At 39.5% G+C, this 144,179-nt stretch overlaps 4 protein-coding genes across 7 annotated transcripts; 3 read left to right on the forward strand and 1 right to left on the reverse strand.

Moving 5' to 3' along the window:
• The first annotated feature begins 3,899 nt into the window (after positions 1–3,899).
• Positions 3,900–54,857, forward strand: LOC132091982 (rho guanine nucleotide exchange factor TIAM2-like). The gene is made up of 26 exons (XM_059498035.1): positions 3,900–4,044; positions 31,702–32,835; positions 33,210–33,645; positions 33,833–34,005; positions 34,107–34,331; positions 34,723–34,908; positions 35,059–35,208; positions 37,747–37,806; positions 39,567–39,734; positions 39,821–39,925; positions 40,155–40,233; positions 40,692–40,781; positions 40,864–41,094; positions 42,603–42,688; positions 43,237–43,425; positions 47,778–47,966; positions 48,075–48,143; positions 48,243–48,368; positions 49,029–49,137; positions 49,254–49,433; positions 49,582–49,700; positions 49,808–49,916; positions 50,027–50,082; positions 50,192–50,282; positions 50,541–50,628; positions 54,280–54,857. The coding sequence occupies exons 1-26, from the start codon at positions 4,000–4,002 to the stop codon at positions 54,833–54,835; spliced, it is 5,049 nt and encodes a 1,682-aa protein (XP_059354018.1). The 5' UTR covers positions 3,900–3,999; the 3' UTR covers positions 54,836–54,857.
• Positions 54,858–57,258: 2,401 nt separating this feature from the next.
• Positions 57,259–74,762, forward strand: LOC132092726 (claudin-20). 2 transcript variants are annotated; one of them, XM_059499083.1, is made up of 3 exons: positions 57,259–57,755; positions 72,922–72,978; positions 73,478–74,762. In XM_059499083.1, the coding sequence occupies exon 3, from the start codon at positions 73,579–73,581 to the stop codon at positions 74,455–74,457; it is 879 nt and encodes a 292-aa protein (XP_059355066.1). In that variant the 5' UTR covers positions 57,259–57,755; positions 72,922–72,978; positions 73,478–73,578; the 3' UTR covers positions 74,458–74,762. The 2 variants fall into 2 exon arrangements, with proteins under 2 accessions (XP_059355066.1, XP_059355065.1); XM_059499082.1 differs by having other exon boundaries at positions 72,922–74,762.
• LOC132092725 (zona pellucida sperm-binding protein 3-like) lies at positions 62,163–64,098 on the reverse strand. The gene is made up of 8 exons (XM_059499081.1): positions 63,520–64,098; positions 63,320–63,438; positions 63,144–63,247; positions 62,879–63,068; positions 62,656–62,773; positions 62,499–62,581; positions 62,326–62,417; positions 62,163–62,254 (listed from the first exon to the last, which is right to left on the reverse strand). Exons 1-8 carry the CDS (start codon positions 64,069–64,071, stop codon positions 62,202–62,204), a joined length of 1,311 nt encoding a protein of 436 aa, XP_059355064.1. The 5' UTR covers positions 64,072–64,098; the 3' UTR covers positions 62,163–62,201.
• A 36,330-nt stretch (positions 74,763–111,092) lies between the features above and the next one.
• bcl11bb (BCL11 transcription factor B b) lies at positions 111,093–141,068 on the forward strand. 3 transcript variants are annotated; one of them, XM_059499084.1, is made up of 3 exons: positions 111,093–111,526; positions 118,111–118,464; positions 136,519–141,068. In XM_059499084.1, the coding sequence occupies exons 1-3, from the start codon at positions 111,463–111,465 to the stop codon at positions 138,483–138,485; spliced, it is 2,385 nt and encodes a 794-aa protein (XP_059355067.1). In that variant the 5' UTR covers positions 111,093–111,462; the 3' UTR covers positions 138,486–141,068. The 3 variants fall into 3 exon arrangements, with proteins under 3 accessions (XP_059355067.1, XP_059355068.1, XP_059355069.1); XM_059499085.1 differs by having other exon boundaries at positions 118,114–118,464; XM_059499086.1 differs by having other exon boundaries at positions 118,126–118,464.
• Positions 141,069–144,179: the final 3,111 nt, after the last annotated feature.

Raw genomic sequence — 144,179 nt, forward strand, 5'->3', positions numbered from 1 at the left:
GAGTTGCATTGTTTCCATCCCTTATAAAACCATTCTGGATACAAATTTCAATAGCAAAGATCTTTTTTTTAAGCTACTGAACATCTTTTTTTTTTTTCAGCTATTGACCTTCTTATTAAGTGTTTAATTATTTACAAATATTATGTAATTATTAATTGTATTATTTAGTTGAAACTAATTTTAGTAATTCACAGTTTTATGGTTCTCAGGCAAATTACAGAATATAATTCAGAAACTCTGCACAGAAACAACATTTTACCTCGTTTACAAGACAGGTAAAAATGCTTCTGTAATATATGATTTAAAGGAAAGAATGGGATTGGAAAATATGTAAATATGTCCGGCTCAGCCAGACAATAGCAGAATTAGTGTAAACAGCCTAAGCTAAAAAGGCAGGCTATTTGCACTTAATCTAAATAGACACTAAAATGACTAAAATGACTCAAAGTTATTGGATAGCTGTTCTTTTCACACTCCTAATTCTGATCATGAGACTGTTCCAGTACATGCCCAGGTCAAACCGAGCTTCACAAACTAAACCAGAGCTTCATGAATGTACTTCTGCATATGCCCTTCCTCCTTCATTCTGTAGATGTGACATTGGCTGCAGCATGCTGCATTGGACTGCTAAAGGTAGAAAACGTGGTTTTGGAGAGATGCTGAGGTTCCTGTTCAATCGTCAGAGGGAATGTGTTTCTGAGATGTGACTCACTGTAACCCACAGCGCAGCAAACTCACCGCTCATTCTTCTGGTTTGACTCATAATGGCATATGAGAGAATCCATTGCTCATTTGAACTAAAATATAAAAGCCTGTGACGGGTTTGTTCGTTTTCCAGGGAATTGTTGTTGAAGCTCTGTAATCATATGAGAAGATTTCCATGGTTAAGGGTGAGACTCCATATTACATTCCCATGAACATTTATCTCTAGCTGTGTGTGTTCCATAATGCACTTTTCATTTTTTTTATATCAATTTAATGCCTTTGTTATATTTTTTCTTTCTTATCACAATCAATAGTTCAAAGCCTAGATTTACTAAGGGAAAATGTGCGTGAGACCGCAATCACACAAAAGCGCCATTGGGAGTGGAAAGTTCTGCTGGTGATCTACATTACAGACAAATGTGCAAAATAAACACAGATGCAGATCATTTTCATAATGACCAAGACAGTCTACAAGAGCGCAAATTAGCAACTATCACAGCCGTGTCAAGCACAAAATGGCATGCTTTTTATATGTCTGCACTATTTTTGTACTTTCTGTACTGGAAGCTCCTGACACCAGAACAAATTCATTGTGTGTGTAAACACACTTGGCAATAAAGATCTTTCTGATTCTGATTCATTTTGGGGGGCATTAAATAATGCCGCAAATACCAGTAAACTGACTACCACAAATCTTTATTTAAATACTCTACTCCCATAGAATTTGCATCTGTAAGGGAAAATCTCACAAATGTTTATGCATGGTTAGCATTGGCACTGGCCCTTTTTTCTTTTTTTTCTTTTTTATAAATAATGAATTTCTGCTACTGCTGAAAAAAATATTGTGTGGATGTGAAAGTCTCAGGTTTTTGATATAGATGTCATATAAGACGATGTCTACAATTCAGACCATCAACTCCCTAGAATTCACTTGACTATAGTGTAAATTTAATACCAATTGTGGAAACAAGCATACATTGAAGAATTGAAAAAAAACTAACAAAACAGAACTAGCTCTGAATAAGGAACTGGATCTTGATTCCCACCCTTCTGGTGCCTTTATTAAACTTTTCCTTTAATCTGTCTTCAAATCCCACTGTGCAAACTTCAATCTTCCTTTATCCTCCGTGTCAATATGGCTCATGATGTGTTTCTATCTGGCTTGGTGGAGTGAAATGAAAAGTAATGCTGATTGGTTCAAATCCCATTGGGTCTCTGATGTTGTTTCCATTGCATGATATGATTATGTGTCTCTCTGCTCTTGAGATCTCTGCCTCTCGGGCCCCTCGGCTATGATTCAGTGGTGAGAGCGATCGCTGTTGTCATTAACAAGGAGCCTCAAGATGTGAAATGTTGCACTCAGGCTGCAATGCAGGCAAACCAGAGGGGAGGCCGGGGTAATAATGGGGTGTAATGATGTTTGTGTGATTAGTGCCCACCTCTAGAGCTGCAGGCTACGATAAAACACACGTGTGTCTGTGAGAATTAGGACGACCCTATAAACAGACGGGACCTCAATGGAAAAAAAATACAGAGGCGGGAGTAACAGTGAACTATTTCAGGAAAAAGACCTACCCAGTCGAGCATAGACAACATGCATCCTAATAGTCTGGCTGGCTGACTAGGTCTGAGACGAGATGTCAGAGGGTTGGTTTAGAATTAAACTGCCTGTGGAAAATAAATGATCAGGGGAAATATACTACACAATCCTGCATGCATGTGTTTCAAAGACTGGTTGAAAGAATAAAAATGGAATTTGAAAGTGACTGATTAAATTATGTGTATTTTTTTTTTTTACTGATAATTAATCATTTTAGTCAGTTTTTGCTTGGCTGTGTTTAAAACTCACTTGACTTTGTTGTTGACCATTAAACCTGACAACAATTCAGTTTCATTAATATTGTTAAAGTGCCTCATTATGCCATTGTGAATATGGCCTTTCATGCAATATGTGATGCTCGCTGTGAATGTAAACTATTTGCAAAATTGTGAAGCCGACAATGCACAGTAAAAAAAAAAGTTGTTTTTGTGGACAAAACAGTCTGGAATTTGTTTGAGAGAGCTCAAAGTGTCTTGTAGAAATTGAAATCAGGCCTTTCTTGTTAACACATTAGATATCTTAATATGTGTTTACGCAGATGTGCGGAATGTCCCGTCTCTGGAGTCTAGACGGTCCGCCTTTAAGAACACAGGACAGTGAAGTAATAGATCACAAAATTACATTCAACACATCTGCTTCCACTGAATACAAAGGGAGAACTTTTGAAGAATACTGATGCTGCTTTTTATAATAAAATAAAATGCTTTTAAGCTACCAAAAAATAAATAAACAACAACAAAGTTTTACTTTAGGCCTTTATAAGCCATACAATTGCCTTCTGTAAATGATCAGAGGAATTTTATTTTTGTATGAAATGCTGCTTTACTGTTAAAAATGCTCTTGGTTTGGTCAAGCTCATGTTGGTTATATTGACTTTGTGACAAATGTCATGGGAAGTCAGACTGATTTCCATGAATAGTTCATCAAATTATTAATAAAAAAAAAAAAAACACAATTTCTTAATCTCTTTTTTAAATATATTTTTTCCTCACAAATGTAATTTCATGTGTCAAAACAGGTCACACACTGCAAAAAATGGTAAACTGCAATTGTTACTTTAAAGATATATTTACACATTATTTAACATAAAGTACTTTTCGAGGTGGAAATATTATTTAGGATTATTTATTATTTTTTATATATTATATATTTAGGATGATTCAGCTTTAAATAACTTAAATAAATGCAGTTAATTTAGATTACTTTTTTCAGTTCAGTCAAGTTAGTAAACGGTTCAGTCTCTTGCCAAATAAACAGCTCTTGGTTTTTGCATGTTTGTCACCCATAAACATGTCCACTACTTTTTTTTTTTTGCAATTAATAATGTCGAAAATGTAAAGTCCGATGAAAAAAAGTGTGATTTTTTTAAACCGTTTCATTAGATTCATTGAAATGATCCAAAAAAAAAAAACATCGCTCGGACACGGTGGAAGGAAACAGTGAGTGAAGTGACATTACTCACGCGAACTGCTCTGAAGCTAGTGAATAACTTCATCAGGAATGTGAATAACAACTCGGCTGTCTGTTTTAGAGAGAGTTTGGGGAGGGTGGAGGCGTGGTTTCAGGGCGCGCGCGCTTTGGCTCCTGGCTGATATTCATTTGGCGTTCTGCGCGCGAGGAGAAAACGACATGGACTTGTCCTGGAAGATTATGTCACATTAAAGGATTTTATTGTCTAAAGATAATATTGTCTAATGACAATAACTTATTGCCCAATAGTTGTCTTCATTTCAGCAGCGGTGAGTGGATAACTTTTCTTAATATTAGTTCAGTGTAAAGGCTGTGAAATTTGAGGCTAAAACTGTCAAAAGTTGAGCGTAACAGAAGTTTGTATGCCTTACATTTATTTTCGTCGAATTTAGATTATATTTTAGTTTGTATATATGATTAAAAAACCATCAGCATTTGTAAGGAGACAATACTACCCAACTGAAAGATGCAATATTATGAAGCAGCGCGCGTCAGGCTCGAGGATAGTGTAGTAGCATCCTTCTCCCAACATCAATTTGCATAATCATTTTCCCAAGAATCTCTCTTTCTCTGCAATTGTATTTACTATAGATACAAAACAACCCTGAGTTCTTATTTTTCTTATGTGTCTCTTCTTTTTCTCTGTTACTGTAAGAATATGGCACATCACATTTGGTCCCAAATTATTTGGACACTTAAGCAACAGTTAAAAATGAGTGATTTTTATTTAATTGGAAATACCAAGTGGTAATTATTTTAAAGAAAGATAGCACGAACACACCTACAGCCTAATATTTCCAAAAGGATGCTCGTTTTGGAAGATATACTTTTGAAAAATAAAGACTAAAGTATCAGAGCAGTATAATCTCAACCCATGTGTTCTTTAATAGTATTTGGGGCCTTAAGTTAATAAGACAAACCTATTAATGATTTATACTTTGCAAAATCCACCGCATATTGCTCAGGAAGAGTCTTGATGGTTCTTTATTGTGTCGTCAAGAAGAGTCTTATCCACCCCCCATCTCCAGGCTGTGTGTGTGTGTGTGCGCGCGCACACACTTCTTTGTTGTCGCCGCTTCATAGTGTTTGTTATGGATCTTACAGAGCATCCAAAGACCAGCTGGATTCCCAGATTGTGCTGAAAAGAATAGGGCCCAAACATCATCTGTAGACCCTTCTATTATGAATTAAGCTGTGGATTTGGTAGTGGAAGCTCATCTCAAAACAGTATACAAACATCTTCAGCAGCAGCAGAAGGTTTATTCCAAAGTGGCTCTGTCATAGAAACACTACCCTATAATCACCAGCACACACTCCTCTGGCATCCAACCAAACTGTCTTTTTGATCAGAGCAGCCACAAATATGCACTCTGATATATTTTAAACTTTAATTGGCATTTTGCCTATGACAGTATGCATCAGAAATACTATATTTGGCATAATCTTCTAAAAATGTTTGGTTAAAGGGACAGCTCACCCAAAAATAAAAATTTGTTTACTCACCCTCAAGTTGTTCCAAACCTATGTGAGTTTCTGTCGAACAGATATTTTTAGGAATATTGGTGACCAAACAGTTGCTGGGAGCAGCTGACTTCCATAATAGTGAAAAACAAAAAAATACAGTGGAAATCCATGCAACTGTTTGGTTACCAACATTCTTCAAAACACCTTATTTTTTTCTGTTCAACAGAAATGAAGTTCATACAGGTTTGGAACAATGTTAGGGGGTAAATGCTAATGAGGGTAATGGGAGGGAGTAAATAGATGGCAACATTCTGGGTGAACTATTCTAAGCAGGCTTTCGTTGTTTTCAGACCTTAAGGTTAAAAGGATGAAAAAGGGAGTAAAAAAGTTTTTCAGTCAGTAAAAATGCACTCTGGATATTTAACCAATAGTTCACCCAAAAATGAAAATCCATCATCATTTATTCAAACTTATTCTGTTACAAACCCCGTTCCACAGAACCAAAAAAAAAAGCCTACTTCATATGGTAGCTTTGTATGAGGAACAGATTGATTAAAATAGTTGGGTCAATGACTTGTCCCTATTATTTGTCTAGAATTTTTATTTGATTAAAAAAAAATGCAGTTCATACAGTAATTAGAACACACCTCTTCAGTGATGAAACTGATTATTATTTTTTTTAAATAAAGAATTCTGCATAATACAACCGTCTTGATATCATAATTACGTTCAGGTTGTAAAATGTCATATTATGCACATTTTGGGTGTAAAATGTCATTTTATGCTGAGTTCCCTTTACCTCAGAAGTCGGATGCCGGAGTTGAGAGTGACATCACATCCGAGTTGAGCGTTTTCCAGTACACAGGTCAGAAAACCAAGACGGACAGGTCCAGTGTTAGCAATAAAAGGTTGATAAAAACATAAAAAGCGGTATCACATCCACAGGTTGGATAGTACTGTGTGAGTTTAGTGAGACACAGACAAACAGAAGTGCTATTAACAATATATTACTACTTGCTTATATATTAATTGTTGTGGTTCCTGCAAGTTTCGGAGTCCGAACTCGACTTGAGAAAGCATTCCAGTCAAGAGTTTCTACAGAGAACTCGAAACTTCTGACTTCAAATCGCATTCCCACATTCGTGCATTCACATTAATCCAAGTATGACATCATTGGTTCTCGTAACTGATCGAGATGCATTCTTATTTCCCTTTTGGCACAGAAGCCTCATGCCTACCCACTACACACTAAATTTACTGCTGACTAGCAGTTCGATTCCATCTCTTGATTGTGACAAATTAGCTTTGTTGTTTGATTTCAATTGATTGTAAGAGCCAGGTCATCTGGACATCTGGCGGTGTGGCATCTCTGTGCCAAGTTTATTCAGTGATGCTAATGCACCTGATTATTGTTCGTAAACTGTAAGCACATGGAGCACATACAGTGTAGAAATTAGTTTGGTCTAACGTTTCTTAGGTTGAATTCTGTCCAGGGGTCATTTGGGCTTGTAATGTCTTTGTGCATCTGATCTCCGTCCAAAGTTTCTCTTGTCCATAATTTTTATTAGCATTTAATATTGCTTCCCTGCTGTATACAACTCTTTATAAAATCCTCCTCAGAACTGAGCTTCAGTTGGTTACACCTTTCCCAATTAACACAGAGCACTTGATGGGTCAGGAATAATCCTACTGGCAACATATAAGCATCATCGCATTTTATAATGTGTATAATTGTTACATTTCTAACAAAGTACTCCTCTAAAATTAGATAAAATTAGAAAGCTCTTGTTTGTTTGTAATAATGTGGCATTCTCTGGTGACCTTTTGAGCTTCAGAGTTCATGTCACCTTTCCGCTGGAATACTAATGAAGCATTGTGAGCTCTCAGCTGCACAAAGGTCATATCACAATGATCACAAGGATGCTGGGGTTGTCATTGTTTTATAGATTTAACAGCACAGACCTTATTAGTTTATATTTAAAGTCTTTTTTTTTAGCTTGTGAAAAAAAAGTACTTTTTAGCATGCCTGAGTACTTTAAATGAATTACTAAAACCAAATGTTTTTGGATAATTCCTTGAATAAAAATTCAAAATAAAATCAAGGTGTATTGTAGTTGCAATTTAAATGCAATTAGCTGATCTTTAGTTGCAGTTTAGTACATTTAAATATTTGTGACCCTGGACAACAAAAGCAGTCTTAAAGTCCATGTTGCAGGTTAACCACCACTGTCGATTAATGGGTACATAAATTACTCAAGATATGTATATCATTTTTAAAATGTCTCAAAAATGGTCTTAAATACCATTTTTTTACGTGTTTGGTATTAACTTTTTTTTTTTTTACACAATTCGGTGATGATGTCACGTTGGGGAGAAGCGGAGGAAAGGTAGCCTCAGTCTAGTATTCAGAACCATAGCGACTGACTGGGATGAGAAAGAGATGGCAAGAGCCAACATGTATGATGACCTGCAGCTGTGTAATTTCGAACCTGCCAGACGTGAGAGGGCAAATGAGGAATTGCCAAGAACTGATGTCCGTCAAAGCTTATTAAATGCATGGTCCGAGGAGAATGAGTGGAGAGTTGGTGAAGTGTCCTGGTGAGTTGCTATCATTTAGCATCGCAGCAATGAGCACTGGAGCTAGTCCACGAGCAGCAGTGCACAATAATGACACATATTTTTTTACTGTCATTGAATAGCACAGAGTGAAAAATCAAGGTTTTCTTTATATCCAGTGGCAGTGATCATGACGTTAGTTCAGATAAGTACCGGTAACCTTTGTCATAGTGTCGTAGAACTGGTAAACTTTGTCATCTAGAAATAGAAGGCATCATGCTAGCTATATGGACGTTTCTAAGCGTTTATCTATCTATCTGTCTGTCTGTCTGTCTGTCTGTCTATCTATCTATCTATCTATCTATCTATCTATCTATCTATCTATCTATCTATCTATATTTATGTATTTATCTATAATCTGTGCTATCTGAATACTCTCGTCTACTACTCGTCTCTCTCTAGCCACTCTCAATGCTCTCAAGCCGGGCTTTGGTAAATTCTCTCCCCAAGGTGACGTAATGCAATGCATTGTGGGGAAAGGAGAATCGTTGGAAACCGCTGTAAGATAGTACCTACTTTTTCGTATTATATTCCGTTTTGTGATACCCAACAACATAAAATACAATGGGTAACAGTTTAAATGTTTATTACCAACAAGCAAATTGCACAAATTTGTTGAAAAATTAACCCTGCAACACGGCCTTTAAGTCGCTGGGGTATATTTGTAGGAATAGACAAAAATAAAGAATGGGTCAAAATGATTGATTTTTCTTTTATGACAAAAATCATTAGGATATTAAGTAAAGATCATGTTCCATTTTGTAAATGTCCTATTGTAAATATATTAAAACTTAATTTTTGATTAGTAATATGCATTGTTAAGAAGACAGTTTTAATGGCGATTTTCTAAATATTGTGATTTTTTTTGGCACCCTCAGATTCCAGATTTTCAAATTGTATCAAATTGTCTTATCCTAATAAACCATACATCAATGGAATCTCAATAAATATAATTACCCTTATGACTGGTTTTGTGGTCTAGGGTCCCATATTACCTTTAATAAATTAAATATAGAATAATACAATAGAATTTATAATGAAAAGTACTGAACGTGGCTTTGTATGTTAGTCAATACATTAAAATAAGTGTACTTCTTTAAAGCATGAAAAAATATTATTAACATATAATTATTTAAATTATTATTTATTAAGTATTTTATTAAATATGGTATTATTACAAAGTGCTTTTTTTAAAGTGTACTTACAGTTTTTCTCAGTCACTTTGGTGCATTTTTCAAAACAGAAATGAAATTCTCAAAATTACTTGTACAACCTCCACATCATCTAGTCATTTATACACATCATAAAACCAGTTTCTCATTCTTTTGAACAAGTTGCGATTGCTTTTGTACATTCATGCAGTTGATTACGCACATTTATCTGCAGTTTCCTACATTATCAGTTGATAATGTCATGTCGCTCAAAATGTATTATACAGTTTTCTGTGCAATCGTCTTACCCCTCAAAACATCTAGTCTTTAGTTCATCGTATAGGTCATTAAATGCAAAATGGTTTATCTAGTTGTCATAAGATGCCAAGCACATATCTTTTTTTTTCTTTTTTTACACATTATTAGTAAGTGAATCTTTTCTAATGAAGAGAATGTAGATGATAAACTGATGATAAACCATTTCTCTGAAATAGCTCAAAGGTTCATCTCATGAATCTTCAGTTGGAAAGCTTATACTGTATAGACAGGGGAGTTACAAATGCTGAAAATTGACTTATTTTCATCTTTGTGCCCATATTTCCTTTTCCTTTTCTATATCACAAAAATATTGTAAAATATTTGTTTTTGTATTTATTTACAGTTTTTTTACAGACGCTAGGACACATTTCTCAATACTTAGGTCACTTTTGCAAAACTCTTCACACAGTGAGCACAACAGGATCGATTATCATTGCTTTGGCACAAAATGCATTCAATAACTACATCTCTCAAATTTCATGAATTATTTTCTCACTCAGACACAACAACTGCCAAAACTCTTCGTACGTACAAGTCAATTTGCACATGCTTACATACTGTTTTCAAAACTGTTAAACTTATGTTCAAAACAATAACATAATACAAAACTGAATAAGACAGCAATTTGATACATTTCTACAGTAATATTTGAATGAAATATATTTTGAATCTTAAAATTAAATGCTATACAGTTTTTTACGATTGTTTACACACTAAAATTAAAATTTCCACACAATTAGCAAAATTTTACTCCAATGAGCAAAACACCTCCACAGATTTGCACAACATTACACACAATGTCTGCTTCACCCTTTTTGCAAAACATTACACACAGTGATTTGTAAAACTCTACACACATTTTCACACCTTAGACACAGATAAGGATTATGAGGTTACTTCCTTGTAATTACAAAGCACCGGATTGCCAATGACCACACTAATGAACGAACTGGATAAACACATCTACCAGGTGTGGAAGCACACATGTGCTATAAAAGGCAGCAGGTGAGTTCACCTGTCTTCAACAAAAATGGAAGGAGTTAGAAGAAGAAGAAGAGTGAGAATGAGAGGGGGAGCTCAAAGAGGAGATGAAGGCGGTAGAGGTAGAGGAGAAGGAGGTAGAGGAAGAGGCATAGGTAGAGGAGAAGAAGGTAGAGGAAGAGGAGAATGAGGTAGAGGAAGAGGCATAGGTAGAGGAGAAGAAGGTAGAGGTAGAGGAGAAGGAGGTAGAGGAAGAGGCATAGGTAGAGGAGAAGACGGTAGAGGAGAAGGAGGTAGAGGAAGAGGCATAGGTAGAGGAGAAGAAGGTAGAGGAAGAGGAGAATGAGGTAGAGGAAGAGGCATTGGTAGAGGAGAAGGAGGTAGAGGAAGAGGAGAAGGAGGTAGAGGAAGAGAAGGAGGTAGAGGAAGAGGCATAGGTAGAGGAATAGGAGAAGGAGGTAGAGGAGAAGGAGGTAGAGGAAGAGGCATAGGTAGAGGAGAAGAAGGTAGAGGAAGAGGAGAAGGAGGTAGAGGAAGAGAAGGAGGTAGAGGAAGAGGCATAGGTAGAGGAGAAGAAGGTAGAGGAAGAGGCATAGGTAGAGGTAGATGAAGATAAGGAGGTAGAGGAAGAGGCATAGGTAGAGGAGAAGAAGGTAGAGGAAGAGGAGAAGGAGGTAGAGGAAGAGGCATAGGTAGAGGAGAAGAAGGTAGAAGAAGAGGAGAAGGAGGTAGAGGAAGAGGCATAGGTAGAGGAGAAGGAGGTAGAGGAAGAGGAGAATGAGGTAGAGGAAGAGGCATTGGTAGAGGAGAAGAAGGTAGAGGAAGAGGAGAAGGAGGTAGAGGAAGAGAAGGAGGTAGAGGAAGAGGCATAGGTAGAGAAATAGGAGAAGGAGGTAGAGGAAGAGGCATAGGTAGAGGAGAAGGTAGAGGTAGAGGAAGAGGAGAAGGAGGTAGAGGAAGAGGCATAGGTAGAGGAGAAGGAGGTAGAGAAAGAGGCATAGGTAGAGGAGAAGGTAGAGGTAGAGGAAGAGGAGAAGGAGGTAGAGGAAAAGGCATAGGTAGAGGAGAAGGTAGAGGAAGAGGAGAAGGAGGTGGAGGAAGAGGCATAGGTAGAGGAGAAGGAGGTAGAGGAAGAGGCATAGGTAGAGGAGAAGGTAGAGGTAGAGGAAGAGGAGAAGGAGGTAGAGGAAGAGGCATAGGTAGAGGAGAAGGAGGTAGAGGAAGAGGCATAGGTAGAGGAGAAGGTAGAGGTAGAGGAAGAGGAGAAGGAGGTATAGGAAGAGAAGGAGGTAGAGGAAGAGGCATAGGTAGAGGAGAAGGAAGAGGAAGAGAAGGAGGTAGAGGAAGAGGAGAAGGAGGTAGAGGAAGACACCTAGGTAGAGGAAGAGGTAGAGAAGAACTTGAAGAGGTGATAGAACCAGAACAAAGAAGACGAGGACCAAATTTGACTCGAGAAATCCGTGCAACACTTATTGACCATGTTAACAACCATGGACTGACACTGATGGAAGCTGGACAAAGAGTTCAACCAAATCTCAGCAAAAATACTGTTGCGTCAGTAATTCGGACATTTCATCGAGAAAACAGGTAAGCTAACCACACAGTATACATTGAAACTGAAGCTTGTATAATCAATATTGTTTACTGTGACATTTGACAGAAGGCTGCATATATATATATATATATATATATATATATATATATATATATATAAATATATATATATATATATATGTGTGTGTGTGTGTGTGTGTGTGTGTGTGTGTATGTGTGTGTATATATATTTTTTATCTTTTTTTTTTTTTGAAATAGGATTGAGGGTCGAGGACACCAAGGTGGAAGGGGCCCTATGTTTAGTCGTGCACAAGAGGCCGCCATTGTGAACATGGTTTTGGCCAATAATTGTATCCGGCTACGAGAAATCCAAGCCAGTATCATCAATGATGACAATATTTTCAATAACATCCAACGAGTCTCTCCGTCAACATTAGGTCGAATCCTAAAGAAAAATCAAATATACATGAAGCAACTGTATCGGGTACCATTTGACAGAAATTCAGAGAGAGTGAAACATCTGCGCAATGAGTATGTGGAGGTATGCATTGTTCATCTGACTATGGTGTGGTATCATGCACTGCTCATAATGTTCTGTCACAAAAATACTGTGCTATAGATATTGAATAGAATCCTATTTTCTTTAATGTGTTTCAGAGAGTCTTGCAAATGGATGCTGCTGAAATTCAACATGAATTTATATATGTGGATGAGGCTGGATTTAACCTTGCAAAAACAAGAAGAAGAGGGAGAAATGTAATTGGGCACAGGGCAATCACCAATGTGCCAGGGCAGCGAGGGGGTAACATCACCCTTTGCACTGCTATCACACAAAATGGGGTCCTCCACCACCATGCAAATCTGGGACCCTATAATGCAAATCTGATACTTTCATTTCTTGACCGATTGCATGAGATTGTCACAGCATTACACCAAGTGGACCAGATGCGGTACATTGTCGTTTGGGGCTGGTTTGCTCTGGTCCAGAACTGGTTCCATGATCACCCTGATTTTGAAGTTTTATACCTTCCCCCATACTCCCCCTTCCTGAATCCTATAGAATAATTTTTTTCAGCGTGGTGGTGGAAGGTATATGACCTGCGGCCTTATGCCTGTTTGCCCCTCATTCAGGCCATGGAACAGGCATGTGATCTTCTTGAAGCAGCTTCAGTGCAGGGGTGGATTCATCACACAAGGCGATTCTTCCAACGGTGCCTTGCCAAATCTCTGTTTACTTTTACTTTACTTTTCTTCAGAGTCAAAGTGTATGTACTGTAATTCATGCAGTATTTTTATTTGTCTATAGATTTTATTTGTTTACAGTAATTGATATAATTGTTGGTTGATTACTGTAACTGATTATGGTAAGAAATACTGTAAGTATTGAAAAAAATACTTGAAATATTCAGTCTGCAGCATCAAGTGTTGTGCAGTGCTTGGTAAGGTTATAGTAGGCCTACAGTATTTGTCTACATTCTCCTTATATCTCAAAACAAATCATGAATAATGTTGTGAGTTTCTCACTATTTTTTTGTCACCTAAATTATCTCTTACAGTAAGAATGTCTGGCCAAAATTTTTTTTTTTTTTACAAATGTGTTTATTTATCACAGCAGTGTGAAACTGGCTTCAATAGTGTATGATCAATGATGACTGTGTTGGTTAAATGAAAACAAATAGCATTTTCACAAATATGTGTTTATGTTTTGACTGAAGTGTGTCATTTTGCAAACACTCTAGGAATTTTGCTAACTGATTGTGGTGTTTGGATAATTGTGATTATATTTTGACAAAAAGAACTCCGTTTTCAAAATTGCGTGTAAACAATTGAAAAAAACTGTAATAACAATTGGACAATTAGTAGATTAGCATTACTATTGTATCTGTATCAGTGGATGGTGTGTATACAATTTCTTCTATTTTGGAATTACTCAGTGCAAAAAAAAAAAAATAAATAAACGACATAAAATATTGACAAATTCTGCATCATTTCTGATTCATTCCAGTAACATATATTGCAGTGAATTATAAACAGAGATGTGTCCTTGTTTTACACAAGAAAACATTGTATAATGCTACATGTTGTTAGTGTTTTTAGGTCATTGTTTTGTGGGTGACAAACTGTCTGTCGGCTGTCAACCTTTGCTAGTGTTCTGGAAAAATGAGTTGATTTGAGACCTGAATAAAGTGTTTTGGTAGTTGTAGTGCATTTTGAATGTGAAATGAACTGCTTTGCCAAGCTGAACGTTGGTTAGGAGAACTGCGTGAAGAGTTTTGCAAAAGTGACCTAAGTATTGAGAAATGTGTCCTAGCGTCTGTAAAAAAAATTATTATTAAAATTATTTTTGGTCAGACCACTAGTACTGTAAAAGTGAAACTGTGAATTCTATCCAGTCTCTTTCAATCAATATCCCACATACAGTAATGTGTAAATGTATACTTTTGAAATGGATATATGGCATACATAAGCAAATGGCATACTGTTCAATACAGTAGTTTACATCAGAACATACATCAGTTATATTGACAACATGACTAAGCAATTTGACTGTCTTATCCGTAAACTATGACACAAGGACTTGTCATTCTGATGGCACTGACATGTTCATTGACACAGATATTTATTTTTGAGAGATGAACTAAGGATTCTGAGCTTTTGCAGGTAATCCATTGTGTTTTGCTATTTGTACGAGTTGTTTTGAGAAATGCACTTACTGTTTTGCAAATCTCAAGAATGATTAGAGAAATGTACCAAAGCAACTGAGAAAAACTGTAAGTGTCTTAAAAAAACAACAATGAAAGCGTAACCTCTTTAAGAACACTTAAGTCACCTTTTATTTTATTAATATTATATCACTTGCAAGTTTAGTTTAAAAAAAATTTACTCTTTGCATATAAATGAAATTTAAATATAAATTATACAATAGTTCACATGATCAAAACAAAACAAACAAGAACTGTTTAGCTAATACAACCCGAATTCCGGAAAAGTTGGGACGTTTTTTAAATTTTAATAAAATGAAAACTAAAAGACTTTCAAATCACATGAGCCAACATTTTATTCACAATAGAACATAGATAACATAGCAAATGTTTAAACTGAGAAAGTTTACAATTTTATGCACAAAATGAGCTCATTTCAATTTTGATTTCTGCTACAGGTCCAAAATAGTTGGGACGGGGCATGTTTACCATGGTGTAGCATCTCCTTTTCTTTTCAAAACAGTTTGAAGACGTCTGGGCATTGAGGCTATGAGTTGCTGAAGTTTTGCTGTTGGAATTTGGTCCCATTCTTGCCTTATATAGATTTCCAGCTGCTGAAGAGTTCGTGGTCGTCTTTGACGTATTTTTCGTTTAATGATGCGCCAAATGTTCTCTATAGGTGAAAGATCTGGACTGCAGGCAGGCCAGGTTAGCACCTGGACTCTTCTACGACGAAGCCATGCTGTTGTTATAGCTGCAGTATGTGGTTTTGCATTGTCCTGCTGAAATAAACAAGGCCTTCCCTGAAATAGATGTTGTTTGGAGGGAAGCATATGTTGCTCTAAAACCTTTATATACCTTTCAGCATTCACAGAGCCTTCCAAAACATGCAAGCTGCCCATACCGTATGCACTTATGCACCCCCATACCATCAGAGATGCTGGCTTTTGAACTGATCGCTGATAACATGCTGGAAGGTCTCCCTCCTCTTTAGCCCGGAGGACACGGCGTCCGTGATTTCCAACAAGAATGTCAAATTTGGACTCGTCTGACCATAAAACACTATTCCACTTTGAAATAGTCCATTTTAAATGAGCCTTGGCCCACAGGACACGACGGCGCTTCTGGACCATGTTCACATATGGCTTCCTTTTTGCATGATAGAGCTTTAGTTGGCATCTGCTGATGGCACGGCGGATTGTGTTTACCGACAGTGGTTTCTGAAAGTATTCCTGGGCCCATTTAGTAATGTCATTGACACAATCATGCCGATGAGTGATGCAGTGTCGTCTGAGAGCCCGAAGACCACGGGCATCCAATAAAGGTCTCCGGCCTTGTCCCTTACGCACAGAGATTTCTCCAGTTTCTCTGAATCTTTTGATGATGTTATGCACTGTAGATGATGAGATTTGCAAAGCCTTTGCAATTTGACGTTGAGGAACATTGTTTTTAAAGTTTTCCACAATTTTTTTACGCAGTCTTTCACAGATTGGAGAGCCTCTGCCCATCTTTACTTCTGAGAGACTAAGACAAAGCTTTTATAGCTAATCATGTTACAGACCTGATATCAATTAACTTAATTAATCACTAGATGTTCTCCCAGCTGAATCTTTTCAAAACTGCTTGCTTTTTTAGCCATTTGTTGCCCCCGTGCCAACTTTTTTGTGACCTGTAGCAGGCATTAAATTTTAAATGAGCTAATTAAGTGGATAAAAGTGTAAAATTTCTCAGTTTAAACATTTGCTACGTTATCTATGTTCTATTGTGAATGAAATATTGGCTCATGTGATTTGAAATTCCTTTAGTTTTCCTTTTATTAAAATTAAAAAAACGTCCCAACTTTTCCGGAATTCGGGTTGTAGAAGCAGATCAAATCAATAAATAATTAATGATAAGTAAAAGCAATGCAGGTTAGAGTTGGTGAAAGGTAAAAAAAAAAGCTTCTTTAATGCTTTACAGCTTGTTAGTTTTTTATTCATAAATGTAGTGGAGTGTTTGTTATAATCCCAATACAGTTACAGTTAAATGTGACGTCCAACAAAAATTTGATGAATATTATAGTAAGTAATAATTCTCTTAAGAATTCTCTGAAGTACATGAAGTTTACCAGCTGTTAGGATGAGTTATTTCGAGAAATGTAAATACTATACTTTGAATTGAACATTTATATGTAAGAAATGTACAAGTAAATGCACTTTTCCCCAACTTTTGCAGCTCACTTTTGTTGAAGATACTGTACTGAATGTATAATTAATATAGTGTTTTCTTGTCAGGCAACATTTATTTTGTTGATGTGAAGGATAATTAACTTACTGGTCAGACTGAATGGCCAAATGTCCATCAAACAATTTGGTTTTCAAAAATGTTTGCTGACTATGTTAGCCAGCTGTTTGGAAAAGGTTATTATTACCATGCTCTTTAGCTTTTATCAGAGAAAAGGAAAGAGGAGAGTAACAGAGAGAGAATAGAGACTGGACCTGGCATGTGTCACGTGTCTGTCCTGTTTTAATTTTTCCACTGCTAGTCATTGCGGGCTCTCAGCCCTAATCCACCCTCTAAAGTGCCTTGATGCCTTTGTGCTGTGGGCTGGAAGAAGCACCCTCTGTTCCCAGATGTCTGAACTGCTGCTTTGCGGAATTTTCACTGGATTTTCTCCCTAATTAACCCCCATTTTTGTGTGCTGAGACCCAATTTCTTTGTGATGGAGGAATGTGATAGGTATTGGTTTTCCTTGAGTTCTGTTGTTTTTCGCTAAGCCTGGCTCAAACTCAACACTGGGCCGCTTGTTGAGGTCCAGCAGAAGCATATAATTGTACAAAGGCCATGGAGACGGTGCAACACTGGAGAAAGCGTGATAACATCTTCACAGCTTATTTTAGCCCAGCTCAACTCAATTAGTGTCACCACATGCCCTCAGACCAGCACTGCCAAAATTGATAGAGGCCAGTTACTAGGACAGACTGGCTGTTTAAACTTCTGACTGAAAATTTGTGTAATGTAGTTGAGAGGATTATGATCTTTGAAAACTGATTTGATGTTTGCACATTACATGTAATACATACTAAACTAGATTTGCATTTCCTGCAGGTCCTTAGGATGTATTAAAAATGTACTTTTTTAAGGCAGAAAGCAATCTGAAATATTGTAAATAGTATGAAAATGGTTAATTGCCATTTGCAGAGGTGTTATATTTGGAGATGGAAAGAAGTACAGAAATTTTGCTGGATTAAAGTCATTTATTTATTTATTTAGTGCTTTTCAAAGCAGATTAAATAGAAAAGTAACAGGTTCAATGATGCAGACTTCATCAATATGAGGCAAATCCAAAATGAAGGCAATGTAAATCTGTATTTAGTAGAAAGTCTGACATCTTAACAGTCCTTCACATTCAACACCAGTATGAAAGCGAGTCCAGCATCAAGCATGTGCCCGACTGCTCAGCTGAACACCCACAGCTCTGGAAGCCAAAGATACATTGAACATCCAGCAGGGATCTTATGTGGAAAGTCAACACATGGTGAAAGGGAATTCACATTAGTCCAAATCAAACAGGGCTGACATTGTCCTTGGCAAACCCGAACCCCCTTTTTAATTTTTTGGCATGTGCCGATTAAGGTGAATTTGCTGATTCTGGAGTCTGGACCTAACCAGACCCTGACCTAACATATCATGAATATAGCATTAGAATATTGTTTGAAATCTATGAGAACGTCTAAGGTTATGTATGTAACCCTGGTTCCTCGAAGGAACGAGACGCTGTGTCGATGACGCTTTGGGGAAACGCCTCCAGCGTGACGTCTCTGAATAACGTGTGTAATCAGTCCAATGGATGGGCGAGACGTCATAGGCGGGTGATGTCAGAGACCAGGAAGAATAAAAGCATGAGCGGCGAAGCCGGTAACTAGCCTCAGAGGATGAAGCAAGCGCCGGCCCGAGATGCCAGAAGTGTGGCATTGCGACGCACCGTCTCGTTCCTTCGAGGAACCAGGGTTACATAGGTAACCTTAGACGTTCCTCTTCAACTCGAGCTGCGTCGATGACGCTTTGGGGAACGAGAATGGCCACGCCGCCAGACTTTCAAATCTCTGCCTAGTGTGGAATAGCACAGCTTAGTGCTGGGCGGTAAACCGATTCATACCGAAAACCGGTGTATATTTTCGTTATGATGTTAATTTTGCATATACCGCCATACCGGTGTATTTAATTACTCAACGTTTGAAACGAACGTTATGCTGCGCCGCGGATGCGCGACACTCTTTCAGACGGATCCTTTACAATGTACGCTTCTTCTGGCCGGAGGCCTCAGAGCACCATGGAGGAAACATGTAACCAGAGGGTTTCTGCCCACTGACTGGCCACCGAGAGGGGCGCGGTAGGCCGCCATGGCCGCCATGTTGACCTTCAGGGTGGAGTGGGTCAACACTGCGGAGAGCCTGCAGGAACTTCAGCACTGTACCAACCAGGCAGTTACCTTGGTCGAGCTGCGGTCTCCGCAACGAGAAGTGAAAAGCTTCCACTTCGAGGCATACAGTTTCCTCATTGAGGGAGCTCTGGATTGGAGAATGGTCTCAACAACCTCGGTTGAGAGACCGGAAGCTAAGAATTGTGCCTCCTCAGAGACCACACCTGCAGCCTCTAAGCTCCATGCAGGGGTGCACCCTCCACCTGCGAGAGGAGATCTCTCCTGACGGGAACCTCCCATGGAGTGCCGTCAAAAAGAGAAATCAGGCCCAGGAAGTTTTGGGGCTGGATGAGTCATAGGAAGCCAGAAGGGACAGTGCGATGTCTCTCGAGTCGCAAACAGATCCACCCTAGTCTGGCCAACCTCTCCATCTCTGCCTCATCACCTCGGTGTGAAGCCGCCATTCCCCGGGCCTCGGCCCCTGCCTCAACAGGATGTCTGCTCCCATATTAAGATGCCCAGGAATGTGGACTGCTCTCAGCGAGAGTATCCTCGGGTGGATAATATGCCATGTCAGATGTCGGCCACTCCACAGACCGCGGGCAGGATGGCCCCTCATGACTGCACCCCAGCCGGTGAGGGATGCATCCGTCGCTAGCATTATACGGCGTCAAGGAGCTCCCAGCACCAGGCCTTGGGACAAGAACCAAGGTTTTCTTCAGATGTCTAAGGCACGTAGGCACCACTGCGTGACCTTTAGCATGCGAAGTGGGTTTCCCCTCGGGAGGAACCCCTTGGTTTTGAGCCACCACTGTAGGGGTCTCATGTACAGCAGGCCAATAGCATTCACGTTGGACGTAGCTGCCATCAGACCCAGCAGTCACTCTCGCGACTGCACTGAGGATCAACTTTATCTGAGCAGGTGACATACGTGCCTGCATCGTGGTCGAATCCCACACCACGCCTTGATAAGTGGTTCTCTGTACTAGAGAAAGCACACTTTTCTTGGTGTTAAGTCTTAACCCCAGCTCTTTCATGTGAGTGAGAACGACACCTCGATACCGAACCGTTATTTGGTCTGATTGAGCTAATATCAACCAATCGTCAATGTGGTTGAGTCGTGAAAGTGTGGGGTGATAGTGCAAGGCCAGAGGAAGATCTGCAAAAAGCAAACCTCAGGAACTTAAGATGAAGAAGGATGGAGATAAGTGCATCTTTTTGATAGATCATGACACACCAGTCCTCAAACTTGGTCTGTGCAAGCGTGGTGAAATTCAGTCCCCTGACTGAGTGGTTCAAAAAGCACTGATCTAAAAAGGACACAACACCTCATCCTTCCTTGGAACAGTGAAGTACCAGCTGTAGGATCCGGACTCTGCAACCCCGAGGAGGGACCACCTCGATGGCCTCCGTCCTCAGAGAGAGTCTACTTCTGTTCCATTACCAGAGCCTGCTTGGGGCCCTCCAGAACTGGATTGTGTGGCCTCTCACTATAGTCTGCAGGACCCACTGAGACACATTTGGCAGTAGTTTTCACACTGCCAAATAGTCTACTGAGGGAATCAGCCTCTCAAGACTGATCTCTGGTGTCATCAGAGCAGTTAGCTCGGTGCCCTGAAGTGGCGCACCAGCAGGAGACGGCCGAACTAGCTGCTCTGGATACCTCCCAGGAGGTGGGAGCCTCTTAGCACCGCTACGTTTCCGGGCGGTAACTGAGAGAAGCACTCGCCGGAGACCGCTGCGCCCTGGAACACAGGCAGGGTTGGCAGATCGATCTCCTGAGGAGAGACGGGCACTGTGAAATGTGGTGTACACCGCTCTTCCCCAGAGGGACCTGACCTCTGAGGTCCTGAGCCGCAGCATCAGGACTCTCGTAGCTGAAGTCTCCTAAAACAACAGTCCTCAGACCCACGTCGTCAGCTAGAAAAACTAAACCAGAGCCTGCTTGGGGCAGGTCCCCATGAAGCACACTTGGCTCGCCGGAGATAGCTGCGCCCTGGAACACCGGCAGGGTTGGCAGAACGATCTCCTGAGGGCACTGAGGAGAGACGGGCACGGTGTAATGCGGTGTACACCACTCAACTATCTGGTGTGAGCGGAATGCTTAACAGCGAGAAAAGCACAATCAGCCCCCCGAGAGCCAACTGCGCGAGCTCCACTCCTCATTAATGCTGCTTATTATAATATTAGGCGTAATATGCTTGTGTAACTGGTGCTTGTGCAACTGGTGCTTGTGCAACTGGTGATTGTGCAACTGGCGAGCTCATCGACCCCTTCCACATCAATCTCATCAGAGAAAGGCAGGCAGCGCGTCGCGCCCTTTCACCGGGGAGAAAGTACCGCAAACGTGGGCTTCCGAACCCCTGAGAGCGGGCGCCGGATCTGGTGGTTAAGGAAGAAGATAAGGACTTGCCCGTCTACATTCCTTCCAGCGAATCTGAAATCCCTTTCGAAAGTGAAACCCGCGAGCACAACCACCGCTCCGCCTCGGCGAAAGCGGGGCTGGCACCGCGAGAAACGTCAGTGAAGGCTCCCTCCTCAAAGAGAGCCTTCTGAGAGTGAAGCAAAATGCTCGCATCGCAGCCGTCAACTCCCTCGAGAGCTGACACTGCGCGCTTCAATCTCAAGCAGAAAACACATGAGCTGTGTGTGTCCCTACCCTTTTTTTTTTTTTTTCTGGCAGGGAAAACACAGCCTGAACGCTGCCTGCTCTCGCCCAAAACTTCTCTTGATTGAAGCTTTGACAGATGGAGTTTATCAGTGGACGTCACGCTGGAGGCATTTCCCCAAAGCGTCATCGTCGCAGTTCGAGTTCCTGAAGAGGAAAAGCAGTTTTAAGCCCTATAGTCTTGTGTAGTGGAATGATAAACTGGAAGCTCTGAAATCCTGCAAGATTAATGATTTTGCCAAGGTGTTACTGATTTGTTACTTTATTTTGTGTAATTGCGACTTTTCTCTGACTATTAATTACTATTTCTTGTCATTATGACTTTTTATTTCACAAAGTGACTATATGTTCGAATTGCAACTTTATTTCTTGTAACTACTACTTTTTCTCATCATTGTGACTGTATCTCACAACATTCACTTTATTTAATATAATTAATATAATTATATATAACTTTATTTCTTGTCATTATGATTTGTCAATTGACTCAGAATAACTTTATTTCTTGTAACTGACACTTTCTCTCATCATTGCGACAGTAATACTTACAATAAGACTTTATATTGGGCTTCCATGCATCGCAAGATGTGTCAGCTTCTCAAACGTATGTCATGCGAACACCCATGTGTGGTGGTGATGCTTGCTTTAGCAAACACAACTAGCTAGTAATGCATTCAGATGTGTACAGGGTACAATATTTTCCGTTCTTTCCTGCGCTCGTGCTGTGTTGTGTAAGAGGCACGCCTCTTAAATTCCCGGTGGTGAGATCAGATTTTTGGTGTAGACAGGAACCACAATCTGCAGCCCTGTTATGTAAGAGCGAAGGGTCCTTTTGGGTTTGTTTACACGTTCCTTTCAGCCCAGAGGAGGTTCTTTTGCAGAAGAGGATGACTGAATGTGAAAACAACTCCAGCAAATGTTAGAAATGAAGCATTTAATGAGCACCAGCCGACAAGGGTGCGGCTGACTCTACAAACTTCCATTTTTCCAACAGAGGTGACTTTTGGATCAGAAGATGGGTTTTCTTTAGCCTAAAGTGTACATTACTTTGTCTATATTTCAGTTCGGCTCACTGACAGTCTGTGTGATGTAATTTTCACCATCAGATCAATTTCTGTGTCTGCAGAAACTTGCACAGACAACAGGGCATTTGCGGGTAGTGCACACACGCCAAAAATATTCATCGAGACTCGGTCAGTGGAGGATATTTTGAAAAACTTGCATGCTAAACTGTGTACTAGATGGAGCAGTACATGGTTAATGAAGTATACTGAAACCCTTACTATGGATGTTCTTTGTTGGGTAGAATTCTTATGCTCATTCTTGAGATGCAGAACTGTTGTAAGAAATAGTACATCAACCTTGTTCCCATGCATGTTTGACCCAAACATAAAATGACATAAAAAAAGACCCTTTCTGATTGGTCAGTGCCCCACTGACAGGAAAACGCTCTAGAACAGTGTATGGCCAAAGGAAATGACTCTTTGAGAGAGCAAGGCCTGGAAGGTGTTTGGCCTAAATGTGCATCTTTAACCTAGTGTAAATTATGATGTATGTACAGTACTCATGAAATTAGAGATCTCTTTGAAATTTGATCACAAGGAGGCACATTTGAGATGCATGTTACTATCAGGTGTAAACAGCAAAATGTTTTGCTTGATCAATTGTGATCAGACTTGCTGAGAGGAATGTAAATGCCAGAAGTAAACAGGGCTTTTAGCTTATATACTGCTACCAATGAAAAAAAATCATTGTTATTGTTAATTAATTGTTAATTGTTATTATGAGACAATAAACCATGTTAATTGTTTTCTTTATGGGAATTATTCTGGATACATCTGCTTGCCTGTATATAGTTTCCATCATCAGTAAGGTGTATTCTTTGTTTGGTCTTTTAATATATAATAGATTCAATAGATAAAAATGCAAGCACTGTTAATGCAATGCATTATTTTTTCAGTTAGTGCAATTCAACATGCTTTTTTGTTTCAAAGACATTTGTCATTATTTTTCTTCCATAGTTAAGTGTCATTGTTAATACTAGCAATGAAGACTAAGCAAATAATACATGCATTTGGAGCTTGTTGCTTATGTGTGGTTTGATGTGTTTAAGGTGTAGAATAGCTGTGTTTACTCAGGTTTAGCTGTAACCACAGCATCCTGCCCGTTAGTGGACAGCAACTGTGTGTTTGTGTGGTTAGCTGGTGGGAGTCAGGTGCTAAAACATAGCAGTGGCCAAATGTTAGTCCTACAGAGTAACTCATACTGTCCCAATGAATACAGCCTTGCAATGTAAAACTGCAAAATATTAGAATACTCCAAAAACTGCAGATCGAACCAGTCATCTTACTGCGTCTACTTACATTGCCATTTGTATGTGTACTTCATCTGAGCCTAGAAAAACAGAATGATATATGGTTATGGTTAGAAGTCAGAGATCCCTTGTGAATAAGAAGTGCACTTACTGTAAGTACAATTAATGTGTACTTATTTAAAGTACATTTTAAATCATTATGTTTTAATAATCCTTTGTCATGCTTTAAATAAGTACACTTGATATGTTTACTAGGGCTGTCAAAATTGCTCAAAATTGACGTTCGAATATTCCCTCTAAAAAATACACGAATATTCGAACTATTCGAACATCTGGTGGCGCATGTTGTCAATGACACGCATTACGTCAATAACATGACAAAATAATACAAAGAGACATAACTACTTGTATAGATAGTCTATTTAAGTTTAAACATATATGACAACGTATTACCTACACAAAAACAAGGAAATCAACTAATGGCCAAGACTGTGGACCTCAAGCTCTCTCACCCTCACGTTCTCTGCGCATAATGGTTTAAATGAACAAACACATTTTTGTGCAAGCAATTTAAGGTCGTGACTGTTGTCCCAAATATACCAGGCTTCATTCAGTGATTGAAACAAATATTATTAAAATATTAATTGAAGTTTTACAGCATATAGAACTGACATTGAATGCTCCGAGCGAGCTGTGCTGTGGTAAACATGGAACTTTTCCTTGACATGAAACGATAAATAATCAAACCTCGGATCCATTGCTTGACAGAACTCCCCGAAGCGTGCCCCATCCGCGATACTGATCGGTCTCATGTCCTTAAAAATGAACGAAATTATTTTATCCGTTATGGCCTCTTGTCATGTTGCAGACAAAGTGCTTGCGGCGGGCGATGCAAAGTAACGTTTAGTGTCAAGACGTGACTGTTTAGCTGGAGTTCCACACATTATGCCATGCTCATTTGGGTGCACATTTTTGAGATGTGACCTCATGTTGCTAGTTGTCGAATGGTATGCTAAGGGGCCGTTCAAATATCGCGCCTTTTGCGCGCTCAAGTTTGTTATTTCCAATGTAGGCGCGCGGTATGCACGCTCATAATGGAAGCGACGCGGTCGCGACGCGCTCCTTTTTTTCCAGGCGCGTCCGCACCGCATCGAGTTTTAAAAACATCTCAACTTTTCAGAATGCCGCGAGCGCACCGCAGGTCATGTGACAAGAACTAACCAATCAGTTTCATCCTTTCCCGTAACAACGTTGAAAGCTCAGCCAAGATGAAGGAACAGCTGACCATAGGATTGTCATTTTGAAATGAATTTAGTAGCAGAGCTACTGCAAGGGATTTTTAGAGCTGCAAATCCATTTTCCTTTGCTGAACTTTCTGCGTCTTCATGGAGAGAGCACATCATGGTTGCTTAGAAAAGGCAGACGCCTCAGGGGCGCAACTGCCCGAGCGCTTTGGAAAGAAGGAGAAAGCGGCGCGCCTAGCGTTTTCCACGCGTTTTTAGGCGCGATATGTGAACGGCCCCTAACTGTATCTTAAATAGCTTGCATACAACAATCTCGCGGGTCAACAATTTTACCTCATTTTCTCTGCTGCGGTCGAGTTGGGCTCTGCACTTGCTGGCATCTTCCATGAAGACGCGTCAACTTTCAGCAGTGATGCTGTGCCAGACATTGTGACTCCTGTGAGGCTGTGACCTGTCCCTGAACCCTCAGGCGCGCCCACTCGCAAAGCAGACAACCACGCCTCTACTACCGCGGGCCTTTTTTTCCACATCTTTCTTTTTATTCGAATATTAATTTTCACCTTCGAAATTCGTTTTTTTTTTAACTATTCGAATACATATTCGAATTTAGAATATTCGTTGACAGCCCTAATGTTTACTAACATACTAAAGCACAGGTAATGCACTTGATTATGATTTTACTGCAGTGTTATTTGATTATTTCAACATTCAAAATTTATAACATACTAAATTGCAACTTCATAGTTACAAATGTGTAATTACAAATGTTTAAATATGACATAAATGTTTCAGTTTAAATTACATTAAAGTTTATTTTAGTTTACCGTAAATGCTTGTCAATACATTTGGCAATACACTTTACCCATATTTAAAAGACAATAGAATTAATTATGAAATTATGTATAAAGATGTTCTCACTTGTGTCAAAATAAAGTACTCTTACATTCAGATAATTACATTTAATTTATATAATAAGTACTTTTTCTTACGTATGTTTTTTTTTTTAGAAGGAATATTTAACTCTTATGTAATTTAGCATTATTCTAAAATATGTTCAATGCTGTCAGGATATTTTTATCCTGTGGTTTCCACAACTGAAATCATAGGATTATTTGTATAAAACTTTGTTGGTCTGATCTGAGCTATAGAAGCCAAATTTATGATGCTGATCTATAATTTATTATTGAAATATAATCTTGACTAACATATGGCGTTTTCGGTCTTTCGGAATGCAACTAAGTAGGAGAAAACAATATAGTGGCGTCTGGACTGACAGGGACTCTGAGGATACCCACAGAATTCAAGACAAACTCCTCACAGACATTTCATTTGGTTGTGCAGAGGGCTGAACCAGGGCATTGTGGGATGTGTGTCCTGTCCCATTGGGAAAAGATGATCCAGTGTTTCCCACAGAATTAGATTCTATTTGTGGTGGTGTGGTGTTTGGGGACCGGGGAAGGGGGGGGGGGGGTTAAGTAAAATATATCATATATTTTTAGTGACAAGTACACATTTCCATTGCCAACACTTAGTGTCAGATACCTTAAAGGGATAGTTCACCCAAAAATGAAAATTCTATCATCCTTTACTCACCCTCAAGTTGTTCCAAACCTGTATGAGTTTCTTTGTTCTGTTGAACACAAAGGAAGATATTTGGAAGAATGACAGAATCAAACAGATCTCGGTCCCCATTGACTTCCATAGTAGGAAAAAATATATACTATGGTAGTCAATGGGGGCCGAGATCTGTTTGGTTACAAACATTCTTCCAAATATCTTCCTTTGTGTTCAACAGAACAAAGAAAGTCATACAGGTTTGGAACAACTTGAGGGTGAGTAAAGGATGATAGAATTTTCATTTTTGGGTGAACTATCCCTTTAAAGACATTGCTATTGCTATGCCATTGCTACACTTTCTATGCTATGACTGCTCCACAGACTTCTTGTTGAAAATTTTGCTCACACACACACACACACACACACACACACACACACACACACACACACACACAAACCTGGACCTGGAGATGGACACACACACACACACACACACTCAAACTCACAAACTTACTGACTGACACACTCAAACACAGGCTCACACACTCAAACATTCAAAAAGACTCACACACACACACACAGACTCAGACACACACAGGCTCATACACACACCAAACTGGACCTGGAGGTGGACACACACAGACTCTGACACACACACACAAACCTGGAGATTGAGGTGGACAAAAACCAACACACACCAACCTGAACCTGGAGATAATAATAATATAATGTCTAGTCTGGTGGCTGTGATATATATAAACCTACCAACGTCCGTTGCCATGATTTTTGGAATGACTGATCGCGAGAGGAAAAAAATGACGTCGGTTAATGGAAACGCCGTCATTTCGCAATAGTTGTTTATCGGTTTATCGGAGGGGCTAGTCGTGCGTGCCTCCGTTGTCAGTTTGTGAGAGGGAGGGAGCAAGCAGCGCGCAGCTCTACAATAAAATACAATTGTACCCATATTAAATAGTTTAAAAATCTGAATCAATCTGTGGCGGTCAGTGTTGATATTTTGCCGGGCCGCCACAAATTAATGAATGTATGGGAAACCCTGTTATCCAATGCAGACCTCTGCATTTCTTCCCACTGACAGTCTACGAGAGTGTCTATCTCAGGAAGTAGGAGGAAACAGGTCAACCCTGGCTTCCTGTGTCCTAGTGTCGTTCCAGACCTGTCTTACCCAAGCATCCCTGCATTTTCCCATGAGAAATGGTCCAGCGCACAGTTGTCCCCTACCCATATCTTCCCCCTTTCAGCATGGTTTTCCGGTGAGCTCGCTCACAGTGGCCTGCAGTGCTTTCCTTTCGCTATGGATTGTTCTGTGACGCACACAACTCCTTTCCTGTCTGGAAAAGGCATGCAAAACACCTTCCACCATATGTTCCCTTTTTTCCTTTCATTTCCATTATATGAATTTTTCAAAATAATTAAGATTTTAATGAAACTGTGTGACTTTTAGTTCTTGTTCGCTTTGAGACCATTATACACTTAAAAGGAGACAGCTCTAACTTTTTTTACACTTTCAAACAGACTCTTCCTTTCTCTTTCAGGAAATCAGAACAAAAATAGCGATGATGCAGAATTTCCCTCTCAATAATACCACCTTCTGTGACTAGCAATAGAAAATAGCAAATGGTTTATGGCTGTGGTGTGAACTCAAGGATTTTGGTGCCTTTAAAAAAAGCATTGTGTCCTTTAATATGTCCTCTTAAACATTTAGGTAGAAGTAATTAGTTATGTTTGCTAAGCAGTAGTTTTCAATTACAGACGGGTACCTCAAATTGTGTGGCTTGTTGACATTAGTAAACACATATAACTAGTATCAAGGTGCTGAGTTTTGTATGGGCAAGCACCATTTACATTGTCTCGCTTTTGCGCCATATTCTCACAAATTGCTTTTGACTGGACTGCTCTATAACGCCAACAGAAACAATTTGCTGGAAACTGGCAGCAGATTGAATCACTGTTACAGTTTATTTAGTTAGTATTGATGGTGGTGCTGTATTAGGTAAACACTGTGTCTGATAGCACACAGACCTTGGCCCATCATATCTCTTCGTCAATTATTGTTGACATTACTGATGTAACAGCAGCCAAAGCAAATGGTAAGGCTATTTCCTGTATTGCCAAGTTTTGCATTATGCTATCATTTCCCCTGTGAAAAATAAGTTAGCATAAACACATATTTAAATGTAAATTCATATTTACTTTTAAGGTTGAAAATATACTTTGTGAGCTTGTTTATGTGGTTAATGAGGATACAAATTTGTATAATGACATGGTTATGACACAGGTATTACAATGAGGAGGTGATTTATGAGGACATTTTCAGTGTCCCAGTAATTCAAAAGGCTTATAAATCATTCAGAATGAGTTTTTTGACACTCCTGTGGAGGTTAGGTTTAGGTGTAGGGTTGGGGTAGGGCAATAGAAAATACAGTTTGTACAGAATAAAAACCATTATGCCTATGAAGAGTCCCCATAAACCACATCTACCAACGTGTGTGTGAGTGTGTGTGTGTGTGTGTGTGTGTTCTATGTGTGCATAGGGCAACTTCACACTTCCTGTCTGTTACTTTGATCCAACCCATTACTTTTAGAAAGCGATCACACCCTAACACCTGGAACCAACAATGGTTTCTCTCTCTACCTTTTCCTTCTCTTTGGTGCTGTGTGTTGTCTTTGGTGTGGTAGTTTGTCTTAAACATGGTGTGCTGGCAGTTATGGCATGCTGGGTCAAACAAGAAGCCCAGTCACGTCTTCCAGGCGGCCAGCTGCCTCCACCACCCAAAACCACCCCTCCCAAAACCGCTTAGAGTTGTTCTTTATACAAATACATACTTTTATAATGCCCTCATTCTTCGAGCCAGGAAGACATAATCACTGTTTGCTGGGTGTAATGTGTTTGTAGATGTGTACATGTTTTATATCAGGCTGTAGATTTGTGATCACTCATAGGTTTGGAGCAGCAAGACTGCATTCACTGTGTGTTAAAGTACGCTTATGTGAATGTGCACCTAGTAGCCTTTAACTGAAAACAATAAATCAATAAAACTGTCCTGCTTTAACTTGTAACTATAATTTTATAGTTTCTGAATTAAATGTGAATGGAACTTGCCTGTGTAAAACTCACCACCATAATTCTAGGAGGTTCTGGGTGTTTGCTTGCAAAGTCAAAGAACCCACCCATTGAAGATCTAGATATGGCTGGGTTCCACCTTTTGCAGCGTAGGTCTAGTTTTTTTATTTTTATTTTTTTAGCTGTTTTATTGTACAGCAGGTGTAAATTGTAAGTTGGATCACTTTAAAAATGAACAAAAATGATAATAAAAAAGCAGTCCATATGACTGGTGGAAACAGTCTTCTGAAGTCAAACGATAGCACAAGTAAGAATGAGAAGTGACAGACATATGCCAAAATTTCAATGTGGAAAAGTCTGTGATGCTCGGTGTCAAGAGCAGATGCAAAATATGTATACATAACAAAATGCACACATACATCTTTTAACAAGTGTCTTTGACTTATCACATAGCAGCTCTTGGCTTAGTCTGTTGATTCCTAGTAAAGTTTGGCACTGCAGTCTTGCACTTCTTTTGGGATGAGTGAATTGCGCGGGTCAAAGGTGACTGATCTCACTCCTTGTGGGGCAGCAGATGGCCAGTGAGACACACAAAGAAGCTCACAATGTGAGCGACTGCCATTCAGATCATATTTTTTGAATGGGACGGGACACACATCACACAATGCCCTGGTTCAGCCCTCTGCAGCTCGGCATTTGGAACCGACAAAGCTCATTGGCTGCTTCTGTGTTCAGTCTCTTACAAAGCCACAGTGTTGGAAGCATAACATCATACCGCCTGCTGGTACTTTTCATAATGAAGCAGCCGTCCGCCTCCCTGCTGCATCTCAAGCGCACTGTACCTTGCTTCATTGAAGCTTAGTCGTGTGAAAGAAGATGGTGTTGGTGGCATTCAGTGCTCACTTCTGGGTTAGAGTTCATGGTTAGGGTGGTGTTTTTTTCCATATCCTCTTGAGCTGTTAGGGCAGGATGGCTTTGCTACCTCTGAACCCCAAAGTCCCTTATCACCTCTAAATTTCAGTAAAGATCACAGGATATGAAATATTCCCAAGCAGCCAGGAGCACTTCATCCTGCCACCAATAAAATTCTCATTACGGATATTTTCCAAATCCTCTTCTGGCATTAAGACAAAACAATGCTACCCCAAACATAGTCAAAAGATTCCGTGAACAGTCCAAAGACATTGCTTTGAGGGATTGAGTTGAGTGAAAATTGTGAAGAATTTCCTAACCTGAAAATAAACAGTGAGGTTGTATGTAGTCCATCCTTGTAAAAGCTTGCGGTGATACGTCATGGAATGTGGCGGCAGGACAGAAGCACGAGGTCTATTTAGATTTGGGGTTGGAGGTTGGAGTGGGGCTTCACAATGCAGGCTCCACACACAAGAGCTTACTCTGTGTTACTGACACATGCCCCTCCCTTCCTCTGTTTCTCCACAGATGAGCAATGGAGAGAGAGAGAGAGAGAGAGAGGAACAGCTGTGGTAGAGAGACATTGAAGTGAAGAGGATCTCAGTGAGAGTCAAATGCTTCATCAGGCAGGAGCAGACAGAAGTCAGCCGTAGAAAACATTGGGAAGAAAGGATGGCCAGTGTAAAGGACTATATGTAAAAGAAATATGAAGGAATATCTTTGTATGCTCTGACAACTGGCTTTATTACAGGTAAAAAAAAACTATATTACTATGTAAAACAATTTTTTTTAAGTGTTTGTTTTTGTGTAGGTGCATGGATGGGTGATAAGTGAACAGTTGACTGGATAGAATGTTAGACAGATAGATGCATATAGTAATTATATGGATAGTTAGGTAGAAAGATGAATGCATGGAATGCTTAACTTTGAATTTGATGTTTGTTTACTATTTTTCTCACAGATCAGAATGGGAAATACAGATAGTCATTCTAGCAATTTCATCATCCCTGGTAAGGGAAAATCTAGCTCCTTGAAGCTGCACACCTCAAAAGAGGAGGCACTCTCCCCACATTCTTGGTGGAGGAGCACTAAAAGCACCTCTGGATACAAGGCCAAAAATGGATTTTCACCACACAAGAACAGCCAACCTTACATCTCCCACCATTATGACTGCATTAAAGGGGGATCTAGTGACAAAGTACATTCAGAGAGACACAAAGACTATGACAACCTTTTATTCCAGGGAAATGGATTCTTTGTAGGCTACAAACAACAGACTGGAGCCCTCCTGGCCCCATTGAAGAGCACCAGTTCTGAGATTAAAGACTGTAAGAGCAGTCCCAAAGTTCTTTTTCATGAGGATGGAAGTCTGAGGGTAGAGTTTACCAATGCACGGAGGGAGGCGGATGTTGTGCTGTCTTTGGGCAGCTGTCTCAGTGGACCTGTTGATGCTACCCAAAGGGCCAGTAATGGAAGCTCTCTTAGCTCTGAGGGTTCATGGTATGATTCGCCATGGGGGAATGGAACAGAAGATCTATGTGATAACGTCTTCACCACCAACCAACCTTCGGACAACAGTAGTGTATATACCACACTCTCATCCACACGTACTGTAGATTTTGGATGTTTTAATGGATACAATACAGAACAATCTGAGAACCATATGGGTAACCCCACCCGCCAAGTCACAGTTCATGGCAGTCAGTATGCAAGCAGTGATTGCAATAGTAATGGGTACAATGCTAACCGAGCTGAGGAGGACAGTGGTATTGGAGACTCTGTGCTCCTTCATTTGGAACATAATGGATTATCTGACCTTTACACAAACCCCAAAATGACTGTGCCATTCCCTACCGTGGGCATCCTAGCGTCGGAACAGCTTGAGGACACTCCTCACCTTCAAGTCTCACTGACTGCTTCCATGGATGTGAACTCCCAGGATGAGAGTCAGAAAACCCAGAATTACACCTCACAAACCCTTCCATGCAGAAAAGCAGTTCCTGATGGTAATGCAAGGAAGGACTCGCTCAAGAGTCGCATCCGCCGCCTCAGCGATTGGACAGGAAGTCTGAGCAAGAAGAAGCGAAGGATGCAGGTGAGAAAATGTATCGGGGAGTTAGTGTAAATCTGTCAGCATAGCAGACCTTCCTGTTTGACTCCAGAATTATCATGCAGATGTTATCATATTACAATTCAATTTTCGGTTCAGTGTTCTGGGTGTAAAATGGTGTTTTAGTTGAAGTTGACATTCTTCAGTGCTGTAAAGCATTTTTTAGATAACATTGCTCTCTGAAACAACAAGTTACAAATGCTTTGAAATTGTATGCTTGTTGGACTGGCCATTATTTGTAATAGTTGTAAGGAAGATTAAAGGGTGTGAAAAACTTCACAACATTGTGGCAACCTTGTAAAACATATACATGTTAACATTTGCCATTCTCTTCTCACTTCATGTCTACCCAACCTCAGGAACCAAGTACTCTGGACTTTACAGAGATTGTCAGCTGTGGAGCTGGGGGCACACTAGAGGAATCCAGACCATTTTGGAATCCCATGTCTTCCCAAACACAGTTGGGCTGCCCTGGTTCCTCAACGGGCCTATTTGGACAGCAGAACCAGGGTGCGGCCTTCAGGCAGAAAATCTATGAGAACTTTATGCAGGGCTTAGAGACTGGCAGCAGCAGTGGAACTGCTGATGGACTCCAGGTCTGGGAGGGTGAAGGAGAAAGCAGCAGTGGCTCAATGGGCTCCTTGGAGCAAATGGACCTCCTGTTTGAGAAGGAGCAAGGTGTTGTACGGAGGGCTGGTTGGTTGGCTTTTAAGCCCCTCATTAACCTCCACAAGGACCGCAAACTGGAGCTGGTAGCAAGGCGCAAGTGGAGGCAGTATTGGGTCACGCTAAAAGGTAAGATGGTAGTCTTGAGAACAAGTAGACAAGAAATGCAGATTTACACTAATGCTGAATTTTCAGCAAGTAAAACATTCACAGCCAATTCAGTTTTTAATTTTTAAGTCTTCAAAAATTAGCTGTAATGAATAAGGTGTGCTCTTCATTATTAGGAGCTCTATCTCTGTTTTCCTGTCTTCTGTAGGCTGTACACTTTTGTTGGGTGAATCCAATGGAAAGACCACCCCCGAGCAGGAAAGCTCACCACGTTATGCAGTGCTTGCCGAGGACAGTATTGTGCAGGCAGTTCCCGAGCATCCCAAGAAAGAGCATGTCTTCTGCCTCAGCAATGCCTATGGAGATGTCTATCTCTTTCAGGCATGTGGCTTTTATCATATAATATAGTACACTGTACACCATTTCCACAATGTGGACTTTTGGCTCTAAGTTGTCTCTTATTTCTCGCCTGTTACTTGCAGGCTGCTAATCAAATAGACCTGGAGAACTGGGTGACGGCCATCCATTCTGCCAGCGCATCACATTTAGCTAAGCGTCAGAGGAAGGAGGACACTCTGCTTTTGCTGAAGGGCCAGAGCAGAGCTCTCCTGCAGAAGATCGACATGGATGGGAAAATGAAGAAGATGGCAGAGCTGCAGCTGTCTGTCATCAGCGACCAGAAGAACAGGAAGGCTATTGAGAGCCAGGTGAGGAACAAAACGGATGTTTATGCATATGTGTGTGGTTTGTTTCAAAAGATTAAAGGGCAAAATTAAGTAGTTCAGATGAGTGGTTTGCTAAATTGGGCAATTAAGTCATTGATGTTGGTTGGTACAGAAACCACAGCACAATGCATTCAGAGCATCCATTTATCTATAGTACAAGCATTTAGACTTGACACCCCCATGTCCTGCTGACTCCCATTATCTACACTTCTAGGTTTTTAGGTTTTCTAAAGAAATTCTGAGGGGTACTTACCTATACATAAGTCACCGCCAGTGTTGTGGTTTGTTGTAACTCTATAATATTTATAATGTCTATAGCTTTCTCGAATGTATTTCAGTGCATTGCTCTCTCTCCTTCATCTCTGACCCACAGATCCTGCAATGGGAACAGAACCTGGAAAAGTTTAACCTAGAGCTCTTCCGCATGCGCTGTTACCTGGCTAGCCTGCAGGGCACAGAGCTGCCCAATCCAAAAAGCCTACTAGCCACTGCTGGACGCCCATCTAAAATGGTGCTAGGTCGTCTGGGAATTTTCTCTGTCTCTTCCTTTCATGCGCTGGTGAGGATCTGTCACATGCTTTGAGGGAATTGTGTGAGACACCAAAAAAGACCTCATCAAAACGGTCTACCTTTGAGACGTTACACAAAAATTAAATTAAGATGACGGAGCATTTAGATTTTTTTTTTAAATGAGCTTATGTTTGTGCAGATATGCACTCGTGATAAAGCCACCCTGAAGAGACGGTCTCGCTCTCATCCTCGAGGTATGCGGAACAAACGAGGACTGCTCTTTTCTTCACAAAAGGGATTAGACAGTCTGACCAAACGCAACCGCGAAAAGAGACAGTCCCTGTCCCAGGTAGGAAATACTCTTTGTAGGTTCAACCACAATAAAATGATTTTTAAAAATAATCTAGCTAGTCATTTCTAACAACCGAAATATCAAGGAAATTCTTTTTTTCCAGACAATTATGTATTTTGAGACCTGTCAAACCCTAACAATGAAGAATAAACTTAGGGTTGGGTTTTTTTTCTTTAATTAGTGTTAATCCTAATTGACATGAATTAATTAGTACATACCAAAAGAGCTATGATTATAGGTTAGGAGTCTTACTCTGAGGTTTACTGCCCTGTGTTTACGACTGCAGTACTGAATAGTCATTTAAGACATAGGCCTGTTTTATTCATTTAGTCTCAACAGTAGTGTGTTAATGCTGTCCACAGGTGTCAGGGTGGGAAACACTGTCACACTCGCCGGAAAAAACAAACAGCCACTGACTCACACATCAAAGCTTTCTCTGGAGGTCAAGTGGCTGGAAAACACACAGCAGTCCTGTTCTTTTCATCCTGTCAATGTGGTCATGTGCTGTTTTGGAAATACTGTTTCTCGATCAGTTCTTGTATTTAAGCCCAGCTCAGCATTCCTTCTCCGAAGGGCTTTTGTGTTAACACAGAGTATGAGCTCTAAATCCACATGTATGATTAGGTAGACGGCCTCATGTGAGTTTGGAGACAATCACTTCCAGCCTCATAATCATCCAGCCTTAAATGGACCAAATCTGGTCAGAACAGCTCCTAATAGTGCATGATTCCAAAGACGGGAATTACCATGAGCTGCATGCGCTTAATTGCTGCAAGCTGGAAACAGTCTGAGAGGAGAGACAGCTTCTACTGCATAGATGTAGCGTCTGATGCTGTTTGATTCGAAAGGGTTACGGGAGATGTGTGTGGGGGGGCAGTGTGATTGTTTCCAGAGGGTTTAGATCAGGGGTGTCAAACATACGACCCGCGGGCCAAACACGGCCCACAGAGGTGTCCAATCCGGCCCGCAGGAGGATTTTAACAATAATATAAAATAATAAAATAAACATCAGTTTGAAAATTAAATAAAGTGTGTCCGCTACAACATTTTATTTTTAATTTAAAGAGGAACAAATTACTAATTTATTTACGTTGATATTACGCCTTCGGGAGTCTGGACTCTTAACATGCGCATTTTAAAGCGGTGCAAGAATCTCGAGCTGCATGAGGATATGATGATAGCTGCGTTGTAATTGTGTGGCAATTTTCTTGTGATTTTAAACGTCCAAAAGAAGACATTTGGCCTGGAACGACGGACAGGTTGTTTAAGGAGAGATGGAAAAAAGGTATTATTATCTCAACAACATGTAAGTTGTAAACATGTAAAACAAAAAGGTAATTGGGCCCGCACAAGGGAACACTTTCTCCGATCCGGCCCTCAACCTTAAATGAGTTTGACACCCCTGGTTTTACATGCTTTAGTCAGAGTCAAGTCAGAGTTGCCATCTCCAGATAAACTACTCAGTTGTGGTATTGCTACTGTTCTGTAGATGTCTACCTCTGTGCTTTTTTACAACCTCAGCTCTTTTCCTAAAGACTTGCCAGTAACACTTACAATTCAGTAGTCCACTTTACACATTCTGGAGTAAGTAAATTTACAACTACATGACTACCAGTCAGAGTATTGGTAGACTGTCAGCTTAATATCTGCTAAAGCTTTATTTTGATGGTCCCACAGCAGACGTTCTGACTATGTTACATTGCAAGTTCATGTCAACTTAGTGTACTTACCCTAAACTTACCTAACAGACTACTACTCAGAGTATTAATATGAGAGTTAGTTGACATTAAGTTGCAAAGTTACTTACAGTAGTAGAATGTCTAAAGTGGACTACTGTAATAAACTATACTCACCAACTAGCGCTGCATGATACCGATTAAAAATTGGATATGCAATATCTTGTTAAATAAGTTATTAGACTAGTTTGCTTAGAGAGCATCAACTCGGCTTGTTGATACATTTTGCATATGTAATTGGAGCAGATGCACCTCACAAACACACACACTTTTTTATCATTGTGTTGTTAGCTTAGCAACATGCTAACATCATATTCACACCAGTAGCTAGCTGTCTATGTACAGTGAGGAATCCACCTCACTGCAGGAGTAACGCTTATGTCAGTTTTTGGTATTTTCCTTTAAATTATTTGTAGAGGACAAGCATACCCTTTTCTGTTTGTATAGACTACATCCATATACTAATTATATGTGTTTGGAGGATGTTGGGCACATGGTTGTCTTGGGTAAGGGGAGGCCGTGTCTCCCACTCTGTCTTCATGATTAAGGCTGATCCATCTGCCAGCTTTTATAGACCTATAATTTTAGCATCTTCCAGACCTCTCATTATTTCCCAGCAAACCTCAGGGTTATTTCTGCTGTGATCTACAATCAGAATAGTATCAAAGCTGGCGCCTCAGATCGATGGTATCTAATTAAAGCATGGAGATAGAAACATGCTGCTTTTTTGAGCCTGGATGCTGCTCTGCGTTTCTTACGCTGTGTGTTTAATGTTTCTGTACGTGTGTTTGTGATGCAGATTTTTGAAGGATATTCCTCTGGATCGTTCGGTCATCCATCCACACAAAGCAGCTCAGAGGTAATTATACCACTTAAAAATGACTACACATCATAATGTAACAAGTGAAAATCACATCCTCTGTGAGCCATTGTGAGAGAAAAAGGTGTGTTAAATCGCATTAAAGGGTTAGTTCACCCAAAAATGAAAATTAACCCATGATTCACTCACCCTCAAGCCATCCTAGGTGTATGTGACTTTCTTATTTCAGACTAATCATACATCACCTGGCTTTTCAAAGCATTATAAAAGCAGTGAATAGGGGTTGAGATTTTGAAGGCCAAAAAAGTGTGTCCATCCATCATAAACAGTTCATTTTAAATCATGTTTTAATAATATTTTGTTGTGCTTAAAGGAAGTACACTTATTTAAATGTCAATTAACACAATAAAGCACTTGAATATAATTTGAATTGTAATGTTATTAGATATTACATTCATAGTTCATTTATTTTACAAATACTAAATTGCAACTCAATCATTACAAACGTAATTAAAAATATTTAAATAGACAAAATACATGCTGTTGTTGTTAGTGGATTGTCCTTGGTAAGTTTAAAAATAACTTCCCAAAATCTGTTAAGACATCTTATATTGTTCAACAGCTCATGCAATGTCAAATCCCCATATTGAGGATGCAGCTGAAGGACAATAGAATTACATTGAACGAACCTCCCCCATTCTCCACCCCGTTATCTGTTTGCACTGCATAATGTCAACAGACCAGCAGGTTGTTGTGACAGCTGTGTGAGTTGAGTCAGTGAAAAGGGAAGTGACCCCACTTTCTCCCTCTCACAACATAAAGAGTACACTAAAGATCCATATTAATATCAGTGTTGCTTGCACCTGGCTCAAAACAAGAGCAGAGGAAAACTTGAGGAGGGGATTTTTTCCTCACGTTAAAAGCAGCTGTAAACTTAATGCTATGTTCCAGCATCAAGTTATTTTTATGCATCAATAATTGAATAATAATCAGTAATTTAACTATAGCCAAGTACTTTAAATGTGCTTTAGTATGTTAGTCAGCACAATAAAATAATCATACTTGATCAGTACTTTCACATTGACATTATTACAAAGTGCACTTTTGAGAAGTATACCTAAGTGTTTAAGAATAAAAGTAATCTCTAAGTACACGTTATTAATTATTATTATATTATTTGCACGTGCACATTCAGAATAATTAAGCACACTTCTTTTTCACAAGGGAAATCATTACAATGCACATTAAAAGACGATATTCTGTAATATGTGATATACTATTATTTGAAAAAGCGACTTTGATAATAGCTTCTGTCAAATTGGTAGCATTGCTATTATCTGGTCATTTCTAAAAACTTTATCTTATTTATTTATTTATTGCATTGCATGTAGATGAACAGAGAGCGTATGATCGCAAACTGAATCTTTTTATTTAATAAATCATTTTGCAGCACATTTCAATTTTAAAATTTAGCATTTCATATGGTTATTGGTTATATATCAAGGCTAGTCTCACAAAACACCTTAAAATCATATAAAGTTTGAAAGTTAACCTCATTTATGTAGATGTAACAGACAAAACATGGTACTGATGTCCACACTGAAAGCACAGGGACTTTATTTGACTTTTTGCAGTATTAAATAATAATACAAAGTTATTTAAGGCAATTAATATTATCTAAATTATTGATGACATATTTCATATTAAGCTATTGAATAATTTCAAACTACGATATTGATCTATACTTGAACTAGATTGACTTTTGGTCTTCTAAAAATCCTCTTGCCTGTTGTCAGCAGAAGTTGGATGTCTTTACCAAAATGCATGTGACAGCGCCTCCTGACGGTAACCAGTGGGACTGTAGTCTGGAAAGCCGGGTGTTCGTGCTCATGCCCGACTGTCAGGTCGTCAGTGTGCCAGTCAAACAGGACTCTCTGGTTGCTGATGTTCTCTCATTGGCCTGCAAGGTAATTCAGCAATCACCTCTCCCAGACCCAGTGACCTAAAAAAGGCCATAACCAAAAAGACACATGAAAAACATTGTCTTTTGTAGGCAAAGCAGCTTGACCCAGCTCTGCACTGCCTGAACACGAGGAGACATTTGGGACAAGATGTGGAGAGAAGTATTCCAGTGCCGACAGACCAGCTGAGGACCCTGGTGAGACTAAAACACACTTTATAAAGCAGATTGTTCAAGCTAAACTCTATTTGAATTAGTATTGCCTGCAACAATAACCCTCTTAACCAGTTTGTTCTGTTAACCTGCTAACATTACCTATCTAAAACTAGTTGGATTGGAATTTAAGCAAATCCGTAGTCTAAGCTGTTTTTTTCCCTGTTTTATACACATATACACAAAACAGTGATGCTCTGCTCTTGTTTAACAGGTTTATGATGAACTGGAAGTTTGGCCTCTCAATGTGTTGACCATAAGCATGGCCCGGCCACACACAACCGTTGATTTTGGTGAGTTACTGTACAGCAGTATCAGCAAGAAAAGAAATCGTTCACCATTAAGTGAATATTTATGTACTCTCATCATTTACATTCACTCCTGCATTGTTCAGAAACTGTATGATGTTTTTCAGAGGAACAGGAAACTTTAGCAGAATGTCTGAGTTGCTCCGATCCATACAATGGATATATTAAAAAAAAACCCTATACTTTCATATAACATTTAAGTGTACTTAGAGAACAAATGAGTTGTAAGTGCTAAAATCACACATTCATTTATATTATATGCAAAAGTGCAGCTTGGGCATTCTGTTGAACATCTCCTTTTGTGTTCCACAGAGAAAAGAAAGTCACACAGGTTCAAAGCAACATGTAAATGAGTAAATCATGACAGAGATTTTCAAAACATTCCTTTAAATCTGTTGAAATAATTCTGGCAGCGATTGGTTTAATCTTACGGCTCTCTGCAGGTTTTGCGGTCACAGGTCATGTGGATGGTGCCAGGAGAAGTCATGTGTATGTGAGCGAGGTGAATCCTGAAGGCCTGGCGTTTACTCAAGGTAACATGTCATAAGATTTTAAATGTTATGCTTTGATGGAACGTGTTGTGATTGATGTGTTTGATGTGAATTGTCTTTGTAGGTCTGAAAGCTGGAGACGAGATCTTTTCTCTTAATGGCGTGAGTGTGGCCTCTCTTGACCTCGGGCTCATGCAGATCTTCTTCAGCCAACCAGAACTCCATCTAATCCTCAGACGTGTGGATAACAGCACAGACGACCAAAGCTACGTCTGGCCAGACTGTGACCCCAGTGAACCTGATCAACCCCAACCTCCTCAGGGCGACATCATTCACCTGGAGCAGTGGGGCACAGGTAGAAAGTCTTGATAATGCACTGCTCTTCTATAAACACTACCGTTCAAAATTTTGGGGTCCGAAAATAGATATATTTTTTCTATAAACACTAAATTTAAAATTAATTAAAGATTATGTAAAAAATTAAAGATTAATGCAAGGAAATTAGAAAGAAGTGTCATCAGGGCTGCATTTATTTGATTAAATATATAGTAAAAAACAGTGAAATAATATTACAATTTAAATAAATATATTTTCTATCTATATATAATTTTCTATTTATATATAATTTTAAATGTAATTTATTCCAGGGATGGCAAAGCTGAATTTTCAACAGCTATTATTCAGTGTCACACAACCCTTCAGAAATATTTCTAATTAGCCAATTTGGAAGAAAAAAATATTATTATCAGCAATGTTGAAAACAGCTAAGATACTTAATATTTTTGTGGAAACCTTGATTTTTTTTTTTTCACGATTCCACAATCAGTTGAAACTTCAAGCATTATTAGTTTGAAATAGAAATGTCTGCCACAATGTAAACGTATTAATTTCTTTAAAAACAAACAAATAAATAAATAAATAAATCCTGAATAGTATTGTATTTTGCCATTATATATATTTTTTCACATAATATTGGATGTGTCCTGCTTTTTCTGCATTAACCCTACATGAACTGCAGAGGGCAACAGACTTTGTGTTTCACTCTTATTAGTGGTCTGGGCAGCAGTGTTCCTGGCTCATGCAGTGCCCTTTTTTGAGAAAACCAAACAAACATTAAATGAAAGAATATTCAAATCTCAGTGTTCCTTATTTTTGCTATTTTTTTTTTTAGATAAGCACATTTTTACCTAAAGTAATCGTGGTAAACTCTAGGTAACTGCTACAGTTGTCATGAGTAAATATTAACCAGCTTTAATTTTATTTTATCTTGTAAATAGCATTTAAAATGTATTTGGTTACCCGTCAACTGAACAGGCATTAGGGCTTGCAGAGGGCTGTGACTGCCAGCGGCCTCTGGCTCTTTAGACATACTGCAAACAATGAAACAACTCCTGCTGTTTTTATGATGAGAACCTAACGATGGACAGATTGTTTCACAGCATGACGATGTCAGAATGCCCAGACATAAACTAATACACCACAGGGATCTTTGCAGACAACAAGACTGTTATTCTCTACAGGATGGTGTTTCCTGTAGAGAGGTTTGTAACATTATTCTAACAGTAAACCTAGTGCATATTAGGGTTTCCTATTTGACGCAATGCCAAGCTTTGTAGAATCAGATACAAGAGGCCTGCTGAAGTGGACCTGCATGAGTTAGTGAGATCAGTTCAATGGAGGTTAATAAAGGTCAAATGTTTGCTCTGGTCAGACTATGGTGAGCCGTATCCCGAGAGGGAGCGCTGAGTTAATGAGCCTCGATTGTGTTTATTTCACTCTCTATCACCGTGACTTATCACGTCTTACTTTAGAAATCAGAGCACTCTTTCATTAACATCTTTTCCACCTCTATTTCTCCCTCAGATCCAGCTCAAGAGCATGAATTTGCAGAGGGCTCCACGGCGCCTGCTTTGGAGGAGGTGAACGATAAGGAAGAGCGGGGCGGAAAGGTAAGCCGAGGGAACGAGCGGCTGTGCTGTCAGAGATTTAGGAGGTGTGAGCTGCTTGTGTTGAGAGACTGGCTGGTGTGATCAGGATTATGGTGGGTGTTACGAGGTCAGATGGAGAGAGAGACGTGCTCAACAGAATTCCATAGTCTTACTGCACACTTGGCAGCTGCAAACAATAATATTTGACTTTCATTGCTTTAAAAGGTTTGAAATGTCAAATGTTTTTGCATGGCATGTAGGGCTTGGCAGTCAATTTTCAATATTCAAGTTTACACATTTTTGTTTGGGGTCAGTAATTTTTTTTAAATACTTTTAATTACCAAGGATGTATTACACTGATCAAAAGTGACAGTACAGGGTTACAAAATTCTATTTCAAATACGTTTTGAACTTTCTGATTGACTTTTATTGCTGATTTATAGGAGGTCAGTAACATATCAGCATGCGGTCATTTAGATTTAATCCAGGCTTACAAAGACTGAAGAGAGAGAGAGAGAGAGAGAGATTAGGATGTACCTGCAGTAGACAGAGTATTTTGGTGTCTATAGTGTAGTACATGTATGGAGGAGAGCTCAGAGGTTATGTGTCAGGTGGTGGGACAGAACAGTGCAGGAGGAGATAAAGAGGAATTCTGTGCGCTCTTCCCGCTGTCATCACTCGGTCAGACCCTCAAGGAGATGTTGGTGGGACTGCTGGATGACGTGAACGTGTGTGGGAGGTGTGAGTGCATCTCACTGGTACTGACATCATTTCTCAGTCTTTTTTCTTTGTTTTTGTGGTTATATACTGTAGTGATTGTTTGTGTGTATTTATGGTAACACTTTATAATAACATTTATTAATATAATAAACATTGTACATTGTGTAAAAGATCTTTAAAGGATGAGTCAACTATATGTAAGCCATTTGTAGATTGCATTTGTTTGGGGCAGGACTATCAGTTTCACTGTTACAAACTGATGACTGTCTGATAAGTAAGATTTGAACCATGCCAATGCCTAATGACAATGTCAAATAAATAATATTCAAAAGAGGATCTATGGCTTCTGGAAGAACCTCTTTTAGTAGTTTAGATGGAATAGGGTCTAATGTATTTTCAATGATTTGACAAGTTTATACAATGCTTCCTCTCCTATAGCAGAGAATGAGTGGAATTGTTCCTCAGGGAATCTATTTTGCACTGTCTGATGTGATTCTGTAGCTGACGACTGCATGGTTAGAATTTTACCTCTAATAGTATTGATCTTGGAAGTAAAGAAGTTCATAAAGTCATTACAGCTGTGCTGTTGGATAATATCTATGCCCTCAGATTCTTTATTTTTAGTTAATTTAACCAATGTATTGAATAAATGTCTGGGGTTGTATTGTTTTCTTCCAAGAGAGACGAAAAGTAAGCAGATCTAGCTGTTTTTAGGGCTTTTCTATAAGTAGAAGTACTTTCCTTCCATGCAATACGAAATACCTCTTTTCTTCCAGCTGTGCTCCATTTTCTGGGCTGCTCTCATAAAGGTGCAAGTGAGTTCATTATAAAGTGAAAGTGACGTGACATACAACCAAGTATGGTGACCCATACTCAGAATGCGTGCTCTGCATTTAACTCATCCAAAGTGCACACACACAGCAATGAACACACACACCATGAACACACACCCGGAGCAGTGGGCAGCCATTTATGCTTAAGCAGTTGGGGGTTCGGTGCCTTGCTCAAGGGCACCTCAGTTTTGGTATTGAGGGTGAAGAGAGTCCTGTACATTCACTCCCAGAGACTCGAATTCGCAACCTTTGGATTATGAGTCAAACTCTCTAACCATTAGGCCACAACATTAGGCCACAACTATACCATGGTGTCGGACTGTTTACCTTAATCTTCCTTAAGTGTAAAGGAGCAATTGTATCTAAAGTGCTAGAAAAGAGAGAGTCCATAGTTTCTGTTACAACAATTATTTTACAAAACGTTTTTCGCAATTGTTGGATTCACTGAGGAATAGATACAAGTCAGGAAGATTTTTTACAAAGCAATCTTTTGTTGTAGAAGTGATGGTTCTACTATATTTGTAACAAGGAGTTGAATTTGCAGCATTAGCTATATGGAGAATACACAAGACTAGATAATGATATCATCACTCTGCTGCAGAATTTCAACACCATTACCATTAATTCCATGTGAAAGTATTAAATCTAAAGTATGATTACGACAATGAGTAGGTCCTGACACGTGTTGTCTGACCCCAATAGAGTGCAGAATGTCTATAAATGCTGATCCCAATGCATATTTTTCATTATCAACATGAATATTAAAATCACCAACAATTAAGACTTAATCTGCAGCCAGCACTAAAAATAATAAATTCTTTGATGAAGTCTGTATGGTGCCCTGGTGGCCTGTACTGTATACAGTAGCCAGTACAAAGGACACAGGGGATTTATCATTGACACTTTTCTGGATAATATTATATGGAACACCATTACTTCAAACGAATTAAACTTGAAACCAGACCTCTGAGAAATATTGAAAATATTACTATAAACTGTAGCAACACCTCCCCCTTTATCTTTTGGATGTGGCTCATGTTTCTAACTGTAATTGGTGGGTAGACTCATTTAAAGTAATGTAGTCATCTGGTTTTATCCAGGTGTCTGTCAAACAGAGCACATATAGTTTATGTTCTGTGATCATATAATTTACAAATGAGTACTTTCATAGAAAGGAATCTAAAATTCATTAAGCCAAGCTTTATTATTTGTTTAACTCTATTACAGTATATCTGTTTTTTATTTGCTGAACATCAATAAAATTATCCTTAAATTTGTTTGGAAGGTTTTTTTTGTGTTTTTTTTTTTTTGTATTTGTTAGTTCAGGGAACAGTCAAAGTTTCTATAATTATGATATCTAGGTGAAAGAGCCTCTAAGTGCTGAGAATTAATTGATTTCTGTATAGTAATATAGAGATTCCAACAGAAAAACAAAGCTACATGGAACTACAATTCCAAACCACTCAGCAGCACACAAAGTCCCTTTAAGGCAAGTAATTTCACCTGGTGGCCAACTGGCCATCTTTGAAATTCCTCTCGGGCATCCAAGTGCAGGTTATATGTCTGTGAATGGGGAAACGTCAAGTGACACGTCTTCTATTCGGTATTCTATTCGGTTGTTAAGTGATGACGTAAGAAACGCTTTTTCCGCGTCCAAGCCTCAACTCGCTTCACTTGAGAATATGACCTCAGCAGCAGTTTATGAGAACTGTTTATTCATATTAATCATTTAAGATAAACGTCTTAAAACTTACGGTGTACACTACAGTCTCCGTGCTCACAGCATCCCACAAATAATTGTTAGATTTATTTATTTATATTTTTATTGTCTGGCTATCTGGGGCTTTCGGTATGAAGTTAAAGGTTAGGATTATAACTTTTTCGGTAGTATTATATCACATTGTGAGTGTATATTAGCACCTTTTGTTGTTTTCTTGTGGTGTCTGATAGAGCTTTTGGACATGTAAGCGGTGACAGGTGACGTCAGACTTAACAAGCGAATAGTCTTTGGCAGCATGGCAGACAGGAACTGGAACCGGAAAATATAGAAATGATTCATTTTCAATATTTTTCTCAGAAAGCTGCCCTGATTTGCTGTCCTTCAAATGCCCCCCCCCACCCCCCACCACAATGCAAAGTAATAATTACAAGTTATAATAAAGTGTTACTGATATGGTTATATAACTTGTGTTTCTGCACACAAATGGACCACTTTATCTCATTCTGTTGTGTTCTTGTGGTCTGTAATTACTGTGGACATTGAAATTATCTTACTTGATTGCATCGTTTGTCAAAATAGATGAGCGTGTTTGTGAACGCATCTCCAATGACCTTAAAATACTCTCAAATGCACTTCATTATGATTGTACACTCTGGGATTGTACTGAGTTTTGAAAAGAAGGATAATTTCATATGAGTTTTATAGTAGTTTTTTTCTCCATCCTTTTACGTGTTGAGAGCAGCTCTGCAGAGCCGGCCAGAGGGATTTATCAGTTTGCCAGCACTTTATTACACCCTGACAGCACAGATTACGATGACAAATGGCTTGAATTTTATGCAGCCCGGTGAAAGCTCACCACATGCGCTCTGGAGATAGAGCCTTTAGGAGAGCGTTTGCATTTTGTTGAACTTTGAGTCAAAGGTTCGGTTGTTTTATCCAGCAGTGCTGCAGTGTATTGATTAAGGAGCAGGTCATTGATACAGCATTCGGTGAGGGAATGAGGGTGAGAGCATCATTCATAAAGGATTCGAGTGACGTCCCAGGCACAGGGAGTGTGTTTGAAATCCCTTTGATTCCACTAGAGTTTGATTCAGTCAATGTGTGAAGTTTAAACGCTAAACACACCGTGTAACTCTTAAAGAAATTAAAAATAAAATTGTTTTTTAGATTTTTTTCCCCTAAAAAAACAGTACTACTAACTTGTTCTTGCTACTTTACTTTAAACAACAATAAAGTTTAACTTCTGGTTCCATTGTCCAAGAGGTTTTTTGAATGGGTTTTTGGTTGATTGCCTTAAATAAGGTCTGTGGTTAACACAAGTTTGGGATATTTACAATTCCATTCAATAATTTACATGTTTTAGAAAAAACGTGATTGGTAACAAGTGGATAAAGAGGACAAGGACATCACACTGAACAGCTTGCTCAGCTAGTTTGCTCTTACAGCCACATTACATTCATACTCATGCTATTGCAATTTAAACTTTCACACTTGTATAATTTGAATAAAGATTGAAAGAGCAGTCGGAGGCTTAGTGGCAGTGACAATGAAGTCATGTGACCATGGTATAGTTTTTTTTTTTTCTTGCCAAACTTTAGCTTTTAACTTGTGGCAATGGTATTTATGCTTCATAAATCATAATCACACTCATTTGTGAAGATCATCTTGTTGAAAAAAGGGGGGGAAACTAAAGCTTATTTTCTGCAACAATCCAAAAGCCAAAGGAAAAATCCTACGAGTGATGCTGACCTCTAGGTGAATATACATAATCACTGCAGCACTCGACTGAAAAACAGAACTAAAATACTTGGATCCTCTGCTTTCATTTACTTTGCAGAACCCAGAGACTGTGTGTAATCTCTACCAGACGTCCCCTGAAGGCTCCGTTCTTGTGCCAGAGGGCTACAGGAACCCTTGCTCCACTGAAAATGCCCACACCAGATCCTCCCCCCGTCACATGTCCGTCACAGAGCGCCTGCGCTTGGTCATTCAAGAGCTGGTGGACACGGAGAAATCTTATGTCAAGGTACTAAACCACAGCTGTGGTGGCATTTAAATGTGTATTCATTGTTTTCATGGAGACATTAATTAAAACATATTTACATTGTCATGTCACTTGTGTCCCATTGTTTAGGACCTTGGATCTCTGTTTGAGATTTATCTGAAGCCATTAAAAAGAGAAACCTTCCTTAGTCATGATGAGGTATGTTTTGCGGTGTAAAATGATGTCCAAATGGTCTTCCTTTGTTATATTTAACTAAACTGAGTCAGACCCAAGCTCAGTTTTATCCTTTTCCTGTAGATGGAGTCTCTGTTCGGCAGCCTGCCAGAGATGCTGGACTTCCAGAGGGTTTTCCTACAAACCCTAGAGGAGAGGACAACTTCCTCACCAGACTACCATGCACTAGAGACTCCTGAGAAACTCAGGGTAAAATATGGTGATGAAATTATGCCAGATTGTATGATTATCCCTCTGATTTATGAAATAATCAGTTCTTAGTCTGCATCACCTGGAATAAACAATACAATTAAATACTCCAGAAGCAATTCGTCAGGCATTATGTTGTAAATTAAAAAACAGAATGACATAAATAGGTCTGCCATACAGAATTATGGGTAAGGGTCAAGTCAAATCAGTGTTGTTATTAAGTAAACCTATATAAAAAAAATTGCTATTTGAAATAAAGCTGAAATATAATGATGAAGATGAAAGTAAGATATAGATGAAGAAAGTAATTATTATTATTTTTTTTTTTTAATGGTGCTTTGGCAAACAGCTGAAAAAGTTCAAAAAATTACTAACCCAAATAAAACTAAAGCTGAAATAACAATAAATTAATTTAGATTAAAAAAAAAATATATATATATAAAAATTTAACTAAAATTTTTATTAAAATTGAAAACTGAAAATATAAGTCAAAATATGAATAAAAACTAAAATAGTACATTTATTGTATGAGGTTGTCACTCATTGATATAACATCACAAAATCTGTCCATTATACAGACAGCATGCACACTGTTAATTTAATTAGACTGTTAATCTGTTTTACATTCGATACATGTTTCTTTTTTAATCTCTCATTCAGAAACTCCTCTTCTCCCTGGGTGGCTCTTTCTTATACTACGCAGACCACTTCAAGCTTTACAGCGGCTTCTGTGCCAATCACATTAAGGTGCAGAAAGTTCTCAAAAGAGGTAAAACATAAACCTAAGCCTCATCTGACATGTGTCGTGACATATTTCACCTGGCATCTTGAAACCGAAAGAAGACGATCCTGGTTCATATCATTCTCTGATTTGTCTGATGGCAGCAAAAACAGACTGGGCATTCAAAGAGTTCCTGGAGGCGAGAAACCCCACCAAACAGCACTCGTCCACCCTGGAGTCGTACCTCATTAAACCCGTGCAGAGAGTTCTGAAGTACCCACTGCTGCTGAGGGAGCTGGTGTCTCTCACCGACCCCGAGAGCGACGAGCACAGCCACCTCACAGGTGAGAATCTGTCATCATTTACTCCCAAACTCATCTGATCTGCTTTTAAACCCAGTCAGCCTTTAATCCATTAGTGATTCAGTTATCAATTAAGTGAGTCAACTGACATAAACGGTCTCTTTTCTTTCCATTTTTTTGTCTGGTGCAGAGGCATTAAAGGCCATGGAGAAGGTGGCCAGTCACATAAATGAGATGCAGAAGATCTACGAGGACTACGGCACAGTGTTTGATCAGCTAGTAGCAGAGCAGAGTGGCCCTGAGAAAGAGGTGCATACAATTTTAGAATTACTTTTAAAAGCATGCAAGGATCATATTACATGCACTATATTTTCCCTATTATGATTTCAATATCAAGCCTACTTGTTCTGTATCAGGTCACGGAGATCTCTATGGGAGAGTTCATCATTCACAGCTCAGCGTTCTGGCAAAACCCTCTGCCCTCTTTGGGCCGCATGAGAAAAGACCCTGAACTCACCCTCTTCCGTAAGTCAGATCTGATTTACTGTAACTCTAAGAACCTTGGAGTTTATGCCATGCAATTAATGTATACTATTAAAAATCCAATGCAGTAATTAGTGTTTTTATTCCTCCAGTCTTCAAGAGTGCACTCATTTTGGTGTATCGGGAAAGCAAGTTAAAGAAAAGAATGGTGAGTTTTGGAATGTAGCACATGGTGTGTTTTTATCAGTCATGGTTTGGATGCTGTTTCTAAGTTTTAATCTGACAGACAGCTAACAGACATTTGTATGTTTATCCAGACGTCTTCACGACCCGGGGATCTGGATCCTTTTAAATTCCGCTGGCTCATTCCTGTTTCATCCCTTCAGGTCCGACCTGGAAATTCAGCAGGTGTGTGTGTAACGTGATCTTCCTGTGTAAAGAAGAGATATCTCTGATGAGCATGAGTTTGACATGGATTAAACAAGAGAGTAGATCCAAGACAGACCAAGAAAAATCTGGTATTCAAATACCATTTGGACACGTCATATTTAAAAAAATAAAAATGTGTATAATGAAAGTCTCAAGCCCTTTTAGAAGACCCATACATTGCCAAAATTAAAATCCAGTCCATAGCTTGCTTAAACATCCTACTGTTTCCTCTTTCAGGGTCAGAGAACCCCTGTGTTTGGGAGGTTGTCCACACAAAATCTGAGTTGGAGGGACGACCAGAGATGTCCTTTCAGCTCTGCAGCAGGTAATGATATTGAAAGTCAAAAAAATGTAAATAATAATAAATGAATAACATGAATAGAATACAGCCTTGTTTACCATGAGCTGATTCTTCTTAACGTAATTCTTCACCCAAAGATGAAAATTCATACTTTAAACATATTACATGAGGCTAAGTAAAAAATAGGGAGGATTTTCAGTTTAGGGTGAAGATCACTTTAAGGGAGTTTTAACCCTTGTGGATTGTTCAAATTCACTACCCTTTCGAGTTGTTCGGGATGAAAACATCCACTCAATTAAACTGCTGTAAAAATGTATCAGATTCATATTTTTTTTCAATTTTTTTTTGCATAAATCTGTTAATCAACCTCAGTCCTGATCAAAACTACCAAATGTTTTTAAAAAATCCAAGATTTTAACTCTTTAATTGCCAAGTTCATAAATGATGTCACTGATTTTGGGGAAAAAAAACACACAAAATGACTTATTTTCAATATAAAAGTAATTGTGGCTGGATATTTTTTTTTTACTTTTTATAACAGTCTTGGGCATGTCAAAGTTTAGTAGCAACATTGGCTTTGATGCATTTTTAGTTTTTGTGCAACATTAGATTTAATTTTTTTTATTAGTTGTTGGTGGCTGTTTTTGCCCCATTGACTTCCATTATAATGACATTTTTTGATTGCAAAGCCATGACACCATGTAATCATGCATTTTTGATTGTTTGTGGTTTTCCCTTTTGGGAAGAGGTAAAATTTGTTAATTTTACAGTTGATCACTAGGTGGGACCATTAACCCTTTAGATAGGCCTGTGCAAAAAAAGGCTTAGTTTCTGGCTTGTATATGGAGTTATATGGAGTATAACAGCAAATTATAGTGTTTGTGTGTGTGTGAGATTCTTGATTGTTGGTGGTTTTCCCTGTTGGGAAGAGGTAAGTTTTAGTTATTTTTACAGTTGATCACTAGGTGGGACCATTAACCATTTAGATAGGCCTGTGCAAAAAAAGGCTTAGTTTCTGGCTTGTATATGGAGTTATATGGAGTATAACAGCAAATTATAGTGTTTGTGTGTGTGTGAGATTCTTGATTGTTGGTGGTTTTCCCTGTTGGGAAGAGGTAAGTTTTAGTTATTTTTACAGTTGATCACTAGGTGGGACCATTAACCATTTAGATAGGCCTGTGCAAAAAAAGCTTAGTTTCTGACTTGTATATGAAGCTATATGGAGTATAACAGCATATTATATTGAGTGTGTATGTGTGTGTGTGAGAAAGAGAGAGAGAGTGTGTGTGAGAGAGACCTTTGCGCACTTACCTTAATGTATTTCAGAAAATCACAATGTACACCTCAGCTCTTAGAACTACATGGAGTAAACAAAAGTGTATTTATGCACCTGCTGCCTTTTAATGGTGGTGAAAGTATTCGGTTGTTAAGTGATGACGTAAGAAGCGCTGTTTCCGGGTCCAGGCCTCAACTCGCTTTACTTGAGAATATGACCTCAGCAGCCGTTTATGAGCACTGTTTATTGATATTAATAATTTAAGCTAAACGCTTTCAAACTTACGATATACACTACAGTCTCCGTGCTCACAGCATCCCAAACACAAATAATTTTTAGATATTTTTTTAATATTTATATTTTCATTGTCTGGCTATCTGGTACTTCGGTATGGAGTTAAAGGTTAATATTATAACTTTTTCGCTAGTATTCTATCACATTGTGAGTTTATATTGGCACCTTTTGTTGTTTTCTCGTGGTAACTGATAGAGCGTTTGGACACGGAAGCGCTGCTACGTGACGTCAGACTAAATAAGCGAATAGACTAAACAAAAGCAAAGTACGTGGATTTAAACACTTGCATGCCATCGTGCTGGTCATTTAATGGTGAGAAGAGCAGCAAGCAACACGAGAAAGGGCTTGACTTGTACCAAAGATTTAGAAATGATTATGCAGCTTGACCCCTCCAGCGAGCTGCAGCTTATTTGAAGTTGGTATTGCATTTTGGTTCATAATACATAATGTTCATAAATCAGATGCGAAGTAGATTTTTTTACAGGATTTTAAGGTTTTAAACTGGCTTTACCATCAAGAAAAGAGGAGCATTTCACTTATAGGCCATCTGTACTTTTCACCATCAAAAGGAAGCAGGTGCATAAACACACTTCTTTTTTTATTGTTTACTACATGTAGTTCTGAGAGCATGAGGTGCATATTTTGATTTTTTCAAATACTGTACATCAAGGTAAGTGCACAAAGGTCTCTCTCACACCCTCTCTTTCTCTCTCTCTCTCTCTCTCTCTCTCTATCACACACACACCTATAATTTGATATTATACTCCATATAACTCCATACAAGCCAGAAACTATGCCTTTTTTTGCACAGGCCTATCTAAAGGGTCCCACCTAGTGATCAACTGTAAAAAATAACAAATGTTACCTCTTCCCAAAAGTGAAAACCACAAACAATCAAGAATGCATGATTATATGTTGTCATGGCTTTGCAATCAAAAAATGTCGTTATAATGGAAGTCAATGGGGCAAAAACAGCCACCAACAACTAATTAGGGAGAAAAAATTTAAATCTAGTGCTGCACAAAAACTAACAATGCATCAAAGCCAATCTTGTTACTAATCTTTGACATGCCCAAGACTGTCATAAAAGGTAAAAAGAAATCCAGTCCACAATCACTTTTTATATTGAAAATATGTAATTTTGTGTGTTTTTTTCCCCCAAATCAATGACATCATTTATGAACTTGGTAATTAAAAAGTTTTTTTTAAAAATTTGGTAGTTTTGATCAGGACTGAGGTTGATTAATAGATTTATGCAAAAAAATAGAAAAAAATATTTATCTGATACATTTTTACAGCAGTTTAATTTAGTGGATGTTTTCATCCACGAACATCCCGAAAGGGTAGTGAATTTGCCCACAGTGTACCGTTGAGTTTTTGACAAATTTCAAAGCATTTTCCCAAAATATGGGTCAAAATAAGATTTGTCACCAAAAATCATTCCATTAGCTCAAACACAGAGAAAGTTGTGGCCAAAATAAGACTCAACTTTACCCCTTAGTGGACGAAAACGTCCCCAACAACCCACAAGGGTTAAATATTAAAATATTCCTCAACCGTTGTAACCATAATCCCTTGTGAAAAAGAAGTGCACTTTAGCATACTTTCATAAAGAGTATTTATTACAGAAATAATATACTTTAAACGAATAAACTGAAAATGGTGCGAACAGAATGTGAAGTTTTAAAAATGAAAATGTATTATGTAGTTGGAATTTATATTCAGTATATTTAAGTTGCAGTACAATATCAAATAATACAATATAGTTTACATTTATAATCAAGTATTAACATGTGCTTTAGTATGTTAGTCAACATCAGAATACACAAAAAGTTGTATGTCTTTTAACTTGACATTTACAAAGTGCACTTATTGAAAGTGTCAAGAAGCAGTCATGAAACTATACTCTGTTAAAGTGCATGTAGGTGGTCTTTAATTGAATTCATAATATATTATCTGCAGCTAACAGATTTTAAAATATACTTTTAAGATATAAAGTACACCTCAAGTGCAAATTTGATAAAATTTTGTTCTTCTTATGCCTTATTATTGCAAGTGTCTAAATGAAATGTATAAATGTTCTCTCATCTTGTTCTTGTGTGCAGTAATCTGGAGAACAAGGCTAATGCGGTGAGAGCCATCCGCACTCTTCTGAGAGAGAACGCCAAGCGGACGGCTCCAGCTGAGCGACCATTCAAAGAGCTAAATTCTAACTTCACCTTCCCCAGGAGAAACCACCCAGGAGCACTCAGAACAAACTCCTGGCAGCGGCTGCCGCCACCATCAGATGGGCCACAGACCTTAGATTCAGATGAGGGCAGACTGCGTGACGGATACGCTCACTCTGAACCTCCCCTCAGGCCCTCCAGGGGCCAGGGCTCTACCCAGAGCAAGAGATCCACGTTGTGCTCTTTGACCAGCGCTTTGGAAGCTCAACTCCAGAGACTGAACTTTGCAGAGGAGCCAGAAGGAATGAGCAGGAGCAGTACCAGCAGCCTTCAGGGCAGTCAGGTGACTCTCCTGGACGAGACTCCAGGCCTGGACCTCAACACCCTGCTGGCCAGGGACTACAGCGTGCAGACTTTCGGTTCCGTAGTTAACGAGGATTGTTTTTACGACACGGTCATGGGCATCCAGAAAGCTGCCATCCCCACCCTGTAGAGGAAGTTAGCGTTAGCATTACTTAGTGGTTAGCGTGCCTTCATATGATTTTCAAATATATCTGTATAGTGCAAAAATCTAGTGAGCTGCCTACCTGGATGCCATTATACATGATAATAGGTAAATATTGTAGTTATGCTGCCTTCTGAGGCACCTTGCTTTACTCAGATTCTAAGGCAGTATTACATATTCTTATCAGAAAGTTGTCAAAAAGAAATTGACAATAAATGAACTTATTCAATACTGAGAAGTTATATTTTTTTCCCTTATTTGATCAGAAATACAATACAAATATTAAGATAAGATATTGTAATTTTTTAAAGAAATGCTATAATACATTTAAAATTATGTATTCCTGTGATAGCAAAGCTGCTAAAACTTTTTCCTTTAGACATTTCCTTTCATCAATGTTGAAAACATTTGAAAATATCTTAATTATTCCAAACTTTTGGTCAGTAGTTTATAATAAAAGTTCAATTTTACCAGGGTTCTTATAGTCTTGGTAAAACTTGGATACTGTATATGAGGATAAAATATTTTAAAAATATAAAGAAAATATAAAGAATCTTTATAGACGTGAAATTGTTTTTGGAAATTAATAATTATGGATAATAACAGTCCAAGCTCTAAAATATTTTATTGGGTCAAACTGTGAGTAAACTAAAATCTGAAATACTTAATCAGTAAATCGTGAGAAATGGGAAAAGTCATTAAATAAATAAATCAAATAAATTCTGTGTATTAACTGGTTAAAATTAGTGAGATCTCTAAAGGACATTCAAATCGTAAAACATTTGGCAATCTGAATTTTATTTTAATAATAATTATTGTAGTTATTTTAATCTCTGGACATTGATCGACTGGGAATCAGTCGCTTTCATCTGGGTAGTCAGCTCACTAGGTTATGTGGATGAACAAATGGATGATCCTGCCTTAAATTCAGAGCACAGTTTACTTATCCAGAGCATCCCATATGTGCTGACACATGTATTATTAATACACGAGCAAAGACTGCTTCACTGTAAGTGAAAACTGTAGCTTTACTTTTCTATTTGCTTGGTTGACAAAGGCTCTTCTCAGCTCGAGACTGAAATAGCTTACTGAAAAATTTCACTGAGCAGGGGAAGTTTTGTCTGAATATAGACTATTTTGTCTAAATTATGCTTGTATATGCTTCTGACAGAACTGTTGTGTGCACTTTTGGTAATGTGTGATTTTAATTATTCAAAGGCATGTTTTATATTCCTTCAGTTAAAAACTTAAGAATTAATTTTGGTTTAAGCTTAAGTAAAATACTGTTATTACTGTTAAGATATGAATGTTGATATGCTCTGTTGTCAATTTGGCTATTGTAATTTATTTGTAAAAATATATTGTTATGACTTAACTAAACATACTTTGAGTAAATGATTTTGTTGCAATATTTAATAAAGATAGTGTTCTATAATGTCTTGATATCATGCAAATATTGATCTCCTACATCATAAACCATATTCAATATTCAATCATGCGGGCAGAAACAACATTTCAACTACTTTTTCTTTCCATAATGAAAGCAAAAATGCTGTGTGACATTCTTTGCATTTAATATGCAGTGAATTTTTGAAAGAGATTATTTATTCAGTCACTCTTTCTTTCTCACTGGCTCCTGAAAACAACTAGAGAAAAAATTGAGAAAACTCAACTGAGTCGTAATTATGAGCCTTTTTCCCTAGCTTTCTTTGTTGAGGATTTTTGTGGGCGATGTTCATTGTGTTGGTGGGCTTTGATAGCGCATTTCTTTGTCTCTTAGATTGAAGAGAGATGGGAGGGGGTGTTCTGTACTACAAAAAGGAACTTGATTTACATTACCAGAAGCTGTACCAGTGCTTGCCGGCAGCTGAGGAATTGTGGTAAAGTTTTAGGTGACCTTAGCTTTTAGTCTTTGGTTCTGTGTACATGAAATGCATTTGTCATGACACAAAACCTTTATTTATGTCGACTGTGTTTGAACGTCAAACAAGAAACACAACCGAAAAACAACAAAACTCTATTCAATTCAAGTTTATTTGTATAGCGCTTTTTACCCTTGACCTTAGGGAGTGTGATGGATTGTAACGTAGTAGAAGGCTAGGTACGCAGGAGCTAAACCATTAAGGGCCTTATAGGTAAGTAATAATAATTTGTAACTGATACGGAACTTAATAAGTAGCCAGTGCAGAGACAAAATGTCCCCACAAGGATAGTAATACCAGTAAATGTTGATTCCTCATTTGCAAAGCAAAATGAAAACAAATGTTGGGGAAATGGCAAAACATCCCAAGCACTTGTTGCCACAGTAACACCTGTGTGGAGGACCATAAAGACAGCCCACCTCTACAGCACATAAACTGTGAATGACACTCATCCTTATCAACAGAAGCAGCCAGAAGAACGGAGCAAACACTACTCTGGGGACGGATCTTTTTGAGTGCTGATGGAAGAGCGTGGGAAGTAAGAGAACTGTATCTCACAGTACTCGGATCCCAAGGCTGGGCTTTCCCTGCACTCTCTCTCCGCTCTGAAATCAACTGACAGAGTGTTGAAGTAATCAGAGCAGACCCGGCACTGCCTAGAGCCTCGTCTCTCAAAACCATTCTGAGAGCCTGCCGTTGGGTTTCCAGCCTCACTGTTCTCTGAATCAACTCATTCACAGTTCTTGGACATTCTGGACTCAAGGAGCAAAGACATGACACAGGCTGAATCCAGAACTGGAGACATCAGAGGAAAAGTTTTAGTCCAGAGTCTGGATCTGTCACATTTTTAACAGGGGCAGTTAAGGAGTGGGAAAATGCTGGGCTGGGCACTATGACCGTCTGCGTGGTGCCCGTGGAATGTGCTGTGCTCAGCCACACATCCACCGTGAGCCCCTCTCACCCACTACCTGGACGTCACACATTTTGTGAGTATTCTTGCTGACTACAAATGTGTTGGCATATTCTGGCTTTAGCTGTCAAGACACAGAGGTTAATGAGATACTGAATTTCTTTCTTTATTTCTTTCTAAAAAGAAATCACTGCTTACATATAAACATTTTTACAGTATATTAGTTTAAGTAATATTGAATAACTTTGTTTTTAAGGTATCAGTCTTACAGTTTTGACTGGTGGATGAAACATACCCCCCAAAATATGGAGGGTCCTGACTCGATTTAGGGACCAGTATATAAGAGATTTAAGGCTGAGTCACATTTACCTTTGTACGACAAAATGTAGTCATCTCAATAGGAATCAGAATTTCATATTGGATTCAAGTTTGTTAAAATACAAACATGGTAATTTGTCACGTTGACCACTACCTAAGAAAACACTCAAGTCTATTTGGCTCACCAAAGCTGCATTTGTTTGATCAGTAGTACAATAAAAAAGAGTAACACATTATTACAGAGAAATATTATTATAAATAATAAGCCAAACACCCTATCAACAGCACAGCCACATACAAAAAAAAAAACACTTAGTTGAACCGCTGAGTAATCACAGTACGACTTGTTAAAAACCACTTAAAACACATCACATTAGCAATCACACCACTGTGTGCTACAAACCATTTAGAGCACCTTTGCTACAACTCATCTGTTCACTAAACACCACTAAGACATTAGCAATATGGCCGTATCCAGAGCTTGAAAATTAGTAAGGTCTGGGGTGGGGTTAAGAATTGTTCTATAAAATAAAAAAAAAACTATAAATACAACTCATTATATACACCTAACACTTTAAAAGAAACATATATGTAGATGTTTGTAAAATATGTTTTCTCTGTTTTGGAGGGATGACCATTGTTAAATTATGCCAAATTTATTGCATCAAAATGTGTTAATGCTTTAGGTTAGGGGTGGATCATTTTATTAGTAGCTTATTCACGCAACAATACATATTACGATCACAGTTTTCATTAATAACCATATAGATTGTCTAGAGCTTTTATGAATGTTTTTAGCATGACTTTGTGAAAATGTAACTACTATAGGCTGAATTAAATAGAATAGACTTCTTCATGGCTAGTGTACTAGTGTTAAATGCTAATGTTTTTGATAGCATTGATAATGTTTCTGACAGATAATATCCTGTTTTTTGCACTTGCCTTGCCGAATGGCAGCAATAACCTATCAGTGTAAGTGGCGATGATGCAGTGTAAAAACTAATAAAACAAATAAACAACGGAAAATCATTTCAGAATGAATCAAAATTAGTTCAGATTTTTTACAAAAAACCATAAGATTAATATATCGCTAACACTAAAGTGTAACTTCCCACTTTATTAACTTTCTAAAGTGTGAAATTAAGTGGAAAAATCTAAAGATGTGTGTAACACGCCTGCGCCCTCACAACTCTCGCAGCGATGATTTTCATACAACTTAATTATACATGCTGACAACTCATTTGAGGAGTTTTAAACAGTAGATAGGTCATTCAGAAAACAAATTTTAGATCTTTAAACCATGTGATCTCAGAAGTAATCTGCTGCAACAAGTCTGCTGCCTAAGCTTTTGGACACAGCCATATTCTTAAAAGAATGTCTTTTTTTATCAGATTAGATCTGGTCAAACAGCATTATTGCAGGACTTTATGTTTGTGACAAAAACTAAAGTGCACAAACAAAAAAGTGACTGTGCACACACACAAAAAGCAAATGTTTCAGTTCTGGCTGGACTACCCTTACCAAAAAGTAGTATACTTCAAGTTTACTTTATTAAGTAAACGTAAGTAAAGTTCAAGTATATTTTAAGTATACGTTATGTAGCAAGTATACAAATATCAGTGTTGTAGCAGTATACTTGTAAATGTACTGTTTCAATACTCCTAGGGACTAAATCGGCCAACTTTCTAGTATATAAAAGTATACTTTTAAGTATACTTTAAGTATAGCAGTAGCAAACTTTGAGTACGCAACTAGTTTACCTCTGTGTTTGTAGTTTGTACTGCAATTATACTAAAAGTGAACTTGTATGTATACTGATAGTTTATGAATTAAATACTTTGTACACTTTGAATGTAACCATGGTTCCCTGAGTAGGGAACGAGACACTGCATCCTCTAAGGGTCACTATGGGGAACACCTCGTCATGACCCGTGTCTGAAGCATACATTGAAAAAACACCAACGAGTTGGCCAGCGACAGCTGGTGTGACTATAAATAGGCACTGGGAGAACTTGTCATTCACTTATTCGTCTGAAGCTTGCGTCCGAAGCATGGCAGGGAGCTAGAGGATGCAGTGTCTCATTCCCTACTCAGGGAACCATGGGTACATTCCTAACCTGAGATGTTCCCTTTCAAGGGAACTTCAAACTGCGTCCTCCAGGAGTCGCTATGGGGAACAGTATACCCATACGCCAATGCTGAGTTGAGTGCAGGCCAAAATTATAGCGAACACTAAGTACCAACTCTACCATTTCCATGGCAGTTGCATCTGAGATGTTTAGACGGCTGTCTGTGACAGTACCCCTTTACGGCCAAAGGCCTAAGCTACATACGCAACTTAATTGTTAGGGCCTCGGCCCAGGGTAGAGCTGAAGGCTTGGAATCAAGAAAGATTCCTTTAAAGGGATACAGCTAAAAACCTAGCATTTTATACTAAGTCTTGCCTGTCACACATGGGCTACCGCTTGCTTTTGCATAACCTTGCTGAAGGAGCTGTCTCAACAGATCTCTAGTAGCAACACCCTGTTTAGATAGGTATCTGAGGATACATAGGTGGAGTGGCGCCAAAGATAAACTGGGCTTTTACCAACTCAAGAAAGGGGACAAAGCAACCGCGTGAAGCCCTTACCATATAGGATATTAGAAAGAACAGAGAACACTAGCGTGCGAACTTACCACGGTGTGGATTTCAGAAAGTGTGCAAAGACTTCACGTGCACACTTACCATAGCATGGATTTTAAATACTGTTTTAAGGAGAAGGCTCTCGTGGTACTCTGTTAAAGCAGCTCATAGATGGAATGGTGCATCTAAAAAGAGTATGTTTGAGAGTAATCAACTCGATCTGTGGAAATAATGCTGGAGCACTCTGGGGTACGAACAGAGGAATCAATCTACATGAGAGGAGAACTCCTAATTCAGAAAGAGAGAAGCGCACTCATAAGCAACCCTTCTTAGTAAAGGGGAGCGCTGCTAAACTAGCTCTTCACCCAAACAAATGATGCAAAGATTGTGTGCGTCATCGGGTGTCAAATAACGCTGACACGGATGCACACATCGTCTAAACGCTTGCTAGTAGTCGCCATGATAGACATAAAACATTGCTCTTACCAGTTCTTTCAGATGCACGCTTCAAACAGAACACTCAGTGAAGACGAAGAAGAAAATGACATGTTCTCCCGGTGCCCATTTATAGTCGCGCCGGTAGTGACGTCAGAGGCTGTCGCCGGCCAACTCGTTGGTGTTTTTTCAATGTATACTTCAGACAAGGATTACGATGAGGTGTTCCCCATAGTGACCCCTAGAGGACGCAGTTCAAAGTTCCCTTGAAAGGGAACTACTAGTTTAATGGTTTTATACTGCAACTACACTCATAAGTTCTTTAAGTGAACTTTACACCATACTTTAAGTATACTACTGTGTCCCTGTTTAGGTTTGAATTTGTATATATTTTGTTGAATATCTGAACATACAAAATATCCAAATAAAGAACAGGATGTTTGTAAACAAAAAAAAAAAATTCATTCTAGCTTCATGCATTTAAACACTTTAATGTGGGTAAGTTTCATAAAAAAAATATTCTGAATAGGATTCAGAATGATAATCAAAATGTTGATGGAGTCGATCAACACCCCAAAGCTTGACTGTAATCAATCACCTTTTCATCGGTCACTATTTTATTGCACCATGTTACAGTTTTGATGCGGTTTCATGTCAGAGGATCGTGTTTGATTACATGTATTAGTATCAGTTTTCTCTTTTTCTTCTTCACTTGTGTTTTTTTTTTAATGATGTGGAGAAGGTGTGTACTAGCGCACTCTACCGTATAATGAAGAAAACACAGATTCTAGAAGTATAGCTCAAATATATTTAGACTTGTGACTTGCCCCCCACATTCACTTTTTTTTTTTTACACTTTAGAAGGTTTTATGAAGGATCAATTAGACAATGCGGATTGTCACAGATCACTTACCAAGGGTAGGAGTAATTTTGAGCACAACTGTAGCTTTGACTTGGTTTATAGTATGTACATGGAACACCATTTCCCTTCCAACCACATACTGATTTTACAGTTGATTGCATATTTAGTGCCAATCAAACTTATAGCTACCATAAAATTTAGGTACTGTTGGACCAAATTGCCAGAGATTTGGGAGAAAACAAAACTTGCGAATAGAAACTTTTATTGGCACTGCTCAAAATAAATCAGGGAGTAATCACAAGTGGGCCAATGGTTGCTTTCCCTTCTGATACCAGGCCTGAAAACAAAGTGACAAGGTGAGAAGTTGAAGTACATTTAAAAGAGATAAATATATTTTTTTCCTGTTACCCAAATCAGACAGTGCTTGTCCTTCTCCACGGAGACTACAAGTGGAGTCACAGCACATGCACACCTGGTCATTGTCATCTACAGAGGTCCATCTATAGAAGGCAAACAAAACTGTTACCCATTTTAAACACCGGAGAATACTAGACAAGCAAAAATGGGCAAAATAAAAATACCCATTTGTGAAGGAGCAAGCCTTGTTCTCTGGAGATGTGGGGGTTGATGCCATGACAGCCTTTAGGTCACAGGTGATATACATCTACACAACGACAATTGATCAGTAAAAACTATTCACAGAACTCACCCACAAAACTACAGCCCAAATTACAATACCAAGCCACTATCATCTTGCTGGAATCTGAAAGCCTCTAACTGAAAGTGCAGCTTGTCATTCTGAATACGATTCATGAAACTAGAATTGGAGCCTGTAAGCTTTCCATCTATCAGGCACCTGAAGAGAAAGCAGAGAGAAGGGAAAGTGTTTGTATACATATACAAAACACGCATACATACACGTGTTTGCAGCAGGGGGTTTGACGAGCAGTTCTTTACTAACCCGTGGTTCTCAATAAAGGAGTATCTTGGAGAGGTGGTGGTGGTGGCGTTCACATAAGGGGCCGCAGTAGCCACACAACGATCCACAAAGATGCGCAGCGGAACATGGCTGTACTGCTTCACAGAAGCTTCAAACTTCAGGAATTGCCCGAAGTAGTACTGATTGGACGGCCTCTCAAACATCCAGTCATCTGAAATGAAACTCACATTAGACAACACTAAGACCCTTAAAAAAAAAAAAAAAAAATTACTTAAATGCATATTACCAGTCATGAGCCTCAAGGAGAACACTAGAACATCCTCTGCAACTTTAGTTGCAGCAAAAGGAATCCATGCAGGCAACAAGATATTGCTGCTTACATTACCCAACCTATTGGGAGAAGTATAGTAAAGGATTAAGTGTCAGTTTTGGTCAAACTTCTCAGACAAAGTGGTTTACTACCTTGAATAGTGACACTCAATTCCAACAGCTGCTACATTAGCCCTTACAATGGGTGTTCCTACTAAAGTCGCAGGAGTATAGAGGAGGCTGAAGGTGTACACAAGCTCATTATCGGTCATCTGAAAGCAGTAGACGATGTGAATTATTGGACAGACCTAACTTTTACAGATTCTACAGCTGACCTATAGGCAGCCACTCACCAACTGAGAGCTGCCACATGTCTGTAGCTCATACTCGTATACAAGAACTTGAGCGTCAGAATCCTCTCCTACAGCTGCACAGCCTCCTAAAGTGAGAAATGAAGAGTTCACCAGCTGACCAGTACCAAACAAGTCCTTCTTAACCTCCACATGCACGGAGTTCTCCCCACATTCTGCTGCAACACTCTGGGAAGCAATAGGTACATATGGCTCAAAAGGCACATCTGGCTTTGGGGGTTCTTCTGGCAACACTGGAAAATGCCAGGTCAAAGGTGCAATAGGAGCCTGCATTATTTGTTTGGACTGACTACTTCCAGGTTCTTGTAGCTTCTGTACATTCACCCCAGCAGGACTCATTGCAGGTCTTGGAGGCTGAAAAGTTGTTGGTGCCTGTGGAACTTTAACAGATTGCGGAGGAGCTAAAACTAGCGACTGTTGCTTTTGGAATCTTAGTGGATCCCGGCCTTGCTGAAATCTTGACCATTGTGCCAAACTCAAGTCAACTGCAGTAAGCAACAACAATCCAACACAACTAAAAACCACCAGCCTCATTGTTAAAAAAAAACCCTGAAATCTTCTGAATAACTACTGGCCTTCTCCGATGCCTTTTTAAAGAGCAGAAAGTTAAAACAGCTCCACACCCTTTTGACAAGCTTAATGATTTTCCAGACCTGTTTCATTAAAGGGTTTGGACACCCCAAACGAGCCCAACTTAGAGGCAGGTGGCTCACTCGTTTAACTTGGATAAAGCTGTACAAGAAAGTACCTAAATAGTTTATTTTACAAAAGTAAACAAACATTTTCTTTAATTCAGACTTTAATAAATATAACCATAAAAACAGCAATATGTAAAGTATTTTTGGGTTTCTAAATGTTTTTTAACTAGATTTATGCTCTTGGCACCAATATAAATTGCAAAAAATGCCATGTGGTTGGTAACTAGCAGCACGGTGTCCCAGGCCTTGTAAGCTTCACTCTAAAAAGATTTGAAGTGCTGTATGTTCAAATGAGTATCCCATAGATACTAGGATGGCCTACTATTTCCAGGGGCTGTTCAAAGTGCTAATCCATGTACAATGTGTTTAAAATAAAATAAAATATGTTCAGACAAAAATATTAAAGTTGTGATGAAGTGGAAGTAGAGACAGGTCTTTTCTTCTGTATTGGGTATCTGAATTAAACTGATTATAATCAAATAAATTTAGAGTAGGATCATTAGTTGTAAGCTGGCAGAATCAAATGCGAGTTTGCAGGCAACTGTAGAACAGAATAAGCCTGGCGTGAGTCACCATAGAGAACTGTCATCTCACTGGATGATATATTTGCGTGGAGGTTATATTTGAATAAGTGCTGTTAAAATTATAGCTTTAATGTATACGATAATATATATTTTTTTATTTAACACGTTTTTAACACATATTAACATGGGGCAGAGCTAGGGTTGCCCCCCCCACTCACTGTAAATTTTCTCTCTTTTCTTCTTGACAAGAATATCTTTATGACTACAACAAATGGAAGATTCAGTAGAACGTAGCCATGTCAGTTAAAAACTATTTGTTTTCCTGTTCTGTTAGCTGTTATACTGTACTTAGCAATCATACCATTGTGTGCTACAAATTGCTCAGAGCTCCTTTTCTACAACACATCTGTGCACTAAAAACCACTGTGAATACAGTAACAACTGCATAGTGGCATGCTAACACCTTGTGCCTGCACAGTGTTGTGTTTAAAACCACTCAGACCACTTTAGAAACCACATGGCAACGTGTGAAGAAAAAAAAAATTCGAATACCTTTAGAAACTACAAACCAATGTGCTAAAACCCACTCAGATGAATATCTTGCATCAAGGTGCCAATTCACTTTTGCATGGACAAGCAGCAACTTTCTTCAGAAAGTGTGGAAATACAGTACAAATCTACAAATAGTTATTGGAGTAATTCTTTTAAATTCACTTAAATGATTTGAAGTTTGTCAGAAGCAGCTTTAGAGAAACTCATGATGTTATTGTTCATAAAAGTGCTGTATAGCACTGTTTACATTTTGTGATGATAGAAGCATTTAAGCAGTTGAGATTTTCTATATGTAATATATACAGCTTAATCGGAGAGCACAGCATGTATCTGGGTAGGATATGTAAGATGTCTTGATTGTAACCATCTCCAAGAAATTTAGTAGGTATACATCACAATTTAGACATTTAAAGATCAGTACAAACAATGCTGCTTCTCATCTGCCGGTAGGTGACAGTGACAGTGACAGCAGCATTGACAGTGGAAGTAAATGAGTCGTTTCTGCACAAATGAGTCTGTGACTGTGAAGAAGCAGTGATGGAGCAGGGTTTTGCAGATGTGCTTCCACCACCGGCTGGAACAAGCAGTTCTCTTTGTTTAATGACAGATATACAGCCTCTGCCCCTGTGCCATTGCTTTGTTGACTGCTATTGTGAGATGCTCTTTCATTGCTGAACCTGTTCACCTCAGATTGTAAGATGTTTAAAAAGCTCAAATAAATGAATTTATGTGTATTGGTTGTATAAAATGTGATCTATATTATGTAGACAAGGAAATTAAACAACTTTGTATTAGATGTAAAGATTAATATACAGTATATAGAGACTCTGAAAAAATGTAAGTTCCATTTGTGGCCCTGGAGCACAAAACCAGTCTTAAGTCTCTGGGGTATATTTGCAGCAATAGCTAAAAATACTGTATGCTGTATTGTATGGGTCAAATTATTGATTTTTATTTTATTACAAAAATCATTATGATCTTTATGATTTCATGAAAATATTTTGTAAATTTTTTTGGACAGCCTTAAATGGATTTCCTCAATATTTTGATTTGTTTTGCACCCTCATATTTCACATTTTAAATTGTTGTATCTCTGTCAAATATCGTCCTATACTAACAAACCATAAATCAATGGAAATCTTATTCAGCTTTGATATGGTGTATAAATCTCATATACTCTCTCATTGACTCTTATGACTGGTTTTGTGGTCGTGGGTCAAATTTTTATTTACTACATGCTTTTTACTTTTTATTTTTATTTTTATTTACTGCAATTTTATTAGGAAAACAAACAACACATGAATACAAATAAACACATCCTGGATAAAGCTCTCAATATCTAGTTTTGCTGATGTGAGTTTAAACTGAAATTAATAAGAACAATGAAAAAATCAATAGTTATGCATTATGCATGCTGGACAAATTTTAAATGGAAAATTTGTCACTGAGACCTTGAAAGTCGTGAAAGATATTTTTGTTCAAAACACTACAGATAAGAAATCGTATTATTATTCTTACAATTAAAATTAAAACTATCATCCGACTGGTGAGTATTTGTTCAGTTTACTCACTTAAGTTATTTTACTTTCAATTGGTGTTAACTGTTGAATAATGAAATGTTTTATAGTCAGTAATCAATTTTTTTTTCTACATTTTTCAACAGCTAGGCAAGGCAAGGCAAGTTTATTTATAGAGCACATTTCGTACACAACGGTAATTCAAACTGCTTTACATAAAAGAAAGTAAAATAATTTTAAAACTTTTAAAATTATAAAAAAGTTGACTTATTTATAATGAATTTAAAACAGTTAGAAAATGATTTTACATAAAATAAAATAAAAAAAAACAGTGAAAATATAGTGCAATCAGTTCAGACATTGCACAGTGCTCATTCAATAAATGCACAGCTAAACAGATGAGTTTTAAGTCTAGATTTAAATGTGACTAGTGTTTTAGCACATCTGATCTCTTCTGGAAGCTGATTCCAACTGCAGGCGGCATAGTAACTGAAGGAGGACTTCCCTTGTTTTGTGTGAACCCTTGGTATTTCTAACTGACTCGATCCTAGTGATCTGAGTGGTCTGTTAGGCTTATATTCAGTGAGCATATCTGAAATATATTTCGGTCCTAGGTCATTTAGTGACTTATAAACGAGTAAAAGTACTTTAAAATCAATCCTAAATGTAACTGGAAGCCAGTGTAAGGACTGGTGTGATATGCTCAGATTTTCTGGTTCTAGTCAGAATCCTGGCAGCAGCGTTCTGGATGAGCTGCAGCTGTCTAATGGTCTTTTTGGGAAGGCCGGTGAGGAGCCCATTACAATAGTCCACCCTGCTGGTGATGAAGGCATGAACAAGTTTCTCCAAGTCTTGGCTGGAAACAAAACATCTAATTCTTGCAATGTTTTTAAATGATAGTATGCTGATTTAGTTACTGCTTTGACATGACTACTGAAACTAAGGTCTGTCTCCAGAATCACACCAAGATTCCTGACTTTATTTTTAGTTGTTTGACCCCTAGAGTCAAGGTATGCATTTACCTTGAATACTTCATCTTCGTTTCCAAATGCAATGATTTCAGTTTTTTCCTTGTTTAACTGAAGAAAGTTCTGGCACATCCAACTATTCATTTCATCAATGCATTGGCAGAGGGAGTCAATGGGGCTGTAGTCATTTGGAGATAAGGCTAGGTAAATCTGGGTATCATCAGCATAGCTGTGGTAGGCAATTTGATTCTTTCTCATTATTTGACTTAGTGGAAGCATATACAGCCTAAACAAGAGCGGTGCAAGAATTGACCCTTGTGGGACTCCGCATGTCATGGACGTCCATTTAGACTTATGCTCTCCTAGACTCACATAATAGCCTTTCCCTTCTAAGTATGACCTGAACCATTTGAGTACCATCCCAGAAAGCCCGACCCAGTTTTCCAGTCTCTCTAATAGTATGTTATGATCAACAGTGTCAAACGCAGCACTGAGATCTAGCAATACCAGCACCGATATTTTACCAGAGTCAGAATTTAAGCGAATATAATTTAATCAATATCTTAAGTGCTGTCTCTGTGCTGTGATGCGGTCAAAAACCAGATTGAAAATTGTCCAGGTATCCATTTGAGTTTAAGTATTTGTTCAGCTGATTAAAAACTACCTTTTCTATAATTGTGCCTTGTAATAATAAAACTTCCTAATCATCGGGAAGTAGGAGGCGGGAACCAGCGGACAATCAAAACGAAAGCTTTAATAATCAAAATAAACACAAAACAGCGCGTCAGCCCCTCACAGATGACTGACGCGCACAAATAAAAAGCAAAACACAAACTAAAACCCAGGCCTGGTCCTCTCTCGTCCTTCACTGTTGTCGCTCCAGTTTTATATCCTTCCATCTCCTGCGTGGGACTCGAGACCGGTGGGTCGAACAGGTGTCGTTCATCTCCAATCACTCCTCGCTCCTGTTCCCATGTCTCTCGGCCCCGCCCCACTCATCACATACCCCCATCGCCCCTCGCAGGCCGGGGGTACCCACGAGACTGCGCTCTACCCCCCCCCCTCCCTCTGGTGGGGGACCGCTCACGGGGACCTGCGGGAACCTGGGGGTAGGACAGACGAGGCGAGAGAAAAGGAGATGGAAGAAGGAGAGACAGAGACGAGATAGGGGAGAGAGAAAAAAAAGTTCCGGTTCCCAGACGCACTGATGCTTGGCCCTCCACCAGCTGGGTAATCTCCTCCGCGTTGCCTGGCGGTGGCACTGGACGGCCCTCGGCGGACGGCACGACACTCCTCCGCCGCCTGGTGGACGGTGACGGCTCCTCCGGTTTTGGGCAGCTGGCAGGAGTCCCCCGTTCCCTGCTCCTCCCCATTCCGGCAGATGGCAGCAGGCTCCCTGGCGAACGGCGCCGACTCCTCCGCTCCCTCACGGATGGCAGCCGCCCCTCCACATCACAGGCGGCCGGGAGTCCCTCAGTGGCACGGGAGTCCCTCAACGCACCCTTCCTGGACCCATGAGGACACCAGTGTGCATGCACGGGGAAGAGACCGGTCTCCCGAGGAGAGGCGCGTTGGGCTTTTAAACAGCAGTGGTGATGAGGCTCCATTTCCTTCAGGTGTGCCCCATCACACACCGCCAGCCCTGACTCGTCCAGCGCCCCTCCTCTCACACACCCACTCCAGTCGGGAGCCTGGTGAAGGGCAGCGATTTAGGATGGGGTGCCGGTGACAATCAGGGAGGAGGCAGCTGAATCGTCACATTCCCCCTCCCAAGCGACATCCCCGTCATCAGGGCGCCGCCCACACGGGAGTGCTACCATCCTCAACCAGGCTCCAAACGGTCGGAGTGGGCGGGGATTCCTCTCCGGGCAGTCCTCCCTCTCGCAGCGCACCGGAACAGGGACAGAGAAACCGGGTTTTAGTGACAGCCTCAACCAACCACAGGGTAAAATGACAATAACAGAGAAGTTACTTACCCCTTTTGTGGCTGGGAGGCTGTCTCCGGTTTTCCTCCGTCCCAGTCCGGGTTCTCACGAACGTTTGGAGAGGGAGTGACGTCACCAGATGTTTCCCAACTGCGCTGTCTAGGCTCTGCCTTGCCCTCATTCTCCACCACTGTCGCGGGAGGAGCACAAGACAGACACAGTGGGCGTGGCGTCAGGCCTCGGAGAGGCTTTTATTAACAGAAAATCAAATAAAACAGGGGATAAAGGTGGCCAAAGGGGAAGAGTGTCCAAAATAAACAGGGAATCTGGTGTCCTCGTCGTGCTGCGGGATTCGTGGGGGTCGGGCAGTGTTCATGGAGGAAGGGTCCAGGTAAGGGGGAGAGTCCGGCGGACAATCAAAACGAAAGCTTTAATAATCAAAATAAACACAAAACAGCGCGTCAGCCCCTCACAGATGACTGACGCGCACAAATAAAAAGCATAACACAAACTAAAACCCAGGCCTGGTCCTCTCTCGTCCTTCACTGTCGTCGCTCCAGTTTTATATCCTACCATCTCCTGCGTGGGACTCGAGACCGGTGGGTCGAACAGGTGTCATTTCATCTCCAATCACTCCACAGGCCTCGCTCCTGTTCCCACGTCTCTCGGCCCCGCCCCACTCGTCACATGCCTATAAAAGGAAGATTAGATATTGGTCTAAAATTACTCAAAATGGTGTTACAACTGCACTTTCTAAGGAGTTTGGAAATGTCCTAGAAAGAAGTGAGGCATTCACCACTTCTAAAAGATCTGCTTCTAAGCAGTTAAGCACACTTTTGAAAAAAGATGTGGGAAGTGTGTAAAAATAGCAGGTTGACGATTTTAGGTGCTGCACTATGTCTTCCAGAATTTTGCTATCAATTGCTTCAAAAATAGACATAGTATCTTTTTGATATTGTGGCCTAATCCGTCTGACCTTTGTATTACTTGAGGATGTGCCAATCGCCTTCCTGATATTGATGATCTTCTCCAGAAAAGAAGGATGCAAACTCACTGGGAGCATTTCACTGGGAATCTGACTTGGGGGGTTTGTCAGTCTCTCAACAGTGGCAAAAAGAGTACGAGTGTTATTTAAGTTACTGTTTATAAGGTTTGAGAAGAAATTCTAGCTGTGGCTAGTTTCACAGTAAAAGCATGAAGGCTGTCTTTATAGATGCTATAGTGAATTTCAAGTTTCGTCTTCCACCACATCCGCTCGGCTTTTCTGCATTGTCTTTTCATATTCTGAACTACTGTTGATCTTCTCCAAACTGATTTCTGTCTGTTTGTTTTCTTACTGACTATTATTGGTGCAACATCATCAATAACATTCTTAACTTTTGAGTTAAAGGAATCAAGGAGAAGATCAACAGAGTCTGCAGAAATTCTTGGTGTTAAAGATATAGCCTCCATAAATAGTACACTTGTGTTGATTAAAGCTGATTCTTTAGCTTGAAAATGTAGATTAAATCTTAAATTTAAACTTTTATAAGTGCATCTAAATTACAGATTATAAAATGTCCATAAAAAGAAAGAAAGCATTTATGTGCAGCAACACGTGAGTTGTGGTGAGTGAAAAACATCCCCCTGAGAAAAGTACATTTCCATTTTCTCTTCCCACGCTCTGCAACCAGCTAGAGGCTAAACATGCTGCTAGTACACATGCTCAGTCCTGTGACTCAGTTTAGGAGACTCAGTCACTCTGCGCACATCACAGACTCTAAACATTTCTAAACTAAACATAAAAAAGTATGTATGGGAAAGAGCAGGAGAAATTTCAAGGATTTATTTCTGCAGTGTCACATTTACTATAAGACCGCTTATTGACTGACACAAATCTAAGTGACCCACTGTTTTTCTTTTTTAAACATTTGTTTTCCTGCAACACTGTATCAAATTCTAAAATTCAGTGTATAACATTATAAAACTCTGATGCCTGTGTCGGTATGCACTGTGCTCAGATGTGAGGAATGAGACGAATAAATAGTACACTGACACAGGTAGCATGAACACATTCATTGTATTATTTTGGAGGACACATACACACTCTCTCAAACACACACACACACACACACACACACACACACACACACACACACACACACACACACACACACACACACACACACACACAGTAGAAAGCATAATAGACTACTTCATGATTTATTTCCTATGAGATAATTTACTGAAGTATTGACAAGATTAATTTGCATGCTATGTCTCTGTCCACATACAATGACAACAAAACAAAACAAAATTATATTTAAAACAGGTGAAATTCATGGGCATTTTGAGTGCGTTTTATGCATTAATAATCATGCATCTTGTTCATGATATTAATTACTATGCACTGCTGCAATTTGCATACACTTTTCCCTGTATTATGTCATTATGATGTACTGTAGCTGTATTGATGCATTGTCAAAATAGAACATCTCCTTTCTTTTTTTTGTTATTTTTTTACACAGGCGATACATCCAATTTGTTATAATTTCTTCAAAAGAAAGCTGTGCAGCCCGCCAACAATGCTAGAGAATCCAGCGCTAAGAACCCCTACTAGTAAATAACGATGCGGTGACCTCCAGCGATAAAATTGCTGCCAGTGTGAACACAGCATTACACAAGATTTAAACATAAATGTTTATTGAAGGTTATACTTGAAGAACTGCCTTTGTCCATTTAGCAGCTTTCTCTTACAGCAGCAGAAAAAGTGACAGAGAACATTTCTTTGTAGCAGCCCTGAATGCAATTTCCTCCTTTGCTACTTATCAAAAATGAATCACACCAGTAGCCTTTTTTTCACTGGCTGTATGATAGATAATTGCCTGTCACATATAATAAGAATTGATTTCCAGTTGCACATTGTGTTTTTATGCTGCAAAAAATAAAGTATTATCTTCATCACCTCTCCTTGCATTTTACCTTGCATGACATTCCCTATACTCTGTGTTCTCAATGACCTTCAAGTGAGGAGTCCAGCGGTACAGTGATTACTGATCACATGGTGAAACATCCAGTCACTCACAATGGGAAGGTGTGGGGGTTCTTTTCTAGGACACTGAAAAGCTTTCAGACTTATGCTGGGTAGAAAGATAGAGGCAGTTTTACAGTAGTTTTTGCTTGTTTTTACAGCAATTCTGTTTTCTTTCTCTTTTCTTCAGCAGCTTGAGGAAATCGCTTCAGAACTGCATGACACACCATAGCACACCAGTGAAAGGGTGAGTAAAGGTTTTTGTTTGTTCTGAGATGAATGAAACAGAATGCACTCTCACAATGCACTTTTCTTGATCAATTCATGAGATTCATCACCCTTTAAAGGACAACAAAAGATAGGAGTAATGTTCATTCCCTTTCTAATTTCCAAGCTGTCAAATGGTTTGCATAGATAAGAAAAAAAATCAATGAATTCAGACAAAACAGTCCAGATAATTGGCTAAATTTCTACCTTACAGCGGTTATGTGCTGTTTTTATGCATTCTTGGAACAGCAACATCCATGCCAAAGGGTGTTTCTGCAGAGGTGAAGTCAAAAAACAATTAGCCTTTTAACATCGCTTCAAAGTCACTTCCCCCTCCAAAACACTTACTGGTTGAGGGTGCACTAAAACATAAACATCCCAAATGAGGATAGGGCAGGAAAAAATTGCAGTCACCAGACCCCGTGCCTCATCTGTCAGACCGTCACGCTCGTTCACTTCTCATTCTGTTTTTATCGCAGCCTTGCGGAGCCAGTGCGGAGGAATTATCTGCTGTCAGGTCCTGCGCCGGGCTGATAGGGAAACGCAAGGTGAGAGGGACGGCCGCAGGGGGAAGAGACCGATGATGCCGTCTTCCACCATGCAAATGTTTGCCTTCATTCTGGCGGTACTGGGAGTCGTGAGTGCCACAGTGGCCACACTGCTACCCAACTGGAAAGTGAGTGCAGATGTGGGCCACAACATCATGACTGCCATCTCGCAGATGCAGGGACTGTGGATGGACTGCACCTGGTACAGCACCGGAGTCTTCAGCTGCTCGCTTAAGTACTCTGTGCTGGCGTTGCCGGCTTATCTCCAGACTGCACGTACCACTATGGTGCTTTCCTGCATGGTGGCGACAATGGGACTCTGTCTGGCCGCCCTAGGGTTGAAATGTACTCGCTGGGGTGGCAGTTATCGCTCTAAGGGACATACAGCGATTTCTGCAGGGGCTTGCTTCGTCATAGCAGGGGTCCTGTGTCTGGTGCCTGCATCCTGGTTCACCAATGAGGTCATCACTACGTTTATGGACTCCAAAGTGCCCAAAAGCAGCAAGTATGAGCCAGGCGCAGCGGTGTATGTGGCATTTCTGTCGGCAGGATTCCTTTTAGCTGCAGGCGTAATCTTTTGCTTATCGTGTCCTGGTAGAAGAGGCGGTCCATTGGATTCAGGCTCGTCCCACCCCGACAAGCCAAAGCAGCAGAAGCTGCGCCAAGAGCAGCCGACCCACGACCAACAAAAACAGCAGCTCCGCGAACAGCAGAGTCAGACTGAACCGCCAGAACAAGAGCAGTCGCATCAAGAGAAACTACACCAGGAAAAGCTACAAGCAGACAATCGTCAGCAAGAGAAGTCGGTGCCGGACAGGTTGAACCTGGAGAATGACAAGCAGTACCAGTCTCCATCCCGAGCCCGAAATCAAGATGCCAAGGCCGTCTATAGTCTGCACGACTACGTGTAAACAACAGTCATCAACTCCAGGAGCATTCAGGATTTTCTTGCTTATAAGCCTTTCTTAGTGAGTGGCAAAAAGAGGAGGGAAAAGCAGTGGAGCAGCAGGAGGAATAATTACTTTTATGCCGTTATCAACCCTTCTGATCTGTGCGTTTGCTTACAGCAAGCGAGGCATTGGAGCTATTTCCCAAAGCCCCGGAACAAAGTAAGGATTGTGAATCCTCGGGGTTCATGGTTTTCATTGTGACTACAAGTACAGGGGGGGGGGGGGGGGTCAAATGTTGAAGCATCATAAAAATTCAACAAAAGCAAGGGGAATTTCTTAAGATATTAATGTTATGAAAGCTCTGATGGTGCACAGTTTTTTTTTTTTTTTATATGATAATTTTATTGTATTCCCATTATTTCATTAACTTGTCAAACTAAAATGCAAATTCTCGACGGTCTTATTACAAGCAATTTTTTAAGCCTTTTGGAAACTGGAATCATGTGGGATTAGCGAGTTTTAATTCAGAAGCTTGTAGATGATATATGAGGCAGTATGTGCATGCTGTTTGTAGATAATGCTGTTAATAATGCCGCAAAAATGCTTGCAGTTAAAAAGCAGAGAAGGGATAATCAAGCTTGCACCTGAGGATGCCTCACACCGTCAGCTGTCCATTAAATGGTGCGTGTCCTTTAGAAAAGGGATTTTGACATGACCTGTCCATATTTTTTAAAGAATGGTGATTGGGGGAGGCAGAGATTTTCAGAGGTAATGATGCTCTTTGCTTTTCCATTAGGTTCGCTACGGATGGGTGCACAGTGCTAATTTTTTTTGTGAGCAGGCACAGACACCAACACACACACATAAGCTTTCCTTCCCTCCCTCGTATTCCTGCTAGAAGGGTAATGGGGGCTTGCACCCAACCATCATGATGCTGTGCGTCAGTGTGTCGTGCCTGCAGGAAGTGCAGTTGGTCCTGTTCTAGGGCAAACAGGACACAGTAACACGCTGTTCGCACTTTTGTCGAAAAGTAGAAACAAGGTGACAGAAATCTCAGCGGTGGCTTCAGTCTCCCCCGCTGGGCAGCAATTACACCTTTGGTCTACATCTCAATTCTGTCAAACAGTCTGCAGTATTTTCTGATTGTTGTAATGTTTTCACTTACAGTAAAGCCATTGAATGTATTTTTTCAAATAGCGAGTCAGTGGAAGATAGCAATGTATGATATAATGTACCACTTTTGATTCAAACTTACACTAAATGTCATTGTCTGTGCTGTTTTCGTCATAATGATGGTCAAGGGCTCCTGTTGTCTCCAGAGAGACACCACAGCAAGACATTTTCTGCCTTTCATTTCTATCTCAATTATTAGCACACTTACCACTCTTTGTGTTTGATATGCATGTACAAAATGCCTTAGAAACTGACAAAATGGCTGAAAGTGACAATGAAAGAGAACGACAAAACCATTTTCTGAACAAAGTGCCATTGGACCATGTCTTACTTTATTGTGCATGTACAGTACTGTAAGCCTGATATATCACTTATCTAGAAATAGTGTTTTACTGTTTTTTTTTTTTTTTTGTTCTGATGTTTCTTCACAAATCTCAGATTTCCATTTTGATTTCAGACGTTTGGACTGCAATGTAAACGTTCACACTGACGTTGAATGTGGCCCAAATCTAATTGTCATCAAGTGAAATACATGGCTTTATATATATATATAACTGTTGTATAATTATCACATTGATTCAGACATTTTCAGCACCTCTTTTGCCTATTTTTTTGTACGTGAACATTTTTTTTCAAATGGATTCTGTTGTGAACAGATTGAAATTGTGATTCTTGTGATTTTTAATATTGTGATTTTTTTTTTATCTCATAAGTTATTTTATCAACCTTTGCCATGATAAATTAAATAATAGATTTCATTATATAAAGTAATATACAGAAGAGTGCAAATTAAAATATATATATATATATATATGTGTTGATGTTGTGATGAAATCACAACTCTTTTAATGTCCTATTAAAGCTAAATATGATATATTAATTTTTATTTTGAAATGTGTTGACGCTTTGATAAACATGCCAGTGAAAGGTGTTTTCTGCATGTGGATCAGTTTAGGAGTTACTTGTAAAAAGGACCCAATCGAGATCACATGTAAAAAGTAATGTGAACAAAAGCAGAGCAGTTCAGAATTGGGTTTGGTTTGTTGTGAAGCTGTTTATATGAGCACATGTATATTAACTCCAAGAGACAATGATGGAGAAACACTTGCTATCTATTGCTAAAAACTCATCTTCTATCATGACACAGTGAATGTTTACTGTGTCAAATGTTACTTTGTGTTAAATTTGTCATTTTGAATTCTCTATTTGGCTTGACAAAATAAGGGCTTATTTAAATGAATTTAGAAACTGATATGTGGCCAGTTATGATATGAAACTATAAAATTCAATTAAAGCACACGCCTGTACAATACAGCAGAACATGTACATTTGTTTTGATCATGTACTGATTGTTGAAAACAAGTGTAACACCACCTTCTGCCCAGTTTGAACTAATGCTCACATCAATTAATTTTTTTGTACAACTGGCTCTTCTGTTTCACATCATTCCCTCTTTTTTGTGAGTTCGTGATCTGACTGCAAACGCCTCTTAATAATGGGGGTGTGTGGTACGAGGTGTCTATCAGGCCTGTCCAACTGGGAATCTGCATACTCCTCCGTGAGTGAAGCCAAGCATCAAATAAGCTCCATTTACACAGCTGACTGCCCATCACACAGAAGCCACTTTTTATCACTAAGCATTCATGCTTAAGCCAGGGCTACTTCACATACCCCATCAGACTAAGGTTAAATCAGCTGTCATATTCATCTGCTACTTTACATGTGCTTTGTTTACACAGATGGAGACATTGTTTATTCTCGATCACGACACTGAAAATGATTCTACAATTCAAATGCTTAGAGTAAGAGACTCATCAAAAGAACAGAAGCTGTGCCGCAATGTGTTCATGAGCTCTTGGGATCAGCAATCGTGACATATTCATCTTTCTCATATATGTCTTTATTCTTCTTACATGGCACTTCCCTTTCCATGAATGCAATTGAGTTTGTGTTTTCATATATTAAAGAAAGAGAGAAAGAGAGAGAGAGAGAAACTGATCACAAATCAAAATGTAACCTTAAAGCCACATATCTCATATTTGATATGCATTTTTCTATGACCATAATTATAAACATGATTTAATCTTTCTCAAAAAGCCTACTACCGTATCTATACATGTATACAACCTAAAATGTTACTACTTATATAGAAAAAGGACTTTTAATATGATTAAAAAAATGTCTGTTCCATGACATAACGCAAAGGTTTTTAAGCTTAGATAATTTCAAAACAAATATTTATTTTATTTCATACGTTATTTATAAAAAATGTGTTCTTAACATGTGTGCATTAAATATGATTTAAATATGATTTTTTATTATTTAAATCATCCTTTTACTGCATTGTATCATGATGTATTATGCTGACCACAATAAAGGTGTTCATCAAATCGTTTACTAATTTAATAATTAAATTAATTCAAATGTAAATATTTTACTAAGATAATTTGTCCTGCTCTGTTATTATTAAAATCTTGTTGTTTTTACTGTCTGTTTTACAAACACACACACACACACACACACACACACACACACACACACACACACACACACCTGTTTTGACTACTACCAAAGTAAAAGGTTTCATTTGTATATACATATATACGTATATATATATGTATGTATGTATATACAGTATGTGTGTGTGTGTGTGTGTGTGTGTGTGTGTGTGTGTGTGTGTGTGTGTGTGTGCGTATATATATATATATATATATATATATATATATATATATATATATATATATATATATATATATATATATATATAAAGATTTTTTTTTTATATTTCAAAGGATATAAATGCAAAAGACAAATTGTTGAGATCAGTTTTTTTTTCTAAATGCTTGACTGATCAGTCAATAGTTAAATCAGTATTTTAATTACTGAATTGAATAGTCTATATAATTATCTACTTATTTGTTGACAATTTTATTTATATTTATTGCACAAAAAAAAAATTATTAGCATTTATATTAGCATTTATTAAAAACTTACTTTAGTACAATACTTTAGTACAACCAGTACAAACCATCATAAAAAATGCAAACACAAGCTATTTGTAAGATATGAAAATCATTTAATTAGTGACCTCCGCTGTGAACAATTGAGTTCACCCGCTGCCAAACCTCCTAAAGCGCAGTTATTTCAGACGGGCTGCATATGAGAACTGCTCCTGCGAGGCTGAACACAAAGCCTTCTCCATCTGTCTCCCATAATGAGCTAAACGATCTAACATATTTTAAAGGGGTCAATGTGCCGGTGTGCCATGTTGAAGTGGTGTATTTTTAGTGCTCAACTTGACATTATGACAAATGGAGTTTGACTTCCCTGCAGGCAATAACAGAATCAATTCCTGCGTGTATTCTGCCACCATGTTAGAGTTTCCCCATATTATTTCATCTATTGCTTTATTGCTATGGGCAGCAACTAACACCAAAAACTAAAACAGAGGAGAATGAGTCTTGAACAGAAATTATATTTTAAACTACAGTATTTGAAACCAACATAAATAACTGTGACATAACTGTAGCCCCTCTTATTCGCATAGGTTGTATAAAATATAACTGATTACATACATTTCATACATGTGTACGTGCATGTGTACACACATGTGTTTTTGCTGGTAACCAGGATGTTCCTGCAGGTAACTTATTCATTAATTTATCTAAAAACAATGCAAATTTTATTCAGTAAGTATTGCCATTTTGTGGGTATGAAATGTTACAGATATTGGTTAAAGAAACTGGTGTGAAATGCAAAACACTTTATCTTTTTAATAAATGTTTTTATCAAAATATTATTAAAACATCACCATTCATAACCTTTGAAAAAGATATCCTGATAAATTGTGATAAGTATTCAATAAAAACATCTCGGTTACGTATGTAACCTTGGTTCCCTGAATAGGGAACGAGATGCTGCGGTGACGTCACCACGTATGGGAACACCTTCGGTGTGACGAATGTCTGAAGCCCTATACCATCCCGCCAATCTTATTGGCCAAATAGCGCGTGGCACCGCCCAGCATGCTTAAGCATATATATACCTGGTGCCGCGCGCCATTTACCTCAGATTTCATGACGAAGAAGAAAGCTATCAAGGTACGGCACGGCCAGAACCGCAGCATCTCGTTCCCTATTCAGGGAACCAAGGTTACATACGTAACCGAGATGTTCCCTTTCATAGGTCACTTCGATGCTGCGGTGACGTCACCACGTATGGGAACGCTATACCATCACGCCTGACGTACCTGATAGCTTGGATCCAAGGAAGCATCTGGTCAAGCGGAGAGAACCCGGGAGCCAGAAGCCATCCTCACATCCAGACTGTAAGACCTGATAAAAGTGCTCGGTGAGGACCAGCCTGCCGCAGCACAGATATCATCCATAGAAGATCCACTGAGAAAGGCTTGAGAAGAAGCCACTGCTCTCGTGGAATGACCTTTTACTCCTAAGGGCGAAGCGAGCCCGCGCGCCTCATAGGCCAAGGAAATAGCCTGCACCAGCCAATGGGACATGCACTGTTTCGTAACTGCATGGCCTTATTCTTATGTCCAAAACAGACAAACAGCTGGTCAGACTCACGCCATGGGGCAGTACGATCCACATAAGTCTTTAACGCTCTCACAGGGCAAAGACTTAGATCCCCAGACTCCGCCGCAGCAGGAGAAAAGCCTCCAGGACCACCTGCTGAAAGCGAAAGGGATAGATGCGACCTAGGGACATAATTAGGCCTTGGTCGCAACAACACTTCCACAGAGTCTGTGCTGTAAAAGTCAGGATTTATCCGGAACAATTCCAAGGGCTCAAACAGATGCCCTGATAAACCATGCAACACAATGGAAAAACCCATGAAGGGACCCGCACGGGGCGGAAAGGCCTCAGCCGTCGCGCACCCTGTATGAAGGAGAAATAGTGGATGACGGCCCACTGAGGCACCATTTATATATTCGTGGTAAGCTGAATGGCTGCCACGTAAACCTTAGGGTAGCTGGTGTCACTCCATCCAAAGAACGTTCCTGAAGGAACTCCAGTACTGACGCCACTGGGCAGTAAACTGGATCCATATTATGAGTTTCACACCAGGCCGTAAACAGTCTCCACTTGAAAGCATATAAGCGTCTCGTAGAAGCTGCTCTAGAATTCAGTATAGTCTCTGTAGTTTCAGCAGAAAGACCGGGACATATGAACTCACTCTGCTCAGAGGCCACGCCCGCAGATTCCATAGATCTGGCCTCGGGTGCCAAATCAGTCCCTGTGCTTGTGATAATAAATCCTGTCTGAGGGGAATCTCCCATGGAGAGCCCGCTAACAGATTGATCAGATCCACAAACCACGGCTGTGTGTGTGCCACCGCGGAGCCACCAGCAGCAGCTGTTCCACCCCGTCCACCCGTATTCTGCGTAATATCGCGGAAATCAGACAGATTGGGGGAAAACGCATACAAACTGGTCCTGGGCCAGTTGTGGGCTAATGCATCTAAGCCCAGGGGTGCTGGAGGGCATAGGGAGAACCAAAGCGGGTAATGCGCAGTCGTGTTTGACGCAAACAATTCCACTTCGCTTCCCCGAAAAACTGCCATAGGAGACTCACCGATTGGGGGTGCAATCCCCACTCCGCTTGCTCCAGAGTCTGCCTGGATAGCAAATTCGCTCCAAAGTCCAACGTCCGGGGACATGAACAGCTCGGATCGATAGAATTTAGTTCTGAAAACAAAGAACATGTTTCGCCAGCCTGCACAGGGGGCGAGAGAATAATCCTCTCTGATGATTCAGGTATGACACAACCGCTGTGTTGTCTGATCTGAGCAGCACATGACGGCCGATCAGCAGATTCGAGAAATACTGGAGAGCCAGAAAAACAGCCAGTAATTTCAACCTGTTTATGTGCCAACTCCCTTGACAAACAGCTCCCCAGTCGGTCAAAGACGCATCCGTCGTGACAGTCTCTCGGGAAGCGCAAATCCCCAGCCGGACTCCGGTCAGGAGAATTCAGTCAGGAGAATTCGGTTGACATACATATTTTTAAGCAACATCACACATCGCCGTGTCACCGGAATCGTCCGATGCGGAGACAACGGGGTGAAACATTCCATACGTAAGCCCAGGCTGTTAAATGATTCAGCACAAGATCCCCATGAGAGTGTGCTTGAGTCTGCGATTGCGCTAAACACCAGCTAATCGCCTAAAATAGTTCAAACACGAACGCCCTGGTGAGGCAACGGGGCCAGAGATCCATCCATGCATTTTGAGAAATACTGATACGCTTTGCTCTCTAAAGCGAATCTGAGGAACTTCCTGAGTGCAAGATTCAGATGGTGTAAACCCAGAATGGGTCGTAATCCGTCAGTGGTTTTTTTTTATTTTTTTTACCACAAAATGACGGCTGTAAAAAACCCCGCCTCCATCTGAGAGGGGTGTACTTCCTCTATAGCCCCTTTGCTCAGCAGAGTTGACATCTCCTGTCGCAGCACCGCTATTTCCATCGGCTTCGCCACCGTGGAAAGAATTCTGCGGAAAGGAGGCGGGCCTTATTGAAACTGAATGGTGTATCCATGACAAATCGTGCGTAACACCCATAGAGAAATGTCGGGCAAGCGTTCACACACGGCCGAGACCATACTAGCGGTCTCAAAATTTCCGCTTCCTGCAACGCTGTCATACATGTTAAAATATCCGGGCACGAAAAGCTTGTGGCGTTCGTGCACAGGGGAAGTGTATGTATAAGAGCCGTTGCGTCTCGTTGTGTATAATCCTGAAACGTGTCCACGGCAGGAATTAGGCCAACAGATTGAACATCGGGCTTTGCCGCTAGCGAAAAACGGCGGCTGTGCGAGCCGTCATAAATGGGTCGTCTGTGCAGGACCCTTGAATCGCCCCTCGAATTCTGAAAGCTGGATTGCGCAGAGTGTCTGAGGGAACGTTTGGCATTACAGCTCAATCCAATGCTGCTCGAAGCACCGTTTGCTGCGAGGCAAACAATGTAGAATGTGGGGACTGCAGTGAGAGGGTTAGATGTGCATAGCAATCCAACAGCACTCTCTGTTGGAGGGCACAGTCCCTGGCAAGCATTAAGGAAAACGCATGCGTCAAACTCGCTGCGTTTCGTTGTGTATAATCCTGAAGCGTATCCACGGCAGGATTTAATCCAACAAGATAAACATTGGGCCACGCTGCTAGCGAGAACGCGGCAGCTGTGTGAGCCGTCATACACTGGCCATCTTTGCCAGCCTCCGCGCCGTCCCTCAAACTCTGAAGGCTGGATTGTGCAGAGTGTCTGAGGGGGCGCGCGAATGAGAGCTCAGTTCAATGACGCTCGAGGTGCCTTTGCTGCGAGACAGTCAATGTTAGAGAACATGAAGGAAAACGCATGCATCAAACTCGCTGCGTTTCGTTGTGTATAATCCTGAAGCGTATCCACGGCAGGATTTAATCCAACAAGATAAACATTGGGCCACGCTGCTAGCGAGAACGCGGCAGCTGTGTGAGCCGTCATACACTGGCCATCTTTGCCAGCCTCCGCGCCGTCCCTCAAACTCTGAAGGCTGGATTGTGCAGAGTGTCTGAGGGGGCGCGCGAATGATAGCTCCGTTCAATGACGCTCGAGATGCCTTTGCTGCGAGACAGTCAATGTTAGAGAACATGAAGGAAACGCATGCATCAAAGTCGCTGCGTTTCGTTATGTATAATCCTGAAGCGTATCCACGGCAGGATTTAATCCAACAAGATGAACATCGGGCCACGCCGCTAGCGAGAACGCGGCGGCTGTGTGAACCGTATACACTGGCCATCTTTGCCAGCCTCCGCGCCGTCCCTCAAACTCTGAAGACTGGATTGTGCAGAGTGTCTGAGGGGGCGCGCGAATGATAGCTCAGTTAAATGACGCTCGAGGAGCCTTTGCTGTGAGACAGTCAAATGTTAGAGTGTGGAAACTGCAGTGAGAGGCTTAGATGTGCATTAGCAGTCCAACAGCGCTCTCTGGAGGCGGGCACAGTCCTAAGCAAACATGAAGGAAAAACGCATGCGTCACATTCGCTGCGTTTCGTTGTGTATAATCCTGAAGCGTATCCACGGCAGGATTTAATCCAACAAGATAAACATCGGGCCACGCCGCTAGCGAGAACGCGGTGGCTGTGTGAACCGTCATACGCTGGCCATCTTTGCCAGCCTCCGCGCCGTCCCTCAAACTCTGAAGACTGGATTGTGCAGAGTGTCTGAGGGGGCGCGCGAATGATAGCTCAGTTCAATGACGCTCGAGGTGCCCTTGCTGCGAGACAGTCAAAGTTAGAGTATGGGGACTGCAGTGAGAGGGTAGATGTGCATTAGCAGTCTAACAGCGCTCTCAGTGAAGGGCATAGTCCCTGGCATATTAACATGAAGAAAAGCGTGTGCGTCAAACTCGCTGCGTTTCGTTGTATATAATCCTGAAGCGTATCCACGGCAGGATTCAATCCAACAAGATAACATCGGGCCAAGCCGCTAGCGAAAACGCGGCGGCTGTGTGAGCCGTAATCCACCATTTGAAGAGCAAAACTGTTGATTAACGCGCTCGAGTGGGGGAGAGCGAGCACATGGAACTCCAGTGCATCACTGTATTCATATTCAAGCCGCACATATCGCCCCTAACCAACACCTCGTGCGGGGCCTCGGCGACCGCAGAAGCGAAACGGTGGGGGTTAGACGCGAGGCGACTTAAGAAATACACTCCAGAGCGCGGATACTTCCTAATGGCGTTAGTGCACAGGGGAAGTGTATGCATATTTTACTGTAGCCATAGGCTATCAAGGAGAGAACCTGTAGAGAGGCTGCAACGAACCTCTCATAAGTGCCTCCTCGTGATAACCCATCATACGGCTCCTACCTTTCGTTGACTCATCGCGTCCGCGGAGAGGAGTATACTGCTTGTAGATGATCGCTGAGAACGCGAGATAATAGGGCACAGAAGATTCGCTTCGTACTGAAGGAATGAAATCTGAGGTAAATGGCGCGCGGCACCAGGTATATATATGCTTACGCATGCTGGGCGGTGCCATGCGCTATTTGGCCAATAAGATTGGCGGGATGGTATAGGGCTTCAGACATTCGTCACACCGAAGGTGTTCCCATACGTGGTGACGTCACCGCAGCATCGAAGTGACCTATGAAAGGGAACTAGTGTGTTCTCACTGAATGCGTTATTGTCATTCACTGTATGTCTATATGTTATTGTCACAGTCTGTTATTTTTAACAACAATGCTGTGACATTTCCTAGAGTGAAATAACCTAAGCTAGATTATGCGATTACTGTTTAACAATCACTCTATACTGTATATATCCTAAAATGATTATGTCAGAATTCAAACTTAATAATTTCATTGTGAGGTCACTTAATTTTTCTTGGAGATTTCAGAGGACACTGTAAAAACACAGAAAATACTACTACTACTACTACTACTAGGATAACAGACAATTTCTAGCCATGATTACATACCTGCTCCATACTTCAGCCAACAGTACAGTCAGAAACAATTGATTGTCTCTTGGGCGAAAAAATAAAGAAAATATATGTGGCAAACTGAATAAGAAGGCTGCTGGAAAACATTAAAAGTTGTAGTACTTACTGCTAGTGATGGGTGTTGTTCAAACACAGCTTCACGAAGCTCTGAAACCTTGATCTGGGGAAACCATGAATGAGTGTCAACATTTTTTTGTGTTTTAAGTTTTGATGAATTTATTGTGTATATAAAAAGGGACAGTGTTCTGTAATTGGTCAACTTTGCAAAGGATAAGCACACTAAAATTGCACTCTTCATGACTCTTCATATTTAATGCTATTTAATTGTTATTAGATTAAACCAGAGGTCTCCTCTAGACCCCCTTGTCCTGCACAGTTTAACTCCAACCCTACTTAAACAAAACTGAACCAGCTAATCAACCTCTTTGGGATCAGTTGAAAAATCACAGGCAGGTGTGTTGAAGCAGGGTGAGAAGAAACAATGCAGGACAGTGCATCTGCAGGAGCAAAGTTGAAGATCTAATGATTACACTTTCAAGAAAACATTTGATTTGTAAACTGTTTTCCAGCTCAGTTGAGATTTGCTTTGTTTGTTAAAGCAGGTTTAATCAGCATGTCTGTTCAGAGTTTTGAAAAGTTTAGTTTGCCTCATCTGTACTGCACCGTCTGTATGACGGAAAATCAATGCCAATAATAACCGAGCGCACAACTGATGCTGGAGCGCGCGCTAAATCGCTCCCGCGAGAGGAAAACTGAATCGGACGCGAGGAAACGGGAGCCCACGAGCTCATTTCAAACTCTCTCGCGCGCGCGTGACATGTATTCTGCGCGCAATACAAGCCCTCGCGCGCGCATGGTCATTCCCCATATCCTCGCGCCCGATCATCTCACCTCTGCTCGCGCGAACAATTTTATTTTTGTCATTCGTGGGGCGGGGCTTGCTGTTTTAGTTGTTATCTCAAATGTCATTGGTTATTCCCCTTTTCCTGAAGTCAGTATCGGAATCCTGTTAGAAAATGATTAATAATTCACTTGACTTGACCCACGACTTCATCAGTGTACCAGATACATGTGAGTTATCATTTCATTTGCTTGTTTAATTAGTTTTTGTCTTTAATGTAATTTAATGCATTGTTTTATAGAGTAGATCTTTTGTAGATACTTGATTAACTGCAATTCTTCTGATTGCTAGTGATTGCAGTCTTGTAATAAGAGATACACATATTTTACAGACTGTAATGATGCACACACACACACACACACACACACACACACACACACATATATATATATAAAGCTAAATGAATGACAGTGAAGTGTTTAAAAAAGTGTCTTTAAGATCTTTAATCTTTTAAACAGATACATCGTAATATTTGAAGGTTAGTTTAGTCTGTGTTCCTATAAAACACAGGTTTCATCATGATTGCATTTTATTTACTCTATTACTAGTCATCTACTATCAAGATCAGTCCATTCACTATGATGTTTGTGAAAAAAGATGCCTGTTTATTGAAAAGAAACATGTAATACATTCAATCCCAATGTATTTACTTATGTTCTTTTTGTTGCATTATTTGTTTTCCTTTGTAATTGCAGGTTGTGTATGAATGCAGCAAATAACTGGGCCTTGACATCTTACCAATTAATCTCAGAAGCAGTCCAGAAATTTGGTATACTGTCAAGGCAAGTACAGTAAAGAAAAAAGCATTTACATTTTCTTTAAACCAGGGTCAAGGGAGTCCAAGGACTGGAGGATGTACAGATCGCCAGGTTCATGTTTTCTTCAAGAGGCACAGACCAACATAGTTTCATATCTGGTAAAAGTTTCCATAATCAAAGGTGAATAGATATGAGGTACGGTGACCCTCTTTTAGTTACCCTTTCAGCACACTGCTGTTTATGTGTTAATCTAAGTGGATTTTTAATTATGTATTTAACTGCTAAACCTTCAGGACATCAAAGAGCCATATCTAGACTGGGTCATAGCTGTGATTTATTTTTTTAATTTACATTTTTTATTACCCCATATTTGTAGAAAAAAACCTGACAAAGCAAATCCAGTTATTTGACAGGAAAATTAGCACCAGTTGAATTCAGCAGGTGTTTGAGTCCTCAACCCATCCAAACTCCTAGAGAATTAACATTCTTGAACAACTGCTCTGATGACAAAATGCATAAAGGCCTCTAACACTAGCTTGTTCTACTCTTTTTCTATTCTAGCTGTTTTCTTTTTATTATAATATATATATATATATATATATATATATATATATATATATATATATATATATATATATAAACTTGCTATGTGCAATGCATCAACCTAACTGTGACTTGTTATAGCACTTATGTATTATTGCTCTATTGTTGATTTTAATTTCTTCCATTGTCCTTATCTGTAAGCCACTTTGGATAAGTGTCTGCTAAATAACTACATGGAAATATACATCTTCACATGCTGCTATGTCAACATCTAAATTTAGCTCTTCAATATCTTAATGATTTAGCAGTTAAATACATAGTTATTCACTTGGACATATGCATTAACAGCAGTGTGGAGACAGGGTAAAGGAAGCAGGGTCTCCATACCTCATATCTCTCAGATTAGTACATTTTGTGTGTATCAGTCCAATGTGCCACAGCTGCTCTGAGCTTCGACTGCCTTCTGAGGAGAGTGCATGAAGAGTCCAGGCTTCTGCAAATGTGTCCAAGTCTGCCTGGATGCTTGAGAGAAAAGTGTACTGTACACTAAACAGGTCCTCAATAAGTCAAGCAGTCCTTAGGCCTCCAGCAAGTGCAGCATGTCTGAGTCCTTGATTTTGACATCACACCAAATGCATTCATGTACTTGCCTTGACAGTATACCAAATTTCTTGACTGCTTCTGAGAATTATTGGTAAGATGTCAAGGCCCAGTTATTTGCTGCATTCATGTACACAACCTACAAAAGGGGGGAAAATAATGCAACAAAAAGAATATAAGTAAATACATTGGGATTGAATGTATTACAAGTTTCTTTTCAATAAATAGGAAATTTTTTTTCACAAACATCATAGTGAATGGACTGATCTTGATAGTAGATGACTAGTAATAGAGTAAATAAAATGCAATCATGATGAAAGCTGTGTTTTATAGGAACGCAGACTAAACTAACCTTCAAATATTACGATGTATCTGTTTAAAAGATTAAAGATAAAACACTTTTTAAACACTTCACTGTCAAGCATTTAGCTTATATATATATATATATATATATATGTATGTGTGTGTGTGTGCATCATTACAGTCTGTAAAATATGTGTATCTCTTATTACAAGACTACAATCACTAGCAATCAGAAGAATTGCAGTTAATCAAGTATCTACAAAAGATCTACTCTATAAAACAATGCATTAAATTACATTAAAGACAAAAACTAATTAAACAAGCAAATGAAATGATAACTCACATGTATCTGGTCCACTGATGAAGTCATGGGACAAGTCAAGTGAATTATTAATGATTTTCTAACAGGATTCCGATACTGACTTCAGGAAAAGGGGAATAACCAATGACATTTGAGATAACAACTAAAACAGCAAGCCCCGCCCCACGACTGACAAAAATAAAATTGTTCGCGCGAGCAGAGGTGAGATGATGGAGCGCGAGGATATGGGGAATGACCATGCGCGCGAGGTGGCTTTTATTGCGCGCGAGAGCTTGTATTTGCGCGCAGAGTACATGTCACGCGCGCGCGAGAGTTTTAAATGAGCTCGCGGGCTCCCGTTTCCTCGCGTCTGATTTAGTTTTCCTCTCGCGGAAGCGATTTAGCGCGTGCGCTAGCATCAGTGTGCGCTCGGATAATATTGGCATTGAATTGACGCCATACGTCTGGACCAATCAGACATGCAATTCTTTTTAGTTATATTTAACAAATACTCTGTAACATCCTTCACTTCACAAACCAACTATGACAGTCTATGTACCCTTCCCTTTAACACCTCAGAAAGGCAAAGGCCCTGGTTCCATAGCAATCAATGCAGATATTACTTGGTTTTATTGCCCAAAGAAATGCGGGCAGAGCATTAACTCATTCATTAACCCTTAGGAAAGACACACAATGCCCATAAAAATGGACTCTTCCCTAATTAGTTCATACGAAAACCTTACTTTGTATGAACACACATATCCTTCAGGTCATTGTATTTATTATTGCTGTTCTTTTTTGTACTGTATACTGTATACAATGTATGCTTATGATTGAACCACTCATTCATGTAACCTTACATATACCATGTTTGGTCTCTATGAATTCATCTTCTGATGATCTAATTGAGAGCGTATATTATATGTTTATACCTATGCAACATATTGTTCTAAGAGCCTTTAGTAGATTGTGCATTAAAACATAATTTAGTTCCAAATGCAATTTACCATTACCTCACACAAAGGGTCGTAAAACTCTGTAAAACCTGTATTTCCAACCTCCCACTTTTTCATTGGACAAGCCCATCCTGAGAGGTGTGAATCCTCTCAGACCTTAAAGGCCTCACATCAGTGACCCGCCTTTGGTCTACAGTTCTTTTAGATCCTGAGAGGATGAGGAGGATGAGCTAGAACTCTTTTGGACCTCTTTTGGACCCCACGACTTCCCCAAAAGGCTGGTGGTTAGAGAATCGGACTCCCAATCGAAGGGTTGTGGGTTCGAGTCCCGGGCCGGCAGGAATTGTGGGTGGGGGGAGTGCATGTACAGTTCTCTCTCCACCTTCAATACCACGACTTAGGTGCCCTTGAGCAAGGCATTGAACCCCCAACTGCTCCCCGGGCGCCGCAGCATAAATGGCTGCCCACTGCTCCGGGTGTGTGCTCACAGTGTGTGTGTGTTCACTGCTCTGTGTGTGTGCACTTTGGATGGGTTAAATGCAGAGCACAAATTCTGAGTATGGGTCACCATACTTGGCCGAATGTCACTTCACCTTCACCTTCACCTTCACCTAAGCACATGTGCCAGGCCTTCGGCCTTAACTTTCCATTCACCAAAGATCCTAGGATCTCAATTGATGTCTCTTTTAGCTCTTTTTCACTAAAAGAAGAAACTCCCAATAACCATCCATTTAAAACATCTTTGGAACTCATCACTCATCACAGTTTCTGTGTACTTTGGCCAATCTTTGCCCAAGGCATTGGAAACTCTGCTTGTGCACTCTCGACCCCCTTGGTGCTGAGGCTGTGCAAGCCAGGACGATCAAACTAGGTTAGACATAACCTCACTTTTTTGAGGTGATGTCAGAGTTTATTCTGCAACTTGGTTGCTATCTTCATATCTTGGCCATAGTGTCAGATATGATTGGTCATTCCTCTTCTTAGAATGGCGTGATTGAACTGTGTTCCCATAGCGTCTTTAAGCAGACGCAGTACGAGTGAAGTATCAAAAGGGAATGTACTCGGTTACCAACGTAACCTCGGTTCCCTGAGATACGGGAATGAGTTCTGCGTTTTGTGCCATGCTAAAAAGGCTGCACAACTCCGCCACCACTTCAGTAAAAGTAACCTGAATCCTATGGCAAAGCGGGCACTTATGTAGCCAGAGGCCCCATCCATTCTGGTGGGCTTCACAGCCATAGGTTTCTTGCAGCACCGCTCATTTCTATCCACTGCACGAACCGATGGCCATGCAGTTTCACTGTACTCATTCCCGTATCTCAGGGAACCGAGGTTACGTCAGTAACCGAGTATGTTTTAGTGTTAATTTCATTAATGAAAACTATGAAGAAAAATGTACGTCAACAAGGCGCTGTGAGCTGTGAGCTGAAAACACCAACATACAGTGATGTACAAGTAAGCTGGAGTTTGTCTCAGGTTACTTGACTGTAATCCTGTTCCGTGAAAAAAATAATAATGATGCTGCGTATCAATTACACTAATGAGAAAATTCCTTGTTTGACCGGTTGTGAAGAATGTGTTAAACACACCAATAATTATCTTAACCTCGGCAGTTAACGTCATTTGGGTTACATGCACATCCTTACAACAGACACATCTTTAGGTTACCCCTTTGTCTGAAGAGACGTCCAGGCACGCCTACAGTGCAGCATTAAGGCACAGCATCTCGTTCCCCCTTTTTCAGGGAACAGGGTTACAGTTCACTATTAAAAGATACTCTCAATGCTGCATTTTAATAACACTAATGGGAATGATAATACCAATGCCACTGCACTGGAAGTGTCTGGAACCCTCAAGGTTGTGTAGTGTGTGCACAAACATTGAAGAGGTCTCAGATATGACTCTGGGATGTTTTACTCAAGCATATGTGAGTCCGGAGTAGCATGGAAATCCAAACAATAAAACCTGACAAATGTGCTGCAAGGGGACACCTCTTGCCAGAGCCTTATTGTAGGATGCAACCCACCAGGCTGAATTGGCTCTAACTCCTAGAAGTGAAGTTTGACTGCGTTTCTCATAGGTTAGGGCAATAGCATCCCTCACCCAATGCCATAACATATGAAAAGCTTCTCTGACTTACACCACTGGCTAATACTGTGGACATAAATCTGAAGAACATTTAATGGACACAGTAAGGTGTCGTAAAAGGCTGAGATCAGAAGACTTCAAGAATGAAAGGATGTACAGTCAAGAATGGAACTTTGGAAGATAATAGGGTGAGGATGCAAAATAGCTTTGACCAGCCCAGGGACAAATTCTAAGCAGGACGACGAGACTGACAGAGCCTGCAAATCCCCAATTCTCCTCAGAGAAGTAATAACCATGAGAAGAAAAAAAACTATCTGAACATCTTCAGAGTCAGAAACCTGACAGGCTCCAACTCTAGTGGTACAAAATGGAGTCCCAACCAGATCCTTTGAGCACTAAGGCTAAGTCCCACGAAGGGACTGTCACTCTTGTGGGCGGCCTCAACTGCTGAGCTCCATAAATGAAGTAGGTGCTTTCCCACAGAAACCTCAACCCCGAACTGGCAGCCACATAGACTCTAAAAGTACCAGAACACAAACTTGATGACAGTTTTTCTTGCACGAACTCCAGCAATGAAACAACCTGGCAGTGAACTGGGTCTGGATGGCCATAGATGAAACCCTGTCTATAAGACACTGGCCACGTAGACTCTGAAAGTACCAGGACATGTGTCTGTACTACAAAGACTGGAAGCCCAGGATCTCTCTTTGGTAACCTTAAAGGGCACAGAGATAAAGGTTCCAGAGCTCAGGCCGGGTATGAAAAAACTGTCCCCTGTCAATGTCACCTTTATTTATATAGCGCTTTAAACAAAATACATTGCGTCAAAGCAACTGAACAACATTCATTAGGAAAACAGTGTCAATAATGCAAAAATGATAGTTAAAGGCAGTTCATCATTGGATTCAGTTATGTCATCTCTGTTCAGTTAAATAGTGTCTGTGCATTTATTTGCAATCAAGTCAACGATATCGCTGTAGATGAAGTGTCCCCAACTAAGCAAGCCAGAGGCGACAGCGGCAAGGAACCGAAACTCCATCGGTGACAGAATGGAGAAAAAAACCTTGGGAGAAACCAGGCTCAGTTGGGGGGCCAGTTCTCCTCTGACCAGACGAAACCAGTAGTTCAATTCCAGGCTGCAGCAAAGTAAGATTGTGCAGAAGAATCATCTGTTTCCTGTGGTCTTGTCCTGGTGCTCCTCTGAGACAAGGTCTTTACAGGGGATCTGTATCTGGGGCTCTAGTTGTCCTGGTCTCCGCTGTCTTTCAGGGATGTAGAGGTCCTTTCTAGGTGCTGATCCAGCATCTGGTCTGGATACGTACTGGATCCGGGTGACTGCAGTGACCCTCTGATCTGGACACAGACTGGATCTGGTGGCTACGGTGACCTCGGAACAAGAGAGAAACAGACTAATATTAGCGTAGATGCCATTCTTCTAATGATGTAGCAAGTACATAGGTTGTTATGGGAAGTGTTTCCGGGTCCGGTTTACCTAATTAATGCAGCCTAAAAATCCTTTCCCCTGTGCCTGAGATCTCTCCCCAAGGCAGGCTGTCAAGGACCCAGATAGCAAACGGATGTGGGCCACTTCAAGCAATGATGCGGCACTGCAGGCCTTTTTATGGCCCAGACAAAATGGATGTAAATCTGAAGTGGTCCATATGTAAAAAAGCAAATATGGCCCAAATATCTAAAATCACATGTGGGCCTTCTTAGGCAAAGATGCGGTGCTTACGGCAATGTGTAATTTGAATGTGACCCTAAAGTGGCCCATGTGGTAAATAATAAATATGGCCCAAATATCATAAAACAATAGTGGGCCACCTTTGGCAAAAATGTGGCACAACCGACAAAGGCTAATCAAATATGGCCCACATATGTTTAAGCAATTATGGCCCTGTTATCTTAAAATGTATGTGGGCCAGTTTTGGCAAAAATATGGTACAGTGAGCACTGGCTTATCTGGTTGTGAGCCAAAAGTGGCCCACATGTAATGCTGCAAATGTGGCCCATTCATCTTAAAACTTATGTGGGCCAGTTTTGGCAAATATATGGCATATCAACATTGGCTCATCTGGATGTGAGTCAAAAGTGGCCCAAATATAATGTTGCAAATATGGCCCTTTTATCTTAAAATATATGTGGGCCAGTTTTGGCAAATATATGGCATATCAACCATTGGCTAATCTGGATGTGAGCCAAAAGTGGCCCACACATAATTCTGCAAATGTGGCCTATTCATCTTAAAACATATGTGGGCTAGTTTTGGCAAATATATGGCATATTAACCATTGGTTCTTCTGGGTGTGAGCCAAAAGTGGCCCACATATAATGCTGCAAATGTGGCCCATTTATCATAAAATGTATCTGGGCCAGTTTTGGCAAATATATGGCATATCAACCATTGGTTCATCAGGGTGTGAGCCAAAAGTGGCCCACATATAATGCTGCAAATGTAGCCCATTTATCGTAAAACATATCTGGGCCACTTTTGGCAAATATATGGCATATTAACCATTGGCTCATCGGGGTGTGAGCCAAAAAACTTATGTGGGCCATTTTTGGCAAATATATGGCATATCAACATTGCCTCATCTGAATGTGAGCCAAAAGTGGCCCAAATATAATGCTGCAAATGTGGCCCATTCATCTTAAAACTTATGTGGGTCATTTTTGGCAAATATATGGCATATAAACCATTGGCTCATCGACGTGTGAGCCAAAAGTGGCCCACATATAATGCTGCAAATGTGGCCCATTCATCTTAAAACATATGTGGGCCAGTTTTGGCAAATGTATGGCATGTCAACCATTGGTTCATCAGGGTGTGAGCCAAAAGTGGCCCACATATAATGCTGCAAATGTAGCCCATTCATCTTAAAATGTGTCTGGGCCACTCTTGGCAAATATATGGCATATCAACCATTGGCTTATCGGGCTGTGAGCCAAAAGTGGCCCACATGTAATGCTGCAAATGTGGCCCATTCATCTTAAAACTTATGTGGGCCAGTTTTGGCAAATATATGGCATATCAACATTGGCTCAGCTGGATGTGAGCCAAAAGTGGCCCAAATATAATGCTGCAAATATGGCCATTCATCTTAAAACATATGTGGGCCAGTTTTGACATATATATGGCATATCAACCATTGGCTCACCTGGATGTGAGCCAAAAGTGGCCCACATATAATGCTGAAAATGTGGCCCATTTATTGTAAAATGTATCTGGGCCAGTTTTGGCAAATATATGGGATATAAATCATTGGCCCATCTGGGTGTGAGCCAAAAGTGGCCCACATGTAATGCAGAAAATGTGGCCCAGTTACCGTAAAACATTTGTGGGCCAGTTTTGGCAAATATAGGGCACAGCATGCACATGGCTCATGTGGGTGTGAGCATAAATATGGTAGGATGCAGCAGACACTAGGTACAGGCTGTGAATGTGAGGAATGTGATATATTGCATTGGCAGGTCTTATAATCAGCTGACATATGTTGTGTAGATAGTATCTAGAAAAGTTCAAGTTTCTAGGTTCTAATAAGTTTTTATAGTTTTGGGATGTGCCTTTAAATATTTGTATGAGATAATTTTGAGTTGCTATTTGTGCAAAACCTGGGTCGCAATGATTTTGCAAAGTAGTACATATTCCTGTATCAACATATTTTGTTGATCTTGGAGGTACATTCCTGTTCAAAAAAATAGTGCTAACCTTTTCCCCTCTAAACCCACAACCCTAGTCAGGTGAACAACACTGATGTTGAAACACCTTACCCTGGTTATAAGCCTAAACTTGACATAAACTGCAAACTTCAAATCAAATTGGTTGATTTGAATGTTGTTTCGGGATAAACAAGATGAGATCAGATAAAATGTTTCTAGCTGTGTCATTTAACTTCTGAGGTGCATTCCATTCGACCGTAAGTGTACTGCGAAGTGGCCTTCACAGGGTATTCCGCCATCTTAAGTGCGATTCCTTAAGGGAGCGAACATGTTCAAGTTCGAAGGGCACTGCGCACGGCACAGGGAATAAGGGAACATCGATATATCACTTCACAGGAAGTGGAGAGCGATAATCCCCTAACTGTCATGAGCGGTTATTGTCAGTGAAGTCCACTTCAACTGATATACCGTGCTTAGGTAGTAGGGAGCAGTGAACACTGCATAGGGACCCTGTCGAATGGAACGCACCTCTAGAATGGAGGTTCCAGGGGACCTCAACCATCTTCCAAAAGGGAATCAAAATGACTTAAAATTATTTAAAGAGTAGGTAACACACAGTTTCTGAAAATCTAACGTTAAACTTGAATACCTAGTATTGCATCCTTCATATCTCCGAAAAGTCTTTAGTTTTACAGTATTTATAAAAGATAGATATGCGCTGTTCTGAGTCTTTCCGAAAAAACTCCTGGACATATTAGACCCCCCATAAAAAAATAAAAAAAATAAGACAAAACAAGTTAAAACAACCAAAAATAAAGATATTTGTTATTTGGTTTTTTTTTTTTATAGCAAATGTACATCTTTTTTAAATTTTTTATTTTTTCAAGCTCTATAATATTTTATTAGGTAGAAGTTGTGAGTGAGGGGGGCCTTCAAATAGGGGGCCTAGTCGTAAAAAAAAAAGGAGTGTGCTAAAATGCTCAAGCAGATACATATGGTTCGTCCACTTTTTTTTTTTTTAGCAAACTTCTTAGAGATAAGATCTATATTTTGTTCAAATAAAATTTTTAGCAAGACTGTATTTGTAGTTTATTATGTCTGTGGGCGAAAAAATAATAAATTATAAATAAATTAAACATTCAAAACTGGAACGATTTTCCTGTTCCCCGCCTTTTAAATTCAAACGTAGCCGGAAGGTGTGGAAAAGGCGCCCAAAAAAAAAAAAAAAAAAAAAAAAAAAAAAGATGTTACGTTAGTTGGAAGGGGGACAGAACCTGCAGAAATTCAAGGTAAGGTATAGGTTAAATATTAATAATATAAAATGTAATCATGTAAATAGCCTATAAATACTACTAATAAAAAAACATCGGAGGGTGAATCGTGACTCATTAATTAATTAATTTATTCCCTCACATTTAAACATAACCGGAAGGCGTGGAAAAAGGCGCCCAAAAACAAAACGTTAGTTGGAGGGAGGACGTCGGAACATGCAAAAAGTCAAGGTAAGATAACTGATAAATGTGTCTTTTTGTTAGCGATTACATATTCAGTTGGAGTCCACATGTTATGTGATGTATAGAGGTAATGGCATAATTTAGCAAATTTGCATACTTTCTATTTGAAGATAAATTATTATAGTGGAACGTGCAAATTTGGCTAGATTAATGCTGCTCATGTATTTATACAAAATAACCTATAAAAAAAAAATAATGAGGATGAATCATGAATATTGCTCTTGATATAATTTTTATTAATGTTGGTTATTATTAGTAATTCTGTGTTCCATACATCCATATGACGATGTATCGTCAGAGATTTGACGACACCAGTAATAATACAGCTAGCTTGCACATGTGCAGCTGTGGACCGCGCTTAATTTCAATACAAGAACAACAAAATTAAGTAGAAAGGTGCAGGTTTCTAAAAATGAAAAGAGCACAATAGGCTAATCTGGCTGCAGAGGAACACAACCGGGGTTGCCTGATATAAAGAGACAAATCCCCGAAACATATCTTCACACTTGCGCAATACGGAAATATCTACTATAAGTGTGCTACTTATCTTTGTCAACCTGGCAACCATGTGTACGCGTGCTCTCTCTCTAACGGACAAACGCGCTTGCGTTCAAAAAACACCGGTTAGCTTGCAGTTTACCCATTTTGTGGATACAATCGAAACTGGCTAATATGAATTAATTTATTATTTATAAATCATTTCATCCCATCCAACAGTCTTTTAAGTACATTTACTGATTGTTTATTTTTTATTTAATATTTTACATTATTATTGTTATTATTATTGTTGTAGGTTCAATTTTTTTAATTTACTGTTATGTATTTGTAATACTTTATTTTCTCCTTCAGTTCCTGTATATCTTTACCTTTCTGTGGACCTATATTATGTTAATACTGAATCATACAGTATATTTGCTCATGTTGCATAATATTTATATTTTTAGCATGAGGTTTACAGTGTTGTGCATTGTAACCAGTTACACCTGTTTCTGTTGAACTTATAACTGCAATGTCCAATAAGAGGTGATATTTTATGTTCATGGCTATTTGTGTTAATTTACACAGATAAATGCTGCTCATGTATTTACACATGCATTGTATAACGTAAAAAAGCCTAATTTGATTATTGTTCTTGATATTGTAATTATTAATGTTGATTATTATGAAAATCAAGGCTTCAACCTGGTTATTTCAGCAGCATTAAAAACAAAGGTTAAACTGGGAATAAAGTATAAAGAAGGTTAGCAAAGAACACTGAAGCGGTTCATGAATTCAGTCTAAAATGATGTTGATGTTTTATGCTTAAATAATCACTGAAGCTGAATGCACTACTTTAGCAAATGAAGTTTGCGCGCTCACTGAACAATTCAGCGGTGACTAATCAAAATGCCTCTGATTGGACATTGTGGTCATAAGCTCAGCACAAACGTGTGTAATCCTCAACGCTGCAAACCGCTGAGATCAGTCTCCCAACCCGTAGTCAGTTCTGCACAGTGAAAGTATTTAACTCATGTCTTATAAAATTACATGGTTAGTTCGTGTTACTTAATACATTAACTACTGTTAACAAATGAGACCTTATTGTAAAGTGTTACCAAACTGTTTAATGCGCAGGTAGTTCCAGTCCATTTACTCACCATTCAATATTTATGTGATGCTTCCAATAAAGGACACACATACTGCTGTTTTTGAAGTTTTTAAAACTTGCAGCTTCACTTTTAATTGAAAGAACCTGCAGAGATGCAGGTAATTCATGAACGCATCTCTCACTCTGTCTTAGGCATGTCGTGATTGTTAAATAACTGATTGCGTTATCCAATCTAAATTGAGTGAGTGAAGTGACATTCAGCCAAGTATGGTGACCATACTCAGAATTTGTGCTCTGCATTTAACCCATCCGAAATGCACACACACAGAGCAGTGAACACACACACACACACTGTGAGCACACACCCGGAGCAGTGGGCAGCCATTTATGCTGCGGCGCCCGAGGAGCAGTTGGGGGTTCGATGCCTTGCTAAAAAAAGTCCTGGTATTGAGGGTGGAGAGAGAACTGTACATGCACTCCCCCCACCCACAATTCCTGCCGGCCCGGGACTCGAACTCACAACCTTTCGATTGGGAGTCCGACTCTCTAACCATTAGGCCACGACTTACCCAAATTGTAATGTTGACATGCACTCCCTGTAAATTTGCTTTGAAACGATATGTATTGTGAAAACCGCTATGCAAATAAATGTGAACTGAACTGAATTGAATTTTTTATTAGGCACAAGGGGGAGTCAGACCAAAAGACATTTTGATTCCCCTTAGTCAAGATCTTTCTTAAATGCATGTTCGCATTTATTTTCAGATCATGCCACCCTTGCTAGATGGTGTAAAAAGTTACATAGTGTACCTGTAACAATAACACAAAATAAATACAATGCCTATCTTTTTTGTTTTGTGTTTTTATTTTATTTTTTCTTGTAATTTTATTTTGTTTAGGGAATTTTGGCTTCTAAATTCTTACTGAGTCAACTGTTTTTTTTTTTCTTCTTAATTTTTGTGTCCTTTAAAGGCCTGCAAGATTGCCATGATGCTGATGGGCCCAGTCAAGGAGTTCAATAAATCCTATAAGTTTGGATTGGTTCTGTTGCCAAGGTTCTGCAGTGTTCACTTCTACAATGTCGGACAAGTTTGTTTTTTGGATGAGCTAAGCTATACATAGCTACTGGAAACATGTTTTGTTTTTATTTCGTTTCTACAATATTTTCTATACACATATTTTGTGTTTATTGTACTGTTTTCTTTCTCCATGTTTAGATTGCTTCCCAGTTTTGGAAATGTAATCATGCAATGGGTTTTTTATTGGCAATATTAATAAATAATGCAATTTTTTCAGAAATGTGTTTGGATCATCTGTTGTAAAATAATATTTAGGTAGGCCATTTTTACATTTCTCTTGACTGTATGTTGAATAATGTTGATGCAGAACTCACTTAGTGTCATTGATATTTTGTCACTGAGTTTCCAAAGTTTTAATGGCACGGCATGCACACACACGCCATACACATACACCGTTACAGTTAATTTGTTTCATTCTTAGTGGACCAGAACTGGTAAACAGGAGTGCATTGTCAAAGTGCCATCGTTCCATGCTGCAGTGGGCCACATTAGGCTCATATGTGGTTTATGTGGTTTGTTACATGTGGCATTGCTATGGCTTCCATGAGATCCAAATGTGGCAAACAGGAACTGGCCGCCCAGTTGCCATCATTCCACGTGGTATGTGGGCCAGGGCAAGGTATTGCATTTGGGTCAAATCTGGGCCAGAATTCAAAATAACTGTGGCCCAGATTTGGGCCAGTCCTACTTTATTTGTTTTGTCCTCGGCTCACATGTGGCAGTGCTATGGCTTCCTTGTGGCCCAGATCTGGTAAACAGGAGCGGGCCGCCCAAGTGCCATCATTCCACGTGGTGTGTGGGCCAGAGCAAGATATCGGATTTGGGCCAAATCTGGGCCAGAATTCAAAATAACTGTGGCCCAGATTTGGGCCAGTCCTACTTTATTTGTTTAGTCCTTGGCTGACATGTGGCATTGCTATGGCTTCCTTGTGGCCGAGATCTGGTAAACAGGAGCGGGCCGCCCAAGTGCCATCATTCCACGTGGTATGTGGGCCAGAGCAAGGTGTTGGATCTGGGCCAGCATTTAAACTAACTGTGGCCCAGATGTGGGCCAGTTCTGCTTCATTGGTTTTATTCATGGCTTAAATGCGGCATTGCTATGGCTTCCTTGTGGCCCAGATCTGGTAAACAGGAGCGGACCGCCCAAGTGCCATCATTCCTACCATATGTGGGCCAAATGAAAGTGTCAAATTTGCGCCAGATCTGGGCCACAGCTATTTTGCTATCTGGGGAGGGATATTAGATCTGAGAACCACAGGCCAACAGGGCGCTATCAGTAAGAGGTGAGACCCCTGTTGATTGACCTAGGCCTGGACTCCCCAGAGCAGAGCGATCGGAGGAAATGCGTAGACTCGGGGCCACATATGATAGCGTCCAGATCTACGGGAGTTTGAGAAGTCACAGAGAAGTAGAGGGGACACTGTGCTGTTTCCCGTGAAGCAAAGAGGCCCAGCTGACTACCTTGAGGTGGAGTTTCCATTCCCTGTGTTTTCCAGCTTGTCTGGACACTGAATCTGCTCCCACATTCATATGCCCCATATTGTATATTTCCACGATGGTCAGGAACCATGTCCGATGTTCAAAGCAGAACATGCTGTGCTCGCTTGATTAGGCTGTGCAAATGCAGTATGTCCTTGTGGCTTAAGCAAGTGACTACCACAGCCTTACCCCTCCCCCCACACACTAGGATGTGGTAGCCCCTGCTGGAGGATGTATTTCAGGGCCTGAAAAACAGCCACCATTCCAAGGCAATTGAAGTGTCAGTCAAGAAGATGACCTCTCCTGCTCCCTTGGGCTGGACAGTCATCTAAGACTGCTCCCCAGTCTGTGAGAGAAGCAGGAGCGGATTTAGGGATCTGGGGGGCCCCAGGCAAAATACAGGAATGGGGCCCTGTAAAATTTCACACATTTACAACCTTGAGGTTCCTTTCAATGTTGTGATGCTCGCTGCTGCACGACTGTGTCCCATAGTTGTATCCAATCTTTTATATTTTTTATGCACATGTTATAAAGGATTTCTTTAATGTTGTAGATCCCTTGTAAACATTTCAACCGGTTATAATAGTATTAGAGTAGGTTGGACACTACGTGGTGCTTTGGGGTAATTTAGTCAAAATGCAGTTGTCTACACAACGCAAGGCTGTCTAATTCTAAACTTTAAAATATACATTTATTTTTATTTTATTTTAATTACACATTTAAATTGAATTGAAGGAATTTATACATTTACACGCTTAAGTGATATTTTAACAAAACATAAAGTGTGCCTGTGTGGAAAGTGACTGTGCATGCTCCTTCTTTGGTCCTTCACAAAAACAAGGGAGCGCCATTTAAAAAAAAAAGGCCCTATATAATATGCACTATTGTTTAGTATTTAATTATAGCTTCAGATGCATGATATTTGAAGGCCCTTTGAAATCTGTTTTATTTTTTTCTATATCTTTTTTTTTTCTTCCTGGATTCAGATTTTTTTTTTGTCAGTTTTAATCTTTCTGAATTGGTTATATATTAAATTTGAACAAAAAACATGTCTAATTAATTAATGAATTAAATTCTGTGTTCAAGAACTTTTAGACGCCTCTCTCTGCCTAAGCTCTGAACACCAGAAAATTGCAGGTGCTGAATTGGACTCTTTCACATTCTTTTCTGTTTGTTTAAACAACTGCGATTTGTATTTGTTCATTCAGGTGCAGGAGGAACTTTGAGAAGAACTTCGCAAAGGAAAGCTTGGTTCAGTGTTGCTGTCTGTAAAACACGGCTGTCTGCGTGTGCACCAAACACAGCACATGAGTAACCAACTACTCAGTCTACTCAGTCTTGTGTTTGAATGCTTTAAACTCTTTAAAATGTTTAACTTGGCAAGTGGCAAGGCTTAAAAGCATATGAAAATGATAAGATTTCATGTCGACACGCAGTAGTGGGCTGTCAACTGTCCTGATCATCTTTTTAGGCTGGTTTTAGCCAGACAGTGGAGATCTCGAGGGCCCACCCCACTTCAGCCGTGGGTCCTTATAATCGTCACCACCTTTCACCCCACTAGCGACGGCCCTGATTTAGCTACTACAGACGACAATGCCGAGCGTTGCATGTGCTTCAATAGCAAACTAGCAAAAGAAATGCGTGTCTGCATCGTTCATTCCATCACATTCTGTGTTACACAGTAACTTCAGTTTTTATGAATGGATTCCCAGGATTCCGTCCCCATTTTCTAAATTGTGGTGTCAGTTGTTGTGGTAATGAACTACAGAGCCTAATGGTTAATTCTGACTCTGGAGGGAAGTGCATGTCAACATAAGTATGTCTTTAGAATGGGACCAAAAGTCAGAAATCGGGGTCTGAACCCAATAGAGTTGGTACTAAGCCCTTAGCGCATAACCCTTATATGCTTCTGGGGATTGGCCCTTAGATGAAACTGCAATGATGTGCAGAACGCCCAAAGGTTTCCCGTAGATGCAGTTTCCACGAGACCTAGAACTTTCTGAAAGTGATGTACAGTAACTTTCTGGTCAAGCCTGAAATCCTTCAGGGCTTCATTGCGATCGAATCCCATACAACCCCTAAATGCATTGTCCCCTGGGCAAAAGAGAAAATGCTTTCCTTGGAGTTGAGTCTCAACCCCAGAGACTTTAGATGAGCAAGGACAACATTTCAATGTTGAAGTGCAAGCTCTTCAGACTGGCTAATTCAGCCAGTGCCGGTGCAAATGCTGAATCTAATTATTTTGTTTATGTGCGGGGTGACAAGGCTAGGCAAGAAAGAAGAACTCGATACTGGTAAGCGAACCCCAGGAACTCCCTGTGTTGTGGCAAAATTTCTAGATGAAAGTATTTGTCAATTCTCACCAGCCAATCCCCTGATTGGATCTGAAAGAACAATCATTGATTGTCAGCATTTAGAAAGCAGTTCAGTCCGTGAAGATCGAAAATTGGATGCATATATCGGCTGTAGCAACTCAACTCTCTGTTTGGGACTATACAAAAATCATATACTGTAGCCCTTTCTACAGTTCTTACGACCCAAGAACAGATTATTTGGCATTAGCTTCCACACTGCCAACATCTCCGAAAGAGACATTAATCGTGCACTTCGTTTTGCTGGGGGGAATGTAACATTTTTGGTGTCCTAAAACACAGCAGGCACAACTGAACATGTAACATCATCTCTGGCTGTTAAGTGCTACAAGCTGCTCCCTGGTCTTTACAAGTGGGCACACGACTCGCCACAGTCTCTCTTTGAACCTCTTGCCCCAGAAGAGCTGGACCGGGTTGGGACTTTGTAGCCGACAGCCACGACACAGTGAGTACAGTGAGTGAGACACTCCTCCAGGACCTCAAAAGTGGTGCCTGTGCAATCTGAGACCTTACAGGTACCAAAAGTTATGGAGTAAACCATAGAATCACAGAGCAGCAGAAGTGGAGGGAAAAGTGGAGAAAGCAGCAGAGACAGCGGAAGCAGCAGAAGGCATCAATAAGTCCCTTCCATCTCTTGTTTTTACTTACTTTCAGAATAATTGGAAATATTAAACACTGCCTTCACCTAAGCTACTTTTTTTCCCTATCTGAAATCAATCCTATTACGTTATATTTCAAAACAATAGAAAGATATATCTTTAGATTTAAAGAAGCACTCTTTTAACATTCCCAGCATTACATGATTATGTCTGTTCCTTCAACAGGACAATGTAGATGTCTGTGAGCCACCTGCCTAAAACATACTGTGTGTGGATGTCAACAAGGTACAGCTGAAGCTTAAAACCAGGGAGGCAGATCTATCAAGCCCCACAGCCCATGTTAGTCCCTTCTATCTCTCAGTTTTACAGCTACTTGTTTGTCTGCATCCTTTAGTTAAAACTGTGTATTATATTTCAGTAGGTAAGTTAATCTGTTGGTCTTGTTGGTCTTTTCGAGTTGGTCTGAATGAAAATGCAAATTCATTCTTTGTCACTAGGTTCCGCTTTTGGAGCAGTAAAAATAGCTGTTTCTCAGGTAATGCTGTACATAAAGCAACACTGCGCTCACAAACGCTGCTTTGTCAGGCATTACAGGCATGGTTTCAGAGGGAAGAGTTCTGCAAAGAGACAGCTGTAGGGAAAAACTGTTCCTGAATTTGCTGGTCCTTGTCTGGAGGCTCCTGAAGCGCCTCCCGGAGGGCAGGAGGTTAAACAGTCTGTGGTCAGGGTGAGAGGAGTCCTTGAGAATGCTGCAAGCTCGTTGTAGACAGTGTTTCCTCTGGATGTCCTCAATAGCAGAAAGTGCTGTCCCTGTGATGCGTTGGGCAGTTTTCACCACCCTCTGCAGTGCTTTGCGGTCAGCCACTGAGCAGTTCCCATACCAGACTGTGATGCAACTGGTCAGGATGCTCTCGATCGCACACCGGTTCACCTGGATGGCTGAAGACAGCTGAGCTTCCTCAGTGTCCTGAGGAAGAAGAGGCGCTGGTGAGCCTTCTCGACCAGAATGGAGGTGTTAGTAGTAGTAGTAGTAATGTGCATGGGGTCATGCGTGCTTCCTTTCTTCTTCCTGAAGTCCACAATGAGCTTCTTTGTCTTGCTGGTGTTAAGGAGCAGGTTATTGTCAGCGCACCATGTGGCCAGGTGCTGTACCTCTTCCCTGTATGCAGATTCATCATTGTCACTGATGAGGCCAATCACCGTGGTGTCAGCTGCAAACTCAATGATGGAGATGGATCCATGCACAGGCTTGCAGTCGTGGGTGTAAAGGGAGTAAAGGAATGGGCTCAGCACACAGCTGATCTGACCTGATGGCAGTGTTGCAGGCTTTCAGCAGACGTCACACCTTGTTCATCCTTGGCTTGTGATTAGGGTATGTTCCAGAGTCTGCTCCAGTTGGTCACACTTTGATGGTCCTCACTGATGGCTTCAGACGGTTGATGAGGGGTGAATAATTATGGGTGAGTAACAAAGAAAGGTGATCAGACTATCCGAGGTGGGGGTCGCGATGTAAGCTCCATCAATGTTTGTGTAAACATGATCCAAAGTTTTGTCTCTTCTAGTGTGGCAGGAAACATGCTGATGGAATTTGGGGAGCACTGTCTTTAATTTGCAGTAATTAAAATCACCCTCAACAATAAATGCAGCCTCCGGGTGAGCAGTCTGTTGTTTACTAATGGCTGCGTGAAGTTCACTCAAAGCAAGCTTGGCATTAGCATCCGGTGGAATATAGACTGTGGTTATAATGGTGGAAGGGAATTCCTGCAGCAGATAAAAAGGTCTACATTTAACCATGAGAAACTTTAGGTAAGCTGAGCAGTGTCTCCCAACAATGACAGTGTTCGTACACCAAGCTTTGTTAACATAAATGCACAATCCACCACCTCTTGTCTTGCCGGAGTCATCTGCCGTTCTATCTGCCTATCTGTGCTAATGTTATAAGTGCGGGTAAACCAATGACTTGAATGAAGGGCAATCTGGCGAAACGTAAGTTTATTTAATAACAAATAAATTGCAATGGATTATGTATAGGCTAGTAAATGGATCGTGGTTTCTGTGCTGATGACACCTAATTTATTTACTTTATATCTTCAAAACTTAAATACCCATATGCACATCACTGCCTATTTCTGTATTTAGGTGCTTAGTTGCAAAACTTAATTGTAAACTTTTCAGATCATGATTATGAAGTTTTAACTGACTGAAGTTATGATTACTGACTTTATATATTTGAATGTTTATTTTCATCCCAGCCTGGGATGATGGACTTGATATCATTACTTCATAGCGAATGAGGGTATTACGTTAGGGTGTAAAAGAACCATTTTTTTTTACCGGTTCATTGAAACGAACTGTCCAAACGAACGGGTTCACAGAAAAACAGAACAGGACTTCCCATCACTATCTGTCACTGATGGAGTTTTGGTTCCTTGCCGCTGTCGCCTCTGGCTTGCTTAGTTGGGGACACTTAATATCCAGCCATATCGTCGACTTGATTGCACAGATACTGAACTAAGCTGGATGATGACATCACTGAATTCAACGTTGAACTGCTTTTAACTGAAAATTGAGAGTTTACTATTGTCATATTGCATTATTGACACTATTTTCCTATTTAATACTGTCAAGTGCTGTGACACAGTCTTTATAAATAAAGATGACTTGACTTGATTTGATACATGCAAGTGAAAAAAAGAATAGTTTGAGCATATAACAGTAATGTTAGTTTTGAACATACAAATCATAGAAATTTTTTTTGAAGAGAAGGGCTTGTGGTTTGGATGTATCTACACTAAAGTAAATACAACACCATTTCTGACTTATAAAATGTATGTGCTAAATAACACTGTGAAACACTGGCAGCTGTGGTTGCCAGAATTTTATGAAAAAAAAAAAAAATATATATATATATATATATATATATATGGTACAAACATTTTAGGTTTTATTGATTTAACTTAAATTTACATTTACAAAACGTATTTCATTAACTGATACAATCTTAATATATCAAACTATTGAAGTTCTGAAATTTGTTTAGTTCCTTTGTAATACACTGATAACCACCAAAATTAGGCGATGATGAGAAAGTCACACAATGAATCAAAATTGTGGAAGTGCTCCTCCACAAGCTGAGAAAGAAAATACTAATATGTATAGAAGATGCACAGTGCCATTCCACACTAACACTAAACACCATCATGGTTACACGCATAATTCTGAGATAATACAATAAACGTTAATTTATCAACATTAGATGTAACATAAAACCCTAATAAACATGAAAGGTTAAAAAAAATAAACATACTTATTTCAATGGAAAAAAAACAAACAAACATAAAACATGAAATGTAACAAAATTCAGGGAATTTTTTCACTTTAAATTATAAGTTCTTGTTCCACTTCCAAAAGTTGTATTTTACCATAAAATTACATGAAACTTCAATTGCAGTTTTTCAGTATAGTAAGAAAAAATTTACCGTTTACCAATTAATAGGTTTTTACTGTAGCATTTATTGTCTTTTACCATTAAAATCATGATATAGATTTAACTAAAAACACAATATTAAGTGTTCCAGGGATACAACTCAAATAGCTGGAGCAACATTTTTTTTTTTTTTTTTTTTAATTTAACTTAAAACTGTGTTTATTCTAAATGTGTACAATACATCAAAGCTCAAAAAGAATATTCAATGTTTCCACTCTACAACCCATTTTAAAATCACCTACCTTTCATCACCTTGCTGCAGATTTGTCGGCTGCACATCCATGATGTGAATATCCCATTCCACCACATCCCAAAGCTGCTCTATTGGATTGAGATCTGGTGACTCTGGAAGCCATTTGAGTAAAGTGAACTCATTTTCATGTTCGAGAACCAGTCTGCGATTTTTTGAGTTTTGTGACATAGTGCATTATCCTGCTGGAAGTAGCCATCAGAGGATGGGTACACTGTAGTCATAAAGGGATGGACATAGTCAGAAACAATTCTCAGGTAGGCTGTGTCGTTTAAACGATGTTCAATTGGTACTAAGGGACCCAAAGTGTGCCAACAAATTATCAACAAAATTTAATAAATAAAATATTAAATTTGCAAGGAATTAAAACCACGTACCCAAACTCCACCTATGGAAACAAGATAAAGTAATCAATAAGTAGCCTAATGGCACATTTAGTATGAAGACACTTAGTAATAAACAATTACCAAATGAGATACATATATAAATAGCCTATATTCTTTGATCGCAATTATCCCACACAGAGAGACTAGCTTATTAAGTGATGCATTTTATAACCACGGACACAGTAAAACAGATAATTCCTCATGTTAGATAGTTTATTGTTGTGATTAATTGGTAATTCTTTATAATTTGTCGTTGTTATAAATTGCCATTAGTTAATGTTTCAAAATGAGTTTCAAAATGTGTTTATACAGTATAGAATTTAGCTTTGACAAATGATAAGACACAGTTTAATGTATGTTTATCGATTTTAAATGTTAAAATGGCCCAGGAATGAAATTTTGCTGTTTAATTAAAGGTAGTGAATATTGAAGACTGAGTTGTGCAAATAAATCCACTAGATGGCGAAATTGACCGCGATTTTAAGACTCAGACATTCAGTCCACTGTGGGCATGACAAACTACACTAAGGCCAATAATCAATAAGATCATAAACATTATGCTTGCCATTATTGTTGATGCTACCATATTTTAAATATTATTCCCAGTTTAGTTTCAGCTGATAAACAGTTTTTACAGTAAGTCAAATACATTAATCTATTTAACTGTTTAACAATGTTTTAATTAAATGCCTTTTGTTGGAAAGTTTATAAATCTTTGTCAAATTCTGACTTTTTTAAAAAAGATATATATAATTAGATTGCATAGGCCTTTTATGAGCAAATATAGCCTCAATGTATAAATAACAGTTAAAGTCTCAGTCTCAAGAAAGTGTTATGCAACATATGTGTGAAAAAGGGTTTCATTAGTCATATTATTTGATACATTTCAATCTGTTTAGTGTAATGCAAAATTATTTGGTCAACTTAACATTTTTACAGGATATACAGTACATAATATTTTTTTTTTTTTGTGTGTGTGTGTGTGTGTCCCAAAAAATCCTGCATGGTGTATTCTGTTCTTAATCACCATCCAGACATTTCAGAGTGAAGACAGAGACAGTGTATGTGTTGCAGGTCACTGAGCCATGTGAGCGTGTGGGAACGTGTCTGTGATGCCCAAAAAATGCAGTCTACCTGTACATAGGCAAGCCACTATTGAGACACACGACCAAATAACAGCATCAACTTTTTTCAGTGTCTTACGTGCTGCCATTGTATAATAGTGTTCCTCTCCCCGGGGCAACAACGGTAACCCTTAATGGAAAAAATCATGTATTATTGATGAATCTGACTTTGCTCTGGGGCTTGACTACACTGACTGTATACACTGAATGCAAGTTATTGCTTCAGTGTGAAGTGATATTCCATGTATCATAGTTCATCTGCTGTGATGGATAGAAGGCAAGATGTAATTTAATTAAAATCCCTAAAATGTGCTTAACAAATTTGTTGTAGGCTCTATTATTTGGATTAAATTAGAGAGCCTATAGGACTAATTTTTGTTTTTGTTTTGTTATTTGTCAGGGTACTTAAATTTTTTAAGATATTTTTTATTTCTCTATAAGCACATACCTAATATTTTTAGGATTCACAAAGTGAAGTCTAAAATTTCTTAAGTGTTTGAGACCAACAAAGGAAAACAACAGCAAGAAAATACACATTTATGTAATGGGACTTTTAATTCAAAACCTTCAGTACTCAGATAGACTAATATAGCCCTTGTGACAACTCTCTTCTAGCCTCTTTTTTCTTGATATGTGTTGATGTGGAGCAGATGTGGGGAAACTTGGCCTTAACCCTAATCTCTATGAACACGCTTTAGGTCCAAACAAGACCATCAGGTGTCGCTATTGGCTTAAATGGAAACAGGACACACATGTGCTGGGGACCCTGCACGCAAAATGACATACCTTGAATCTCAGCACTGGGGATCTGCAGTGTGTACAGACTGGTTAATTAATTAATTATTATTATTATTATCATTATAACTACTACTAGGCTACTATTACTGTAAATTACATGCAAAAGACAGCATATGATGTTAGGACCATTTTTTTCCCTCTTAAGCACAGCATTTTATTAAAATTTAGCGCCCGTTCGTACTTTACGTACTTTAGTTCAGCAAAAATACACAGTTATTAAGTTAATTCTGTAAAATTGTGCGTCATTAAGGCTATAGTATATCCACAAGACAGTGTAAAAAGCTTTTTTATTATTATTTTTTATTTTTCTGCTAAAATTGATGGCTAATACTAGTTCAAACAGAGATGCGAACATACTGTTTTATTTTACCGAAAAACATATATGTAAAACGCTTCAGTAATATATATATATATATATATAGGAAGGCTACCTTTCGATTGAACCACTACATTTAATTTTACAGTTTACATGTATTATTATTTTTGTCTGTGAAGTAGCTAAAAAGCATGAACTGCCATTAGATGACATGTTATAATATTAAAACATTAATTTATTTCACCTCATAATTTACAATGCAAGCCTGTAAAATGACGTCCCAGACTCTGCGTGACACATCACTTTTTATAATAGGCTATTTTATTTTATCATCAGTTATAGGCCTATTCATTTTGATGTTTTGTTACTCCGTTTATTGCATTATTTTACTACATGTCATATGTGGGTTTTGTGTTTTTGAAACTATGTTAATTTAGCATGTGCTTTGTTTCTGTTATCAGTAAGTTGTATTGGAAAGTGCAAATCAAATGTAACTTGTTTAAGTAGCCTATGTTTATAGCCTATGTTATTTCATTTAATGGATTTGAAGGTTTTGACCTGCAACATAAACGAGCACTAAAATTGCCAATTTTTAAACAAAACAAAAATTTTAACAGTGCAGCGAGACGCGGGAGCGTGCCTGGTGGGCACGGAGACCCCTATGTACCCAAACTGCCGCCACTAGTCGCCCCCAGCGCCACACGTCACATCACGTCCGTACTTGAACTTGAATCCCATTCCATTCTTCAGAGGCAACCCCTGCCACACACACACACACACACGGGGGCCGGGTCCTCCCTGTGAGCGGCGTGAACGCGAGACGTAATTGCTCGGGTCCTGATTGATCTGGAGAGGAGGTGTTGTCTTCAGAGGTTCAGCCGTTATGGAGGACAGTGCCAAAGACTTCTCTCACCTGGCGAGCCCGCCGTCCACGGATCTGGGATTTCCATTATAGCAGGACAACAACGGTCTTCATGTTTTTAGGGATTTTTAAAGAAAGAATATTTGAATTTTGAGACACGGTTTTAGGGTTACTTTTTCAGGTTAGGTGGCACTTAGTTAATGCTTCACGACAGCCGGATACAATTTAGTCTGTTCACAGAGCACAAGTGCTAGTTTGTGCCGTGATAAGGACTAGACTAGCGCGTGAGCGAGCGCAGTGGAGCCGGACCCGGACTGTGGGGGAAAGTTTGGAGAGCTCTTCTGGAGCGCGCACACAAGTCCGAGTGTCCGTGAGATGCTGCTGTAAATGCGGGGCGATGTCCCGACGGAAGCAAGGCAACCCACAGCATCTGTCCCTCACACAGAGGGAGAACCTACCGAGTGAGTACAAGACCTCTGGCACCTTTATCCCACTGCCATTCCCTCATTACTACGAAGCAGAAGGGCAAAGAAAACTTTCTTTCTTTCTGATTTGCTTTTTAATGTTGCAGTGTTACATGTGTTTTGCACATTTAGGATCATCAGCGTATAAAACCATCATTAAGTCAAGCATATAAGTTGTTTTGGAAAATGTAATTATGTGCACTGTCCTAATTAAAAAAGGTTAACTTAATTAGAGCCAAAAATAATAACGTCAAGCCAAGTTGTAGGTTTCCTTTTAAGGCTATATTTATTGATGATCTATAACCAACAATTGAGGCCTGTTCGTTTTTTAATGTGCTTATTTATTTATTTAAAACACTATTAATTTATTACTATAATGATAAATGATTTATTATTTAATGTGAATGATTAATTTGAACAATCTCAATGTGCTAAACATAAAACAAAATTCATAGCATACAGTTTTGGGAGACCCACACTTTATGCTCTGTCCCACTTAAAACACACACACACACACACACACACACACACACACACACACACACACACACACACACACACACACACACATACACTCACCTATTTTCGGTTATTGTCACACATATACACAAGCACGCATGGCTTATCAAGTTTACTAGATGTAGTTTATTTAAAAGGCTCCATCTTTGCTGGGTAGTCTGGTGTTCATTTGCATCTAAAAAATACAAAAGTGCTTATGCGTTTTAAATGAGTTTATTTTTATCCTAACCTCTGTTTTACAATATCAGGGTCCACATGCAATGGACCTTGGAAAAAAAAAATACCTCTTCAATTTATCTTTTTATCTAAGATGCTTCACACACTCTTTCCACTAGTAAACCTTTGTATAAAAGCACTAAAGTACTCTAAACCCTTACGTTTTCTTTTGCCTAGTTTTTTCATTCCCTTAAAAGCTTTTCTAGCACAATAAAAAGAAGCATAAATTAGTTGCAATGTAAACTTTTCAGAGTGACATAATGCAAAGTGTTTACATAAAAAAAAAATTCATAGACTAGACTAGGAAGGTTTATCCACGATTTGCATATAACAGATATGATTTATCCCATACACCCATAGTATTTGCGAAATTGCTTCTATTTTAAATATGTTTCAATTTATTATAGAAGAAGTGTTTGTATTGATCAAACAATTCCTGATAAAAACACAAAATATTTTACATATTTTACGAATGATTTTATTTTTAGAAATGTTCACCACAGGAGATGAGCAAAATGTGTTAAAGGAGTGGGTGGGCTTACAGGGAGCGGTGGCCTTTCAATTCAAACCACTGCAAGTCTGCCAGCTTATTTCACCTGATGCTGTTTATTTAGCAGACAGTTAGCTGTTTTTAGTTTTTATTTTCTCTGAATAATAATATTTTATTAATTTCTTTTGGTTTCTTTCCAGTTGTTGTGACCAATAAATACTAAACCATTTTATATATTAGTGCTTGCTTAAAAATGTATGTTTGTACAGCAAAACCTGTCCAGTGTAATGTGTGTCGAGCAGAATCATTATACTGTGTCTCAAATACGTGTTTAGCTCAAACATAATTAGTCTGACGATGTGTGTGTGTCAGTTGGCAAATGTGTAGTTTACATTGTGCGCTCTATACACTCTATCGCATGTGTACAGAGTGTAAACCGACACTTTTTAAGTGGACTCCGTTCAGGTTTGCACGCCAACCTCCATTCCAGTCATCTCCGGCTCTTTCTGGGGTGTCTGTCTGTCTGTCTGCAGGGGAAAACCAAAGTGCCCTCATTTGGCTATGTCAATGCTTTTGGCACAAAACATGTCAGTTAGCTGGAGGTTGCACAATAGAGAGATTCTGCCCAGAGCGACAAGACCTATAGATCACACTCAGAGAGAAAATCAAGGAACAGGAATATCAACATACTTCACGTCTTGAAATAAACGCGGGGTGCACTCTCCGCCCGCATGTACATGTACAGGTGTGTGCATTAAAGCAGACGTCTCGAGCCACAGCCTAAAATGGCAGGGCTCTTGCGGATGCAAATACGGGTTCTTCAGGAAGTCTAAGAGATGAAACCGCTCGTATTTAGATTTCTGCAAACCGCCTCAGTGCCAAATAACCTGATTAGTTTAGTTTTAATTTTTTTTTCATAAGTAGCATGTACATTTTGTGAACATGTATGATTCATTACATGAGTATAGTTTGTCTCTGGTTCACACACCCTGACTTTTGGACGGCTTGCTTGAAATGTTCAAATGTGGGTGGGGGCCGTCCATTAGGGCCCTTACTGGCTCTTAAAATGTAAAATGATTCTTTAATGGCTGTGAATGTCAGCTCTTTGAATGTTTACATGATGTTTTCCATGATCTTTTAGTGGCCATCATGCTGTTAAAACGCAAGGCATGAACCGCCGGACCACAGCGCCTTTGATTTCTAAGAGTGGAAAGGGTCACATCAGCCTTTTACAAGTGGCTCTCTTCTTTAAGCGTGACTTTATGGTGATGTCCACCCTTTTTGTATGTGTTAGCACTGCCTTCGAGAAAACTTATTTCACAGACCGTGTGAGCCGAGAGCTGTTTGATGGACGTGTGGTTACCCGCCGATCGGACTCGTTTGACCTGACTTGGCAAATATTCTAGGCGAGTCTCTATTCCACCGCACAATATTTCAGTTTATTTTATGAGTGTCGTGTTTGCTGGTTTGCTTCAGCTTCGGTGGAGTGTAAATGTGCACAGCTGAAGCTGATAGGGGGTGCTGTAAGTCCTTACGAGAGAGAAAGTGATAGAGAGGGTGTATGTGTGTGTGTGTGTGTGTGTGTGTGTGTTTTCTTTGAGAATCTGATTACTGCCTTCAAGAAACGTGATAACTGTATTTATATGGTTATGGTTAATACCCTGAATTGCTATCTCTCCTCCCAAGTGTATCATTCCCACAACAGGCTCAGTATAAATCTCTTATCTTACACTAAAGGTAATTAATTCAATTTATTGGAGTATAGATTTCACCCTGGGGAGCAGTAATGTAGACGCTCTGCCCACTGTGCTCATTGCTCCTAAACATTTCATGTCCTTGCCTTCAACCAACTTTTTAAAATAATATTTGTGGTTCTGATTTCGAGCACACAGCTTTATGTGAAATTTTGGGGTTCGGAAGAGTGTCACACGTGCATTTAAGAACTCTGTGCATTTGTTTGGCACACATCCAGAAGCAGTTGACAGTGTACAGGCCTTAAACGAAGATAAGAAACAGACGTAATCAAGCACATGGATTATTTGTATTTTTTTTGGAAATGCACCTGGTGAGCTCAAAAATCACATTAGACAAAATCTTTTAACACATGCTGAAGACGTTAACGGATCCGCAAAAATATATCACTCAAAATCTTTGTTCTGAATGCGCTGTCTCTGTCACTGTTATTTTTTATTTTTATTATTATTTTAATTCAGAGCCATAACCTCAATAAAATTGACCTCAAATGATTTATTATTTAAAATGATTAATCCTTTTTCATAGTTACTCAAAATAGTTGATCAGTATTTTTTATGACTACTTATTAAACATTTATATGATCACAAATATAAATGGTTATATGCTTTCTTTTATTACTCTAATTACTATGTATTACTAAAATGCTTTTTAATAGAGTATTCTCTTTGTTATTTATTTATATGTACTGGTTTCCTCTTTACGTAAATCTTTTCCTCTTTTCACATGAAGTGAGATTAGAAAATCTTAGACCACTAATAAAAGTGAATTTTCTCAATATGTTTTTAAAATTGTGCATCATATAATCAACATAACAGTTTCAGTAAAAAGTTGAATAATAATAAAAAAGAACATTACTTTCAGAAAATCTGTTTGCTTTAACAACAGCAGCATTCGAGCTGCATGAGCTCCACAGTTTGTAAAAAAAATTATTAAAAAAAAGATCATTACGCAGTACATGATATATCAGCTTTACTGCATCTTTACACACTTTTTTTATTTTCTATAAAGATTTAAGTTTCGGCTTCTGATTGAAATATGACAGCACGTACATTATCTGCTGTCTCACATACACCTTCTTCTATTGCGTCTGGCCCGTCCTGGACGCCGTGGCTGGCACCCAGCACACCCTCCGTGGCATTGGGTCCATGCCAAGCCCACGATGTTTGTGTTCTCCTTCTTGGCATTCCTTCACTGCTCTGGGGGGTCTCCTGTCAGCCGACAGCTGAGTGTGCGGCAGCGGCCCGGTGCAGATCATGTATGTGATGTTCTGTTTAGATATCACATGCTGCTCAAACTGACTTTGGTCGGCTCTGTGATGGCGGAGGTTCTAAATTGAATACAGATCAAGAATATTGTTTTAAAAGAATTGAGTTCTACAGGAGTTAAGTTACTGATGCTGTTCCCAAGGCTCCTACACTCTTAACAATAATCGTTCCAAAGGGGGTTTTACAGATTTCGTATTTAGTTATTTATTTATTATGCAGTTATGCCACAGAAGAGCCATTTTGGGTTCCCCAAAGAACCTTTCAGTTATTAAAAGAACTGTTTTTTCTTAGTGTGCTGAATGTTTTATAATGTAAAGAACTTTTTGTGAACTGAAAAGGTTCCATGGATGTTAAAGTTTCTTCTTGAGCTATAGATGCCAATAAATAACTTTTATTTAAGAGAGTACAGCCAACCAGTGTGTGTTCAAGAGTGTGTTTGTCCCTCAGGCAGAGACTGGAGTTGATTTCATACTGCTGCTGTTTTAATGCTCTCTGTGAATCTGTTTTGTATCTCAGTTTGGTTTTGTGTTGAGTCCGATGCATTTCACAGCAAATAGTGTGCGTTGACTGTTTCGTCATTGATAATTATACAGGGAAATGGCATTGGGATGCCAAATAGGGAATTTCGTGAGGGTACAAAGTGATAAAGATGTAACTGTTTTTGACATACAAAACGGCTGTTTATGAAGCTCCTTAACCACTGTTCCCAACATGCACCTGTGACGCACTGACATGCCTGAGAGTGTATTTTGAGGCGGTTTTGCGGCTTTTGTAAGTGCAAGATTGTCTGCTGCGACATACCTGTACGGTGCATGTGCACCTCTCCAGCATCCGTCCAGCATGCAGAGAAGTAGACCGGAAACACCGATACCACTGCAAGGCTTCGACTGTACTACCTGTCACACACACACACACACACACACACACACACACACACACACACACACACACACACACACACACACACATACACTCTCCACTGATCTAACTGTGCAGTTCACAGGTGTTAATCTATGCTGTGTGAGCTGTGAATTGTGCTTTATGAAGACAGAATCAGACACATGTAACTTGTAAAAGAACTCATTTGTCGTCTAGAGTCTACAGTACATGCAATACCCAAAACAAGCAAGTTAATCATGTCTGGACTAGTTTGATAGCCAACAGATTTGCAGCTCCCAATAACTGAAGAACAAAAATCACAGACACACCAATAACAATTTGTCATTTAGAAACTTGACTGATACTTTAATTAGTTAAACAAACTATTTTAAATTCAAACTAGTCAAGGCAAGGCATATGTATTTGTGTTATTGCATTTTTTATATAGACTAAAATGTTAATTTAAAATTGTGTACATAATATAGAGCTATATAAGAGCTATGAAGAGAGATTTAAAAGATATATAAAAGTCAAATGCAATAAAATATTTTGTTTGTCATTATTTAGCCACGCTCATGTTCACATTCCAAACTTGGATATGCTTTTCCATAAAAAAGGATACATTTTGAAGAATCTTTATGCAGCTCTTTTCCATTCAATAATAGTTAAATGTGACAATGCCCATCAACCTCCATAAATGACAAAAAGCAGCATAAAAATAATCTAATTGACTGATTGGTCTTCTGTTATTACCCATAATATATTTTTTATTTTTTATTTTTTTGTGACACATTACACTTTTAAGACATATTTCACTAAAAATCTGCCCTTTTCATCAAATATGATTTGCAATATAGTGCCTGATATGTACAAACTATTTTATGGTGTTTTTTTTTTTTATCTTAAAATTATGTAATGTTTAGTGTTAAAAAAGGAACAGCATGAATGACAGGGATAAATAAAAAATAATGATGCAATGGTCTTTTAATAGCAGTAGATTAAAAAATAAAAGAAACAGAACAGTCAAAATATAATTCAGATATAAATTAAAAGAAACAAAAAGAAGAAAAAGTATTAATAATCAGTATAATCAATAACATTTTAGCACTGTGGTGCTTTTTCAGTCTGGACTTGGTGAATAGTATATATATATATATATATATATATCTTGACGAACAATTGAAATCCTGTAAGACTTAGGTGAGCAAAACATTGGCTTTGACGTTTATAGAGTAAAAATGTAACAAGAAATTGATGATGAAAAAAATATTCAAATTTAGACAGAATACATTGGTAGAATTTTATCTCAGTTATTTGAAACTCTCTGTGGCAAACTGAGCTGTTGAAGCTAAAAATGTATTATTGTAAGCCACTTAATATTATGAATCATAATGTGGTTAAAATAGAGTCATGCATTAATTGATCATTTGTCCTCTATTTTCACTGCTCTGTTGCAGCAGATCATGATGCAGGGGTGGATCAGTGCCCATCGGAGGGCTCCATAGCCAGCCCTGTGGGCGGAGCCGGAGAGAGTGACCTGCTGACCTGCGGTCAATGTCAAACTAACTTCCCCCTGGGAGATATTCTAGTGTTTATCGAGCACAAAAGGAGACTGTGTCCCGGATCTAGCTCCTGTTTTGAAAAAAAACCGACTGACTGCGGCGGCTCCCCTTCCCCCAGACCGCCACGGACAGAAGTCTGCCGGAGGTCTGGACCGGTAGAGGTTGGGATCCAGGTCACTCCAAGAGAGGAGGAAAAACGACTGACACCCGCCAGAGGAATCTGCCCCAAGCAGGAGGGCGTCCCAACAGGTAGGTGTTTTACACCGAGGGCTGGAGGAGGGGAAGCTTTAATAGTCTGAAGCTTGGCAAATGACAAACACACACCCACACACACAAAAATATTTACTTATATACTTGAAATCAACCACACATGGCACGCAGAAAAAAAATGGTAGGCTGAATCATGTGCACGATTTATAAATCGAGAGAATGAATTAGTAAATTGTGCGCACGATTTAGCAAATCAAGGGAACAAAATAGTAATCGTTTGGACATTTTATTTATTTTTTCTTGCATGTCATATGCGGGGCTCTGTATGAAATAGATACAGTTATTAAATAAAAAAGTATTTGTGGAACTTAAAATTTGATATAGATAATAGTTTGAAAAATCAATTCATTTTCATCTGTTCATCCCACAAGTCTACTGTACGACTTGGAATATTGCAATTTGGGTACTTTTATGCTGCTTTATAGACCTTTTGGGATCTTTTTCTGAACAGCTCAGAAATTCAGCCTTGCTTTTCCTTTTGAAAAATATGAAAGATAATAACAATAATATGGAGCTGTGGTGATATGAGGATGCATAATCATTTTGGGGTGAACGGTTCATTTAAGTGTAGCTTTAAATGCACACTTTCTCTTTATTACAACACAAACTGTTCACCAGTTCTGACTGGATTGCTTCTTTCAAAAGGTCCTCTTCTTTTAACTCTTCCCTCCTTCAAGAGGGATTAACACCCCTTGCATAATTTTATTAGAGCAAGATGCAGCATCTCTCTCTCTCTCTCTCTCTCTCTCTCTCTCTCACTTTCTCTCATCTCTAAGTGAAACATAACAGCCATGAGTGCGCCAGCAGCTGAAACCAGTTCTCTAAGAGGAAAAAAACTCCAGAAATCCTCACCCGACGTGTTTGGGAGAAATATCATAGTATTAAGAAAAAAGGCTAAGAAAGCCCATTAAAATTCAAGTGCTAAGAGACATAGTGTGGGGATTAATGAAGAAGATTCCTCCTTTAGAGGGTTAAAGACTCAGTTTAGCATGTGGGCCCTGGAGGGGCCATATGTTATCTTCCAGCACAGTGCCGCCCACCGTCCTCTCAGCACACACAGCCTGGACAAGGAAATGCTTCACTTGCTAGTCAGGATATGACAAATAGAGACAATCAAACACATGCACACGTTTGCTGGCCTACGCTAGTCAGCAGGCTTCAGCCTTGTCAATACTTTCCTCTCTTTTTTTTTTTTGAAATATACAAGGTTATTAGTTTTCTGTATTTGTTTAAATGTGACCTTTCAAAGCTTTTAATCTTGAGTTTTTTTTTTTTTTGTTTTTTTGTTTTTATCTGAAGTTTTTACTGAACAAGTTTTGCTTTAGTTTTGCTATGTTGACAGAAGTGGAGAAGCCGTCAAGGTTATCCACAGAAATGCAGGGCGGGAAGGTGCTTTAGGCTTGAATTAAATATTTCCAGAGCATGAAAGCTTTGCTCAACACATTAGATTGCCACTTAACTGTCTTAAGTTGCAGCCAAATTAGATTATATTTAATAGGGGCTAATTAAATACAATATGGAGCTATGGCAGCCTAGAGGCAAAGCCATGCATGCTCTGGGCCAAAACGCCAAACCTGATGGGTGTGCGTTAACCCCTTCATATCTCAGTGGAACTGTTTTAATTAATGCTAGAATTGTGCTTCTGTTCAAAAGTAGTTTTAGTAGTTTTCGTTAAAACATAGCTGACAGAAAAAGACATTTTGAAAATGTTGTCATTGTTTAATATTGTATTGCAAATGGCACGTGTTGAAAAATCTGAAATTGAATTGAATCTTTAGGCACTTGCAGGTTCTGATATGATTCCGATTCTGGGAATTTGTATTTTTTTATTATTAATGAACGAGTTTACTGACTTTGAATGTCACATTTATGCATGCATTTTTATTAAATTACTTTTAAATACATAAATATTTAAAATCAGTAATGACAAATTAATATTTTTTTAAAATTAAGAATTCTTAATTAAATTAACTTAATTATTAATTAACTAAACACAGCTTTAAAACGTTCACACATGCAATAGATAACTGATGGGATATTTGTATGTGCAAATAGGATTTGAGAAGATTTTCAGTAAACTTTCTGTCTGTCCTTCACACAAAAAATATTGTTTTTAAATTAAATTTTTAAATTTTTAGTTTTACAGTGTGTGACTCATATAGATTTATTTTTGGAGCAACAAACCCAATTCACTTTATTTTGGAAAAAGGCAGCATGAACATTCTGCTAAATATCTCTTTTGCTGTTCTATGGAAGAAAAATAACTGAGCAAAGCACCAAAAATGAAAGCCTCGTTTAAGCAATCAGTCATATTAATTGACTGCTACATGTACTTACTATAGAGTCATGGTTAGGGCTAGGGTAAGGTTACACATGTATGTGTAACGAAATCACATTAAATATTGTTACCCTTTTTTATTTAATTTTTTTACTGTTTTTAAATTCTGTTACTTAATACTCACATATTTATTCCTATGTCAAAAAAGTTAATTTTCTCTGTTCCTCTAATATAGAAGATTCTGACATTTGAAATGTTTCAAACTAGCTACTAGTTACTTTTCATGCTAGGATTATTTTCATTAGATAATAGTTGATTTGGGATTTGATGATATGAGATTCATACGTCTGCTGTGCTGAATCATTAACAGGACGCCAATATGTACCGTATTCAAGGGAAGTGCCAGTTACCTGCAGTTTTTAATGATATGCCTCCATCAAGTGCATACCAGCATCATTCATGCTATTTTCAAATCTTATCCCTCATATGTGAAACTGCCCTTAGTTTCTAATCAATCACTGAACTATCTAGCTAATCATACTCCATGAACGCGGCAGAAAGTGTCCCGCATCATGCGTTTGTCCTTTCCAACGCTCCTCTAATCACCTAGCATGCGCTCATTTAAATATTAGAGTAGGCTTTAATCATGGAAAGTAATCAGTGTCATGAATATTCATACCGTGCCGGTCTAACAGTCTCATTGTCTCACTCCTGTGCCAAATCGTGTCTTCCTGCCTCTCAGCTGTCTGCTCTGATGGCCCCAGTCTGGCTTCAATGGAAAGAAGTTTAAAATAAATACACTATTCACACATGATCCTTAAAGAACAATGTGTGTGTCAGTGTGTGTGTGTTGTTGTGAGAGAGTTTCTAAAGATGGGAGACTGATCCCTGTTCCAAGTGATAAAAATTTGCACAGCGGCTCAAGAAGATGCCATTTGCATAATGACTTTGTAGTTTTGCATTAATTAAATTTGCATATGAAACTGCGTTAATTACCTCTGATCATCTGTTTTCACGTTGCAGCATTTGATGTCCAGCATTCGGGTTGTGGTTAGGGGTTACTGTGACACACTGTTTCAGACTGTGTGTGTGTGTGTGTGTATGTGTGTGTCAGAGGCTGAAGCAGAATAGAAAGTGAATTTGATGAGTCAGTTTCACTGTCCTTTTTCCTCTCTTTTGTGTCCAAACTCTTGCTAATATCCTGGCATATGAAAACAGCTCGTCTGAATACTGTAGTTAAAAGAGAAGAAATGTTTTTGAAGTTCAGAGAATACATTGTTTTTTCTAAACACAAAGTGTCTTTAGCAAGTTCACGGACAGCCTTTGAATTTCATGAAGTTACCGTCTTAAGTACTCATTTTGCAAATGCACAAATTATCAGGTGCTCTTTGTTTCTGAACATCTTTATGCAAAATGAACCACAGATCCAGAAGTGCAGTGAAACATTGTTTTCACACGTTTACACCATTAATTATATTATGGTTATCCTGTATCCTTTTATCCAAACTGATTTAGTATTAAAATGTATTTTTAGTGTACGTCAATATTACTTCAGTGTGTTTGCTATAGGACCCATATTATATGTTGGACAAAATAATTACAGTACACAATTAAATAAACAAGTCAAAAAAGCTGTACTTAAAATCTGTACAGAAAAAAAAATTAGCAATTTTATAAATGCATAAGCAAACCACAGAATAGTGATTTACAGTCGTTATAGTTTGGGTGTTTGCTTTATAAATGTAAATTTCATTTTGATGGTTTCTTTCTCTCGGCAGCCAATAATTCACTGCTAAAAGCACATTGTGGTCACACACACCATATTTATCCTCTTTATGAATGGAAAAGAGTATTTAATGTCATCTGTTTCATATTTTCTTTTCTTTGTAAATGGTTTTCAAACATGTCACACGACCTGTCCTTGTGTTTTATTGGACACACATTCTTTGCCATTAAAGTAAAAGAAAAAAAGAATATTCACCCTTTCACGTCAGTTTTTATGCATTGTTTTTATGCAAGTACGCATTCAGACGTAGCTGCATTTTGTTATGTGCATTTAGATTTGTTTTTGCCCTACTCTCTGCAACCTTATCCAAACAGATCTGTGACCCATTTTTGGGTTACCACACACCAGCTGAGAACACTGTTAAAAATTAAGATCAATTCATTTTCAATTCAGCAAATTCAACAGCAGTAAATTCTCTACTCCGATTTAAATTAAAACCAGTACATCTTCGTCAGATAATGTTACAGCCATAATTAATAATACATTTTCTAAGTCTACAGACAAATAGTAGGAAAACATACCATAGTATAGTTTGATGTCCTTTAAAGCACTATGTAAATACCATGGCATATGAACTACTGTAGCATTCAGCCAGTGTGTATGTATGAAGTACCGCCATAGTACTTAAATGTTGACTTAAAATTGCAGTTAAAACCAAATTGGACTAGATCTCTCTATAATGTTTGTTGGATAGTCTTCTGTAGAGTTTCAGTCTCTCTGACCTCTAGCAATTAAAACTCAAAGCCACCATGCCTGGCACTTAACAGAACCCATACCCATGATCCCTTGCGACACCCTAACTATGCCAGCATATCTGTTGAAGGGTGCCTGTGGTTAGAGCCTCTGAGATTTCGGGCTGGCTTATTTTTGGGATCCGTCCAAACGAGACCACCCCGTCACAGTCTGATTGGTGCTGTCTACCGGCAGGGGTCAACCTGGTCCATGTTGGATGCATTAAAGAGCAGGACAGCGCTGCATGTGCGCTCCATGCCGAGCCCTGGTGGAAAGAGTTAAAGTCTCCCACATGAAGGCATCAAACGCTCCACATACCACTTTATTGTAGTCATATGGCAGCAGATTTGATATTTTTCCTTCCACAGCAGGGAATAAAACTCGCCACTAATTTGGACTGTGAGTGTCGCCACTAAATTTAAGCATGTGCTGATGGTGTTGACCAGATGTGTAATGCTTTTTTCCCGTCTTCCTCTCTGTCTCACTATCGCTCTTTTGTCAAATTAGCCTATGACTGAATTCAAGTAAAATATTTAAGAAGAAATTGCAAGGATGTTGAGATGATATGACAATGGTTCAGGTTGGGTATAATCAGCACACAGTCTCCGTTCACAGTAAATGAACCAAGGTTCTCTGAGATGCTGAAATACCATATAATGAGCTGAATGTATAAATGAACACAGTGCTGAAATAGGTTTCCGTTTGGGTTTTTTCCAAATCGTTCAATCCTAAAATTATGGAGTAATTGTTCAATAAAAATGTAATCATTAAATTTTCAATTATTTTTAGGTTCGATGCAGAAATCACACCAAACATCACCCAATCATTTGTTAAATATAGCTAATATACTTGAAAATATATTTCCAAATATAGCTAGTCAGCTAGCTATATCTTCTTCATTTTTTTTCTTATGGCAGCATATGATGCATAAAAACAAAAATGTCAGTTTTTTTATTTTTTATATAGTGCAGCCCTAGTGATCTCCCGTCCTGGCCAAGCTGGTGATTAGCTGATTGTACAGCAGGTCTTCCAGCCCGATCAAGTGTCCAAAATGTACTTCCTTCATTCCAAACCCCTCTAAAACCAGGCTGGAAAACTAATCTCAGGCTGTTTTTCTCAACAGTTTTTTCAGGTTTTATCAGATTACTCGTGGGATCTCTATCATTTTTTTTCTCCAGTCTTAATCAAAAAAAAGCAAAGCAAACAAATCTTAGTATATTTTATTTTCTTTCTCTCTCAGCACAACCCCATTTTTATCCACTTGACATTAGGATGGCTTTACCAGTAAGACATTACGATAGACTTGGCACTGCAGGGTGAGAAAGTGTTTGCGTGGAGAGATATTTGCCAAACACTGACTAGTGTGTCACAATAAGCCAGCCAAGCCACACACATGCTGATGCCCAAAGGAGAAGGCTCTTCTGGCGGCTGTCTCATTCAGACTGTGAAGGATTCTGGGTTACGACTCTCTCAAACCTGCAACATGTGCGTGCATTGAATTATACTGCAGTAAACTGCAGTGTTTTCGACAGTTGCTGTGGTTGAGTGTCAGAGTTTGGTGGCAAATGTCTGTCATTGTGTATGGAGTCCTGCTGGGTGGCACCATAAAAGTAAAGTAGTTCTAATACAACTCGACTTTTTTTCTCAGTCCGTCTGTTTTTTATAGTATAATAATGGTGGGAGTTCACTGGGAACGAATTGTGCCCACTGATAATTTTGTTTATTTGCATGTGCTGTCTGTGTTTTTTTCAGCACCTAATACACTAAAAGAATAATGCAAATCAAGTAATGCATGAAAATCATTCGACAAAAATTGCTCAAAACAGTTTGCACGCTACAGTTCATCTTGTAGGTCAGTTTACAGCAGACTACTACTTTTTGGCATACTTTATTTGTACTACACAAGGTCACACTGCCGATGGATCCCTTTATTACTGTTTGATTCTCCTGCTAATTATTTTTGCACCATAAAAACAAGGGGAAAAATCACAATGTTTTTCATGGCCTATATGGTCTGTATTTTACAGTATGTTAATGCTGTTTTTAAAATAAAGTGGGGATTCAGTGAGAACAAATTGTGGCCATTAATTACATTGCTTATTTAATTTAATATAATATACAAGCCAGTTTGCATCTTGCAAATTCATAATCTTAAAGGTTGGTTTGCTGCAGACTACTGCATTCTGCCAATTTTAACCATTTGTGTCTTAGCCTGCGATCACACTCACTTATTATTATAATTTTTTTATTAGCTGTCTTGTTTGTTCTGTTCCCATCTCAAAAATCAGCAGCGAGTACTTGAACATGAATGTAGTACTCCAAAATAAGGGGAGGGGGCTGCTCTGCCATGTTGATAGTGGTTGATGACATTACAGGCTGAAGATTTGCAGGGTTAGAGCTGCCTTGATAATTCAGTATTATACCCTCCCTGGAAGCCCACTGAATGAATAAACCCTCGATCTTATCAGTTTTTATTCATGCCAGTGAGGGCTTGTTCTTGCATGTAGTGTGCGGCAGATGTGGCCCTCCCGGTATGTTTGCTAAAGGCATTGGCGAGATGAAAGACTGTTCTTAACCATAAGCTATGTGGGGATCTGTGCCAAAAGCTGAAAACGCATCATTGTGAAAACAGCCCTGGGAGAAGCTGATCTCCCCCAGCAGAGGATGAAGAGGGCTTCAGCGGAGGGCTGAGAGCGAGATGACACACGATGGAGAACCCGGCACTCTCTCTTTTACCTTAGACTTGTTCTAATAAATAAGACTGGCATGGAGTAGTCAACGTCACTGTTGTCAATCAGTATATAACTGTTGATACGAAAACTGTAGATACGTTTCTTCTTACTCTACATACTTCTTCATTGCTTTGAGTATGTAATAAAATAAAAAATAAAATAATTAAAAATAGATTTACATTATAATGCACAGTATATGGAATATGTAAAAGAAGAAAGTTCTACTGTTTAAACAAAAAAGTAGATTTCTGGGAGGCTGGTTGGATAGCTGGTTTAAAAAGTCCAAGAGCAGATCTCAGGGACTAAGAACTTTGGATTTTAATGATAAGTTGGATATTAGATTAGAAGTTTGTGTGTGTGGTCTGAAACTGGGTTGGATAAACATGTGGTATTAAGTATAAATAAGAATTATAATACACATACTACAATTTTGAACATTTGTCCTGAGATAAAAAGAGAAAGTATTTCTTTTTCAATGTGAAAATTAGAACTTACTGCATTATAATTTATTTTAGTGTTGATGCATGTTATAAAAAGTATAAAAAAACGTATAATAATGTTTAAACATAGTATTTAAAAATAGAAGATACTGTAGTTTGTAGTACAAAGTATTCATTTGGAATGTTTTTCCATTGTACAAAGATATAAGAACTTATATGTATTATTAAAATAAGTTTGTATTAAAATATGTATTTAAAAAAAAGCATAATTAAAATGTTAAAAAGATTAAAAAGAGAGTGCTTTTTAAGATATAGTGCTTCTGAATAGGTTGAATTTGGGATAATCTAGTGCTATTTCTTGAAATTGCTGCTAGATGATCGAAATACTGTTCATATATATTTATAATGTATTATGTTAAATGTACATTCTGATCACAGCATAAAATCAATTAAATATCCAAAATAAACCAACTAAATATCTTATACTGGCTTATAGCGATAAATTAAAAGAATACTAGGACACACTGTCACATCATGAAACATAATCCAGGCACATGCTAATTCTAAGCTTGCTTATTTAGAATGCATAGTATGCATCCTAACCTTTAACCTTAGACTACATGCTTTTGATTTTACATCTGAGTTTGCGGTCACCTGTACCTGTGCCAAGGATTATGGGTATTCATTGATCTTCGCACCAGTCAGAGTGCTGCAGCATTGGTCCTGCTGAGTGCAACAGAAGTGAAACCCATTCACATGACTGGCATATGTCACAGATCCAGCGCACATAAGGCATCTAAGGAGCTGTTTTACAGGGCTCTGATTGTTTTGGAAACCGCGCTAGGGCCTGGGGATTTTTACAGTGAGCTTTAAATGGGTATCGAAGCCTGGGCCCAGCTGGGGACCATTATAATAAACGTTATCCAAAAAATACCAGGGCAATTATTTCACATACGGGATAGTTCTTTATAGTTTTTTGCTTCCCCTGCTCACACACATGTAAGAAGTCAGGCTTAGCAATGTTCAGTTAGCCCCTGATGGTAAATAGTGTAACTACTTTATTCTGCTGCCAAAAACATCTTTATCCATTGACATCCAATCAAAAGTAGCCGTGTATTCTGATGAAATGCAATGGCATCCGCCAATCAGCACAGTCTGGACACCATTTTCCTGTGGCTCCAGAGTAATTACACATCTAAGTATTTGTGTCTTATTTTCCAGTATGGTCACACTTTAGTTTGGGAAGCAATTCTCACTATTAATTACGACTTTTGCCTCAATAAACTCCTAATTACTGCTTAATAGTAAGGTAGTTGATACATTTAAGTATAGGGTAGGATTAAGGGATCTAAAATATGGTCATGCAGAATAGGTCATTAATATGTGCTTTATATGTACTAATGATCAGCCAATATGCTAATAATGTGCATGCTAATAAGAAAGTATTTAATAGTGAGAGTTGGTCCCTAAACTAAATTGTTACCTCCAGCACAAACATCTAAAATCTAAATACATTTACTTGAGTACCAAAATTACTTAAAATATAAAGTCTTGCTTTCTGAAACATAGAGTTTATGTTTGAAACAATAAGAAGGAGAAAAAAATCTGCCAATGGGGTAATAAAAATAAACTTAATTTAAAGGGAAAAGGTTTTTCTTTTGCTTTTTTTCTTTTTTTTTACCCCCATTCAAACTGTGCACTTCTGTGCACATCCTGCACCAGCCAAACAGAGATGAATGAGTATGTTAATTGTTATTTTTGTCTATCGATCTTTGTGTCTTGTAACATAAAAATGAAATAATCTAAAGGGTAAAACTTAAAACTTAACGCAAGATTATTTTAATTTCGTCTCATGTCAAGCTATTATCAGTTACTGCTGGATATGCGGATGAGAGAATTGATTGTGATCCAGGGTATGATTGCGATGACATGGAACAATGTTTGCTTTGAACTGGTCCCTCAATGTCCCCCTATTTGCTTTTTTCACTCCACCCCGCTGGCTTTTCCACGTCTCCCTTCAGCCGCTAGCACCAGTGTCATCCATCAAGTTCCTGCAGCTCTTCTTTAAGGCTTTTTCACGCCAGATCTTAACACAGTGACGCACGCTCCAGGCTATGATTCAGACTAGTTGCATTGCCACAAAATGTTGTGCTAATGCACTTCTCTCTGGTCTCACCGAGCCAAGAGTCATAGCTCTTACTGACAGAGAAGTCTTTCCAGTTGTTTTTCACTGTCCTTTCCCGTCTGCACCGTAGGACGTCTTCGCTCTGGCAGTATCAGATGATGACAGGGCACTCTAGGTTGGCATGTGTTTTCATTTAGACGGTTATGCTACCCTTGGCTGGCCTGTTTCTTCATGAGACAGGTAGTGAGCATGCAGGAGGAAGTAGAAGTCTGATGTATAGGACGGGAGGCTCATGCTGGTAAAAATGGTTTTATTAAGTGTCTTTTCTCTTGTTTTGCAGTTTTTTTTTCAAGTGTCCTGCAAAATTCACAGGTAAAATATAACAGGACCGGATGTGACAGAATACAATGACCGATATAAGAATAATGCCAATGAAAAAAAGCTATAATTGCTCTCCAAACAGTTTTTTTTAATGGATCATTTAATTATATTGAAGTGAAGTGTAATACAAAACGAAGTAGAAACTGCCAGAACAAGCGCCTCATCCATTGTGGATCTTGTTACAAAGCTCCGCCCACATAGAGGTAATTGATGAACCAAGAGGCTTGCCATTGGTCGTGCTGCAAAATTCACATAGGGAAATAATTTCAAAACCAGAGTCAAGTGGAACACTTCACCACGCTGAGTTACACTGAAATGACTGGCTTTTTCTCACATTATTTTTACCAAGCCTCATCAGGACTGCCATTTTTGTCCTGCTGAATACTTGCTTTATCTCTTCTACAATGTGATTGCTTTAAATTTCTACTATGGCATTGATAGCTAAAAGATTTTTGCTTGCATCCACACCATTGGGTGTCAGTATAAGCACCAGGGGACTGTCAAATCAGTGCAAATGGATCCTTAATACATTTAAATAACGTGAATTTACTTTAAAAGTAATGTTTACATATTTTTACTGGAAAACAAGAAAAAAAAATTGGGATTAGGAAAATATTTTTTTCTCTCTGCAGTACAGTGCAGACTCCTAGAAATTAAGGCCCTTTAACCCGAACAGGTAAATAAGGATTTTGTGTCTATGAATTAATTTTTACTGGGATCTAGATGTTTTCTTTGTTTGTTTGTGACAGTGGCTGAGAAAATATGAGTTTGTTTGTTTAAGCGTGGCTGTGTCTTTTGTGTGTACATGCATCAATATGCTTCAATATGCATCGATAAGCAATATGTGTGTGTGCAGTGAGAGCGCAGTTGCTTCTCTTTTAAAGGCAGTTTGTGATGTCCCTCCTCTGTGTTCCTGCAGATGGAGACAGATTGGAATGGTTACTGCACCAGGCCTGCTTTCACTTAGACAAGAGACAGCCATGTGTGTATGAATGAGTGTGTGCCTGCCATAACCACTATTCAGGGCTTCATATGGCTTCTTTACACACAAAGTTTTTCCACTGTAGAATGGGAGTCTTGTCATATACAGTTGTCTGTCCTCATTATTTCCAGGAATCACAGATAACTCTAATTCACCAGAGCAGTGAACTATAAGAGGATAATGGGTAAAAAAGGACTACAGTGAAACTGATAAATTATTAGTCAGTTCAGTATTGCCATAGCAAGGCTTTTACACTACACACCTGGCTCGTGATTATTAAGCTTGGTGTCTTATTAAGCCAACAAACATTTGCACCACAAAAATCATTAAGGCCTTTCGTACCACAGGAACCTTTTCATAGTACCAGAACTAATTGTAGAACTTTCCACTTTTGGCTGTTTTCGCACCGCCGGAACTGGGTGCGGTTTTAGTACCGGACTGCCTTTTTTGAGAACCAAATTAGCTCCTACTCCAGAGCAGGGTCTAACCAACACAACTGGTACTACACATGACGTAAGTATACATTGATTGGCCAGATGCGTTCGAAAACGCCCTCACCCGCTATGATTTAAAACGCTGTATAAATATACTGTAAACATTGTGTCAACTTATTTCGCAAGTATGATGAACAGCAATACATTGGCGGACGCTGAAGTGCAGGCACTTGTAGCAAATGTAGCACTGCAAATTTTCTTAGTCTTCCTTTCCGTTCTTTCAATCGCTTTACGTATACATTGACATTCCATGTCCATTATGGTGAAACCCTAAGACAAAAACACAGCTCCGATCACAGCGTCCTCCGTCCTCCTGTTGTTAACGTTGTTCTTTGTTAACGTTGTTGAACTGTGCGCACAAGTGACATCGCTGTTGCCCGGTTTACATCACTTCCTAGTACACACTGTCGGTGCGAATGCAACCCTTTAAATGGTACTGGGAAATAGTTATATAATAATCATCCCAGTACTTTAGTACTGTCCGTTTAGTTCTGGAACTAAAGCGGTGCGAAAGGCCCTATTTTCTCAATCAGTGTGTTTGTTTTGTTTTATAAAATAACTATACCTAAAATGAATTTACTTGCGTATCAAAATTAGTAACTTAATGTAAGTTAATATCATGTTTTCAGGGAATATTGATATTTTTTAGCTCATTACTCTAAGCTCATTGAAAATGTTTTGAGCATGAACCTTTCTGGGCATTAATTTTTGCCAATGGGGTATTTATTAAAGCTGCAGTCCATAGGTTTAGCCTCTTTGTCGCCATCTCTGTTTAAAAACCAGGAATTGCAGTTGCCAGCAGAATTATCTATCTTGTGTGGGTTGTGAGTCGGCACAGCGCCAGCACGGATGAATCTAGTTTTCTGAAAAGTATGTGTGGCAGACTGGCAGTCAGTCACCGTACTGGTGTGGATATTTATTCTACTTCGCAATCACAGATTCTAGCCTATGTCTTGGATTATGACCAAATAAGAATTTTCACTGTATACTGCCAAGCATTACAATAAATCTTGCTACCGGTGGTGATTAAATCCAAAGATCGATTAGCTCATATCACATCAAACCATTAAAATTCTTATTACTGTTATACTTTATTCTCAAATGATTAATGGTAACAACTTCAGTATTGTTGACTATGAGTAGGAATGTGTATTAGTGTGTAGATTTCAATTCCTGCAAAGTCTAATCTAATTGTAATACTCTTCGAATTTTATGTTAAGAAATAATTTTAACCCAAAAAGCAAATTATGCAACTGGTTTTCTATAAAATACAAATCTTTGTAATCCCAGGCTATCTGAAATCAGAAGCACATTTATAACTGGAATATAATTTCATTTCATTCACATGTGTCTCATAAACACATATTACTTTCTGGATCTGCCATCACAATAATACATTTAATTATTCTGGCTGCTGTGAGAAAAAGGCTATAAACGATCTGTCACCTGCAGGATCCTCACATGCGATAGTCTACTAGCTGGGACAACTTATTTATGTTTAGAGCGGTGACATAATGACACATAACAATATTATAAGCTAACCGTTGTGAATCAGGCTAAAGTAAGGTGATAGTTTTGAACAATGGCTGGTTATCTACATGTACTTGCTCAAATAATGATTTCGGATAATTTTTAAACAAAAACCTATGGACTGCAGCTTTAATATAAAATACAATTATATTTCTCTATATATTTTCACACTTCACTGCAGGCTCTGGAATTTTACATGAAAATATCAGACTCCCCTCAGGAAACTGGTGTGGTGGTTTTGGCTCCAGCATGTGGTCTAGATTTCCACTCATCATCTTCCTGCTAGAATCATTTATTTCATTGTCATAATCATTTATCAAAGACAATATTATGGTCTGTCAAGGCTCACAGCTCTATCACTGGACAGTCACATCTATCATGAGGACTGAGAGAAATCCAGACAGACACAGAGAAACAGTAAAGAAAGGACAGACAGTCAAACATCTGTAAAATTTAAAGTTGTATTATGTCATTTTTAGGTGTTCAAATTCCTAAATCTTAACATGTATGGAGTCAGTCTGCAAGAGAAATGTAGAAAGTATAAACTATGGCATCATCAAAGCATGTTTGTTTTGACCATCCTATCCAACACTACATAGTAACTATGATTTAACCAATGGCATGAGCTTGAGGCGGGGCCATCTGTCTAACCATTTAATGACAGACAGGTATAGTGTACAGAAAACCTGTCGGAAAGCAGTCATTACTTTGCAGTTCCATTTGGTACCACTAGAGGCATAGAAATAGCACAGTTAACTTAAATTGACTTAAAAAATCTGAAATACTTCAAAAGTTTGTTAAAAAATGACAAATGATGGTACTATTCTATGGTACTCTTTCCATAGCAGGACAGAAATTGTTTATCTCCCTCACACCCTCACCCTCACACACATCTAAATCACATCACCGATCCCCTAGAGTGGGTTGGTAGCACAGCAGCAGAGTTGCACTACACAGAATGCTGCACCTCTGTGTTTCTCATTAGCATAGTGGTCTGGCCCCCTGATTAGCCACGATCATCACAAACAAGACATCAGAGATGCGAGGTGAGGCCCCACAAGCCCCTGGGAGCCCCAGATCACAGGCATGCTAACGAGGGCCCGCGTTACTGCGGTATGAGGTGTCAGCCTGGCTTGTGACAGGTGCACAGAGGGGACGTGGGGGGGGGGGGGGGTTGGTTTCGGAGGGGAGTTGTAGTCCCCATGGCATCACCTCGTCCTTTGTTTTCTATGCAAATCCACTGCTGTGGCTTTCAACAGCTAAGAATGTAGTGGGTTTGAGGGGCAGAGCTGTTAGACTGCCATGCCCGAGTTGTACACACATGCACATATGTTGTTCCACTGCAATTATAGAAGTGTGACATTATCGTATAAATTGTATGCATTTGCATGCACATGTAAATCCTTACACTGTGACATTATCAAGCAAGCTTCATGCATGTTTCATGCAGTTGTTTTTACATACACATACTGTAGATGCTCTTGACTTGTGACAAGTTCTGTGTATTTGCACATGCTCAAATTGCACACATTCGCACATGCACTTGTCTTTGCGATATCATGTGTTGCACACATTGTGCATGCATTTGCACACTCATATAATACCTTGCTTTGACACTAGTTTTACAAATTTCACATGCTCATATGTTCTTTCGTTGTGACATCTTAGAACAACTTAAATGCATTCGCACATGCACTTGTCTTTGTGATATGATTACCAAATGGGTTTCACACATTTGTTCATGCTCATGTCATCAAACAAGTTGCATGCATTGCATGCGCACATGCCCTTGTCTACACGATATTTTTACAAAATGTGTTGCACAGATTTGCACATGCATAGATGCCTTTGCATTGTCACAAGTTTTATACATTTGCACACACTCACATCATGAAATGAGTTGGACACATTGCACACATCTTTGCATTGTGACAATACGTTGCACACATTCATACGTTCACATCATTGCGATGTGACCATCAAAATTGTTGCACACATTTTCCCACATATATTTTTTAATCGTAACATAACGAAAGGAGTTTCACACATTTCCACACATGCATATATTTGCATTGTGGCATCATCAAACCAGTTTCACACATTCGCACATGCTCATATGTCCTTGCATTGCGACATTACCAAATGAGCTGCACATTATCGCACACACACATACTGTATGTCTTTGCATTGTGACAACATCAAACGAGTTTCAGCATCACGTTCACACATCATCACATGACTATTCCATTAGTCCAGCTTCAGTAAGTGATTGGTTCATGCTCGAGTAATGCCGGAGACAGCAGTAGCTAACGCTAATGTTGTTTCCCTTGTGAAACAGCAGTGCTTGCAAGTCTGCCAGATTTGTTCACAGATAATTAAAAAACACCCTTCAGCCCCTCCTCCTCACTCCTCTGTCACTGCATTCATTCTGTTAAAAGGAAATTAATTGCCACAAAATGTTGAAATCAACATATCTAAGCCCAGGTTGGAGGTCCCTGAGGATGGACTAATTGGCCGTGAGGTTTTGTAATACTAAACCCAAGAGGGTGGATAAGTTTAGTGTAAGACCCTCTCTGCGTGCACACGCTCGTGTGTCATTAATCACATTTCCTATACACACACACTTACAAAGACATGCACACAGACATCCTAGTACTGTTTAATGCAATGAGGACGCTGCTGCAGAGTTGTTAGCACCATGCACACCAACACCCAGCTCTGCAATATAAAAGCCACAACTCAATTTAGCTGTTTAACCTGTAATCCCAGCAATATTTATTGAAGTGCAAGAGGGAAGAAAATTAGGCTATTAGGCTCTTGCAATTGAATACACTGAGAGGAGAAAAGACACTCTGTTAACTGGCAGTTGACCTCTGCGGCCCGCAGCGAACGGTTTCATGGATGCGGACCGCTGTAATTACTGCAAATTGAATCACAGAGCGAACAGCGATGATTCCATAATGAGCACTTTTATTGGCTGGAGCTCTTTGCTGTGACATGGTCCTCCCAGGCCTCTGTAGTGTGACACACACACGCACACACACACACACACACAAACACACACACAGTAGGACCCAATGGACCATGATCAGATGCAGATTTGTGCTCCTGAGGTGCCTGATGGGTAATTTCACACCATCATGCCACACAAGCTGCTGTCACAAGACATGGATCTCTGATGGGTCATTAGCATATCTTAACTTATTCACTATGGGTTTTTCTCCCTCGTTCTGGCTTGTTTGGAAAGTTGATGAAATTTGTCTTTGGTCCTCATTAAGTCTGCTTGTCTGTTAGCTGACACGGTCCCTTAGTAACATATGGTGTTTTTTGTATGATGTGATAGGATGCAAATTGCAATAGCTCAAGCACACAGTAATGTAAGAGTGCGAGAGCACACACACAAATGCTCTATTGCACACTTTTTGTCCATTCCACATTATGCTGAGTCCTGTACTGCCATCAAAAGAATATGGGACATTAATATGGCTTTTTTGGAACTAGAGTTGGTTGTAGAATATGTCCATTGTTGATTTTATCCTGACTTTGGCTCCTTTCCTGGTAATCTAGTCATCTCTGCCACTTCTTTTCTCATGTCCCCTCAGTCTCCTCTCTGTAACTCTCTTAGCATCTAAAATCCATCCATTAAAAGGCCAGCCAAACACAGGCTGTGGACCTGCCATACACAACCACTTCCACTTTCAGTGTCCTTCACTTTTTTTAGGCAATATAATACTACGAACAAAAATGGTTAATATTCATAACTTTTTTCTTCAATGTGAAATCATGCACCTGACTGCATTGGCATGTATTTGCAAAGTGTATTTCACTGAAAATATCATATATCACACAAATGTAAATTTGTCAATAGCTAACTGTGCACCTGACTATGTCAGTGTATGGACCTGACAACATGATTCCCTTTCATTTTCTTTCTTTCTTAATCCTCTCATTCTCTTTCTTTTGCCAAGGAATTATCCCCATATGGAAAAAGTGAAGGGTGGGGGTGTTGGGGTGTTGAACGGGGAGACTTGCTGACATTAGCATTAGTACAATGCAATGTGGCCTGTGGGCGATACCTGCCATCTGCATTAGGCTCCAGCCCTCAGGGAGCTTCTCTGCTCTCACTAACCCCCTAGTGTGACTCAGATTCTGGGTGAGTCACATATAGGCAGATTCTCTTTGACACAGCTTTAGAGAGCAGCCGGCCCTGCCGCATGGTAGATAACCCGCTAGGCTATCAGAGAGCTCTTGTCTCCCCTCTTAGGGTGATGTAGTTTTCATTCAATCTTAGAAAATGGCTGTCGCCGCAGAACAATGTGATGTCTTTTACATGTTGCCTGTTTAATTTTTAAACAGAAATGATCCATGAACCTCACCATAGAGGACTCTTAGCTGTGATTACATTCAAAGCCATCACAGAGAACAAACAGATGCGCAAATGACATGGAAAGCTATTAAAGTGTGTTATCTCAACCTCCCCTCACACCAAATCAGAGCGTTTATAGCTAATGTGTATATATATTAATTCCGTACACTTGTTTTGTGTCTTCCAGGAAAAGATGAGCCCTCCAGTTACATCTGCACCACTTGTAAACAACCCTTTACCAGCGCATGGTTTTTGCTGCAGCATGCACAGAACACCCACGGGATACGCATCTACCTGGACACCCACCCTACTAGCTGCTCACTTATCCCTCGCATGGCCCTTCCTCCACCACTGGGGGCTGATGCCCTGCCCCGTTCCCCTCTAGCCAGCTTTCTGGGTGATGGCAGCAACCCTTTCCAACTGTTGCGTATGGGTGCCCCACTGCTACGAGATCCTCCACCACCTGGATACATTGAAACCCGCTTGCCATCTACCCCGCCCTTTGTAAGCCCTCCACCACCCCGACATCCTCTCGAACGCCTTTGCCCTGAGGAAATGGGTCTCTTGTCCCAGCATCCAAGTGCTTTTGAGCGTGTGATGCGGCTGACACCCATGGGCATTGAACCATCCATGGGCTTCTCTCAGCGCCTTCGTGAATTGGCAGGCAGCAACAATAATGGTGGTCCAACTCCCCCTCTTTCACCTAACCGTGTGCCCCCCATGCATCGGCTTCTCAGTCCCACTCTTTTCCAGCATGGTTCCAAACCTCTACCTTTTTTAACCACACCCTCACAGCCACCATCAGTTCCATCAAGAGGCAATTCCTCATCACCGTTAAATCATGTTGGGAAAGCCAAGTCCTGTGAGTTTTGTGGCAAGACTTTCAAGTTCCAAAGCAACTTGATTGTGCACAGACGTAGCCACACTGGCGAAAGACCCTATAAGTGTCATCTCTGTGACCATGCATGTTCGCAGGCCAGCAAGCTAAAGCGTCACATGAAGACACACATGCACAAATCAGGCTCCATGGGGAGTTCACCTGAGCAGGGAGGGCAAGACTCAGCTGGAGAGGGGCTTAAGAACAGTGAGGACAATGGCATGAGGGAGGGATTGGATAATGAGGAGGAGGAAGAAGAAGAAGAGGATGAAGAAGAGGAGGAGGAGGAGGAAGAAGAAGAGGAGCCACAGCAAAATGGGAGCAGGCCTGAGTCCAACCTGAGTATGGACTCGGAGTTGAGCAGAAATAGAGAGAATGGCCCAAGACCTTCCCCAGAAGAGAAACCAATGGCCACTGACAGAGTGACAGAAAGCCAATACAACAACCTTGACAATCACTTGAGACTGCCACTGGGCAGCAGGGCATGTAAGGAGATGCACACAGATTCAGCACCCAGGGAGACTGACAGAGACAGGGGGCCCATGGTGAATGGCAGAGGCTGTGGCCCGGAGGATTCCATCTCAGCGTTGTTCCACCGGAAGCCAATGCCTATTTCCAGCTCCAGCCTCACTGGGTCTTCCGCTAAGAGGATCAAGGTAGAGAAGGATGTGGAGCTGCCACAGGTGCCCATCATATCCCCTGAAAATGTATATTCTCAGTTGCTTGCTGGTTATGCTGCATCCCGCCACTTCATAAGGGAGCCCTTCCAGGGGTTTAACGACTCCAGGCAGTCACCTTTCGGCACTTCTTCCGAGCACTCTTCATCTGAGACAGGCAGCCTGCGTTTCTCCACCCCTCCGGGGGAAAACCTGGAAGGCGGTGGGATGTCAGGGCGAAGTGGCAGCAGTACACCTCACCTCCATCTGCGAGGTCCTGGGCCAGGGAGGCCACCCAGCTCCAAGGAGAGCAGACGGAGTGACACCTGTGAATACTGTGGTAAGGTGTTCAAGAACTGCAGTAATCTGACCGTGCATCGGCGCAGCCACACAGGTGAGAGGCCTTACAAGTGTGATCTGTGCAGCTACGCTTGTGCCCAGAGCAGCAAGCTTACCCGGCACATGAAGACCCATGGGCTGTTTGGCAAAGAGGTGTATCGCTGTGATATTTGCCACATGCCCTTTAGCGTGTACAGCACCCTGGAAAAACACATGAAGAAGTGGCATGGAGAGCATCTGCTGACCAATGACGTCAAACTTGAGCAGGCTGACAGAGCTTGAGACCACTTACCAATGCACTGCATTATGGGTTTAGCTGGATAGTCTTTTTTCTCGACTATATATTTTTTTTGGAGTGATTTTTATTTTATTTTTTAGTGAAAACAAACTGCCACCTGAGAATCAAGAACACAGGGAAATGCTTGTCTGTGGTTCTAAAACCCTTCTTGTATATCCCAGTAACTAACAGAGGAGTAGTCCATTTGGAATTCATGGAGCCTTTCTACTGTGCAATAATTTCTGTATTTATTGGATTATTTGTAATGATACATGGCATGTGCAGGTACATTATCGATGGGTTTCTAATGCATTCAGTTCCTAAAATTATATTTCTACACCCCATCTTATGATATGACAAATACTGAGATTTTGGCATTCAGCCAGTTTTGTGTTATAAACTAGTTTCCTCAAAGGCAACAAATGGGTAATTTCTGAAGAAGAGGTCAACTTCTAAAAATCTGAGAACGTTTTCATGTTGTCACTGTCGATGGCCCCACTCACCATGGGTTATATTCAGTAGACATATGTAAAGCACTGAATGTCACTTTGACAATAAAATATGAAACAGTTTTAAGGGGCAAAGAACCCAGGGATGTTTTAAGGCAGCTGAAAGGCAGTTTGACTGCATCTGAATGCTTTTCTGTTGACAACCTTTGAAATGAATGAGATGAAACTAAATGAAAGTTTATCAAACATGACATTTATGAGAACGATAACATGCAAATGACAACAAAAATGACTATATTTCCCCTACATTATTATGGTTCCAGTATATAAACATTGTTGAGGCCACCAGTGTTGAATTTTTAGGCTGACATTTCTTATAGCCCAGATTTTATTTTTAAAGATCAAAATCTTTGCATTCACTCAAATTGACATGCATGCCATTTATTTCAACCTCATCTATCCCTTAGTTATGTTTGAATGCTTTCCAAACCTTGTACAAGGTCAAATCCTTTCATATGTTAATGGTATTACATGTTTACTGTGCAGTCTTGAATAATTCAGCCTGGATTCACTTGTTAAGGGAAGCCATAAACTTGTTACATATCAAATGTGTATCATAAACTCATACAGAGTTTTTTTTTTTTACTCCTGTAAAAAAAAAAATAAAGGAATGTCTCCATTCTCAAATAAATATATCATGAAAGCATCAAATAGCTGCTATTTGGACACCAATATAAAAGCACAGGTGCTAACCTGTAGAAATCATTTGAGTAAACGCACACGCAGATCATTAAGCTGTAGCAGCATTATATGCACCATCCTGTGCGTTGTTGAAACTGCAATTACTGAATTGTGTCGGAGCTCTCTGGAAGCCCTTGGTGACTGCCTGTCCTCTAAAGGATCCTAGGATTAAATGATTTCCTCATTACAAACTCTGTTCCTACACACTGAATCACCTCAACCTCTCTTCTTTCATACTTCGTCAGCTCAAATTTACACCAAAGCCCTCGCCTTCACCCCACATACACCACTGTTTTCTATCTGCGTATTCGCTATTTACAACATCCTGCCATTTATGTTCATGGCTTTTTACAGTTTACATTTGATTTCTGACTTGAATAGAGAGTTGATTTAAAGCTACGGCTGCACATGTTGCCCGCTCAAAATCAGTCAGCAGATTACATCATAAAGAAATGTACAGCACAAGGGTGATAATTATTATATATGTTTTTTAAATATGGATGTGTAGTTTATCACCTACTTCAGATACTCAGCAAACTGGCAAACCACTTTTTGCGTAAATGACAGGAAGTGGCCATAACTTGAAAAATCAAGAGGAAATGTGTTGTAGTCAAGAAAGAATGTCGAACTGAAGTGCTACCAATGGCTTTCAGAGACAGACATAACCAGACAACACGGATGTGCCTCAAATTAATATTCAGCCTTTATTTTCTGATGTAGTTAAAATTTTTGCTATACAGCAGACAAAAGCAATCCATGAACAAACTAACTTGACCAGGATCATTCAAATTCATTAAGAGGGATCAAATCATAAGGATGACTGTTCATTTATTTGGGAAATGTAAAATGTGCTTCATTTTTAAGGGGAGATCTTAACGTATAGATTTGTTTGAGAAATGACTAAGCCATTTCTTTACTGATTTTTTTTTGTTGAATTATTGACAGTGGAGGTAAAACAGATAATTGGAATGAAAAAAAAGAATAACTATGACACTGTCTTTAAATGATGTTTACAGTGTTGAAGTATAAGAATACTGAGCTCTTCTGTATATGTGTTTTAAATACGACAAATGTTTTGTCCTCTGTTTTTCTACGATATTGAATATCATAGCAGGGTTTTCTCCTTTTTCCATTTGTTTCTTTCCCTCCCCTCCTTTTTTGGTGCAGGTATTTCCGAAAATTTCTATGGATATATGCGCGTGTATGTTTTGTTCATTGTTAAATACTCAATGTATTTGTAATTTCAGTGGCATTTTATGAAATGATGCAAAAAAATCTTTATATTTTGCAGTCCATTATGAAATCGTGAGTCTATTCAAATGTCTTGTCACTATATCTGTTCATAATTTAGCTAAGTCCATCCACAGCAGGATGTAAAAAAAATAAAAAAAATAAAAATGAAAACAAACAAGAAAATCATCTTTTGTGAATTATTTTACATCCAGGTCAATGTTTTGTTTGTGTTATATGATTGCACTGAGAATGAAAGTCATAATCATGTTAGTACTATATCATACAGTACCATTATATAGTCTTGAGCAACCAGCAAACACATTTTTTTTATTAAGTCTAAATGCATATCTAATTTTCCATTATAATCCACTTAAACTTGCAAGTTAAGCACAACAGGGCTGATTTGCAATTGACCTTTGACCCGAGCACTTCACTAATTTGTAAAACCTCCATCTTCACTGCACCTGCCCTTCCTCCTCTTTAGTCTAATCTTGTCTGACCTTTCTTGACCTCTCTCATCTTGTCTCATCCCTTCTTGTCTTTTGTTAGGCAGGTGGGTCTTTTGTAACTCCAACAGCATTTCATGCTGGGGAGGGGAAGCACTTAAAAAACCTCTTCATAGAACATTTACACTTGGCCAGTCACAGCATAGATGTTTTCTTGAAAGAGCCACTCATGTAGAGACCCCTGAGCTAAAAGCAGTCTGACCTAGAGATATTGTAAACAAACAATTGCTCCATAGTTCATTCATCCTCTGTTGTCTTGTTCATCCTTGAAGTTTAAGAAACATGTAGTGAATGTCCCTTTAAAGAAAGAGGGGTGAATATGTTTACAATGGAGCCGGACATCTGGGAGACATCTTCTGCCCGCAAACATCCCGATCCCAGCACGTCCCCCAGCAGCTTAAGAAGTCAGATTCCCAGAGCCTCATTCATGGCACCAGTTTCCCCTCGAGGTCTCACTTTTTTCAGACACTAATTATGACCAGCCGCACCAGTGAGCTGCCAAGTAGCTCTGACCATGTCCTCACATGAGCTGGTGTCATTGTTCAGATATGGTGCCCCATTTAAGGTCCCTTTTGGGCGTTTTTAATGGCAGGTCTCACTGCCATGGGAAGAGACATATCTCTCTATGGTGGTGAAGTAGCCCCTTATTTGTCAGTCCAAAATGACTAGGATCCAAATTGGTTGCACACAGAGAGAGTGGCAGGCAAATGAGGGGTCTGAACGAAGAGCGGTCGCAACAAACGGGGTGTCAGCAGGGGTTGCGGCTTGTGTCTTGACCATGCCTTGCGACCGCAGAGTCCTAGGTTTCCACCGGATGACAGGGAGTCTTCCCAGCAGTCCCCTGCTCTATTTATCCAGTTACTAATCTCCATTCCCCTGACCACTGCCCAGTCAAACTGCCTCCTGTGAGCAGGATGAGCCCATGAGGCAGACAAGACGGCAACCAGGAAAAATCTGCTCCCGCTGGCTTGCCGTGGGAATGAGAGGGAATGGACAGAATTTCTTAATAAAACAGAGATGCTCGGATGTGTGGTTATGCTGTGGCTATCCAGCAGCTGTGGGTTCTGAAAATCTGTCCACTGCAGAGATATGACCTAAAGGAACAAAGAGTTTGCGGTGTTAAAGACCATATATACCTACTTCCTGTCCTAGTTTAAGATGCAGGCCGTGCCACCGAAATGTCGTATGATGACACAAAGTTCTACATATTCCCCTCCCTTGTCTGTTTACAGTATGTATTAAATATTTTGGCTAGCATGCAGAATCATTTGCAGCTACCAATAAAAGATAAATATTTTTTTGGCATCTGTGTAGAACCTTCAGCATCATCAACATCCACTTTGCACAAAAAGGTTCTCAACTCAGGGTCTTTGGAAATATATGACCCTGTGTACATTTCTGAAAAACGAAACAAAAATGTATGTATATGTATGTACACATAAACAGCTTCTTATGTATGCTTTACTGTAGTAAACTTGCTCTTTAGCTCGCCTGGTATAGCATTGCAATGTGTAGCACTCAGGTACGGGTCAAGAGTGTTCTAGAGCCAAAACACATTTGACTTTGTAAACACTACTGGTTAGGTTTAGGGTAGGCATAAGGGTTGTGGTTATTTTAAAAGTGCTGAGAAACAAACTGTTAACAACACATTCAATTTAGCAAACATACCCACAGAAAAAGTAGCTTAACTTCAAATTGCTATTTCAACACTAAAACTATTTGGAATAGGGAGTAAAAGTACACTGCAGACAGACCAGTGATGTAGCAAGTTTTCATGCTAAACTGCTAAACGTAACTTGTTACTGGAAAAGCTAAAGAAAACTAGACTTAAATTAGTGTTGTCACTAGTTAGTTTTTCACTAACAGTACCTAAATGTAGTCTTTTAAAATGGTTAACTGCCATTGTTTTGTTTAGTTGCTAAGCTTGTGGGATGTACGTCACCCAAGAAAAGGGGAGTGAGGGTGTGAAACTATGTTGTTTCATTCACCATTGTATTGGATGGCATGCTGACACCCATTCTGCACAGTCCAATATTAATTTTCCCCTGCAGAACAACTCCATTTGTATAAATGAAATATGAGCTCAGGTCGTGCTGATACAAGCTCTGGAGATACTTGATGACACATTGGAATGGGGGAAACAGTGAAGCGTAGCTTGTATATAATAAAAAACCACACCTACGGTCTGAATAATTGCCACCACTCTCTCCAAGTTGCAGTAATTTGGATTCTTGTAGTCAGACCTCCCTGGAGCACCCAAATAAAGGTGAATTACTGAACGATTTAGACTGCCTGTTCTCTACCTCGGGGGTGTGGGTCAGTGTAATTGTTGACACTGGAGTCCGCGCATGTCCCGGTGAAATATGAAATCTTCTCATTTGATTTGTACAGTTATTATGTCGTAAAAGCAAACTGGCTGTGACTGCAGCCCCACCAGTCGAATTTGCTTTCATCAAGTGCAGACTGGCTTAATTACAGAGTACAAGATCAGCCATCTTTCAGTGCACAAGCCTCGTCTGTTGTTTTATTTTCAGAGCTGTATCGTTCCTCTGTTTGAAGCTAATCACTAGGTGATTGCGCTGTTCACAGCGGCTCGGGAGGAATTTTGACACAGAGAGCATCTGTGATCTCTTCTGCAGCTTTCAATGTTGGATAAACTTCTAGCCTTCCTCATGTTTTAGTGGTCAGGTCTTTCAAGTCATAGTGCATTTTAATGGAAGGAAGATACCGCAAATAAAATGGAAATGGGTCAGATATGCCATAAATCAGT

Source organism: Carassius carassius, chromosome 18, assembly GCF_963082965.1.
Source record: "Carassius carassius chromosome 18, fCarCar2.1, whole genome shotgun sequence".
Classification (NCBI taxonomy): Eukaryota; Metazoa; Chordata; class Actinopteri; order Cypriniformes; family Cyprinidae; genus Carassius; species Carassius carassius.

Bases quoted from the DNA above. Each gene is read 5' to 3' on its own strand.
- LOC132091982 (XM_059498035.1), top strand. From the start codon at position 4,000: ATGACAATAACTTATTGCCCAATAGTTGTCTTCATTTCAGCAGCG. The intron at 34,006-34,106 runs GCATGTGGCTTT...TGTTACTTGCAG, and splicing joins GAGATGTCTATCTCTTTCAG to GCTGCTAATCAAATAGACCT. The intron at 50,083-50,191 runs GTGAGTTTTGGA...ATGTTTATCCAG, and splicing joins GCAAGTTAAAGAAAAGAATG to ACGTCTTCACGACCCGGGGA.
- LOC132092725 (XM_059499081.1), bottom strand. From the start codon at position 64,071: ATGAGGCTGGTGGTTTTTAGTTGTGTTGGATTGTTGTTGCTTACTGCA. The intron at 63,069-63,143 runs GTAATATGCATT...GTTTCATTTCAG, and splicing joins CTCCTTGAGGCTCATGACTG to ATGACTGGATGTTTGAGAGG. The intron at 62,255-62,325 runs GTAACAGGAAAA...CTTTGTTTTCAG, and splicing joins ACAAGCACTGTCTGATTTGG to GCCTGGTATCAGAAGGGAAA.
- LOC132092726 (XM_059499082.1), top strand. From the start codon at position 73,381: ATGAGGATAGGGCAGGAAAAAATTGCAGTCACCAGACCCCGTGCCTCA.
- bcl11bb (XM_059499084.1), top strand. From the start codon at position 111,463: ATGTCCCGACGGAAGCAAGGCAACCCACAGCATCTGTCCCTCACACAG. The intron at 111,527-118,110 runs GTGAGTACAAGA...GCTCTGTTGCAG, and splicing joins ACAGAGGGAGAACCTACCGA to CAGATCATGATGCAGGGGTG. The intron at 118,465-136,518 runs GTAGGTGTTTTA...TGTGTCTTCCAG, and splicing joins GCAGGAGGGCGTCCCAACAG to GAAAAGATGAGCCCTCCAGT.